Source organism: Mauremys reevesii, linkage group 4, assembly GCF_016161935.1.
Source record: "Mauremys reevesii isolate NIE-2019 linkage group 4, ASM1616193v1, whole genome shotgun sequence".
NCBI lineage: Eukaryota > Metazoa > Chordata > Testudines > Geoemydidae > Mauremys > Mauremys reevesii.
In genome coordinates this window covers 37217521-37361699 of record NC_052626.1, presented here as the reverse complement: position 1 = coordinate 37361699, position 144179 = coordinate 37217521, and the positions used below count along the sequence as shown (strand labels likewise).

The window sequence follows — 144179 nt, the reverse complement described above, 5'->3', positions numbered from 1 at the left end:
GGTTTATACATTGCCCAAAGGTCAAGAAAGATTTAGGGAACTAGTTTAACACTATAGATGGATAGAAGATCTTCTTTGCAGACATTCCTACAGTATTTACTGATCATTCACTTTGCCAACGGGGATCGCATTTTCAAAGGAGCCTCCTAAATTTGTGCCTGCAAAATCTGTGCAAGCGCTTATGTACAGTTACTTATTCTGCATGTGTAAATGCTTATTTTCAAATGCAGAATTAGGGCCCAAACCCACAAGGTGCGGTGAGCCTCCTACAAGGTGCTGAATTCCCTCAGTACCTATTGGCTTCCCTAGGAGATGTGTGCTTAGCACGGTGCATGATCAGGCATTTAGGAGACCTACTGAGAAGATTCCTTTCATTTATACATGATATGCAAGAGTCAAATTTTCCATGTAAGCTTAATTTTCCCTGCAAGTGCCCCTTTCAGCATCCTTGCCATAAGACATAGCCCTCTTGCTGCTGTTGGGCAATCCAGCTCAGGTCACAGAACAGCAAATAACTGATGAATCTTAAATGTTTATCCACACGTGTCACATGAACAGCAATTCCCATGTGTGGTTCCAGCCAGCACAAGATGTGCAAGCACAGAATAAAACCAGGGACTCCAATTGTAGAGTAACATTTAAAAAATTGAAAGGACAAGGACTGGATCAATGAAGGGATTGCACCGAGCACTGCAATACTTAACTTTTAGGCCCCTTGAAAAATCACTGGAATCCACAAGTCTGGGTTAGGCATGTAGGTTCCCTGTACAATCCATGGGGAGAGAAACACACTCAAGAATGGGATTGACAAAAGCCAGCAAGCAGCCTCCTAAATTAGCCAACAGTAGATACCGATGGGGGGGTCCTAACCCCCACTCCCTCAGAGAATTAGGCACCTCAGCCTGAGTTGAAGGAAACCTCTGCTTCCAAGCCACAGTGGGGAACCCCTCTCCTGGAGTCAGGTGCCCATGGGGTGTAAGCTGTCTCTTGCAAGAATGGTTTAGGCACCTGCCTAACTCCACATGATGGGGTAGGGAGAAGGACAATGACTCCTTTACAACCTTTAGCCCAATGGTTAGGGTACTCATCCAGGATGTGGGGACCCCAGTTCAATTCCCCCCTCTGCCCAATGTGGAGACAGGATTTGAACAGGAGTCTCCCTGCTGTCAGTTCCCTAACTACTGCACTAGAGTATCACTCTCTCTCTCTGGCTCAATTAACTTTTAATTATTTTATAGAAAGTGGAATGTCTTCAACAAGAGAGATTGAGGGAGTCCCACATCAGACTATCCCATAGTCCGGTTATTACAGAGCACTCACTTAAGAGATGGAAAACCCCTGTTCAAATCCCTTCCCATCAGCCAGTGGGGGAATTAAACCAGGGTCTCTGGCATTCCAGGCGAGTATCCTAACTTCCAGGCTAAAGGTTATAAGGGAGCCAGTCTCTCCCTCTGGCTGTTTTGTGTGCAGTTAGGCATGTTCTGGGCACAGCTGCTGGATCAGGCCCCATCTGTGAGCTGGCCAGGGCAACACCCATCTTCAGCTGGTTTGAGGATTGTGCGGGGGCTTAGACATCAGATACATTTCCAGATTCCTAGAGTGAGGCATGGTGCATGTGCAGAGGCAGAAATTTAGGTGCCTAGGAAACTTTTACATAGAAGGTTTAGGTGCCTACGGGGTTAGGCAACAGCTGAATGAGGTTTTGTGGTTCATGATAATGCCCAAATCTGGGACGAAGGCACCTAAATCTGGGGTCTAGGTGCCTAAATCCTTTTGTGGATTTGGACCCAACCCTTTTTGTTTTTATTCAGACTACAGCTTGGTTCCTTGATTCCTCAGTCTTGCCTGCTCCTTAGGTGGTACTCCATTGAGCAATACATGAAGCATTTGTTTGATCTCAGCATGTGCACATCATCTCATAGTTAAGCAAACCCAATTACCACACCACTTCCACATTAGAATAAAATTCAAATTTCTTGGTAACTCCCCCACATGGCACCCCATATTCCAATACTTTAACTAGTACATTCATTGCTAGCTACAAATATACAGATATCTTAACTTCTGGGTGCCAGATCCTTAGGTGCTGCATATGCTCCTAACTCCACTGAAATCAATACACGACAATGATTTACACCAGGTGAGCATCCAGCTCTGGATTTCTCAACGGCTTAGAATAATTGAGCATTGCCTGCAAGGTGATTAATTTATCTCCTTCTCACCTTCTAAAGAAAAACTCTAGGGAAAAGAATAACCCATTTTATGTTCCTTCAGCTCTAACACTTTGGGTAAAGAGTGACACCAATGATAGCATTGTCATGGATTTCAATGGGGGTTGGATTTCACTCTCTCTCTCTGTAAGATTAAGGGTTTGCCTTCACTACAAAGTTATAACTTCAGTGCTGCCCCTTACTGGAGTACCATCCACACACAAAACCCTTTAATTTAAGCCTGTGGTGCTTTTAATCTGAATTGGCTGGCCCATCAGAGGGTATTGGGTAAGTTTAGAATAGAATCATAGAATATTAGGGTTGGAAGAGACCTCAGGAGGTCATCTAGTCCAATCCCCTGCTCAAAGCAGGACCAACCCCAACTAAATCATACCAGCCAGGGTTTTGTCAAGCCGGGCCTTAAAAACCTCTAAGGAAGGAGATTCCACCACCTCCATAGGTAACCCATTCCAGTGCTTCACCACCCTCCTAGTGAAATAGTGTTTCCTAATATCCAACCTAGAACTCCCCCACTGCAACTTGAGACCATTGCTCCTTGTTCTGTCATCTGCCACCACTGAGAACAGCCTAGTTCCATCCTCTTTGGAACCTCCCTTCAGGTAATTGAAGGCTGCTATCAAATCCCCCCCTTACTCTTCTCTTCTGCAGACTAAATAACTGCAGTTCCCTCAGCCTCTCCTTATAAGTCATGTGCCCCAGCCTTCTAATCATTTTCACTGCCCTCTGCTGGACACTCTCCAATTTATGCATTTCCCTTCTGCAGTGGGGTGACCAAAACTGGACACAATACTCCAGGTGTTGTGCCAAATAGAGGGGAACAATCACTTCCCTCAATCTGCTGGCAATGCTCTTACTAATACAGCCCAATATGCTGTTGGCCTTCTTGGCAACAAGGGCACAGTGCTGACTCATATCCAGTTTATCGTTCACTGTAATCCCCAGATCCTTTTCTGCAGAACTGCTGCTTAGCCAGTCAGTCCCCAGCCTATAGCGGTCATGGGATTCTTCCTTCCTAAGTGCAGGACTCTGCACTTGTCCTTGTTGAACCTCATCAGGTTTCTCTTGGCCCAATCCTCCAATTTGTCTAGGTCACTCTGGACCCTATCTGTACCCTCCAGCATATCTATCTCTCCCCGCAGTTTAGTGTCATCTGTGAACTTGCTGAGGGTGCAATTCATCCTATCATCCAGATCATTAATAAAGATGTTGAACAAAACCGGCCCCTGGGGCACTCCGCTTGAAACCGGCTGCCAACTAGACATCGAACCGTTGATCACTACCCGTTGAGCCTGACAATCTAGCCAGTTTTCTATCCACTTTATAGTCCATTCATCCAATCCACACTTCTTTAACTTGCTGGCAAGAATACTGTGGGAGACCATATCAAAAGCTTTGCTAAAGTCAAGCTCTATCACATCCACCACTTTCCCCATATCCACAGAACCAGTTATCTCATCACAGAAGGCAACCAGGTTGGTCAGGCATGACTTGCCCTTTGTGAATCCATGTTGACTGTTCCTGATTACCTTCCTCTCCTCCTAGTGCTTCAAAATGGCTTCCTTGAGGACCTGCTCCATGATTTTGCCAGGGACTGAAGTGAGGCTGACTGGTCTGTAGTTCCCCAGATTATCTTTTTTCCCTTTTTAAAATATGGGCACTATATTTGCCTTTTTTCAATTGTCCGGGACCTCCCCCGATTGCCAGGAATTTTCAAAGATAATGGCCAATGGCTCTGCAATCACATCAGCCAACTACTTCAGCACCCTTGGATGCATTAGATCTGGACCCATGGACTTGTACATGTCCAGCTTTTCTAAACAGCTGAAGTTAGCACAACTCACCAGCTGCTCATACAACTACTCTGCAGTGTGGAAGCAGGCGAGCTCCATTTGAGTGCTTGTTAGTCCTCGAATGCCTTTCCACAGTTCCCTCTGTGTGTGCAGATGAGACAGACAAGTTCTCCCCACATGCACTGGGAAAGAATTCAGAGTGGCTCAGCTGACTTCCTCACAAATAATGCCCCCAGAAGTTTTGGTTCTACACAAGAGGGAATGCAGCACCAGCATGGTGTAATTTCACTGTGTGGCCACTCTTACTCAGGCTAGGCTAACTCAAGAGAGGTGACAATTGAGTGTCGCTAACGCCAGTTTACTCTGCAGTGGACACATGCCCAAGTAGCCCCTGGTCTACACTAGGCATTTAAACCGGTTTTAGGAGCGTAAAACCGATTTAACGCCACACCCGTCCACACTAGGAGGCACCTTATATCAATTTTAATGGCTCTTTAAATCGGTTTCTGTACTCCTCCCCGACGAGAGGAGTAGCGCTAATATCGGGATTAACATATCGGAATAGGGTTAGTGTGGCTGCAAATCGACGGTATTGGCCTCCGGGCGGTATCCCACAGTGCACCACTGTGACTGCTCTGGACAGCATTCTGAACTCTGATGCACTGGCCAGGTAGACAGGAAAAGCCCTGCGAACTTTTGAAATTCATTTCCTGCTTTCCCAGCGTGGAGAGCTCATCAGCACAGGTGACCACGCACAGCTCATCTGCACAGGTAACAATGCAGTCTCCTGAGAATCGAAAAAGAGCCCCAGCATGGACTGCACGGGAGGTACTGGATCTGATCGCTATATGGGGAAAGGATTCAGTGCTAACAGAACTGCGTTCCAAAAGACGAAATGAAAAAGTATTTGAAAGAATTTCTAAGGCTATGACTGCTAAAGGCCACAGCAGGGACTCAGTGCAGTGCAGAGTGAAAGTTAAGGAGCTCAGACAAGCCTACCAGAAAACCAAAGAAGCAAACGGAAGGTCCGGGGCAGGTCGAAAAACATGCCGCTTCTATGCTGAGCTGCATGCAACTTTAGGGGGCTGCGTCACAAGTACCCCACCCCTGACCGTGGATTCCGAGGTGGAGGTTGTAATCTCTGCCATGTCTGAGGATTATGCAGACGGGGAAGATGAAGATGAAGAAGAGGACAACGACCTAGCAGAGAGCACACAGCACTCCGTGAGCCCCAGCAGCCAGGAGCTTTTTATCACCCTGACGGAATTACCCTCCTCCCAGCCTTCCCAAGCAACTATCCCAGACAATGACGCCATGGAAGGGAGCTCTGGTGAGTGTACCTTTGCACATAGCAAACATTGTTTTTTAAGCAAGCCTTTTTTAATGATTGATTTGCCCTGAGGACTTGGGATGCATTCGCAGACAGTATAGTTACTTAGAAAAGTTTGTTAACATGTCCGGGGATTGAGAGGAAATCCTCCAGGGACATCTCGATGAAGCGCTCCTGTAGGTACTCCAGAAGCCTTTGCAGAAGGTTTCTGGGCAAGGCAGCCTTGTTCCGCCCACCATGGTAGGACACTTTACCACGCCATGCATGTAGCAAGTAATCAGGTATCATTGCATGGCAAAGCATAGCAGCGTATGGTCCCGGTGATTGCTGGCATTCAAGAAGCATCTGTTCTTTATCTCGCTGTGTTATCCTCAGCAAAGTGATATCATTCAGGATAACCTGGTTAAAAATCAGGAATTTAAGTAAGGGGGATGGCCATTTTCCTACTGGGTTCGTGGACTGCAGCAGCTTAAAAAAATCCTTTCCTGCACGTAGCTGCGGGGAGGGGCGGAGTGAAATGCCGATGATCTTTTTTGTGTTTGGTCAGCGGGGATCTTCCCCAAGCTACCAGCCACGCAGTGGGTGGGGGGGTGGGAAGGGTGTTGATTAGCAGGGAGCTAGCGTGGTATTAGCCATGCATTGGGGGGAGGGGTAAATCACTACAGAAGCCGAAAGACAGTGGCTTACCATGGCCGCATGCAAGCTGAATTCTGATGCCCGGACCTGTGTCTGTGAGATCTGTAACTCCAGAGCTGCAGGCACTCAGTATTAAGATGAAAAATGCGACCTTGTAGGGAAATCACATGTGCTATGTAAGGTGAATAGTGCTGTTCACTGTGAAAGAGTATAACCATTGTTCTGTAAAATGTATCTTTTAAAATATTTCTCTCCCTCATGCAGCTGCAAATTTTTCAAGCGTCCCTCCTCCATCCCAAAGGCTAGCACAGATAAGGTGGAGGAAAAAGAAGACGCGAGATGAAATGTTCTCGGATATTATGGAAGTTACACGCAATGAAAGAGCTCATCTGAATGAGTGGAAGGACGTGGTATCAAATTACAGGAAAGATGCCAGTGAACGTGAGGACAGGAGGGACACCCGAGATGAGAGGTGGCAGCAGGAAGACCGGCAGGAAAATCAGTGGTGGCGGCAGGAAGATCAGCGGTGGCGGGATGCAACTCTGGGGCTGCTGCGTGATCAAACTGACATGCTCCGGCGTCTGGTGGAGTTTCAGGAACGGCAGCAGGATCACAGAGTGCCGCTGCAGCCCCTGTATAACCACCCTCAACCCTCACCATGTTCCAAATCCTCCTCACCCAGACGTGTAAGAACGCGTGGGGGGAGGCTCCGTGCACCCGCCCACTCCACCCCCGTGGACAGCCCAACCAGAAGGCTGTCGTTACTGTGAAATTTTTTTAATGGCCTTCTCCATCCCTCCTATCCTCCTCCCAAACCACACCCTTACTTCTCTCCCTCTTTTTATAATGAATTAATAAAGAATTCATGATTTTTAAATGAGAGTGACTTTATTTGCATAAGTAAGCTGTACTCGAAGGGGGAGGGTGAGTTGCTTACAGGGAATGAGTCAATCAAGGGGGTTAGGTGTTCATCAACAAACAGCAGTCACACTGTACCCTGGCCATTGATGAAGCTCGTTTTCAAAGCTTCTCTGATGCGCACCGCTTCCTGGTGTGCTCTTTTAATCTCCCTGGTGTCTGGCTGCGCGTAATCAGCAGCCAGGTGATTTGCCTCAGCCTCCCACCACGCCATAAAGGTCTCCCCCTTACTCTCACAGAGATTGTGGAGAATACAGCAGGCAGCAATAACATAGGGGAGATTGGTTTGGCTGAGGTCTGAGCGAGTCAGTAATGTGCGCCAGCGCGCCTTTAAACGGCCAAATGCACATTCCACCACCATTCTGCACTTGCTCAGCCTGTAATTGAACAGATCCTGACCACTGTCCAGGCTGCCTGTGTATGGCTTCATGAGCCATGGCATCAAGGGGTAGGCTGGGTCCCCCAGGATAACGACAGGCATTTCAACATCCCCAACTGTTATTTTCTGGTCTGGGAAGTAATTCCCTTGCTGCAGCCGTTTAAACAGAGTAGTGCTTCTGAATACGCGAGCGTCATGAACCCTCCCTGGCCATCCCACGTGGATGTTTGTGAAACGTCCCTTGTGATCCACCAGTGCTTGCAGCACCATTGAAAAGTACCCCTTCCGGTTTACGTACTGGGTGCCCTGGCGCTCCGGTGCCAAGATAGGGATATGGGTTCCATCTATTGCCCCCCCACAGTTAGGGAATCCCAGTGCAGCAAAGCCATCCACTATGGCCTGCACGTTTCCCAGAGTCACAACCTTTCGTAGCAGCAGCTTAATGATTGCTTTGGCTACTTGCATCACAGCAGCCCCCACAGTAGATTTTCCAACTCCAAATTGATTCCCGACTGACCGGTAGCTGTCTGGCGTTGCAAGCTTCCACAGGGCTATCGCCACTTGCTTCTCTACTGTGAGGGCTGCTCTCATCTTGGTATTATGGCGTTTCAGGGCAGGGGCAAGCAAGTCACAAAGTTCCATGGAAGTGCCCTTAGGCATGCGAAAGTTTCGCAGCCACTGGGAATCGTCCCACACCTGCAACACAATGCGGTCCCACCAGTCAGTGCTTGTTTCCCGGGCCCAAAATCGGCGTTCAATGGATAGAATCTGCCCCATTACCATCAGGATCTCCAAAGCGCAAGGGCCCGCGGTTTGAGAGAATTCTGTGTCTACGTCCTCATCACTGTCATCGCCGCGCTGCCATATCCGCCTCCTCCTCGCCTCGGTTTGAAGGTCCTGGTTCACCATATACTGCACGAGAGTGCGCGAGGTGTTTAAAACATCCATGATTGCGGTATTGAGCTGAGCAGGGTCCATGCTTGCTGTGCTATGGCGTCTGCACAGTTCACCAAGCAAAAAAGGCGCGAAACGGTTGTCTGCTGCTTTCAGGGAGGGAGGGGTGAGGCTGTACCCAGAACCACCTGCGACAATGATTTTTGCCCCATCAGGCACTGGGATCTCAACCCGGAAATTCCAACGGGCGGGGGAGGCTGCGGGAACTATGGGATAGCTACGGGATAGCTACCCACAGTGCAACGCTCCAGAAATCGACGCTAGCCTCGGACCGTGGACGCACACCACCGATTTAATGTGTTTAGTGTGGCCGCGCGCACTCGATTTTATACAATCTGTTTTGCTAAACTGGTTTATGTAAATTCGGAATAATCCCGTAGTGTAGACGTACCTAGGATTCCCTTCCATCCTTCCAAGTCGCAGGTTTTGGGGGGAGAGGGGGAAATCATGATGACTAGAAAATCCTGAGAATTCAGTTTCAAACTTGTTTCTTCTTGTGTGCAACACTAGATGAAGAGATATGTCATGTTGTCAAAGGCACCAAAAAGGGGTTTAGGAAACTCAAATCTGAAGGAAATTACACCAACAATGTCAAGATACATAAATCTGCAACCGGCAATAAATATGTGCAAATGGAATACTTTAATGATACTTAGACTTTCCTATTTGTGACTTACTGGGAACATAATTTGGTTAGAACTAATCTTTGTCATGCCTCTACTAGCACACACCAAAAGAGAGTATTTTTTTCATTGCCTATCAGACTACTTCATATTAGAAAGTTCTGTTCCCAACTACTACTCTTCTATTCAGATTTAAGAGATACTCAGACTATTTATTCCTGCGCTTGTCCTGCTGGGTTGTGACAACGGCTGGATTGGCAAATAACTAACTTTTTTAAAAGGATAAAAATTAGCAGTCACTCTTCGGATTTTTAAACCCATCTTTTCACAGAGAACTTGTATTCAAAATTACCTTTAATTACTGAACCATTCATTACATTCTGACTGAGGAAAGTGTAAAAGGGAAGCTTAAAGTTAACCATGTGTTTAAATGCTGGCCTGAATAGAAACTGACTTCAGTATGTGGCAGGGGTGGGCAAACTATGGCGCCCGCCGGATTGCCACCCCTGTGGCGCTGCAGGCCCTGGGCCGCTCCTGGAAGTGGCCAGCACCACGTCCCTGTGGCCCCTGGGTGGGGGGGGGGGAAGGGAAAAAGAGGGCTCCACAGAGCCCTCTGCCCCCTCTCCTCCAGAGGCTGCAAGGACATGGTGCCGGCCACTTCCGGGAGTGGCGTGGGGCCAGGGCAGGCAGGCAGGGAGCCTGCCCTGGCCCCGGTGTGCGCCACTGCCACCCCGGAGCCGCTCCAGGTAAGCAGCACCGGGCCAGAGCCTGCATCCCGAACCCCTCCTGCACCCCGCACCCCAACTCCCTGCCCTGAGGCCCCTCCTGCACCCCGCACCCTTCCTGCACCCCAACTCCCTGCCCTGAGCCCCCTGCTGCACCTCACACCCCTCCTGCACCCTAACTCCCTGCCCTGAGCCCCCTGCTGCACCCCGCACCCCTCCTAAACCCCAACCCCCTTCCCTGAGTCCCCTCATACACGCCGCACCCCTCCTGCACCCAATCCTACATTCATGGCCCTGCATGCAATTTCCCCACCCAGATGTGGCCCTCAGGCCAAAAAGTTTGCCCACCCCTGGTATGTGGGGATGAGCTTCCCTGAACTAAGGACTAAGAAAATAAACTAAATATGGGTTATGAAATATGGTTTGCTCACTCTGAATATTTGTGATTGAAGAACAAAGACCATTTTCACTCCACTATTTTCTGAACTAGGACAACAAAGAAGCATGCAAGCTAACACTGCATATTGACCATGGCATATTATTCTGTTCCTGTGATATTTCCAGTTGGTCTGCATTCTAAGTTTTATTTAATACATGGTTAGAGTATCTCAGCTTATTCTGCGAGTGGGCATTGGCTGCACTATTCAACAAGACCAAAAGATCTAAATATCCCCTTCTGTAATCTAGTCTGAATATACAGACACACTGCTTTTGTTCATCTAATTGGTCTGTTTAAATTGATTAGGTTTTTTTATATGAAAACTTCATTATAAAGATTATACTAATAATTCAGGCTATTTTGGGAAGCCCTGGGATTTTCTGTTTTGTTTCAATCCAAAATGTGGATGGTTCTCAAACAAATCCCACTGTATGCTTAATTGAATTAGATTAGTTAGCACAGTGGAATGTTTCACCATATTGAACAACGTGAGGTGTTGTGGTGGCAGTGGGGTGTCTGCAAGGCCGGTGCAACCATTAGGCGACCGCACTAGGATTTGGGGGGCGCCATTTTCTTCGGCAGCGACTGCGGCGGCCAGATCTTCGGCCGCCCCAATCGCCGCCGGCATTTAGGTGGAGGGAGCTGGGGCTGGGGGGCGCGGGGAGGGCCGCCTGCAGCAAGTAAGCGGGGGGCGGCACGCAGAGGAACTCCCCCGCCCCAGCTCACCCCTGCCCCGCCTCCTCCCCGAGCACGCCGTGGCTGCTTCACTTCTCCCACCTCCCAGGCTTGCGGCGCCTAAGCTGATTGGCGCCGCAAGCCTAGGAGGCGGGAGAAGTGAAGCAGCGACGGCGTGCTCGGGGTGGAGGTGGAGCAGGGGTGAGCTGGGGCGGGTGGGATACCTCAGGGTGGAAGGTGGGGGGTGGGGAGCTGCCACAGGGGAGGCACCTCAGGGTGTGGGGGGGAGCTGCCCTGGGGGGGGCGTCACCTCAGGGTGGGGGCTCAGGGACGGGGGAGGGCACAAGGTGGAAGTTTCGCCTAGGGTGCGAAACATCCTTGCACCAGCCCTGTGTGTAGACATACCCCATCTTGCTCGGATACTAGAGCAGTGAATCTGTGGCAGAACAGGCTTCAGCATAATAAATACCCTGAGTGACAGGCTGGCTCGTACAGCCCACACTTAAACCTGCGCTGCTGCGACTTCACTGCTCGGGTATGTACATACGAGCTACAGTCACACCCTGAGACTGCAGTGTAGACATACCTTTTAAGGGGTCGCGGCCACTATTTCAGCCCATAGGCTGGAATAGCAGAGGGAGGAAGGGAGGGAAGAAGGGGTGTGTGTGTGTTAGAATTCACATTCCCAGCCACCCTGCATCCTACCCACCTAGAATCCAGTTACCCAGGCTTTATGCAGCAGAGGTAAATTTCACCTCTAGTGTGCAGTGCCCAGTGCCCATTACTTCAGTGGGAATTGGGGACATCAACAAGTCCGAGGCTTGAGCCATTAGTTATCTGCCAATTTGTACAATGACAGTGTTGCAAGGGTTAATTTCATAGAAAAAGGCAGGGAGACTTAAAGGCTTGGCAAATATGCTTGACTATATCATTTGAAATCCATCTCTTCTCCAGCTGCCAGAAATACAATAGTCACTTGTACTGTTTTCTGTATTGAAACATGGAACACTAACATTTCAAAGGAGCAAGAAAGACTGATGCAGAACCCAAGGATTTAGCTAGCAGCTTTCACAGTTCCTGTGTTCCAAGGGGCTTTATAGAAGAGCTACTAGTAAGATACTGGAAGTGTAATGAGTAGAAGTGTTGTGAAGGGAACTCTGTTTTCTGTTCATGAAATAATCATGTTTTCGCCAACTGTATTCATTATTCAGAAGTATTTGCTGAATGGTTTGTTTGTACAATTTTCACCAAATGGATAATTTACAAAATGGTTGTTTTGACTATAAAACTACAAGGCAGTCACAGTCCATGAGGATAAGCATAAATACACAGGCAGGCCAAATTTATCTTTGAATACTTGCTACTCATGGTGGGTGGTGGGTCACCTAAATTACACACATGATCTGTGATTGGATTATAGTAATTTATGGAGCAGAAAAATTGTGAAATGACAATTAGTGAACAACAAATAGGAAGCTTCTGCTACAAGTGAATCACTGAATTTTTAGGGTCCCAACTCTAGCACAACAAATAATAAAACAGAGAATTCACCATGTTTATCTGCAAAACACTTGAACTGCTTTTTGTATCACTGCACCCACTCTTGCACTGAATGTGTAGCAAACACAGCAGGCAGTAGTAGCTTACACACAGACTTAGCCAACAGAATCTGTTTTTAATTGGGAGAAGGAAGATTGACCAAGACACTGGAATTTATCTCATTTTTTTCTTAAAGTTCCATGATTTCTTTAAACTTCCACCTGGATGCACTCCTCCACCACCCTGAATTTGACAGACAGTTAGTTGGCCCATAGGAACCCCACCACGCCTGTCTGGTTAGCAGAGTGGCAGAAAAATCCAACACAGCTGCATATAGTGAGATCACATTTATGTCACTATTTGGATTCTCTCATTTTAGCCACCTCCCTCCTGTGCAACCTTTCCCCTAACTATCAGAGTTAAAGGGACAAAAATCAGTTTAGGCCCAAAATTATTTTAAGAAACTTTAGAAGAAAAGGGACCAAAAAACCCCAAACCCACCCGACTATGGAGAAATGACTTTTCAGAATTCACTACCAGTGGAACACTTTTTACAGTGGGGGGGGGGGGTGCTGAAAGCCAGTGGTCCCCAAACTTTTTACTTCATACCTCCCCTTACCTGTGTCCGTGCCTCCTCTCCCCAGAGCTCTGGCTAGGACTGGGCTGTGGCTCCGGCAGGGTTGGGGGATGCGGACAGAGGTATGGGGGCTGAGGCTGGAATCACAGCTGGGGCCAGGAGCAGAGTACCAGGCACGTTTCCTGTAGCCAGGACCCCAGGCGTGAGGCCAAGAGCAGAGCCCCGGGGATGGGTCCTGCAGCCAGGACCCTGGGCATGGGGCTGGGTGCCGGTGGCACCGGGACCCTGGGTGTGGGGTTGGTGGCTGGGACCTCGCACAAAACCTGGGGGCGCTGCAGAACCCCAGCGCCCCTAGTTCCCACAACTACGTTCACTACAAAACAGTGTTTTTGAGGATGTTCTCCTTCCCATGCAGTGTGGTGAGCTTCAGTCTAACAGACTTGGCTGATGAGAGCCAAAGTGAGAACCAGAGAATGAAACTGAAGTACAAATTGAAAATGAACCTAACCAAACTCATCTCAATGGCCTGCTCTGAGGTCAAAGGAAAAAATAAACAAACAGCATCAATAATGAGGGTAATTAACCATTGGAACAACTTACTCAGGTATACTGCAGATTTTCCATGGCTTGAAGTCTTTAAATCCAGATTGGATGTCTTTCCCAGCGATATGCTTTCACTGAACCAGAAGCTATGATCTTGAAGCAGGAATCACTTGGTGAAATCCTCTGGCTTGAGTTATCCAGGAGGTCAGATGGTTGTAATAATCCTTCATAATCTTAAAATCTATGACTATGAAATGTTAATTAGATTTTTTAAATGTTAATTTTCAATAATCTAAAGCTGCTATTAGCAGTATGGGTAAGATTTTTATTTAAAACAGATTGGCAGAGACCCTGGGGGTTTTCCACCTTCCTCTGCAGTGTGGAGCATGGGTCACATGCTGCTTTGAACTAAAGTAAATGGTGGATTCTCTGTAACTTTAAGTCTTTGACTCAAGATTTGAGGACTTCAGTAACTCAAACACCAGTTACAGGCCTACTACAGGACTGGGTGGGTGAGGTTCTGTGGTCTGCAATGTACAGGAGGTCACACTAGATCAGTCATTCTCAACCTATTTACCACTGTGGGACACATGTGCAGCTCTCTCTGTGTTATGTGGGCTGCATCCACACACTATATATACAACCTATATGGCCCTGAGGATGTCACATGGGCCACAGCTGTGTGTTGATTGGGCCACAGGTTGAGAACCACTGGACTAGATGATCACAATGGTCACTTTTGGTCTTACAGTCTATATGTGATGTTAATCTTAAAAGGGTCCTTTCAAAATGCGTTAGAGGGGTTTGAGCTGGGGACTGTATGTGATGGCCAGTGGAGTCCTGTTGGTTTCTTTCTTGGGTTCTCCTACTGCAAGACAAACCCATCACATACAGTCCCCAGCTCAAACCTCTCCAATGCATCATCAGGGATCTACAACCCATCCTGGACAATGATCCCACACTTTCACAGGCCTTGGGTGGCAGGCCGGTCCTCGCCCACAGACAACCTGCCAACCTGAAGCATATTCTCACCAGCAACTGCACACCGCACCATAGTAACTCTAGCTCAGGAACCAACCCATGCAACAAACCTCGATGCCAACTCTGCCCACATATCTACACCAGCAACACCATCACAGGACCTAACCAGATTAGCCACACCATCACCGGTTCATTCACCTGCACGTCCACCAATGTAATATATGCCATCATATGCCAGCAATGCCCCTCTGCTATGTACATCGGCCAAACTGGACAGTCTCTAAAGAAAAGGATAAATGGACACAAATCAGACATTAGGAATGGCAATATACAAAAACCTGTAGGAGAACACTTCAACCTTCCTGGCCACACAATAGCAGATTTTAAGGTGGCCATCCTACAGCAAAAAAACTTTAGGACCAGACTTCAAAGAGAAACTGCTGAGCTCCAGTTCATCTGCAAATTTAACACCATCAGCTCAGGACTAAACAAAGACTGTGAATGGCTTGCCAATTACAGAAACAGTTTCTCCTCCCTTGATTTTCACACCTCAGCTGCTGGAACAGGGCCTCATCCTCCCTGATTGATCTAACCTCGTTATCTCTAGCTTGCTTCTTGCTTGCTTATATATACACACCTGCCCCTGGAAATTTCCACTGCTTGCATTCGAAGAAGTGGGTATTCACCCACGAAAGCTCATGCTGCAAAACGTCTGTTAGTCTATAAGGTGCCACAGGATTCTTTGCTGCTTCTACAGAACCAGACTAACACAGCTACCCCTCTGATACTTGCGCCCTCTGCTGGTTGAATACACAACCACATCTTGGACACATCCCACTTTCATAGTCAGAGGCATTACAAGTGACAAGAGCTGGGGAGGGAAATGGATGCACACCTTGCTCCTGCCCCAGCATCTGCCTCCAATATAAGACTACTATAAACATACAATGTGTTCTGAGAATTTTCAGAAACTGACGCTAGTGCAGAATGCACCCAGCTACTTATTAAGTGATGCGTCACACAGTTAACACATGACATCATATAGTTTGGGATCTGTCAGTGACTGCCCATAAGTCTCTGGATGGAGTTCAAGATGTTGGTTTTAATTAACCTATAAAGCCCTAAGTTGCTGGAGGCCTAATTACAGAGCTACCACTCACTGTCCAAAGAATACTGGTTATGTGCAGAAAATAGACTTCATGCATAGAAATGCTATGTCTGGTTCTGCATGCAATGGAAACAATTTAGTATAGGCATATACAAGTTTAATATGCTTAAACACTGGGCACTGAAATGACTGCCATGGATTCCTGATAGGCTTGCAAGGTCAGCATAAAATGTCCATGAAAGCTTAAAAATTCCTTATGGGCTCCTGAAGAACAAAGTTAATTTACATACATTTCAGCACATGAAATGTTGTGCAGGAGACTCCTGATCCTCCTTTCCCCAGATAAAACTAAATAAATCTAAGTTTGGGGTCTCTGAAGAAGCTGGAAGCTCCCACGGGGATGGAGTTTGGAAAACTAAACAAACCTAGGCCAGAGGAGGATATTCCAAACTGCAGAATTTGTTAAAGAGACACAAATTAGCAAAGGGAAGGACTGCAGCTATTCAACTCAAAAACCTTTTTCTTAAGTATATTTCTATGCATAAATCTTTATCTTTTGATCACCAACTACTGACGGTCATAAACTTGTATTTTCAACATCTGACTTATGTACATGACAGTGTATGTTATGAAAGACATCAGTGTCTAGTAAGCTCTGTGCCAAGAACATCCTAAGAGTCCCTGTCCTCCAGATTTCACAGCCCTTCCCTAAGTGTACATCACTCTGGAGTTACTGTAGCACTCACTAAAAAGCTCATCAGTTTTATACTGCCTCCCTAGATGGTAGAACCATCTTCCTTAGAGCTTGGGTGCCTCTTAGGCTAAAATTGTTTTCTCTGAAGATCCCTTCCAAAGCCCATTTGAGGGAAGTACTGCCGTGCTCTTCCCTGGCAATGGCCCAGGTGTTGGAAAAGTGGTTTAATATTAAGAAGCCAGCCTTAGCCAAATAAGAAGGCAGGCAGCTGACTGCCACAGCCTTCTCTGAGCGCTACTCCACAAATAATCAGTTCAAAGCTGCAATGACCTCCCCTTCCAGAGTCTTGTAATTCCTCCAAGAAAAATCCCCTGGATTCTAAAGGCCCTGGTGGTTTTTGGTTTTTTGGGTTTGTGGGGGGCAGGGGTGTTTCTAAGAGAAAATAAAATCACAGCACTTTCTTAGGAAGGAAATAAAAAGGGGAAGGTTGATAACTAGCCAAATTGTCAAGATCAATAAATCTCTTGAGCAAATGATACATTCAAGTCTCCTTCAAACCTGCTGCTATGCTGAAGGCATTAACAGTCTCCATCAGTAATAAATGCTGCACTTCCTTATGGGCCTTAACTAGGAGGGATGGGCTAAATGCACAGCTGATAGCTCAAAATACTGAACACGTTGGTGAGCAACACAGGATGAAACGCAAGCAGGAAAGACCTGTTTGTGTCTATCTTCCCTTCCCCTCCCCACCTCACGTCCCAGCATGTTGTTGTGCTTCCAAGGAACTGGAGAATTCAGCCCACATCTGACCAGTAATAGGAAGGACTTTAATTGGCAACCATGTCCACAACTGGAGACAAACCAGCTGACTAAGATTTTCCAGAGAGTATGATGGAGGCAAAGACTCTCTGCTTGGCCTCCTGTATAACCCTGGCATAGCATGTCAAGAAATCCTTGTGTAACAATTGATCAGATTTGCCCTCAGACATCCAGCAGTAGCTCTTTAGCTAACTTTCCACTTGGTTTGTTTAGCACAGATCTATAAACCACGGTGGCCTGTGAAGATGAAGCCACAGAAGATGACACCTGTCTACATGCCAAAAATATCCCACAGCACTGAGTCTCAGAGCCTGGGTCTACAGACTCAGGTTTTTGCTACAGTGCTAAAACTAAGTGTGTAGTTGTTCAGGCTCAGGCTCAGGCTCTGAAACCCACCCTCTTCCCTAGGCTTCAGAGCCTGAGTCTGAACATCTACAAGACTATTTTTAGCACCATAGTGCAAGCCTGAGTCTGTAGACCTGGGCTCTGAGACTCTCTGCTGCATTTTTTTTATTTTTATGTTTCTTGTCATGTAGACATATCCCTAGGGGCCAAAACATCAATGGTAGAAGACAAGACTGCTCTAGGGTCCAGTTTTCAGGGAGATTATGAAGTCACTGCTCCAACTACATTCAGCTGAAGTTGCAAGTGCTTGCACTTCTGAAAGTCAGGCCCATGCAGTCCTATTAAGTGACTAATCAGAGTGAAATGTTGAAGGAACAAGATCACACCAGAGATCTGTCCCAGCCTGCCAACAACTGTTTCCATTGCTCAGGAGTGGGTAGCTCCAGAAGAATCCACTCTTGCCTTTCCCTAATCTCTATCTGCTCCTGCTTCCAGAAGGTGAGGCTAGGATCCAATCTTGATTATCTTAGTGAGGAGGTCTCATGAACTCATGCTCAAGTCCAGAGTGCTTCATTTTTTATATATTGGGAGCGGAGAACATTCTGCTCTCTGCTAAAGTCTGTTCGGGAGAGGTTTAATTCAAGGTACATTTCACCATCAAGCCCAAAATACAGCCATGGAAGTATTGCCATTCTTCTTTTCTATCCACAGGGGGGAAAAAACCACTAGTGATTATTTCAGTTGGGTCACTCTTTGGCTCTTGTTTCACTCACGTAATAGGACAGAAACCCCTTCGCTGACCTTCCCCCCTCCAAAAATAAATAAATTAAATAAATAATCCAAGCAAAAACCTTCAGAAGATTAACAATTATGGATTTGATTTTCAGGTTTTTTTCCTTCTCCATCATTAACACTCATTTCCAATGCTTCAATACCCTTGATTAAATCCTTAGCAGGGCCGGTGTTAGACTCACTGGGGACCAGGGCAGAATCTAAGGAATGGGCCCCCACCTCGCCTCCCAGGATCGAACTCTGAGCCCTGGGGGCTGAAACCTGAGCTGCCTGGCATCACTGCTTGCCCCTCCAAATGTTCCTCCAAGACCCCCATAGGCATACTCACAGTTTGAAAACTGCTGCTTTAGGGTGATTTATTTCCACTTTTAGAGATTAAATTACTATAATGGTCACATTACATTTACCCACAGTGACTCTCTATCTATGTTGCAACTTGGCTTTGCAGGGCCCCAGGCAAGTGCCCTGCTTGCTACCCCCCTAAAGCTAGCCCTGATCCTTAGTACATTTTATTTCCAAGATTTTTGTTCCCTGGGATGACATCTGTTCCCTATGTCATAAATATATTAAGTATTCTTTATTCAAATTCATGATTAAGTATCACCCTCTGAATGTTTATGGCCATTTCATGCCCCTGACCTGTATTAAAGCTATTGGGCTGAAGGTGGACAGGGAAGATTATGAAAGGAACTTGCTATCACTTGCTTTAGAGATCCCACAGAAGCTGCGCATGTTTCAGGTTGTTGTGAATTTGAAGCTTATGTTTTCAAACAGAACTCTGGTCTCATACTGAAGTAGTTAAAGCAACTGACAAGAGAGTACGGTAGGGCTAAGGGCCAAGAGACAGCATCAATTTCACATGCCTTTAACCAGCAAGGTTTAGTGGTCATTTTATAGCATTGTAATCTGCATACTTGAGGCTCTCTTCTCCCATGGCAGAACATGGTAACTTCCCCCTTGACCACAATGTGAGTGATTCAATAGCCTATGTGCGCAAACAATGGAAAAAGCAAGGAAGCAGTTTGATCATGCATTTGTTCTACAGCAGGATGCTCCCTTACTTGTTAGTCAAAACAACAGGCTATTGGAATTTAATCGAATCATAAAAGTGTAGGACTGAAAGGGACCTCAATAGGTTATCTAGTCCAGTCTCCTACTCTGCAGGCAGAACTACATAATAACTAGACCATTCTTGACAGGATCTGTCTAACCTGTTTTTAAAAACCTCCAATGATAGAGATTTCATAACCTCCGCAGGCAATTTGTTCCAATGCTTCACCACCCTGATAGGAAGTTGTTCCTAATGTCAAACCTGAACTTCCCTTGCTGCAATTTAAGCCCATTGCTTCTTGTCCTATCCACAGAGATTAACGAGCAGAAACAGTTACTGTATCTGTGGTTCTCTGAGATGTGATTAGGGTTACCAACTTTCTGCTTGCAGAAAACCCTACACCATTGCCCTGCCCCTTCCCTGAGGCCCTGCCCCTGCTCCTCCCCTTCCGAGGCCCCACCCATCGCTCACTCCATCCCCCCACCCTCGCTCATTTTCACTGGGCTGAGGCAAGGGGGGGTGCAGGAGGGGATGAGGGCTCTGGCTGGGGGTACAGGCTCTTGTGTGGGGCAAGGGATGAGGGGTTTAGGGTACAGGAGGGCACTCAGGGTGTGGGCTCCAGGCAGTGCTTACATCAGGTGGCTCCCAGAAGTGGCTAATATTTCCCTCGGGCTCCTAGGTGCCCATCTGCCCCCGCAGTTCCAATTAACCACAGCACTCAAGGCTGCACCTCCACCTAGGAGCTGGAGGGAAACGCTGTGTGCTTCTGGGAGCCATGCCTTGGCCCCGCTGTGCCGCTGACCGGAGCCACCAGGATCTCTTTTCAGCCAGGTGTTCTGGTCAAAACCGGATGCCTGGCAACCCTAGATGTGTTGCAGATGTGTATTCCACTTAGGTCTGTGTACACTTGGTGTGCTGGAGTGGGAGCATTTTCCTAGAAGTACCTGTAGAGGGGTGATGCTTGCACTTTGTGGCCATAGCCCCTCCCCTGGGTAATGAGGTGATGCCACCCCTACCCCTCTTGGTTCCTTTGCACCAAAAGCCGGGAGATGAGACTCTGACGCAAAAAGACAGAGGGTGGGTCATGGAATACATGTTTTCATCACATCTCAAAGAACCACAGTTACAATAAGTAACCATTTCTTCCTCTTCTTCGAGCAGATGCAGCCATGTATTCCACTTAGATGACTCACAAGCAATACCCCTCCCAGGAGGCAGGGCTCCGAGTCTGTCTAAACAAGGACTGCAGCATCACCCTTCCCCAGGTTGTATCCACCCTGGAAGATGCAGAAATGACATGATGGTTCATAAAAGCATGTACAGAAGACCATATAGAGTTCCTGAAAACATCCCAGATGGAAACGTATTGACATTTCTTGCACTCTCATTGAATGAGTTCACATCCTCTGAGGTGGTGTAGCCAAAGCTATTTCATCCACAGTCTTGATACAGGATGTTATCCATCTAGAGATAATCTGTGAAGAGTCTATGCTTAACCCTTCATATGATCTGCATATGAGACAAACAGGCGAGGTGAAGCACAAAATGGTTTAGTCCTGTCCTAATAGAAGGCTGGACATCACCTGATATCTAATGTATGGAGATGCTGTTCCTCTGGAGACAAATGTGGCTTAGGAAAGAATACAAATGGTTCAAATGAAACAGAGAAACCGCCTAATGACCACATCCAAAATTTTTGTCTAAAGTCACCTTGTCTTGGAGAATTGTGTATAAGGAGGCTCTGCCATCAAAACCTGCAACTCTCACACTCTCCTTGTGGATGTTATTGCTACCAGGAATGCAGTTTTCTGACAAGAGACAAGATTTAAATGATAGGTTATTTACCACATTTAATAGTTCTGCAATTTCATATCTGAGTTCCTTCAGAACTCTTGGGTGAATACCATCTGGTCCTGGTGACTTTAATTAGTGTTTAATTTATCACTTTGTTCCAAAACTTCCTCTAATGACACCTCAATCTGGGACAATTCCTCAGATTTGTCATTTTCAAGAATGGTTCATATGTGGGAATCTGCCTCACATCCTCTGCAGTGAAGACTGATGCAAAGAATTCATTTAGTTTCTCCACAATGGCCTTATCTTCCTTGAGCAATGACTGGAACACCGCCCTGGATGAAAGTCAAAATGGGTGTTTGAGAGTTGCCGGGAGAAGGCGCATCGACGGCCTGAACCCATCTGCTTCTTTCTGTGGGATCTATGCCCCTTTCTGGGGTAGTACTGCTGTCTTGGGGAAGAGAAAGGCTGCCCAAACATGCACTACAGATGCCACTGCAGTTGTTGCTGTTGAATGCCATACTGGTGCATCTGCAGTGCCAGTGTTTACACCCCCAAAGGACCTAACGGTAGCCCTAGCATCCTTTAAGGGGGTGCAGTCTTCTCTGTTATCTGAGAAAAGTGCCTGGCAAATCCTCAGTGGCCTGCTGGCTTTGGGAGCAATGCTCAAGTTCTGCAGACAGAAAGACCTCCTCATGGTCATCACAGAGGCCATCACTCTGGCTGAAGTATCTGTGACATCCAGTACGGACTGTCAAGAAGTCTTAGCCACCATGCTGCTCTTGGTGACAAATGTCCGAAATTTCTTCTGCAGGGAATCTGCTGGTTTACAAATTTAGATATAGCTGTCCAGTTAAGAAAGTCACATTTAGACAGTAGTGCCTGCTGATTAGCAATCTGCATCTGCAAGGAAGAGGTGTAGATCCTTCTGCTCATCAGGTCCCTTCAGTTAGTCCTCCTTGGGAGTGGACTTAATCTTGCTCTTGGGCTTTATTGTTCACCACAGTTACTATCAAGGAATTTGGGGCCAAATGGGAATAAAACCCCTCAATCCCTATGTGGGAACGAAGTAGCACTTTGCCATGCGCTTAGCTGCAGGCAGAACCAAAGCCGGCATGCTCTAGAGGACCTTAGCAGGCTCAATGAGCACATTGTTAATAGGGAGGGCAACTCTCCGAGGGGCTGATGGCTGCAGGATATCCATTAACTTCTGAGTGTTTTCCTGCTGGGACTCCGCTTGAATACTTAGGAAAGCCGCCTTGCCCCACAACAGGTCCTGGTATGCCTTGAAATCCTCTGGTACTGAAGGGGAGGTAGAACCCCGCATCCCAGAATTGTCCCGGGACGAGGATGAGGCAGTTAACTGTGTCAGTGCTGGATCCTGCTCCAGGGCTGACAGGCCTGGGCAGGATGACTTTGGAGGCTTCAAGGGGAAGTTTCATTGGTACCTGGACCTGTGATGGATCGACTGTTACTACCACAGAGCTGGTTGGTGATCTAAGCTTTGAGTGGGACAAGTGGGACCTCCATGACCCAGGAGTGGCCCACAGAATCCACTGGTATGGATAGGGCATTGGTGCCCAGTAGGCACTGAGCCAGGGGCCCCAGTCCTAAGCACAAGATGAGCGCCAATCCTGGTACCCAGAGCGCTCCATGAATGGCCTGTCTCAGGCAATGGAGAGCAGGAGTAAGATCCTGACTCAGATGCCAAGGAGTCTCGGGATTTGGGATATAACAGTGGGGTCAGGGTACAGCCAGTCTGACTTATCCATAGCCCAGAATGATGAAGGGGCTGGCTCTCACAGTGGAAACGGTACTGCTGACACCAAGTATGGTTCCATCATTTCCAGTGCCAGGAGTAAGTAAGGGTGCTGAAATGGAGGCTGGTGACTGCTGCCATGGCAACACTGGTGGCGCCAGTTATGGGGGTACCGGAGAAGTTCTTAGTGCCAAGGAAATCCTTTGTGCCGAGTCTGGTACTGGCCCTATTGCCACTGAGTGTGGGGTGCAGTGCTGATAGACGCATAGGTTCAGTGGTCTGCCCAGCCAACAGGGCTATAAAAGATACAGCCCTGGCAAAGTACTGGACCAAGGGAGAGGTTGGGACAGAAAGACGGAGATCTGCTTCTGTCTGATACACCACTGGGGTGGTAGCAGTCGGTGCTGGCATTGGTCTTGTTGGTATCAGACTCAATGGATACCCCAGGGCTGGAACTGATGTCAACAGTACAGGTCCCTGCGTGGGGGCGGGGACAGGTTGACGGCACCTCCTCCATCATGCACACTGGTATTCACCCTGTGTTGATCTACTCTCCTTCTGGAGGAGAGACACGAGTCCCCACAGGACCTGGAGCAGCCTCAGTTGGCCTTACGTGAACTTTTCCTCAGACCACTCAATGGGGAACGACTCCTCCATCTCTTCGGAGAGGTGCCAACTCCAGGACGCAAAGCGGGAGCACTCCTCAAACTCAAGGGCGACCTGAAATCTGACAAAGGCCTCGATGCTGAAGTAGGCTGCATGGCCTGTTTGAACAGGTGCTGCTTCAGACAAAGATCTCTTGCCACTTGAGTCTGCTTAGTGAACAATCTGCAAATTGAACACTGCTGTTTGACATGGGCTTTGCCTAGGTACACCACGCACCACATGTGGTGATAGTTACTGGGAATCCCCCCCACCCCACAACAATGTTTAAATTAATACAAAGTCTAACACTATACTGGGGTACTAATATACAATTAGAAAAAAAAGTCACTGAATAAAGGATTGTGAGGTTGAAAACTATAGAGTTCCAACTCTAGCTATGGGCGGGAAGAAGGAACATAGAGAAGTTGGGGCTGCATATAGTCAGGGGTGGAGCTACACTCATGAGATATGCGTTGCCCCCCTACAGGTACTGCTAGGCACATTCTCTGGCAGCATGCTGGGCATGCACACCTAAGTGGAATACATGGCAGCATCTAACTCAAAGAAGAATCTAATTCACTGAGCAGGTCACACACAGTTACATAAAATTACAGATCAGTGTTACACAGCAGCTCCATGTCTGCAACAAGCATTATTTCCATTTTAAATACTGGAAAACAGAGGCACAGAAATTCAGCAATATGCCATAAACTTGGTATGTGGACTTGTGCAGATCTGGCATTACAACCCAGGTTTCCTAACTCCCAGTGCCTTACCAACCATGAATTAGCAGATGCAATGCCTTTGTGGGTTCAGGGCAGCATTTGGAATGAAAATACAAAGAAGCAGGACTTTATATATAGTTTTAACCTATAGTTAGAACCCTTTGTTATCAGAACTACAGTATCTTACAGCACATAGGCTAACCATAGAGGTGGTAACTTTATTTCACAGGATTAAAGATACAGTACAAAATGAATCTGTACATCTTTCTATTAACATAATTTGTTTACACAATTATATTACACTTTTATCAGCCTTTATGCTGCATTTCCTTAAATACAAAATAAATTTTAAAAATCCCTACAATACCCTCTTAACAGCTGCAGCTGATAAAGACAAAAAGGACTTTTGCCAGTAGGCCTTGCCTGTCCTTATGCACTTGTAGTAGTTCTCAAGTCATATTAAGCCTTTTCATTGTTGTATACTTGTGAATATTCTCTGGAACCCAAACATAAATATCAACTTATGGTTGCCTATTTATAAAGGAAAAGATTGGTGAAGTTGAGCTTTCCCCCGTAATAACAATGTGCCAAACTTAATTTGTATATTGATGGCAACAGGATTGGTACATAATATTTTTGAACACTATAAATGCTTTGACAATACATTTAACCTCTTGAAAAGTCACATGGAAAGACAAGTTGATGAGTTTTACTTCAGCAAGTTTATCACAACAGCCAAAGTCTCATGGAAAACTTTAAAAAGGTTTCACCTTTATGTTTTGAAAAAACGATCTAAGGACATTTGTATTAACGCAAGCTCCTTTCTTCTGCTACTTATTCCCCATTTGAAATTATTAGTCATAGGGTGAAATATTTCCAAACAAATGAATAACGACAACTCATGTAAGCAGATCCTTGGACAAATATCACCAAGGAAAATGCAGATGACAGAATCCTAAATTCTCAACTTGGAAGTTAAATCAAGTATTTAAGAGTTTTGTTTTCAAATTACAAGCAACATTTTTAAGTTGACAGGTACATAAGGTTAGTGATTTGAGGTCACTGGAATAAAATTCTCTCCTCAGATCTTCATCTTCCTAATTTCTTTCCACATGTAGAACTCCCACTGATGGCATTTGGATGCTCTACTGTTCAGTACAGTAAGCACTGGGAAGATCGGATAGGTAAAGTTTGCACTTAAAATGCTGCCGGAGTGGAGTGAGGGGAGGAGGTCTATAAAATTATTTCACTCAACACACACTGCAGTTCACATTCAGAAATCCTGTTCTCATTCAAGGTTCCAGAATAAAGAATGAGAGAAAAGAAATATAGGGGAAAATAAACTGAACAGAATTCAGTGTCAGTAGATTTTTAACCAATACAATCTCAAATTATCACTTATTTTTGACTGAAGTTACCTAACTTCCCAATGGTGAAGTATTCAGCACTCGCATATTAGCCTTCAAAGTTTAGCAGGTGCATACTCAACTTCAGCAACATAACTTCACTGAATTAAGAATTTGAGCTATTTTAAACCCAATTTCCCTTCAAACTGCTCTTGCACACAACTAGAAAGACAAGGTGTGCCACTAAAAATGAAAAGATGCTCTTTAAAAACAAATAGAAAGATAATTAAAAAACCACTCCTACTTACTTAGGAAATTGAAAGAACTGGTTGATAAACTGTATGCACAACCTGAAATAATTCACTATTACTAAGTCTTTTTTTTTGTAAGAAGCAAAAATATGCTGCAAAGTTTGGAGCAGAACAGTAAGGGATTACCAGAAAAACTAAACCACGTTGTAGGCAGCTGACCTAGAAAATCTACTCATATTTCTTTAATCCCTGAGTTAGTTTGATGTTATTCATATAAACTAGTTTCTGCTATTATCATTTTATTCAAATGGATGCCATTTGACAAGATTAAGCGATGGTCAACAGTAGGGGAAAAACTTCCTTATTGCTTATGTTGTACTTCTCAAAAGGCAATTCTATAACATGAAAAAATGTTTTGATGATATATTGCCTTCTGTTGATTTCTTTAATGTAAAATGTTTCAGCTCTGTGCAAAGCCAGCTACAAAAGACTGCTGTTATAAACCATTTGGTGGGAATGAATTCCCACATAGCTAGGAGTGAGCCATTAGAATTTAGCTCTATTAGATTATAGCATTCAAAACCTTTTAAATAAAAATTAAGATTAGCAAATGGTAGAATTGTTAAAAACAAAATAGATACACAATGCATTCAGTGGTGGTGAATTGGAAAATGTTTTCCATATCCAGCCTTTAACTACCTTATGCTGAGCTAGAGAGATCTACAAAATCAAGGGAAGAGGTAAAATACCACAGAGGGAAAAGGTTTGGAAGTTCACTGAATTTTTTTTTAAATAATGCAGTTAATGGACTGCTGTACATTTTAATCAGATCATGTAGAAATTAAATACTATTCCCTCTCAAACAGAACTGAAACATCCCCTTGCCCCAGAATGGAACTTCCATGAAGACCTAGTGAGATTCTGACTCCACGCTCTTGGAGTATCTAAAAGTTTTTTCTGTATTCATAATACTGCAGTCAGCCACAAAACATTAGCTTCCAGGAAAGAATATTTAGCCCTTCTCCCAAAATGCAACAAGTTAACTGCAAAGAAACCTTGCCCATTCAACTCTTTATAATACATTATGTACAAAACGTAAAAGATCTCACAGTTTCGAAGCCTTTTCATACAGGCTGGTTCTTACTTAAATTCCAATCTACTGAACAAAAGCCTTTAAAAAGGAAGCAGTTAACTCTTTAAATGCACAATGTATGATCTAGAGGCAGCGTCAGAGTCTTGAATATTCAAATTTCATTTTGCTTTAAAATAGTGTATCCACAGAGTATAGTGTTAATATGGAAACAAATATCCGTATCTGCTACTGAGGGAAAAAAAAAAAAAAAAGGAGTACAGATTTCTGCCTTCTTCTCCCAGAAAGCTATTCTCCCATATTTACTTTGTGCATTTAGCTTCCAAATGGTTATGATCAGTTAAAACAACTATCAAGAATTTTACAAAACAAGAACTTTGAGTTTATGGGTCAGATTCTCTACCCCAGTGTGGCACCTTTGCACTGCTCCAGTGACACGAAGGAGCCGAAATCCATTGGGACCACCTCCATTCTGGATTCCCCCATTGAGGGGAGTCCTCAGATGCTATAGCCATCTGTTATGTCATTCTGACACAGATGGCAGAGGGAACACAGCTAGATGCTCCTGTGTTCCAATGAGGGGCTGTTACCAGCCAGCACATTTCTAACCACTTCTTAGGCTACTCTGAAGTTCAGCAATGCTGATGAAAATTCAGCTCCAAGAGTAGGGAGCTGGAATTCACCCTTTTGTACTTCCCTTCATTTAGATGTGCTCAGCAGATAGAGGCAGATTCTCTGCTGCACCCACTATGTATGTAGCAAGATATGTAGATTTTAGCTGCATAAAGACCTTGTGATACAGGTCATTTCCATTGTACTTACTGACTGGATTGCTGAAGTTGTAAGACTAGCTGGAGAAACACAAGAGTCCCATCTTTTAATAAAAGAAACACTAGAAAAATAGTCTACCTATAACTGAGCAGAGAAGGCTTCTGGCTATGTCCTCCCATCAGAGTCTTTTCTTAACAATAATTCTTGCTGCATTCTACAGTTAGCCACTCTCTCAGCTTACTATTGAGACAAGATTAAAAAAATAAAGCAGGAAGACTAACAAATTGCCTTTTTGCTCTTGTGCTAAGAAATCCCACAAGTTGCACAGAGGCCACAAGAAAATATTCACCACTTTTCCAAATGTTTGTGGAGGACATTCTGTGGAGGATTTGTTAAATCATTCTTTTATTTTACAAATGCAATCTATCCCTATTCACCTTCTTGAATAGAGACTGGCCATTAGCAAAAATGTATGCTGCAAGGAAAAAACAAAACCCCAAATTGCAAATCACAGAGAACAAGAAGTTTTCTCACTAGTTACAGATTTTGCTTTTGTTTTTGCTTCTTCTGAATGGAACATCCAGGTTAAGTCATCAAAGGTAAATAATGAGATTATGTGAACTGTGAAACTATTATTAAGGAATAATTAAAATAAGGTCTGTAGGAATACTTGGGATGCAGATAAGAAAAACAAATTCTCTCACAGTTCTAGAGGATCTCTTTTTGCTCAGAAGAGCAGAGTTCAGGTCTTCAGCCTTCCAATATTTTTTTTTCTTTCTACATGGGCCAGCTCCTATTAGCCAATGTTTTCCACACACTTTAAGCGATGATGAAAAAGGACTTCAAATAAAGAGAAATTGGATATAGCAGGCATCACTTTTGTAGTAGCACACTTGTGTTTCACAAAAAAAGACATTGTGTTATTCCATTGGCACTGAAATAACATTCAAATCAGTCTAGAAAGAGTTACTTATCCCTGAAAAAAGGCATCACTCTTTGAGCCTCTTCGGGGAACGGGGGGGAGGGGGAGGGGGGAAGGACCATTGATCTGTTCTAAATCACAATGAAAATAGTTTCTGCTGGAGAATACAGTTCTTTTCACTGAGATTTCTGTTGCTGCTATTGCGGCGGCTGATGTTCTGGTGGAGGTTCTTGTTGAGGCACAGCTGGCCGCAGCCCCGCCGGTCTGGGGATAGCTTGGTGTTGCCTCTGTCTGTAAGCTATAACTGTTCCTAGGAGCAAAGCGATGATAGTCATAAGGTAAAGGTCCCACTCAGGGCCCAACAGCTGGTCCATGTCAAGATGTGACAATATCTCTCTGATCTAAAAAACAAAACAAACAACTCACCATTATGTTCTTCTGGCTGCATGAGTCAGAAATGTCGTAGCAGTTTCAGACATCTTTAATTCTGGGGAAAGCCACCTGCATTTTTTATTTTTAGCAGTTTTCTTTTAATACACCAGTACCAATATTTGCCATTATAGATTAACCAAAATCAAGCTCCAGTTTCAACAGCTACAACAGAAAATGCTATGTACTATAAAGGAACACCTGCAACTTCTTCTTATGTATTTACATATCTTTCATGTGAGCAAAGCCTTTAACCCACCAGTCTTAAGCCTGAGGCAAGAATAACCCACACTGCCATATTAAACTAGTAGAAACTGTTCTGCTCCTCCTTCAAACTGAATTTTTTTCCTATCATATTTTCTTCCTTGGAGCTCAAGACTAACATCTGCACGAAAACAACAGGAAAATAATTTTGCAGTAGTTCAGGTATCATTTGCTTATTTTCTGATGAAAGCTGAAATTTCTTTTTTTCTTTTCATTTGCTGGAGCCTGCCAAATGTCCTGAACAAAAGTGCAGAAGTAGAAACCAGAAGTGGAGAAGGGATGATGGACTTATGCTTATGGCACTGAACCAGGTCTCAGGGAACTGAATCTCTGCCTCCTATTCTGCCCAGACTTCCTGTTTGACCATCAGCAAGTCAATTAATCTCTGTGCCTCAGCTCCCTTTCTGCAAAATGGGTATGATCATTGCTCTCAGCCTTTGCCTGTCCTGTCCTTAGGGATGTTGAGGGAATACATTAAATTAATGAACATTGGAGGCAGTCAGATAATATGGTGATGGGGGCCATATAAGTACCCAGACAAACATTTCTTTAATGCCCATCACCAAGCACTATGTGGAGATCCTGTTGAGAGAACAGCACAATAATCATATTGATAATAGTTTCTGACTGGGGAGGGATGGAATTGTTATGGTTGCAGATAAGGCAGTGCAAATACAGTATGATCAAGCCAGAAAGAAGGAAAGCAAACGAACACTGGCATGCTGTCCCTGGGATGGTAAGCTTAATTCTTGGGAAACCTGCTCACATACATAAGTTATCAAGTTTTGGGCCAGGAAAGTTCTCCTGAAGGGAGTATTAGCACCGCATCTAGAATACTGATTGGGGGATTAATTATTAGGATAAAATGAGTATATCCCACACAGTTTCCTGCAACCTCAGAGGTAGGAAAGGCATTGAGACCTTGGTTCTTTCCATTTCTCTTGTGAAATAGAAGAAAATAAGACAGAGCAGAAACGCTTATCCTAAAAGGTACGGAGTTTAGGGTGAGGTTGTGATGCTTTGCTTTCACTTCTAAAGAGGTTCCAAAGTTAGGAATAAGGATTCCTTGCCATCAGTCTTAAGTGTTTGCATTACTTACATTGGTTTCTCGTACATACTGCAAGGAGTAGACAATCCCGAGTTTACAGAGTGCTAGGAAGACAGGAACTTGAGCATCTGGGCTGGCTTCAGCGGCCATGTCATAGAAGCGTTTTGCAAGGTGAATATCCTGTAATTAATACATAATACAGTGAAATCTATTTCCAAAGAAACCCAAACAAAATTAAGGTAGTTAAGTTGGTGGTTACCTCAGGGCCAAGAACTTCTGATACCAAAAGGAGTTTTTAGACTTTGCTTGTTTGCCAGATAAGAGCCAATAATGCCCATTCATTAAAAAAACCCTTTTCAAAGGAAGAATCATTTTGTGGCCAACTTTCTTTCATTAAGATCTGTTCTACCTCACCTCTTTCTGTTTCAGGCCATGTATTTGCATCCACATCCATGCTAGGTTTATCTCTGTGTGAGAGTAAAACTGTTGAAATTGATGCAAGAGTGGCTGTTCAATCAATGTATTTTAATACACACAAAGGACTTTGCAAAGCAGTAGGGGAGCCTTAATTGTAAACCCCTCTTCCGCAGACATTCCTATAGCAGACTGGCCACATACATTAGAGAATATCAACCAACCAATCAAGCCCCAGTATTTTAGGCCTCATTGAATCCATTTTAGAATGCAACCCGAACTGTGTAGATGCTGCCAAGTGACTCCATAATCTTTCTGCTTGTTGCTATATGACAAAGCCTTAATTTATATTGGAATTTTAAGAAATACAGAAAACAGTCTTATATACACCTTGTGCTAATGGGTTATGTTAGTTATTTTACTGTTGGTTATTCTATTTCAATAAAAGAAAGAAAGGTTGAGAGAATTCCTTAGAAATCTCCCCTAGCAAGCTTTTTATTCAAGGTGAAAGGGAACACTTCCCTTTTCACACTTGTGCTATATTAACAGTAATAAGAGAAATGAAGTTAGCCATCAAGTTTGTTAGTGTTTTTCGTTAGAATCACAGCTATTGTGTTCAGTTTACACATTGCTTTATACATCTGGTATTTCCATTTCCTTCTGCTGTTTTATGAAGGAGAATGTTTAGTGAGTTTGGTCCCTACACAAAATATTTGCTATAAATTCATAAGGTGCAAACTCAATTTTGAATATTAATGATATCCAGTACCTGTTAAAAGCAGCCCTCCCCCCCGATCAAGTCTCTTTTTGAGAAACCTTGGAAAAAACAAACAAACCAACCAAAAAAAAACCTAATACAACATGGCAAACTCATTTTTCTCAAATATTAAACCAACACAATAAAAACAGTTCTTCTCAATCCATTCTCCATCCCTTGAAAAACTTCTGTTTTTAAATCCATAATCAAGCATCTCTCATTTGGAACAAATTCTAGAAATATCGATGTTAACACCATTTATTTATTTATTTATTTTTACAAACACTTCAAAATTTGAGAACTATTGAAGTGTGGAAGCACTTGTAAGAATTTAAATAAAAAACCATGAGTTGACTAACTCTAGTGAAAGTGAAAACAGGGTATGTTCATATCCTTACTTACTGTAAACACAAACTTGGGCTTTCCTTTAAACTTTGTAAATTGCTGTGTTTTCTTAATGGCAAGAGTCTTATTTCAAATTTCTTATTATAATTCTTTAATGCTACTTTAATGTGATTAATGATCCATATTTTAATACTTAAGAAACTGCCTGAAATTCCCTCACACACAAACACACGCTCTCTCCCCGTCTCCCTGGAGGCAAATAAAGATTGTTAAAAGAACATTAAGGTTGCAAAGCCAAGCAATCAAATTTTAGGAAATGCCAGAATTAAGGCTGCCTATGCAATTTTTCGAAATTTAGATGCTAAAATTTAATAACTCTACAGAGCACATAGTAACGATTTTTGAAAGGCTTACAGCATTGCCAAATTTGAATAGATTTTCACAGAGATGGCAAAAGGCACATTTCTGATTTCAAGTCCCTGTTCCAAAGCATGGGGACATGAAACCTTTTCAAAGAAAAGGTTGTGTAATTTTTTTAAAATGAGCAAAAACATTTCCCTAGCCTCATTCTTGCTGACCCATTTGGCTGAAATTTTCCACAAAGTATTCAGCCTGAGGCAGACACCCAGCATTGCAAAATTTCTTCCCAAACAGTTAAAGTTTAGCAAAAAATTATAAGCAACTGAAAACAGTCTTATAATGGGAAATGTTGGGCCACTTTCATAATAGGTGTTGCTACCAGCTCTGCCTATTATTATTATAACATATATCACCTCATACATTAAGAGAATATTAAAATTTCAAACGCAAATACTCTAAAATTATGAAGTGACAGATTTACGGTTGCCTATTGCAACCATAATTCTGCCTCCTTGTGTAACCAACCTATGCACTGAATATGGTAGAGGTTCAGTGGAAAAACAGTATATTACAGTGCAATTAAAGATACATAATGCATACATATAAGGTGGCAGAATGAAGATAGCATAGGCCAGGGGTCGGCAACCGGTGGCTCGCGGCTCGCCAGGGTAAGCACCCTGGCGGGCCGGCCCGGTTTGTTTATCTGCTGCGTCGGCAAGTTCGGCCGATCGCGGCTCCCACTGGCCGCGGTTCGCGGTCCCAGGCCAATGCGGGAGGCAGGAAGCGGCGCGAGCCGAGGGATGTTCTGGCCGCGGCTTCCTGCCTCCCGCATTGGCCTGGGACCATGAACCACGGCCAGTGGGAGCCGCGATCGGCCGAACTTGCCGACGCGGCAGATAAACAAACCAGGCCGGCCCGCCAGGGTGCTTACCCTGGCGAGCCGCCGGTTGCCGACCCCTGGCATAGGCAATCTCAAATCTGGCATTTCTTAACTTTCAATGGCTTGACTTGTCAACCTAAATACGTTTTTTTTGCATGCAATTTCCTGGCTTTTTGGGTGTACGTTAAGGAAAGGTAAAGAAAAATTGTACATATGGAACAATCTGCACTCCACCTCCTCTCCCATCATCACAGTTTGAACCCAGAATCTTCAGCATTGCATCACAGACTTCTATTGTTTGAGTTATAGGACTAATCACATTAGCTCACAACAGGAGAAGGCTGCCATCAAAGGGGGGATTTTTTGGGGGGGGGAGGGTTATGGGTCTACGGAGCCATGTGCTAGTTCCAAGAAGTGTATGAGGGTGAGTCTGGCTTGGCTCCTTTCTTTCCCCCCCCTGCAGAAGTGGGGACTCCCCTGCCCCATGTAATGTTACCACAGTGGGAGACAGGCCTGTTAAGGACATGTGCTGGGTCCATGTCCTGGCTCCTTGTCACCCAGGTGTTCTGTATATTGTCTGCTGCTGTTCTGGCAACAGCATGTGTCCAGCATTTTCATGATGAATTATCTTGGCATGCTACCAAAAGTTTTCTGAGGCACCCAAGAAAGAGAAGAGAAATAGAAATTTTCTTTAAAAGTTTTCTCCCTGAGAAATCTGAATGAATTTCATTCGGGGGGGGGGGGGTACAAAACAAAAGAAAACCAAAAAAACGAAGCACATTTGCCTGAGTATATGCTGGATTTCAAAGACCTGCTGCAAAGGAGATGAGATATAAATAAATAAAAGGTCTCAAGATTCCTTTCTAGATGGAAAGTAATAGGCAACACAGAGACAGGTTGCTACTAATGCCCCTATAATAATGTATGTGAGTTCTGAGCAGTTCTTACATGTACTTATTCTTCACCACACATTACACAAAAAAGTGAGAGAATAGGGTTGAGGTTTACTAGACCAAAAGATGTATTTATTCATGCTTTCCAGGTTCCTTTAGATCCTAAAAGTGATTCACAAGTGGTGAGGGATAATGTTTCCTCAGGAACCAAATGTGTTGGCTTCTCTTTAAAGGAGTGTGGTTTGGGGAGAGAATCATAGCTTAGTTCAATGTGAAATCACAGCTAATATCACAAGACAGTAAAGGCTACTATTTGTTGCTTAAGAATAAGGATACATAAAGCCTGAGAGGCAATCTCCAGAGCACCTGAACACGACCTCTGAGTGGAAGGACAATCTTGGGGTTAAAGCACTGGATGGGGACTCTGGGCTGAGATTTTAAAGATGTCTAAAGGATTTGCACACCCAATTCCCTCTTCCTAAATCCCTTAGGACGCTTTGGAAGTGTTAGCCCAGGAAATTTGGGTTCAATTCCTGTCTGCCACAGACATCTTGCAACTTTGGGGAAAGTCACTCTTCTCTGTGATTGAATTCCCCATCTGCAAAATAGAGAGAATGATATTTCCTGCCTTCCACCCTTTGTCAGTCCGGTCTATTTAGGCTTGTATATAGTGCCTACCATGGTAGGGACCGATGTCAGTTAGGGCTTCCAGAGATTACTGCTATACAAATATATTTATTAATAAATAAATAAATACTTTGAATAAAACTAATTACTCATATCAAGCTGTGCTCACCTGTTTGATGCCCAGTCCTTTCTCATGCATGTACCCTAGGTTAAACATGGCTTGGGCACTATGCTGTTGCTCTGATGCCAGTCGATAGTGAATAAATGCAGTTTCATAATCAACATCGGTACCAAAGCCATAGAAATGGTAATCTCCAAGCTTAATTCTAGCAACAGTGTAACCTAATTAGAGGAAAGACAGTACAAGTATAAGAGATGAGTGAGATATGCAGGGTGTGCCTCTAGTTTCATTTTAAGATGCACTGATGATTTCTAGAAAAGCATTTTGTTTCAATGTGTCTTGTAAATCATATCATTTGCTTTATTTTTCTTCTTGCACAATGAAAACACAGAATCTTTTATTCCCAAGGTGTTCATAAGAGCATCAGCAGCTGAACTGTCCTGCTTTCATGTAAGTGTTCAAAGTAATAAAATGATGAAGGGTTCCATAATCACAGCAGTATTAGCAAAATAACTGCAGTTTAAGACCGACTGAAGCCTCTGGGAAAGCTATAAAACATGTTTGGGTGTCTTGCATAATGATTCAGCTACTATTTTATTTGCTAATTTTCTACCTTACATATTTTACCTTACAATGTCTTTATATTGGCTAATTTAAAAATATACTCCCACCCCCACCTGCTCAGAAAAGAGACACTTTTATAGTTTTAGCTTTTTCAAAAAAGAATTGCCAAATGGGTTGGTGTGTTAGTCCTTTTCATACATCAATTTTTCCATGTTTCCAATGTTTGGTTGGAGCCAACACTGTAGATCTGTGCCACGTGCCCAAAGACTTTTGGTATGTCTACACTATAAATGCTACAGCAGCACAAGTGCAGCTACCTTGCTGTACTACCGTAGTGTAGACACTTCCTACAGCAACACAAGGGGTTTTTCCATTGCTATAGTAAACGCAGCTCTCCCAGAGCTGTTACCCAAGCCAATGGAATTCTTTTGTCAACCTAGCTGCATCTACCATGAACATTAGGTTGACCTAACTACATTGCACGGGGTGTGAAAAATTTTCACAGCCCCTGTGTAACTAGGTCAACTTAAGTTTTAGATATAAAGCAGGGTTGGTTTTTTTGGCAATTCCTTAGGCCCTGTCTACATTGCAAACTTGCCCCTGTTTAACCCATTGGTGGCCAGTTGCTGATATGGCTGCACCAGTGCAAACCCTAGTTTAGAAAAGGCAAGTTGCAATTTGCAGTAGTGGAGCTTACCCCTGCTTTAATCAGGATATGCCCTATCAACACAAATCATATCCTAACATGTCTACACCAGGCATTTGCAACTACACTAGTGGTTGGCCACTGATTTGGGGCACACTGCCAAGGAGGCAAGGTCTCAGTGGTCAAATAGTAGTGTATTGTTTACAACAACTGATACTTGCAGCTAGTCTTAAAAACAAGTCAAAGTTGAGACAGATCATTTGACACTGTCCCTTCAACGTTAAACTGTTTAAGATCCTATGTATAATTTCACACTTTGCATTGCTAGTTTGAATGATAACTGACATTATCCAGAAAAATAACGTAGGTTTATACATTTATACAAGGCCTTTCACCTGAAGGATTCCCAGATGCCTTGTGCACTGAAAGCTAAGCTATCATCATATGCAGTGTAGTTGTAGCTGTGCCAGTCCCAGGATACTGGAGAGACAAGGTGGGTGAGGTAATATCTTTTACTGGAGATTGAAAGCTTGTCTCTCACCAACAGAAGTTGGTCCAATAAAAGATATTTACCTTGTCTCTCTGATACCACTGAAATACACCTATCTCTGGGTTGAAGGGCACCAGGTAAGCACTACAGAGCGTACCTGATGTAGAGAGGAAAGTTCCCCAACCACACACAGGTAAACCTCTACTCTTATGAAAGGAGCCATGGGACAGTCAGTGGCAACACTGTGCAGAGCCTCAGTTTATAAGGACCAATTCCAGAGATCATCATCACAGTTAACCGCATGGCACTCTAGCCTGGAAGGATGAAAGGTTGAATCAAGACTGTAGGGATTTAAATCTGGAATTCCAGTGAGCCTACGTAGTTCAGTGTGAGTACTTAAATAATTAAATTATGTCCTTCAAGGATCAGTTCAGAGACAGTTAAACCAACATATGCTTGGGAGGATGTGCCATGTGCAAGAATCTTAAATATTTGACTTTTTCCTTCTCGCCTAGTCTCTCTGTAACAGCACCAGGACTTACTTTAATCTTAGCCAGAGGCCAGCAAAACAGCTTTTTGAAAAATAAATCTGTTCTCTGAGTCACAGGAAAACATGACCTCCAAGAGATGTGCTCCAAACCAGCGAGCTATTGTTTGCACTCAAATCAAGGACTATCAAACAGATTTGAGACAGACTAAAACCACTGTCTGATTATTGTCAAAGTAATTATAAATCCTTCAAAGTAGTGATTTAGAAGGGAAATCACTGGGAGCAGTAGCCATGCTAGTAGGAAAGCCTATAAGGTAGGCAGAAAGTGTACGACTGCAGAGCTGAAAGTCACTGAATCTCTTCTAATCTCCAGAAGACTCAAGTAGTATGTGAGCTAATTCTCATATTGAAAACTGGATAAAAAGTAAGTCCTGGACAGACAGCAGAATACTTCAGTCAAGGAACTAGCCAGAAAGTAACTGTCTGTTTATACTACATTTGTTTTATTCCAAAGGAGAGGGTAACTTACTTAATAAATAACCTGTAGATAATAAACTAGACCAGGTGCTCAAAGTGAAATGATCATCATTGAATTGTGACTCACCTTGGGAGGCTGCTCTATTCCAATGCAGCAAGGCTTGGGGATAAGTCTCATTCTCTCCTACTATGCTGGCCTCTTCTGCAGGAAAGAAAGGAAGTAATTAAGTCAAGCAGGAACAGGGCACAGAACCTCCATAGTGTCTTCCTGATTACGTGCATGTCAGTGTTCATGTTCACCATTTACAAAAACCTTTGCTGATCTGGATTAAACGGCTGTGCCTCAGAGATCATGGGTCAGATTCTGACCTTTGGTTCTTTCTTCTCTATGTTGCACTTGTGGTGCAAAGGGAACAGAATTTTGAGTGGTATAAAGCTGGTGTAGCTACCTCTATGCCTCACATTCTATACCCTTTTCTAAGTTTCCATGTGGACCAGAATTACAAAGGAGCAATCCACATATGGCGCAACACTCCCTAGATTTCTCTAGCTGGAGTAACATAGAGCAGCCAAGTTAGAAAACATATGACGTGTTACAATATAAAGTTTATTTCTCTTGTAGACAACTTGTGCTGCAGATAACAGAGTACTTAGCACCTTTAATGAGGCCAGATCATCACAATTTTAGCTCCCATGTAGGCATTTAATACAATAGCCAGTTTTTTTTCCAAGAGCTCAGCCCTCAGAAACTCCCACTGTTTTCACTGAAAGCTGGGCAGATTTGAAAATGTGGCCTTAAAAAGCACAGTTTTTGATACAGGAGTTGAACAATTCTAGTTATTTTAACTTGGGGTACAAGTTTCAAAAGCGTGTAACCTCCAAGCATGGTTGAAGGGACAGGATCTAAGTAGTTAAGAAAAATTACACATAGTGTGAAGTGCTAGAATCCATTTCAGAAATGTGTGGAAGTTTTAGGCTTTTATTGACAGTGTCACACAAAGGGATGGCCGTGGAAGTGCTGCATAGGTCAAAAGATTAATATTCCATTTCAAATTCTTTCAACTCTAAAGTATTGGTTTCAAATCTGAAATATTATGTGGCACCAAGTGATACCCTATGTAAAATGAATTAGTGTCAGTCTAGCCCCCATGGACATGTGATCACTTCTTAAGAGTGACACCACAAATGGCAGTCTCAGAGTCCATGGAAACTTGCCCTCTTACTCTTAGAGGTGATGTCTTCCAGATCAAGACTGACATATGGACAGAACAAGCTTCCAAATTGCCCTGCCATTGTTGTATCTTTTCTGGATATTGAAGCCATCAAGGTGCTCAGTGTGGCACCTTTTAGCACCATTAAAAACAAAACAAAACTATGATGTCTACTAGCAGTCAACAGGTTGACTGACTTAGTAAGCTAATTACACAAAGCCCATAGCAGTTGTGTTTTTGCGATCCGCACAAAACTTAAATGCTGGGTTCCTGCACTTTCTGATAAATGTCTAGGTTTTTAAAAAAACAGAACAAAACATGTATCACTGTACTTCTAATATGTTCTGATAACCCTGCTGTATTGCAACAGAATTTACTCTGGTCACCCATTTTTAGTGAAGCTTGATTTAATTACTAAGCAGTTCTTTCAAGTCTAACAAAAGAGCTCAGCTACCCAGCTAACTATTTGTCATTCTTTCTAGTCAAGAATAAGAGGGTAACAACTCTTCACTAAGGCCTGGTCTACACTACGCGTTTAAACTGAATTTAGCAGCGTTAAACTGATTTAACCCTGCACCCGTCCACACAATGAGGCCCTTTATATTGATATAAAGGGCTCTTTAAACCGATTTCTGTACTCCTCCCCGACGAGAGGAGTAGCGCTGAAATTGGTATTGCCATGTCGGATTAGGGTTAGTGTGGCTGCAAATCGACGGTATTGGCCTCCGGGCGGTATCCCACAGTGCACCATTGTGACCGCTCTGGAAAGCAATCTGAACTCGGATGCACTGGCCAGGTAGACAGGAAAAGCCCCGCGAACTTTTGAATTTAATTTCCTGTTTGCCCAGCGTGGAGCTCTGATCAGCCCGGGTGGCGATGCAGTCCCAAATCCAAAAAGAGCTCCAGCATTGACCGTACGGGAGATACTGGATCTGATCGCTGTATGGGGAGACAAATCTGTTGTATCAGAGCTCCGTTACAGACGACGAAATGACAAAGCATTTGAAAAAATCTCCAGGCTATGATAGACAGAGGCCACAGCAGGGACTCAGCACAGTGCTGCGTGAGAAGCGTAACGGAAAGCCAAAGAATCAAATGGACGCTCGTGGAGGGAGGGAAGGGGTACTGAGGACTCCAGCTATCCCACAGTCCCCGCAGTCTCCGAAAAGCATTTGCATTCTTGGCTGGGCTCCAAATGCCTGAAGGGTCAAAAACATTTTCCCGGGTGTTTCAGGGTGTATGTCGTCAATTTACACCCTTCCCCCCACCCCCCAAAAGAAAAGGGAAAAAAAATCGTTTCTCGCCTTTTTTCAATGTCACCCTATATCTACTGCATGCTGCTGGTAGACAGAGTGCTGCAGCGCTGAACACCAGCATCCCCTTCCCGGTGGCAAACGGTACAATATGACTGCTATCCATCGTCATCATCAGCCCGTGAGTGCTCCTGGCTGGCCTCGGTGAGGTCGGCCAGGGGCACCTGGGTAAAGATAGGAATGACTCCCGGTCATTCCCGGCAGATGGTACAAAAGGCTTGGTAACCGTCCTCATCATAGCAGCTGGAGGCTGAGCTCCATCAGCCCCTCTTTCATGTCTAAAGAAAAGATTCTGTCCTGCCTGGACTATCATAGCAGCTGGAGGCTGCCTCCCCCTCATTTTATCTCACTAAAAGTCAGTGTTTCTTATTCCTGCATTCTTTATTACTTCATCACACAAATGGGGGGACACTGCCACGGTAGCCCAGGAGGGTTGGGGGAGGAGGGAAGCAACGGGTGTGGTTGTTGCCGGGGCACCCCCTAGAATGGCATGCAGCTCATCATTTCTGTGGGATCTCTGGGGCTCTGACACGGAGCGGCTGTGCTCTCTGGTTCTCTAGTACACTTGCCCCATATTCTAGGCAGGACTGACTCTATTTTTAGACAAAACATAAAGAAGCGAATGACCCAGGGAGTCATTCCCATTTTTGACCATGCGCCCCCGGCCGACCTCAGCGAGGCCAGGCAGGAGCACCCATGACAGCAGCAGACGGTACAAAAGGATTGATAACCGTCATCGCCAATTTCCAAATGCAAACGGTGCAAAATGACTGATAACCATCATCTCATCGCCAATGAGATGGCAGACGGTGCAATAGGGATAGTAATCGTCTCTGCTACCTTGCAAAGGCAAATGAATGCTGCTGTGTAGCACTGCAGTACCGCTTCTGTCAGCAGCATCCAGTACACATACGGTGACAGTGACAAAAGGCAAAACAGGCTCCATGGTTGCCATGCTATGGCGTCTACCAGGACAATCCAAGTGAAAAAGGGCGCGAAATGATTGTCTGCCGTTGCTTTCACGGAGGAAGGATTGAGTGACAACATTTACCCAGAATCACCCGCGACACTGTTTTTGCATTGGGATCTCAACCCAGAATTCCAATGGGCGGGGGAGACTGCGGGAACTATGGGATAGCTACGGGATAGCTACCCACAGTGCAACGCTCCGGAAATCGATGCTAGCCTCGGTACATGGACGCACACCGCCGAATTAATGTGCTTAGTGTGGCTGCGTGCACTCGACTTTATACAATCCGTTTTAAAAACCGGTTTCTGTAAAATCAGAATAATCCCGTAGTGTAGACATACCCTAAGAAGTAAAGCACTAGGCCTCACTGTGTCACCCTCTCCTTCCGTAACACAGGTATGTCAGACTTCAAATGTTCATTAATACTCAGACCAGAAAAATATCTTTACAGGGCAAGAGAAACAGAGTCAATAACTTCTGAATATAGGAGGCAGTCAGGATGGGGGAGAATTCTTGCTTTCCAAGAAACCTTATTAGTTCAGACCAACTACTTAATCCTAGGTATGCCTTGCTTGATGATGCATTGCATGTTAAATGGACAGTTACCACTAACCCACAACAAACTATTGTTTGACACAAGCTAGCACAGCCCCTTACTCTGATCAAGTATGAAGGCAGCATTGCTCTGTGCCACTTCGTAGCCTTGTTCTGCCAACAGGAGATATTGAACCACAGCAGCATTTGAATCACCATCTTTATAGCTATTGTAGGCAGTCATGAGTCTCTCAGACCAGCGCCCTCGTTCACATACGTTCTTAAATAACTGTAGGGAAAAAAAGAACACCACACAATTATCAGGAGCTTCTTCAGAAGTTTATTGTTTAAAGGATAAGAGGCGGTATGTCTTAGACAGCCTTTCAAACAGTTTATTTAAGTGGAAAGTAGTGGTTCTGGAAACAGGAAGAAACTTATAAGAAGAAGGACCTAAGTGGCTTAATAGTCTAATAGCACATCCTTAACAATGCAAGTACAGCAGGAATACAACAGCCTCAGAACAAACCAGTAAAACACTAGGTTTCTTTGAGTATAACTCTAGATCCAAAAGGCAGTCGCTGTTGTAGGAGGTCCATACCTCAACCAGTATGAAGAATAAATGGCTAATCCAAGCAAAGTGAATATGTATCCCAGGCAAGACAGCATAAGGAAAAATGAGGTCACCAGTTTTCTTGTTTCTTTTAAGAAAGCGCTGTTTAGAATTCAGAATTGTCTGTATTGCATGTGTTTGTGCACAGGGCCCACACTTTCCACAAAATCTGTGGCAGAATCCACATTACTTCAGAACCTCAGCTTAAAAGCAAACACTTTCTAGCTCTCCATTACAAAGATAATCTTGAGGCCCTCCCTAGCTGGAGAACTCACGTTTCAAAATAAATAGGGACTACTGTCTTGGTTGTATCATTTGCTTTCATATTAAAAATCCTTCCCCTTCCCCCGCTTCCCCCCACCCCCTAATTTAAGTGAAGCTACTGCAACACTTCCAGTCTGACACTGCAGAGTGCCACAGAATATAGGAACCTTACCTGGAATATATAAGAGCTTGTTCATTTATCAAGTTATACTGTGAAATAAGGTCCAAACTCAACAGGAAAAATTCAATACTAGTGGGGACTGGGGGAAGTGTACAATTCCACTGATTTCAAGTGGGTTGCTGCCTACTTACACAGTCAGTAAATTTCACTCAGTTTCACATATTATTAGAACTAGATGAGAAACCCTTTTCCTGTCCCAAGAACATTTAAGAATTTGAAAATTTTCCTGTCCTGTATGGGGACAAAGTCAAAATCTTGAAGATTTTCACAAATAGTCTGGGAAAAAAAAATTGGTTGGAATCAATTGAAACATTGTTTCAATTTTGACCTATTTTTTAATTAGCTTAAATTTCAAAACAAAAAATAATTTCTAACAAAAAACCCTGGAATTTTTATTTCAGAAGCATCAAGACATTTTCAATTTTTTTCAGAACAAAACCGACCACTTCTCATGAACAGTTTTGTTTTGACAAGTCAAAATTTTCTGCAAAAATAATCAAATCGAAACATTCCTGACCAGCTCTACGACTTAGCCTGGGTTGTAAGTTTATGAAAAGAGGTCCTCACCTCAACAGCAGTATGACAGGAGCGCATCACGCCGGTGCCAGTGGCGTGCATCTGTGCCAGATTATAGAAAGCCAGAATATGACCACCCTGGGAGGCCAAATTAAAATATTTCAAAGCCTGTTTATAGTCTCTCTTCACTCCAATGCCATCTACAAAGAAAGAAGCCACACCAGAGGTCAATACTATTCAGAGATTGCGAATGAATACCTCACAAAGGCAGAATTGCAACCAAAATTAAGGATATAGTATTTGTGTTTTTAATTTTAACAATTAAATAACAGTAGCTGAAGGCAATTTGTTAAGAAAAATTCCATCAGGTCACAGCTAAGTATTCAAACTGAAGGAACATGAAGACTATTTTACTATATTTTGTGCTAGGTGGTCTAAATTCTTGAGATGAATATACAGTACTGACTCATATATGTTAAACACACTCCTAGTGTCCCAGCGCCATCTAGCGAATACTTAATGCAACAACATTCTGAAACCACTTACTGTAATACATTGAGCCCAGCTGAAGCTGTCCATCTACCCATCCTTGTTCTGCAGCCTTCTGGAAATACTTTAATGCCAGTTCATAATTCTGCAGGAAGACAGGTTGAGTCATTATAGAACCTAGCAAGGTGGCACACTAAGGAGATATATCCTCATCAAAATGAGGATGGACTTGTATGAATGTATCTGTGCATCAAGAATGGATTATATGCCCATAAAACTTTATAAGATAGGTTTCTGCTGACAACAGGAGAATAAATACATTAATGCTTCTTGTCCAGCTATGTAGAAGAGTTACACATAAAACACAAAGAAGAGTTCTGTTGAGTAAGACAACAGTGTGATGCAGTTGTGAAAAAAGCTATCATTCTTGGGGGGTGTATTAACATGAGTGTTGCATGTAAGAGACAGGAGGTAACTGCCCCGCTCTACCTAGCACTGGTGATGCCTCAGGTGGAGCGTGTGGCCAGTTCTGGGAGCCATATTTTAGGAAAGATGTGGACAAACTGGATAGAGTTCAGAGGAGAGCTACAAAAAGGTTCAGCAAACCTGATCTATGAGGAAAGGTTAAAACAACTGGGCATGTTTAGTCCTGAGAAAAGAAGAGTGAGGGGGAACTTGATAATGGTCTTCAAATTGTTAACGGCTGTTACGGAGAAGATGGGGATCAACTGTTCTTTATGTCAACTGAAGGCAGGACAAAAAGTATTCCGCTTAATCTAAATCTCCCTTGATGCAGACTAAGTATTAGGAAAAACTTTCTAACTATAAGGATAGTGAAGTTCTGGACTAGGCCTCCAAGGGAATTTTGGAATCCCTGTCACAGGAGGTTTCTAAGAACACCTGTTGGAGTGGACTAGGTATACTAGGGTCCTGCCTCAGTGCAGGGGACTGAACTAGATGACCCTCAGAATCCATTCCAGCCCTATGTTTCTATGCTTTTTATGTACTCTTCAGAGTAGACTATTCTCTACCACTTGATGGCAAGTGTCGAAAATAGGGCTATTATCTCAGTCTTTTAGGACATCCAAGAAATCACTAAATACTTTACAGGTTCTCCAACAAACCTCTGCTTCAAAAACCTATGCCAGTAGCTATAGGATGGATATCCATAAAGCTTTGATACTACAATGGCTGATTGCAATGCTGTGCATGGACATTAGTTTGTTAAGCTAAATGGAATGGACACATTGTACTGTTTCAGGAGAAAACAGCTCTAGAACTCTTAGCTGCATTATTTAGCTTTAAAATAGTTCAGCTCAACTACAGACACACCTTGAATTTTGAATGTATCTGTTTGCAAAGCTGAATACCTAGAACTCCAGGAAGGTACATCTTGCACATGGGATCGCTAGCAAGGCAAGTGATGTAAGCATTTGTTTCTACAGATTTCCATAAAAATCTATACATAGACTTGTGTGTCCTTGAACCAAGAAATAGTTCAGAACTACATCTAATTGCAAGACAAAATAAAGCTGGATTTTAAAAGTATTCTATAGTATGTTTTGTATTTTAAGAATTATTTCAGTCCTGTGACTAGTAACATCTTTAATGGGCACTGGGTATTCAAGTTATTTGAAAATATCAGGGTATTATGTTTCTCAGTACTGGAGTTTTACTTTTCCAACTTATATCCATAGGATTTGAGCAACTAAAAAATGATTACCTATGAAGGAAAAGTCAGCAAATAAGATTATGGATCACTTATCCTTCTCTTCTACCAACCAGGTATTTTAGAAATTGACTGATTTTTCCACTAGGTGATCAGGACTGAAAAGATACTATTCAGACTTACCACTGGAACTCCTCTTCCATACAGGTAAGCCATTCCTAGTCCACTCTGTCCAACTGGATTACCCTGACAAAGAAAAAAAACGCTTAAGGAGGAAAAAAAAAAAGTGGGGGACCTGGCTACAAATTTTACCAAAGTCTTTAATATGTCCTTTAATGTCCTCTAGGATAGTTGTTGTTGTTGTTGAAGATTAACAGATTTTCATAAACTCTTTAATATGTCATTGTCCCTCTTTAAGCCCTATGGTGCTAGCCTCTCCTTGGCGCCTATTGTGCTACACTTGTTCTGTTACCACTCCATTGATTTCAGTAGAAAACTAGGGTGTGCCCAATGCCAGAAGTGAGATCCTGTGCTGTACCTCTCAGAGACACAGCACAGAACTTGCAGGCCAAGGGGAGGTGGCACTAAGGTAGCTTTCAGCCACCTATGTGCTCCTGAGTCTGGGTTGTTCTGAGGGCTGGAGGGGCCTGTGGTGTAGCAAATAGCCTTGGGGCCCTAAGTTAGGGCAACCTCTCTGGAATGGTCAATTTATGGCCTACAGCACAGCCTAGAATCTCTACAGCACTGTGTGCTATGGCTGTGCCCGACACCCACCTCCATACACCAGGGCTTGTGAGTGTTCCTCTGAAGGCAGCTTTACACAGCTGTCTTCCACAGTGCATACACTGGGGGAATCTCCCCCAGCCAAGGCTGTTAGGATACTGTTATGCTGGGTAAAAAGTGCTGGAGTGGTGTAAAAGGTCTGGAAAGGCGTGAGAATCTCACCCAGGTATCTTGACAAATTCAAGCAGTAATCAAGTTGCTAATGTTAGTTAGCTTGCAGGGCATGGAAGAGCAAGAAAAGTACACCTCTACCTCGATACAACGCGACCTAACATAACACAAATTCGGATATAACGTGGCAAAGCAGTGCTCCGGGGGGATGGGGGGGGGGGCACGGGGCTGTGCACTCCGGTGGATCAAAGCAAGTTCGATATAATGCAGTTTCACCTATAACGCGGTAAGATTTTTGGCCCCCAATGATAGCATTAAATTGAGGTAGAGGTGTACTAGGACTTCATCCCCAAACCGAAAGAACTGCATTCTCACCACATTTTATACATACACTGTATTTCTTTTCCAAAAAGCTACTTCTGCGTCAAGCTAATCTTCCCATAAAATAAACATTTTAAATGCTCAAGCTTCTTTTGTATTTAAAACTCAGTGAGATAATCTGAACATATTATCAAAGGAAATGAAAGCATATGGTGCATGGACAAGAGAAACAAACTGCAGCCCCTGGTAGGGCACAGTGTCAGTTTAATTTATAGCTACGCTATACAACCATTTTGGAGAGTAAGTGAAGACGACACACACCCCACACACAGTGCAGGGGAAATTTAGAGATAGGATTTAAACATCTAAAACAGAATCAATAGTTGCATGTCATAAGAGAATTGTTGCACCTGTTGCATTGAGCAGACTCCACAAAGCACTGTGGTCAGAAGCTTAATTTTAGGTCTTATGAAACAGTCTATGTTTGTAAAGTACTTTACATATGAATTTTTAAGCTATTTAAGTTACAAAAAATGAAGTCAAAGGGATCTACCTTTCAACAGATATGGGCTTTATATTTCTAACTCATGAGTAAAAAAAACATACCATATCAGCAGCTTTCTTGAAATACTGAAGAGCAGTCTCATTGCTCTGGGGTATGATATCACTTCCTTCCGAATACATCTGGGAGACAAAAGCACAACTAACAGTTAATTAAGAAAGGGGCATAGTTTAGTTTTAAGTGGGAGAAGTGAAGAACCTCGATTAATTTTCGATGTTGAATTCATGTCCGTTTCTTTTATTGGCTGTCATTGAAAATTTACAAAAAAATTAGTGCAAATTTTAACATGTATGGATAAGAAAAGATGTGTTTTTAGACTAAGGCTCAATAATTGTCTTTTAAAAATAAAAAAACCCACATCTATGAAAAGAAATTGCTCTTTAACCAATAAGATGATGTTGATTAGGAGGTTTTGTTATGGGAAACTATTGTATTTCATCAAAAGGCATTCTGGAAAAAGTTGAGCTACTATATCGTTCCATTAACAGTAGTGTATACCATACACACATAGACCTAATATGCTGGAAAGGCTTAGGTGTCAATAAGGCAGAGCCAGAACTCTTGTATTACTGTGGCTGCTCAGGGAGACAGATTACTGTGAAGTTTCTTACACTTTCCTCTAAAGCATTAGGACTTGAAGAGCTCTGTGTAGCTCAAAAGTGTCTCTCTTTCACCAACAGAAGTTGGTCCAATAAGAGATTACTTCACCCTCCTTGTCTCTCTAAAGAGGCTTTGTTTGTTTTAAAATGAATGCCTAATTGAGGAGCTGAAGTCTTTAATCAGGCAACTAAATAATCATCCTGATTTTCAAAATGTGGAGAGTACCCAGCAGCTCCCAATGAAACAATCATCCATATTTGCATGCTCTGGAAAATACTTGCGTCTTACCTTTCCTAGAAAGGCCATGGCATGCGAGTTACCAGCATTAGCTGCTTGGTTGAAGTATTCAAATGCTCTCTGTGAGAAAGAATCCAAAAGTATTTTAGTCAATAAAAGCATTTACTCCATAAACAAATAGTGTTTGTAGATTCTATATTACACTCCATTGGTAACAGGTATATTACCAAATATTGCTTGCGATGTACAGTAAAGGTTCCAACATGAAGATGAACATCCCTTGCATGCCATGAGTTAGCAAGAGGGGTCAGAAATAATGCTATTCATTTCAATTTACAAAGCAGTTTAATATCAACCTGTCTCAGAAGATTAATTCTCTAGGCACTTGCATAAGAGAAATCCACTCTATAATTACAATTCTTTTTCCATAATCCATTTTGAGAGCACTGCCCCCAGGTGCATTTTTTTTCACTGCCATAGAAAAGGCTACACAGAATGTCTGAGGACAACCTGCCATGCATGAAACCTGCCTGGTCTTCCTCTATCTGCAGAATGGCTCTCACTTTTTAAGCACAGAATGGCCAAAATCCTGCCCAAGATTTTAACACAAAGTTGAGTGTCACTGTGGGAAACAGGAGCTGTTTAATTAGATAGTTTGCCCAAGTCAACTGAATGATTAAATATACATAATTTCCCTCACATAATTTGCATACCTAGACCAGCCACCACTGTTGGCCTGGCATACCCCCAAAATTCAGGAGGCAATGCCTCATTTTTCCAGTTGTGAGCAGTTTATGCAGCTGAGCCCTACTAGCCTAGCCTAACTCATCCCAAAAAATTTAATTGCAGGGACGTGTGTGTCTATAGGATGTTTTCCAGTCTGGGTAGATATTTAGATCTGATTTTGTACTATTCTGAGCTGAATACCCAAGATTGTTTGATGTCAATAGGGAAAGCTCATTTAAGTCAGGTAAATTTAAAGTTCAGTTTGACCAGAACTAGCTGCTGGCTCTATGAGGACTTCTTGGTTTTAAATTCTTGATTGATACTTGAGAGGCAAGTGGGAACACTTGATCACTCTGGCAGGCACAAAACTGCATGTTAGGTATTTCAAATTGCCTCCATCTTCAGTGCAGACTCTGTGGCTGTGCCCAGTATGAACGATACATATGGATCAAAAACAATGCTGAACAAAGAATGTGTTTGTTTGTTTTAAGTTGACTTAAAGACAACTGCAGGGTTCATTCACTCTCTTGTTGGGAATTAGTCTGGAATAATCATCTTCATGACATGCCCACTCAGAGTCTGAGTTGCACCAGCTCTTCATTTACCATCACATAAGCTTTTTAAAAATTCTGTCTGCCTTTGCAGCAAGTCAATTTCTTCCTATTGCATAAGCCAACCCAGCACTGAGCTGGGAATTGTGAACACCTGGCAGTACTGAAAGCCACACATCCATTTGCTGCTTATTCAGCCATGAAAGAGTATATTTAGTGTATGGCAACAATTCTTGTAAACAACACTGGCCAGATTCTAATTTCAAATCTATGCATCAGCACACCATGAAAAGCCTCTTACGAATGCAAAAGCTCAGTCACTGAGATGTGCAATGAAGTCTGTTGTCTCTTCTGTACGGGAATCTTGCGCCATGTATTTTGACTTCATCTCCAATGTCTTCAACTAATGTGGGGCAGGGAGAGAATCTGGGTCCTTCTACCAATCAGAATAGCGCATACAACTAGCTAAGAATGCCAGTCAACTGCTGTATTAAACCAACATTTAGACAAGAGTTTTAGTTTTTCAGGAGGACTAGACAATTTGCTCTCTTGTAAATCATTATATTTATCACTAGGGCATAAATGCCAGCAATGATGTAAAATGGGTACCTGGTGATTTTGCTCCACTCCTCTTCCTCCATGTAAATGTAACTGACCAAGGCCAACCTGAAAAATAAAATGAAAACTTAAAAGCATCGTGTCTCCCTGTATACAGAAGCTTTATACACAAGCAATACAATTACAAATTGAGTAAATTAATCACATGCACAGCAAACAGCATACCAAATTGTTTATCAGAGATACAGATTAAAGGAAATAAGCTTGAAAACAAAAATTATTCTGCTTCAGTAGTCACCACAGTTTGAGGCAAAAGGGTGATTAAAGCAAATGAGTTGGCTCCCCCAGGTTTAAGATCCTTGTTATGATATAAAAAAAGAAAGATCGAGCATCTTTGAATTTGTTACCCTAGTTTTTAAAAATCATATCCTCTCAATTTTTTATTTGTTATGGTCAGTCATCTCTCAGTTCTTTCTGATTCCTTCCATTAATGTGGATTAAATATAGAGGAAGGGAGTCATGTTTACACTCTGCAGACAGCAAAATCCTCTACCCAGAGAATAGATACAACATGGGCAGTGGCAGGCCAAGCTTCCTCCACCTGGCCCTACCAGTGTGCCCCAAACCTGATCTGGAAGGGCTATTTTATTTTCAATGGTCTCTCTGCTGAGATTGCTAACAAAGGAGCCAATTAATGACAGTTGTGATGTGGACACTTGTCCACTGACAACAATTAGTTTTACACGCAACGGATTATTTGCCATCAGTGACCACACAGCAGTATAAGGAATGGAGTATTTCCATATATTTACAAGAATTAACTACAGCATCTCAGATAACACTGCAAGATCCCTGCTGGCAAACACTTACTTTAAATGATGACTACTGTACATTTCTTCATGACAGCTTTTGAACTCCACCGAAGACCCTTTGGCTTCTACTTAACTGTGTCACTGCTGCCATACATGGTTGGCATGCTGTTGGTCCAAAGGCCACTCCAGTGTTGTGCCATGTTTATTCTTTAGGGTGAACATTTCTAATGTAATGCTAGGTGGAGGCAGAGAACAGCAACGAAGGGGGATGGAGAACATTCATGGTTACAGATGACAGTTCTTCTAGTTAAATCTAGCCACCTTACAACCACAGACAAGATACCTAACTATGGTGATATTGATCTCTCCAAGGCCCTCAGCAGTCCTCTATTCCTCTGTCCTGTGACAGTCCTTCTGGCCAATGCTCCCTCCACAACGGCCAATTCTGCTCCTAAACTGGCCAGAGGAGTTTGGAGTGTTGCAAAGCTCTCGCCTCCTCAGGGTGTGAGGAAAGCAAAGAGGAATTTTATTTTCCAAGCACACACCAAAAAAAAAAAAAGAAAAATTTTGTTCGTCAATTTTTATTGGTGGAATTTTTAAGTTTGAAAATCAAGAATGTTTCTCAACAAATACCTGAAAATTTTAATAAAACAAAAATATAATCAGAAATCTATTTTCCATGAAAAGAAGTTTCAGTGAAAAATTTCTGATCAGTTCTAGTAATCATGTTGGTCTGGGAGTAAGAGAAAAAAACTGGATTCTTGAGAGCTTCATACATTTGCAACTGCTCCAACAGCCTCCGGAAGAGTCCCACCCCATCGTGTCACACTGATCATACCTGTGCTTGTACATCTCCTTTCTCTGCTAGAAACTGGTAATATTGAATCAAATCTTCCTCCAGCATCCCACTGGCCATTCCTGGATTTTCCACTTCATCTGCCAGGCGAATTCTCTGCACAACTGTGCCTCCTGTCAGAGATATATCGCTAGCCACTGGTGACAAGAAGATGAGAAGAACAAGGAAAGGAACATGAAGTTAACATACTAAGACATATGAAGTAAGCCATTTGCAGACAACTTTCAACTGAGCGCTACATTTTTGGCATACCACCAAAAAGACTGGTTTTATCAAAATCAAACATCCACCCAGATCCCATAAACTGGGCAAATAAGGCTGTACATTAAAGTAAGTATTTCTCAAGAACAAACGAGGTATACTATGATTTTGTGTATTGTAGGCAGGTGATAAAGGGGAGTAGGCAGTTTTATCTGTGACTCTGCCATACGTGGATGGTGCATAGTGCAAGACAGTTTAGGTTCCACAACCAACATTAACTCTGAATTTCCAGAATTAAAAGAATATTTTTAAAATAAATAAAAAAATCTATTAAGTTTTTCTAGAAAGATCAGTTAATTTAGAAGATTAATCATGCCTGGGAATACCCATTTGTGAAGTCCTTTGGCATCCTTCAGAATTAAAAGTTTAAATTTAAAGGTTATACATGGAAGAAGTTATCATAAATTGGTCTACAATATCTGTAAGAGCTAACTTACCAGTGTGTTCAACTAATGAAAGTATAAGAATATAAAATTCTAAATATTTTGAAGTATGCCCAGACAAATATTGTAGGTAATTCTAGATTTGCACCTTCGTTAATATGAATTTTTTTTACCATGATTAGCCACAAGTCGATAGTGAGTGAGAGCAGATTCACAACTCTGAAGGACTCCTATCCCACCCCAGTACCGGTAACCCTGCAAAGATACAAAAGCAAGAAACCATCAGTTGTTATACAGCCACTTATTGGACATTTTATGCAGTTAAATAGCTTGATGCACACGTGAGACTTTCATCAACTTTTCACAGCAGAAGAAATGCTTAAGATTAGACGTACTCCTAACACAAATGAATAGGGCCCAACCAAATTCATTTTGGTCAATTTCATTGTCTTAGGATTTTAAAAATTGTAAATTTCATGATTTCACTTATTTAAATCTGATGTTGTAATTGTAGGGGTCCTGACTCAAAAAGGAGTTGTGTGTGTGTGGTGCGGGGGGTGTTGCAAGGTTATTGTTAACTGGGTTGCAGTACTGCTATCCACACTTCTGCATTGCTGCTGGTGGCGGTGCTGCCTTCAGCTGGGAGCCCAGCTCTGAAGGCAGAGCCGCTGCCAGCAGCAGCACAGAAGGAAGGATGGCATGGTATGATACTGTCACCCTTACTGCTGCGCTCCTGCCTGCAGAGCTGGGCCATCAGTCAGCAGCCGCCACTCTCTGGCCCCCAGCTCTGCAGACAGAGCTGAAGTAAGGGTGGCAATACTGCAACCCCTCTAAAATAACCTTGTGACCCCTCTGCAACTCCCTTTTGGGCAGGACCCCCAATTTGAGAAACGCTGGTCTCCCCCATGAAGTCTGTATAGTACAGGGTAAAAAGCTTTCATGGGAGAAGACCAGATTTCATGGTCCATTATGCGTTTTTCATGGCTGTGAATTTGGTAGGGCCCTATAAATGAATGCAAGAGTAGTCAATGAGCCTTGTGTTTTAAATCAAACAAAACAACTAAGCAGATTTTGATGCCTCAGGAGCAACAATTTAACACATTCTGTTTAAAGGGTTTGAATTTTATATACCATATTCTATTTGTGTGTTTTATACGTGCTGTTGGAGAAAAACAAGATCCTGCTTTGGTTTTTAAGGGCTTGAGTCTCCTCTCATTTATACCAGTAACTTCATTGAAATCCCTGGAGATAAATAAGGACAAAACAGTTGTGAAGGAGACTCAAGCCCTAAGCGTTAGCTTCCACCTTCTGTGGAAGGTTTCTGTATTAAAAAGTAATGGAATGGGTAGGCAATAAGCAGCACTGTATAGACATGCTCTTGTGTTTAAAAACTGAGCAGTTACACTTTTAGGAGACTATAAAACATTCATGATCTTAATAATCAGATATAAAATTAGATAAAAAAGGAGCATTTCTATTAACTTTAGTTCTGTGTATTAGCTATGAAATCTCACTTACCAAAATCATGTGCGCTATCAGATTTCCTCCGAGAGCTCCAAAAGTGTAATAAACCAGGGCCTAGAATAAGAATAGAAGATATTTAATCATTTGCATCTGAAGTGAAATAAAAGCAAAAGTGAAGATTTGACAGAGTTACCTTAGCTTGACTGGAATTAACATCAAGACCAGATGCATAGAGAAATCCAAGAGCCTGAAATAAAAATACAACTCAATGAATATTTGGAAATTTTAGGATTAATGTTTGTAGACTAGGAACAAAAAAAAGGTAAATATGTTGCAGTGACCTGGAAAACATAACAGGTACTTGAGTGCATATAAGCAGACCAAAAAGCCAACTTTATTTGGGTAACCCCCATGTCTAATTCATTTATTATTAAATATAAAGCATATGATTTCTCCAAGGTCAAGTAGGCTAGCATGGATTTCTCTTATGTTCTAGAAGAGGCAGTGCTGTCTAGTATCCACTGGAGCGTAGGGCTGCAAGCCAAAGACTCAAGAGATCTAATAATGACTGAGAAACTTACTGAGTTGCCTTAAGCAAGCACCTTAACCTCTATGCCTCAGTTCCCTCATTAGTAAAACAGAAATAACTTCTCTCTCACATGGAGTGTTTTGCAAGGATTACTTATTTTTTTTGTATAGAGCATTGAAAATTAAGTTCTATATAGAGAAGGAACTGCCGGCAGGGTGTTCTCCAAGAGGGCTCTGGTACTGTGGAACTTACTTTCCACCTTGGCTCAAAATATCCCAGAGTTGATGGATTTTCAGGTATGCTGCAAAATCTATTTGATAAAAATCTGGCCAAGGCAGAGTCTGAGTATGTATATTCCTGGGGGCAGGTGCTTTAATTTACTGGTTGGCTAAGCTAATTCATTATTTGTATATGATCAGTTTTGCTGCTGAGCAGTAATCATTTGCGACTGTAAATCTAATTAGTTATGACACCTAGAACTTTCTGAAGAAAAAACAAAAATAAGTACTGTTCTAGCTCCGCCACCTGGTACAGCTGTGTGGGCCATCAGAGAGAGAACACAGAAGATACAGTGTCAGTGTCACACACAAATATAAGAGCTAAACTTCCAAAGTTTGACATGTTAGGATAATCAAGAGACTTCACCTACAGTGAACAGTTAATATAATTCCACCAAAACCTGAAGTCTGTTATAGCCACACTAGCTGATCAGTTATCAGTGATGGCTGCATACAGTATTTCAGAAGTAACACAGCTATGGGCAAGTCATGAATCATGCATCAGTCTTGATCTGGACCTTACTGCCTGAAACTGTGGAGACAGGATAGCCAACAGGTTTATACATACTAATCTACAGACATTTGTAACCACAATCAAAACGTGTGTGTCCTGGAATGAAGACTAATATGTAATTCCACTTAAAAACCTCCAGTGTAGATGTATGGTAGTGATGGTACTGCAGTATGAATACTGCTAGTCAGTGGGCCTCAAACTTTTTTAATGGCGACCCCTTTCACACAGCAAGCCTTTGAGTGTGACACCCCCCCCTCCCTCCAATAAATTAAACACATTTTTTAATATATTTAACACCATTATAAATGCTGGAGGCAAGCAGGGTTTGGCATGGAGGTTGACAGCTCGTGACCACCCCCTGTAATAACCTCACAACCCTGAGGTGTCCCAACCCCCAGTTTGAGAACCCCTGTGCTAGGTGAATAAGGGGCTTATGCTCTAGCTCTCTCCCTCAATAATTCTTTCTTGTAGACAGTCTTTAGTAACTGAAAAAAGATACAAGTGTTCCTGCTGATATTTCCAGTACTCAGCAGCCCTATACTGTAACAGTCACTGAAAAAGTTCTATTGCTTGTCATTTGCTCTCAAGATATTCAGGGCTGCAGACGCAGGGCTGAGGAGTAAGGGAAGGGGAACAGTACTCATTTAGACAACTGTTCAAACAATAGTCCTACCCTTTAGACAAGTTACAAACAAACCTCAGTGCTGCTAACATGCCTTTGAATCACCTCCATTCCTTTGATAGAACATGGATATTAAGAGAATGAACTTCACACAGCATGCTCCAAGATGCCTTTATTTTCCCAGGAGGAGGGGTTGAATTAGGTTATGGAGTGGAGTGAGGGAATTTACTTGAACGGGGCAGGAGATCTTTGAAGTAATACATTACTGGTCATATGTTTAGACTGTATAATGCCTTTAGACTAGCATAGGCACTTTTTTAACAAAAAAATTCCACTTAATGTGATTATATGCACATGGTTATATTTATAGAAATAGCTGCGTTCCACTCCATTGCCGGAAGTTTTTTATAAAAATATACAGACATTTTAATAAAAACTACAAAAATTATTTTTCAGCCTCCTACTTAGAGCGGGTACTTCAATGACATTAAGGTGTGTGTGAGGAAGTGGAAGTGGATGCAGACAGAAGGGAAATTAAGGGATAGAAGTGTGTGTGTGTGGGGAAAACATCTCAGACTCAAGTTTAAGGTGTTAGGATGAGGCTTTCCTTCAGAATCAGATATCTGCACCTTGCATAAAGTGTATGTGTAAATATTTAATGAAAATTCTGTGTTGATACCTACTGCCTTTGAAACCAAAAGTCAACAATTATAGAACATTTAAAACATGTATGTTTGTGACTAAAAGGGCAATTATGTTTCATCCAACAGTTGTCAAATTCCCAGTGTAGCCTAGATAACCTTGAAAGAGCTTAACTATCAGCAGGTATCTTTATGGAAATCCCATAGCCAAACAAACAGCACCAGGCCATTCACTCAGAAGTTTAAAAGATATTTGGTTGGCTAGAGTCTTCAAATTGTGGCTGCCTGTATCTTCCTGACCTGTACCCAAGCTGGTAGTTAGTTAAAGCGATGAAAAGACCAGAACTCACTACTTACACATAGGTTTAAAAAAAATAAAAAAGAATTTCCTTTTAAATGTCGTTAGGTCAAAACATAAGTTCTAGATGTCAGATTTATTTAGTTAAGAGCAAAAAAGGTGCTGGATTGCAGCCCAAGAGACTTAAGTCCTGTTTATCCACAAAACATTTATAGCCCAAGGAAAAGTAGAGTCAGCTTCCCCCATCAACTTTCCTCATTCTAGAGATGAGAAGGGAGGTCAGTCTTCATGGCCCATCCCGCCCTTGGTGATGGCTGAAGCTGACAACATGAACACTAAACAAAAGCTCCCTTTAGAGCAGTGCCCCTTTACTGTAATCTGCCCATGCCCCCTTGGGAGTGGAGCTGTGGCTGGGAGCGGAGCTGTGGCTGGGAGCCACGGCTGGGCTCAGGAACTGACAGCTGAGGCTGGAAGCGGCGCCGCGGCTGGATCGGGGCTGAGCTGGAGGCAGAGTGGGACTGAGTGGCGCTCCTTCCCTGACCCCCATGGGGACTGGCCCAGGCCCTGCTGCATCCCCCCAAACATTCTTCTACAACCCCCTAGACAGGCATTTCCCACAGTTAGGGGACCACTGCTTTAGAGCATACATACCGTTTGCCCTTTAGGAGATCCCTCCTCAGTCAGTTTCTCAAACAGCTCTTTAGCAGACTGGATGTTTTGCTTCAGGTAATCCCCAAACAATAGAGCATAAGACACTTTTTCCATTGCCTTGGTATGGTTCATGTCGGCTGCTTTCAGAAGATACTGATATGCTCTTAAAGAAGAATGTAATTAAAGGTTTAGTCTCCTTTAAACAAACAAAACAAGTTCTATCAGTAAAGCTAAAAGCTACAGAGGAAACTTTTCACTGCCTCACTCTGTCCTAATTGCCATTCTGTATCTACCACTATCTAATTTGCAGGCATTTCCCTTTTTAAACATAGTATAATATTCAAAATCTCACATGATTAAGACACCACAAATTAAGAGCCTATTTATGGGTTCACAATCCTCCACACTGTTAACATATAAATTAGTATTATTCATGAGCCTTTTTAACAGTTCACAGAGTCAGACAACTGCTCACTACAGAGGTTTTTTTTCTGTTGTTGTTCTGGTAATGGAAGACACCAGATACAGGATCTAGTGACAAAAGTAAAGTTACCATCACCACTGCTTTTTAATGGTTTCATATGTCACATGAAAAAACGGAAGGCATCAACTCAACTATCTTGTTTCACTTCACTATTAAATCAATTTAAACTAAAAGCATCAATGGATTCCATACAAACACTGGGCTAAAATGATTACGTAGTTGTTACTGTTGTAATGAAGTGGCTAGATTAACCATGAGACGTTTTTGGGAAAAGACCTTTTTGCTAAATTAGTTTTGCTGATTTTGCAAGATCCATGATTGAAATAGACAAAAGGTCTCTTCACTGTGATTCTGACATCTAGAACTGTGATTCCCCAAAAGATACCATCTAAACAGGTTAACGTATAAAAAAATTGTTTTGTATACTTTAATCTGTCGAAGATATTAAACTATCCTGAAGAGTTTAAAGCAAATTGTCTCACTTCCTTCTTTGCTCCTATTTGTTTGCTTTCCAGTTCCTATTCTCTGGACGACTTCTTTGTCCCCTATAAATACATTTTTATATTTAAGGCTCTATGTTGGTTTCTTTCGCACCACTCTCTTGTAGTCTTATGTTTAATAGAAAGGTGAGTAGTGACCTGAAACTGAAAGACCACTGCTACTAATTCCTATAATATTTAAAGCACAAAAAGTAGGATGATCTTGCAGCTAAGGTACTGGACTGAACCAGATTTTCAAAGTCCAATGCCTGGCTTTGTCAAAGATTTCCTGCATCACCTTGGATAAATCACTTAGCCTCTTGTGCCTCAGTTCCCATGTGTAACGTGGGAATAATGCTTCCTTTCTCCCACTCTGTCTTGCCAAAACTAAACTTTTGGAGGTCTTTGTCTCTTATTGTGTCTATGTAGAGTGCCTTAGTACAAGAGGCCCTGATCTTAAATGTGGCCTCTAGATGCTACTGCAATACACATGATTTACAGTATTTACAGTAAGTCGGAACTACCTGACGTTGCTGCTGATTTACTAGATGGATGGAGCACAAAGAATCCAGACTGAGCAGAATGAGAGTTTCATCTCACCCTTGCTCTTCCTTGGTTTCCTCTTTTGCATTTATCCATTATGTTATACAAAACTAAATTGTAGTAACTGAGTTAGTTAGCTAGAACAGAGAATATAATCAATACTTTGCAGTTATATATAGTGCTTTCATGGTAACCAAGCAACAGTAGAGAAGTTCCTACTGAATCTTGTTAATCTAATCTTTGAAGAAGTCAGTGAAATCCTGAGTTGAAAGGGAAAAAGATCTCAGGAGTCTCAAAAGGTGCCAAACAGGCACTGGATATGTCAAATGTCAATGAGTCCAGATTTGAGTTTTTAGAGTTCATATTAGGGCAGCTGTTACATCCTGCAGGGGCTGTTCTAAGATAGTCCTTTCTGCTGCTGAAGTAGGTACCACATTACAACAAAAACATTTCTACAATTCATGTTCTCAGTATAGGTTAGGTATAAAGAGGGCCAGGAATTTTTTGACAAAGCCTTTTTCTGATTTTTAACTCAGAAAATATCTGTCCAAAACTTTTCATGTAAACATAATAGCTTCAACGAAACCACAGACAAGTGGTTAAGGACTCAACAGGCAGAGCATGGACTTAGACCTGGATCTCCCACATCTCATGTGAGCATGCTAACCACTAGACTATTGGCTACTCAGGTTGTTGGCGGTGGGTGGGGGTTGTCTCTTTTTTCATTAAAGATTTCAAAAGGTTTTAGGTTTGTCCTGCTATAGGATGGATTTAAAAAAAAAATCAATCTTGAAATTTTGTGTGTGAAAAAAAACAAAACAAAAAAACCCAGATTCCTCCTGCCCAGCTCTTGTTACATGGCTAGAGAAAAAACAATGGTTTCTTTTTCTGAAGTAGAGAATTGCACTGCTTAGCAGCACAACGAACATTGTTAGAATTATCTGCACACATTCCATAATGGAAAAAGTCTAGCTACTTTTTGTGGATCTACTCAAAGAAAGCTGTCATGAGTTTCTGCTCCTGTGAATGTTCTCCAATTACCATTTATTCTCAATGCCACATGACTGATTTATATAAAACTAAGTCTGTATAACTTCTAGTATCACTCAAGTCTAAAACCCAGTGTCTCATTAAGCTGTGTCCTGGTTACAAGACATCATAACAAACCAAGTCATCCGTGTCTCCCAAGAAAGACCTATGTTAATGTTCAAGCATGGACTTACTCTTTCTTCTGTGCCTTTTTACTGCTCTCGTTAAGGATTTTCATCCCAGTCTGGTAAACATCCTCTGCTTCCTGCATCTGTCTTCTCTTATTAGACTGCTCTTCAGCTAAAAAAAAAAAAAAGATAAGTGGTTTAATCAAATGCAAGAGGCTGGTCTCATAAACGTCTGTTTCTGCTGGGTCTTCATGGCAGATTCTTCCTTGGCCACATGATTAGGGCGCTACCAAATTCACGGCCATGACATATGCGTCACAGTCCGTGAAATCTGGTGTCCTCCCGTGAAGTCTGGTCTTTTGTGTGCTTTTACCCTCTACTATATATAGATTTCACAAGGGAGACCGGCATTTCTCAAATTGGGGATTCTGACCCAAAAGGGAGTTTCAGGGGGGTTGTGAGGTTATTTTAGGGGAGTCGTGGTATTGCCATCCTTACTTCTCCACTACCTTCAGAGCTGGGTGGCTGAAACATGGTGGCTGTTGGCTGGGCACCCAGCTCTGAAGGCAGCGCTCCATCATCGGCAGCACAAAAGTAAGTGGGGCAATACCATACCATGCCACCCTTACTTCTGCGCAGCTGCCTTCAGAACTGGGTGGCCGGAGGGTGGTGGCTGCTGACTGAGGGCCCATCCTTACTTCTGCGCTGCTGCTAATGACAGCTCTGCCTTTAGTGCTGGGCTCCCAGCCAGCAGCCACCGCTCTCCAGCTGCCCAGCTCTGAAGGCAGTGCAGCTGCCAGCAGCAGTGCAGAAGTAAGGGTAGCAGTACTGCAATCTCCACTACAATAACCTTGCAATTCCTCCACAACTCCTGTTTGGGTCAGGATCCCTACAAATTACAACACCCTGAAATTTCAGATTTAAATAGGTGAAATCATGAAGTTTACAATTTTTTAAATCCTATGACTGTGAAATTGACCAAAATGGACCGTGAATTTGGTAGGGCCCTACACATGATCTTGTTACTGCAAGACAAGATACAGAGGTTGTGCTGGCAATGAGGGAGAAAGTTGTCTCAATGGGCTGTTGGGTTTTTATAGCCACCCTTTTTTGTGCATTTGCCTAGTCTTTCATTTATTTTGCTATCACCATGCTGCTCAAGTCATCCTCCTGGAAAGGTGGGGAGAAAAGAGATAAAATATCCTCAAACACACATGTTTTGGCTTCCTTTCTGCAAGAGACAAAAGGGTCATATTTGTGCAGCAAGCCACTGACTTCAGTGGGATGTATACAGTGAATTCCCCATGTAACTCTCAAATTGTACCCATTAAGGTCACTTTCAGTTTCCATGAACCCAGGAAATGGGAGTACCACATGATAATGTGGGAACAGATATCTATGACACTAGGATGGCTCTCCCTTTCCCATTACTTCTACTGTGCAAACCTTATGTTTATGGAGACACTTGCCCACAAGGGATAAGGAGACCATTAAACTCAGTAAATATTCTGCTACTTACTTTCACAGAAGCCCCACTTTTGATCTCTCTTGTAATCATAGGTTGTTGCACACCAAAGCCTTCCATCTTCCCTCCCATCAGCAGTACATTCTGCATACTCCTTCTCCAGGAACAGGAAGGGGAAGTGACAGGGCTCACTGTCTGCAGTGCCTCCGATGGCTGTCAAAACTGGAGAAAAAAAAACCCACCAGGAATGAGATCTCTCTCATGATTTCTCCCCAAGTTAAAGTCTGTCTCTCACACACATAGCAAACAAACTGTTCACCATCACAGGGGACTGTTCCCTGTACGCCAGGTTTCTGAGTTTTAGTACGACAAACTAATTAAGCTAAAGTTTCATTATTCATGCAACTGAGTTTTTCTTCGACAACTATAAAGAAGGGAAATAAAAAAGGGACATATTTGATAAATAAGATTCGCATTTTAATGTTATCATTACTATATTATTAGCCGTTTTAAATTATTAAAAGTCTTAAGATATCAAAGCTGGAATCTGAAAATCTAATTTCGTTTCCAGTGCTCATATACTACTTGCTTCTGTATTGCACTTCACTCACCTAGGGCAATGAAAAAGACTGATTAGATTGACATTTGGTTATAGGAAGTTTGATTGTTGGTTCTCATGTATTAACTTGCGCAATACTGCAGTTTGAGTCTCTAATATCATAGGGAAAGATTTAGATCTAAATCTCACTGAATTTTTATGGATTTTTAAAAAATGGATGACATTTCTATTAACTTTCATGAAAGCTTCTCATTTTACACGCACTGCCAACTCTCATGATTAAATTGTGAGTCTCACAATTTGGTATTTTCATTAAACTCCCAGCTCCGAGAGTCATGTGAATAAAAAGATACATTTTTGTTTAAAGTAAAGTTGAGAGAGTAAGTTTCTAGTCCTCAGGATTAGAGAGAAAAGCTTGAAAACATGACCCCCTGAAGGCTCAAAAACTATAAAGCCATAAAACAAAAACACTTTAAATGTTGTGGGTTTTTTTTTAAAGTGAGCCCAACTTATGATTTTTGAATGCTTGGTGGTGTCAATAATATTTTAAAGATACATTATTTTACAGATTTGGTTTAAGTCACCTCTATTAAAAAAACTCAAGTTGTTTACATACAGGTCTTCTAGAATTACTAGGAACACTGCTATGCTGGACAATTCCAAAGATTTCATTTTTGGGAAGACAATGACATATGAGCAAGTTAGTTGCTTGCCCAACAGTACACATTAACTAGTGGCAGAATGATTTTTCTTCAGAATATGCACACAGTTATTTGCCAGCTCCAGCACCTATGGCACAGGGGCTTAGCACAACAGTCATGAGTAACTGCCAACCCTGGAGTAGTCTGCAGAATTAAACTGACTACATGTATAGTCTATTGTCACCTGCTCAACTACTGAACTAGAAGATGTCCACAATCAGTGACCAACAAACTCAGCACCTTGGCATCAGCCCTGCTGAGAACTTGAATTTTGTCTGTATTGCAGTTATTATTTTAGAAGGTCTGACAATTTTTTCCCTGTAAAGGGGAAGTTTTAAAGTTACTTTTTTGGTGTCTCCCCTTTACAACCATGTTAATTAAAAAGCTATGGAAGAATATTCATTCACTTTTTATAAGAATCCTAAATTTACTTAGCATTATCCCCCTAAGCTGTTTTCACATAACACTATGCTGAAGTCTATGAAGTTAGAAAGGTCTTTAAGTACTGGTGACACAGCAGAGCAGTGAAGGGGGAAAAAGGTAAATCAGCTTAGGCTGCACCTGCTGCATCAATGTAGAGTAAAACTGAAACTCTGGTAAAGAACTTCTCTCTCTCAAAGTTGCATAAATAGACAAATGATGGTTTCATATGAACCAATAGCAATGAACATTTCCCCCTCCTCCAATCATCGGTTCACCTTCTTGGAACTCAACAGCTTTTTACAGGCCAAGACTAGAGTTCAATAAATATAGGATTTGCCATACTAGATCAAACTACTGGATTCATCAAGTCTGGTTCCTGACCTCTAGTAGTGGAAAATACTGGATGCTTCAGAGGAAGGCAAATAACAAACACATAAAATGCACCAAGCAAATCATGTAGTGCTTTAGATGGTGGCATTAGTTTACAACTGCCTCTCACACCTTATTGCATAGCTATGATATTAGTAGTCAAACACTCAGCTAGCCACATCCCATTTCCTTTTCCACCCCACCTTCTTGTTTTTATTTTAAATCCAGGCACAGTATTTGTTTCTCCCACATACAGTTGTTTTTACTAACACCTAAAAGAATGCAAGATGCTACAGTCCATACACTGTGATAGTGCTGTTATGGGAGAAAAATGGAACCATGAACTTTGTATGAGAGGCAAGTATAAGATGAAGTTATTTATAAACGTATACATATTAAGATATCAGGTATGGGCTAATAAGCATATTTACTCAGGTGACAATCTAAGTGGCTGCACACAGTCTAGTCTGGGATTCAGCTAGCTTGCTATAGTAGGGAATGTTCCAGGCAACCAGCTGAGGCATTTTTACAGATCAGATTTGAACAATGTGAAGACAAAGCCCTTTCATGGCATTTTGATGGGAAGATACAAAGTACCTTAATGAAATTTCACCTTCACTTAAGAGGCCTGGCTCACTAAACATGATGCTTGAATCTGAAGGCTACCAACAATTGCTTATACTACTAAAAATGTCTTTTTACTCACTTTTCCACTTCATTGATATCTTTCATCTCTGTACAATGTCATACTCACCTACAGCAACATATACAAGTGCCCAAGAAAAGTGTAGAGCATTTTGTATTAGCTAGAGGCTACTGATGTTTTATAGGAAGTCACTTTTTTTTTTTTAAAGTGTATAGAGCTGGTGGAGGTTAGCAGATATTATTAGAGGTAGTTCTGCACAATTACTGCTTCCTTTCACCATGATAATCTGCATTTGTGAAAAGGCATATGAAAAGAACGGCTAGAGAAAGTGTTGAGTTAAACATTAAGTTACCATGCAATCACCCTGTTCCATAAGGTTAGAGTAAAAGTTAGTTTACTCTGGGCACATTAAAAATGTTTCCTTTTTATGTACATCAGCCTACGTCAGGGATACCCAAATGCAAGCTGCAAGGCAAGGATATTAATCTGATGAACTCTAACTTTTCATTATGAGTTAAAAAGCAATTCCTACTCAGCTTCCCTGGAACATCTAAGAACAACCAGGCATGGTTATGGGTATTTTTATTTGAAAAGTACTTAGTTTATATGAAATAAGGTACTGCCCTACAGCTCCTGAGAGGTTGTCAATGCACAAAGTTGCCTCAGTGTCAAAGTTTGCTTCCACTCTCCTCAATTTAACTCAAACCTGCATACAATCAACTACCAGAACAAGAAGACCACTTATAGTCTTCCCCCTCTCCCCCATACGACAAAGCTATAATCAGGCCAAAAAAGTGACTACTTCTGGGGAGAGAAAAGCATTAGATCATAATCTATACTTCAAAATACGAAGATATGAGTCATGTTCATGTTAGAACTTCAGGATTTGGATTGTTCTCTCCATTCACAAGTTGTTATAAAAAAAAAGGAGCAGGGCACTCTTACTAACTTGAGGGAATTTTCTTATGCTGTGCAATCAGCAGAAACTATGGAAAACGTTTTAAAATGCATCTGAAGTAAATGATATAGGTATTAGCCAACATTACAGTTGGGAAAATTAAGGCTGCAATGACCATTGCATTCTGAAACCCTCTATTCAGTTAGACAATAGAGACAAATGAAGATTATTTCTGGATCCCATTGATCTCCCCAATTTTTCCAGATTGATTTTGCTTCTTGCTGTTGGTTTATGAAGCCTGCAGAATTCAAGGAAAGTTACCTGGTTTCTGCATTTCTACATCTTCCAAGTTCTTATTTAATAGGTTTGACATTTCAAGAGAGTTAAGCTCCTCCAACATGCTTTCTTTCTCCTCTTCTGGGCTCCTAAAGCTCTCTTCATCTTCAGTGTGAGAGTCTGATTCCTCTGACTCATGGAAGATCTGACCTGCTACAACACGGGTTCCTGTGGAGCGGTCCCCCACCTGTTTTTCTGAAGGCAAGGAAGTCTAGAGAAGAAGAGAGTAGAATTTAGGAGACTAGTCCTCTCACTGACTACTACAATTCAATTTCCACCCCTTTTTAGTTTATGAAGCCTACCAGGAAACTGAATTTCATATAAGAGGGGAAGTGACAAAGAGTCCTGTGGCACCTTGTAGACTAACAGACGTATTGGAGCATAAGCTTTTGTGGGTGAATACCCACTTCGTCAGACGCATGTGTCATGTGGGTATTCACCCACTTATGCTCCACTACATCTTTTAGTCTATAAGGTGACACAGGACTCTGTCGCTTTGAACTTAATGTAACCCTCTTTCCACAATGGAGATGTCCCAAAACTCTCACAAAATTGGTTGCTCTTCATTCATGCAGATTGTGTGTACATCACTTCAGCTTATGTGAAAAATGGAGCTTCATTTGCGCTGATTTGGAATGACCTGTTTAAAGCTAAGGCACTCAACTACAGTCTTGGAAGTATAGCAGAAGGGGAGACTAGTTCCCTTTGTACTTAAGGGAAAAAACTATCCCAAGTCACAGGAAAATCAAATTTGGACACATGGACCCAAGTGTTTAGTGGAGAGCTGACTGTATAAGGCTTTCTAAAGGGGAATCCTTTGTCCCAATGTCAAACAGCTAAGTAGACTGAAATTTCTCTGTACAAGGGTAAATCTTTTCCTGTACTGTCTTGTCTTCCACCAACAGTTCTTGACTCCATGTTTGAGGTATTCCATCTGAATTGTAACAGACTTTTCTATTACACTTTATTGAAAACTTCCTAAGGGACTTCACTTGCCCTATCAGTTTTGTAATATTAGTGCTCCCAACAAAGTTGCAAGTCTATCACCTTCTGACCACAATTCTTTGTTTCCTCTCTCCTAAAATCTCCCATTTATAGTCTAATATTAGTGAAAAATTAGAAGGCAAGTTGTCTATTATTTAGAGCAAAGAACTAGAATTGAAGATTGATGGGTTTTAGCCCTAATACAGCCAAATAAGGAGGGAGAAAGAAGTGGAAAAAACCCTCACCCCACCTAATCTCTTTGCCTCAGTCTCCTCACCTGTAAGACAGGTATATCACCTATCTGACAGATATACTGTAAAGCTAAATTTGTGTTTCTGAAAACTTTGATGAAAGGTGCTATAAGAGTGCATCATAAGGGAAAACGACCTTACCTTTGCACTAAACCAGCTCTCCCTATACTTAAGGCTGTGAGTTTGTCACGGAGGTCACAGAAATCACAGATTCCATGACTTTTTGGGACATCCGTGGCTTCTGCAGCAGCCGGTGCAGTTGGCCTGGGAGTTGCCTGAGCAGCTTGGGCAGCCCATGAGCCAGCTGCACTGGCCACTGCTGGGGCAGTCTCAGTCAACCGCCTCCCTCCCTCCAGCCCCAGCAGGAGTTTGGATGCATATGGGAGGGGGCTGAGGCACAGGAAAGGGCAAGGGCTCTGGGCGGCGCTTACCTTGGGGGGCTTCCCGGAAGCGGCGACATGTCCCTCCCTCAGCTCCTAGCTCTGCGCACTGCCCCTGCAGCTCCCACTGGCCACAGTTCCCGGCCAATGGGAGCTGCAGAGCCAGCACTTGGGGTGGGGGCAGCGCGCTGAGATAGGAGCTGAGGGACGGACATGTTGCTGCTTCCAGGGAACCCGAGGAGCTGGGTAGGGAGCCTGTCAGCGCCCACCCCAAGCAGTAGGGGTCCCAGGCCATGCCCCCCCCCCAGATTAAGGCAGGGGTATATAGTATGTCATCGGTGGGTCACGGCCCATGAATTTTTGTTTACTGCCTGTGACCCGTCCATGACTTTTATTAAAAATACCCGTGACTAAAACATAGCCTTACAGATGCTACATTTTTAATACTTACATAGGTCTTCATTAGTATTACTTAACTAAACCCTCAATGCATAAGGTAACAAATATTCTTTTTTTTCAAAGAGGTGAGCTGAAGTTCAGAGATGTTAAGTGACATGACCAAGGTCATATAGCAAGTTAGTGGCAGTTTCTAAATAGACTCCATTGAGTTCTGATTTTCAGACCCTTGCTCTAGTTCAGTGGTTTTCAAAGTTTTGTACTGGTGACCCCTTTCACACAGCAAGCTTCTGAGTGCGCCCCCCCCCCCCACTTCCCTTATAAATTAAAAACACTTTTATATATTTAACAGCATTATAAGCGCTGGAGGCAAAGCAGGGTTTGGGGTGGAGGCTGACAGCTTGCCACCCATGTAATAATCTCATGACCCCCTGAGGGGTCCTGATCCCCAGTTTGAGAACCCCTGCTCTAGTAGCCCCACAAAGAGGGAGAAGAAAATGGAACGCGTTATTGGGTGAGACTTACTGCTTACCTTTGAGTCTAATGACTCATCCTGACTTCCTTCTTCATCTGTAAAGAATTTTAAAAATTTAGTTCAGAAGCTATTTTAACATGTTATTGCCTAAATAAAAAGCTATAAATTTAGCTAGAACAAAACAATATTGCTTAGCATTACTCTTTTGAGATATTCTAGAGTTCGCTAGTACATCTAAAAGGCATTTAAATTAGAATTGCTAAGAAGCATCAACTTTTAAGTTGCCAGAGAGTTTAATTATCGAAAGGCATTGACCAGGAAAGCCATGTTAGCACCTTTTTAGTCAGATATATTTAAACGTGGTTCTCGGTAGAAAGGTGCCTATGTGGTTTATCAGGACAGCATATTCAAAGCCTCAGAGTGGAGATTTAGTCATTCAAATAGAACAATGTCAAGTTATCAGGGCACTAGACCATTATGTTGTCATACAAGGATCCAAACTTAATTCCAGCCTGCAAGCAAAGAACAATCAAAGCCTGTTCAGTCCTGGGGAAAGAGGCATTTGTTAGACTAAGTCAGCAGAAGGACAAGGAACTCTAGAACACAGGTCAGTTGCATAGTCTTGTTTGTTTTTATGATCTCAGGTAAGAGGGAAATAGAATTGTTCCATAGATCTATTTTTAGCAGCTTCAAATGTGTTTTGTAGACTCCTGTATTTCTCATATTGATTTTTCCTAGGTCCTATATAGTTGACACACTCACTCTATTGTAAACAGCTTTTCTTATTTTTTTGTTTAGTCTCCTGGACCAAGAGTCTCGAGTTGTCACACATGATGTGAGACCTTCCCAAGTATGAGAGGAGCCCTGAGCATTGTATCATACCTAAACATAAAATACAACTTGCACAAGCAAAAATACAAGATAACCCCCCAAAATACAGCAGTGTGTTAAAACACTGAATATTTCACTTAAACCAAGAATCAGGACAAATAAGGTTAAAGTTACTAGTCTGTCCTTAACTCACCTTACTATGTCCAGATTATGCATTGCAGAGCCTTAAAACAGAAAATATATTGTACTTCAGAAGAGATGGAACAGGCTGAGTTCAGAGAGACAAACCTTACTCTCGTCAATTTAGGTACCCTTCATATAAAATAGCTGTTCGATACCTTGAACACAAAATTCTATTTGAAGTACTAAGTATATTAGCCACTTAAGGGCTGCTATATATACAGTAAGTGGAATAAAACACATTTCTGCTATTAACTTACACACATTGCCTTTGGAGCAAAGATGTGCTGGTGGAAAACCAACAGAAGGCCATCACATTCTGCTGCAGCAAAGGGGCTGAATACATGCAGATTTTCTATCCCTAACAGCTCCGAAACAAGTGATGGAAACTGCGATGAACATGACATTTTACTGACTTCACAGCTCTGATGGTTCTACTGACGCCATCTGGGAAGCACTACAGTTTACTGCCATGCAATAGCCAGTGTTAGAAGTCAGCTATTAGAAGATGATGTCCTTGCCCTCTTTTGCTTATCTTTCATGACAGGAAGTCAGGCTAAGTACCAGAATTCATTCCTGAACCACTCAGGCCTTGCCGTGGCAGATTCAATAATGGCAGTAGGAAATTATAAAGGCACCTTAAAAGTTTAAGAAAGGAGCAATGCCTGCTGTATTTTCCATTTTGAAGCAGACTATAATGCTTTTCAACTCAGAATCACACACTGCAATTACTTCTCCCACTACTGGAGTGCAGCACCTTCATGGTGACACACAGTGGATGTTTAGAAGCGCATAGTAAAACTGCACATCAGCTTAGGTAAGAAAGTGAAGAATCCAATATCTGTTTTGAAAATGTAGGGGAAATTAGGAAGCAGAATGTAATTAGCAGTTGGAGTTTAGACAGGACACTCAGATTAACATCTCCACTTTCGAAAGCGGTATAGTTTAGGCCAAGTCTACACTAGCAAGCTTACAGCAGAGCAACTATACTGATGCAGGTGAGCCGCTGTAAGAATGCTTGTGAAGCCACTCTATGCCGACTGGAGCTCTCCTGTTGACATAATAAAACCACCTCCACGAACAGCAGTAGCTATGTCAGTGGGAGAAGCTCTCCCCACAACACAGCCCTGTGCACACTACCACTTATGCCAGCAAAATCTATTGTTGCTTAGATTTTGCTGGCATAAGTGGTAGACGTGGCCCTAGTGTTCTAAATACAGACTAGTAGTCAGGAATCCTAGCCCATCTTGCATTTTATTCCCGACTTTGACAACCTCTATGGCCTTGGGCAAATCATTTATCCCCAGTGAGGAAGGTCAGGTTACATACAATGGGATTAACTGCTTGCAAAGCATTCTGAAGACGTCAACAATACTGTTTAATGCTTTACAAGCACGAGGATATTTTTAATGGCAACAACTGGTTAGGACATCAGCTTTAGGTGTCATCTGCAGATTCATTGTAATCATTAAATATCAGCTAATACATTCCTAAAAGAAAGATTTTAAAATAGCACTGATAGCCCCTCACTGCTAATTGGCATTGTATATTTTAGCAATTATATATACACATACACATATCTACACACACACACACATAGATTCCAAGGCGAAAAGGTACCATTGTGGTCATATAGTCTGACCTCCTGTACAACACAGGCCAGAGAACTTCCCTAAAACAATTTCCAGAATTCTATTTTTACTGAAAAATTGTCAGTGATGGAGAATCCACCACAACTCCTGGCAAGTTGTTCCAATGATTAATTACCCTCATTGTCAAAAATGTACACCTTATTTCCAGTCTGAATTTGTTTAGCTTCAACTTCCAACCACTGGATTATGTTATACCTTTCTCTGCTAGATTGAAGAGCACATTACTAAATATGTGTTCCCCATGTAGGTACTTGAAGATTGTAATCAAGTCACTCCTTTTTTCTTAGTTAAGCTATATAGATGGAGCTCCTTGGGTCTATCCCTATAAGGCATGTTTCCTAATCCTTTAAATTTTCTAGTGGCTGTTCTCTGAACCCTCTCAAATTTATCAACATCTTTCTTGAATAGTGGGCACCAGAATCGGACACAGTATTGGAACAGCAATTGCATCAGTGCCAAATACAGAAGTAAACTAACCTCTCCACTCCTACAAGAGTCCCCTGTTTATGCATCTGAGGATTGCATTAGCTCTTTTGGCCATAGCATCATATTGGGAGTTCATGTTCAGCTGATTATCTACCACACACGCAAATCATTTTTCTGAGTCACTACTTCCCAGGATAGAGTTTCCATCCTTTGTTCCGAGAAGTATACACTTAGTTATATTAAAACACATTGTTCGCTTGCGCCTAGTTTACCATGCAAACCAGATTGCTCTGAATCAATGTCCTGTCCTCTTCATTATTTACCATTCCCCCAATTTGTGTGTCATCTGCAAACTTGATCAGTGATGATTTTATGGTTTTCTTCCAGGTCACTGCTAAAAATTTTAAATAGCAGAGGGCCAAGAACTGATCTTTGCGGGATCCCACGGGAAGTACACCCTCTTGATGACGATTTCTCAGTTACAACTACATTTTGGGACCTATCAGCCAGTTTTTAATCCATTTAATATGTGCCATGTTAATTTTCTACTGTTCTCATTTTTTAATTAAAATGTTATGTAGTATCAAGTCAAACACCTTACAGAAGTCAACATCATTATTTTTATTAACCAAACTCATAATCTCAAAAACTATCAAGTTAGTTTGACAGGACCTATTTTCCATAAATCTATGTTGATTAATTACATTACCCTCCTTTAGTTCTTTGATTAATCAAGAGACTTTATTAATTGTATGGCAAAGTCATACAAAAGCCAAGTCACATACAGAACAAAAATCCAATAGTCTAAAAGGGTGTATTCCCTCCATACACATTCTATTCAATGGGCAAACACTGGTTAATAATTCCCTCTTATTTCCAACAGTGACCTACCACTGCTCATTAACAACAATTACATGTGTATAGGGACACAAATGTAAAATTAAGGTGGGAAGGGTAAGGGGAATTAGTAGTACAAACCAGGACTACATTTGTTTTGTTTTTGTCCCAAAAGCAAAACAATTGAACTGTTTCATTGCAGTTGCATCATGTAGCTCTTTCAGAAGAACCAGCTCTAAATTAACAGGCTGCAGGTATAACACAGTTAAGAGGCTGTTACACAGATGTTTTCCAAACCAGACTGCTAAAACAAGGTAAAAACAACTTTAATTTATTTAGCTGTACTGGGCCCTTAAATGATTTTCCAGTTAAATTAGGTGGACTAACTTGCAGCGATACTGGATAATGCTAGCAGCAAAGGGATCATTTACAGACCTACAATTCTTGACACAGAACTGCTGAACAGTACATGGACATTACCATTATAATTAAAAGCACGCCTACTTTGAGAGATAATGAAAACCGATCTTTTGGAGGTATTAATGAGGGGCTAGTGGTAGGTCACTATTAGAAATAAGAGGGAATTATTAACCAATGTTTGCCCATAGAATCACAGACATTATAATGTTTATGCACTTGCCAAACAGTGATTAGAGCTAATTGTTCATTTGCTTTTCTAAATGCAAATCCAAGCTCAGAAAAAGTGGGTCACTTACCATTTGCTGGATCTGTTTGAAGGGTTGCCTAGTGCTAAAGATGCTAATTCTGAAAGGGCTGATTAGAAATTAATCCTACCATTTTTTAAGCAAATGGAAGGATAGTGCAGATTATTAAAAGGTAATGAGCCAACAATACAAGACAAACAAAACATTTTAGTTAGAAATTTAATGCAAAATTTTTTCATCAGCCCTGAATCTTCTTGTACCCCAAATGAAATTCTACCTACTTAAGTAAGAGGCATTTCATGAGGATTAATTACTTGTTTTGCCACTTCTCACACGCTCAAGAAAACCCAACCTATTAATGATGAAGAAAGAGGACTGATAGTACACACTATCCACATTAGAAGTACCTCTAGGAACAAGGACCGGGTAAGACATTTTTAGTATTTTGTGTGAGGAACCAGAAATTAGGAAAAAAGTTGTTCAGTGTAGGGCACCTGAGGGTAGACCACCACCAGAGGTCAGACAGGTTTAGCCCAGATTCCGGAAGGGAAAAAAAAAAAAATGGACAACTCCGGTGTCAATGTGCAAAGCTATGGAAGAGTCAGCAAGAGCAGAGAAATTCTGCTAGGTTTAGTCTAGAAAAACATTAAAATTACAGGTTAAGATGGCTACTCATCCTTTGGAAATAGCCAGAGATCTAATAGTGCCATAAGGAATCTGCTAAAGCCTCACGAATGGCCCAACTTATCTCTGAGAATTAAGTTTTTCCATCCAGATTTTTGTAAAAGATCCAAATTCTGAACAATACCACACAACCCAACCAATACCCTAGATATTTCAGTAATAGACCATCAGTGCAGGGCCTTGTGTGTTATTAACTAGGGAACATTTCCTTCATTTGGGGGGAAGGGGGGTAATTGATTGTTTACATTTTGTAATAGAATTTGGCCTTTACTTCTTTTTTTCTTAAATAAAGGATAAACAAACATGAAACATTAAAAAATGACTTTCCTCATATGGATAAATTTTTCTGACTATGCCAAATTTTGACACAAAATGCACTTCAAGTAAGAGACACCTGAACCAAGTTTGTACACAATGCATGCTTATTACAGCCAATCACAAGGCATGCAGTGATTCAGTAAATGCTACTTCTGGCTGTTGCCTCAGCAAAATTAGTTTCAAATTGTCCTACTCAGTTATTTGTCCCACCACTATTCCATTAGTGCACTGCAAAGACTGTAGTCAGTAAGTATTACTCCTCTTACGGCAACATTCAAGGTTCCTTCAAACTCCTTTCGAACTACTGGCTAAACTTTTCCAAAGCTACCTCTACAGCAGTCCCCTTCTATAAATTACGATCTGGGGTTTAGGAACTTTGAGGGAATTATTTATTTTTGTATGAACAGACTTCAGCATACTACTTCCCACTCAAGTCAGCCAGTACACATAGCACAGCAGCAAGAATGGAATGGAATGGAAAATACCTTCTCTCCAGTGGGGGGAGGAGGGGAGAGAGGGAGGGAGGGAGGGAGAGAGAGAAAAATCCCACAAACAAACCAGGAATCAAACTTGCATCCTCAGCATAACTAGTGCAGGGGACAGCCTCAAATCAGACCAGCAATAGCTATATGCAACAACAAAAGAATAAAGGATAAAATTTTAGGCGACAGTTATTTGGTTTTGAGATTTTAGTGAAAAGGAATGAAGCAGAAAAAACATCAGTCTGATAGCTCACAAATACCAGAATACCTTGAAGTACAACTGAAACATTTCCAATATGTAACAACAGCAAATGATGTGAAACCTAAATGTGTGTGTACACAAACACAAACCGAAAATAAATAAATAAATACTCTTCCCATAAGTCCATGGTTACATTGAACCTTCATAATTAAGAATCAGATTTCTTTTAACCCTGCTTAACCCATCTAAGTGTTCTCACTGGAGGACTGTCAACACATTCTTTCTGTGTAATATGATTTAAAACGAATGGATAGCATTAGCAAGTACAATACTGTGACTGAGGTGGTGGGTAAAAAAAAAAAAACCCAACCAGAACTGTATATGAAAGTCTGCAGAAACATCTCTAGACTCAGCAATTTCAACATTTGTATTTTACACAGACTTTTTTGGAAGCCACTTATGAAGCCAAAATAATGAAATATCAGGCCTTCTCTTAGTACTTCCACAATCTGGGAACTGATTTGTTGCAGGAAGATCAGTAATACCTGGTCAGGATTTATTTCTGACTCTGAGACATGAAATAAACCAACACATCAACACAAGTATCATACTCCATAAACATACCTAGAACCCCCCAAATAAGTCAATAAAGGAGAGAATGATTTGGAACAGTCTTTTTCAGGACTCCACTAAATAACTGTTTAGATATGTCCATTCCAGATCTCCATACCCAATACAGATTAAACAAAAACAAGCTTTTCTCTACAGTGCTGGTTGACAATCATCCAATAGCAGGGGGGAGTCCAACAACACCAGAGATTGCGAACTCTACTAACAAGTGGTGTGTACAGAACCTCAACCAAAATGGTAGATGTAATCCTTACCACATCTTCCAGTTGCTTCCCCCAATTTACCAGCATCTCATCAATTTTATCTGGATTGAGCTTCATCAAGAGAGTCCTCATCTAAAGCACAATCTCTATCAAACAAATATACATCTTATTCTATAAACAGATGGTGAGGCTCATTCATTTGAGGCCCAACACTTCTCTTGGCTTAACAGCAAGCAAGCATGAAAGTCTCCAATAAATTACTGGTTTGAGCAAATTTTAAGTTTTTCATTAAATTATTATTTCAAACTAGGATTGCGAGTCTTGGTTACAAGGCCAAAGACAGCACTTGATAAGGTTTCTATTTGGGTACATAGCATATCAAAAACTCTTGAATCCAGACAATTAAATTGTAGATTCAATAATTTGAGTTTGAGGTTTCTCAGAAATCATTTTTCCACAACCCAGATGATTTAGGATTAGCCTCCAGAAGTTATGGGTGAGTATTTAGGAATTCAAATATCCGCTTGGAAGGCCTGCTCCAAGCGTAAAACAACTGAGTTAGTATTCAACACCAAGCCTCTAGGCTTGTACTGGACCTTGTCAAAGAATGTTTCAGGTACCAATATTTTTGCAGGATATCAGATAATCCAATAGTAACAATCACAAACCAGAACCAGTTCACAAACTAACTTTCTAAAGCAAATGTTAGTTAAGAAATGCCTTTCCAGGATCACAGTGGCTGTCAAAAATCATTATGGTACATTCAGAGCTATATCTGGATCTTGACATGATGATCGTTCCAATTTTTAGCCATAGCAACCCCCTTAGCAATATATAACAAACCAAATACATATTACCTATGCATTTTATTACAGATGTTTGTACCTAACTTAAGCATCTGAAAATTATAATTTGGTGACAGCATCAAACTCTGCAATACATAATACACAGGTGAATGTGTGTTCCAAGCCCTGCTCTGTGCTGATCCACAGAGGATATGAGTTGTTACAGCCCTCAGCTACAGAGCCTTGGCTCTTTAGCTGTTCTTGCCCTTAGCTCTGGATGTCCCCAGAACAAGCCTCAGTATTTCAGCCAAGAGGGCGGCCAACAGACATACATAGTGCCACGTGTTTTAAATGTACCCTATTGTTGAGGATATTCATTATACCTTCAATATACTCACAATTTAATTTTGTATAAAAAAACCCTTGAATACTAGGTTCAAAGTTCAACTACCAGGATATCACACTCAGAGAACACAGCCCTGTCAAAAAAATTACATGCTGCATACGAGCCATGCTAATCACATGCAGTTAAATATCCTGCATTTACAACTGACTGATTCATATGTGGTCGGATGAGACCAGTTTTCATTTTTAATTTCTTTATAAGCACTCTGACAAGTGGTAGATCGTAACTGTATTGGGTAAGTGGGTTATGTTATCTTTCTGGCTTCAGAGCGCTAGATGCTTCTGTACTACACTTTGGGAAACACGCAGGTGGCCAATTATGTTATCTACAAAAGCCGTGACAACAGTATTTGAGATCCAAGTTGTCCTTGAACAAGACAACCTTAATTTTTTAACCCTCTAGTTCAGGGGTGGCCAACCTGAGCCTGAGAAGGAGCCAGAATTTACCAATGTAATTGCCGAAGAGCCACAGTAATACATAGAATCATAGATTATTAGGGTTGGAAGGGACCTCTCAGCAGCTTCCCATCAGCTCCCCCACCCCGCTCCTTCCGCCCACCGGCAGCCCCCAACCCATCAGCACCTCCTCCTCCCTCTCCACACCTCCTGATCAGATCAGCTGTTTTGTGTTTCCAGGCATGCAGGAGGCTCTGGGAGGGAGCGAGGGCACGGCCGGCTCAGGGGAGGGGGCAGGGCCTGTGGCAGAGCCAGGGGTTGAGCAGTGAGCACCCCCCCGGCACATTGGAAAGTTGGCGGCTGTAGCTCCAGTCCCGGAGTCGGTGCCTATACAAGGAGCTACATATTAACTTCTGAAGAGCCGCATGTGGCTCCGGAGCCACAGGCTGGCCACCCCTGCTCTAGCTGGTAGCATATGCAAAAGACAAAAAGTCTCGGACTTGTTTACCAAAAACCTATCAGACTGACTGTGAGGTCATATTCTTGAGTGACACCTTGCAAGATCACAAATCTTCCAAAAAGCCCCTGTTTGCAGGGATCTTTTCCCAAAAAAGTTCAGGGTGAAGCTGTCTCTGCCTACGTCTACACTACGGCCATTACAGTGGAACAGCTCTACTGCTACAACTGTGCTGGTGTAAGGTCTCCCGTGTAGCTGTTCTATGCCGGCATAATTAAACCACCCCTAACAATTGCTGGTAGCTACGTCGGCAGGAGACCATCTCCTACCGACATAGCGCTGTCCACACCGAAGCTTTGGTCGATCGGGGTGTGTTTTTTTCCACCCCCTTGTGCGACAAAAGTTTTACCAACAAAAGTGTTATTGTAGACATAGCCTCTGTAGCCAGCTAACATCCTTTCAAGCATCTGTATGTAAATACATGGGATGTTTGTGTGAAGTGGAGGCTGAGAGAATGTGAAAGAGAAATAAATTAAACAATGTAATTAACAAGAAATAAGTATTTGGAATGACATAACTAAACACTGTGGATGTATTATGCACACTTACAACACTAGAGATGTTTTATTAATGGAAGAAACTCCAGCACTGCTTACTGAGTAAGGACATGTTCTAAATTAGGGGAAAGGGTATTTTAATTAAAAAAATATATATCATCTAACATTTTGGTTACAAGATGTTTAAAAACGTTGGCACCCAGTGTGAACAATGCTTACCACCTTCCAGGATCCCCCTTAACAGCACTTCACAAACATGCTTAATAAAATCACCTTTTTTCTACTCTACATAAGACCTAACAGATTTGGGGCAGTTGACATGTTAACTGAAGCATAATATTTTTCAGTCCTTCCCTAAAACACTTTATCAAAACAGACAAGTCCCTCACCAGCAGCAAACCACAGTCAGAAGGCTAGAAGGTATTGACATGTGTTTCCACCTAATGCTACACCACAAGTTAGGTCAGCCACCTTACTGTTACCCATCCCCCGCCCCTTCCCCTCACCATCACAGCACCCCATCCATCCTGCTGTCACCTATACCCCAACACCCTCTCCCCACCTGATCCTACACCACCCCATCCACCCCGCTGTCACTCATCCCCCACCATCCCGACACGCCCTCCCCAACTGACCCCACACCGTCCGCCCCCCCCCAAATCCCACCATCCCATCCTCACTTAACCCCACACCGCGCCTATCGCTGGATCAGCCCCCCCCCGCTGTCCCCCCACTATCCCGACACGCCCACTCGCTTCCTCTCACCACGCCCGTTCCCGTGTCGCTGAGCCACGAGTCCCTCGAAGCCCCACGCGCTACTGCCACCCCAGTGCCCCCATCCCCGCGCCACCCTCCCCCCAGCTCTCGCGCTGCCGTCCCCGAGGGGCGGCTACCCCACGCGCAGGGAGGCGGCGGAGAGACGAGCCCCTTGCCCCGCCCGGGAGAGGGACGTGGGGCCCCAAATACTGACCAGCGGTGGCTAGGCCGCAGCTCAACAGCGCCGCGGCGCAGAGTAGCAAGACCAGCCGCTTCCGCAGATCCATCGCAGGGCTCCTGTGAGGCGACAACGCCGCCGAGGAGCCCCAAGTCCGGCTTCCCCACCCCGCCCACCTGCCTCGAGAGGGCCAATCACGCCACACGAGCTCTAGGACAACAACCAATTACTGTGGGCCGTTCGCAGCGCGGGCGGCCCATTGGACGATGGCTTCTCCGACATGGCCCACTCGGATTGGCTGAGCACATTATTTGCCGACGGATACCTTCGCCCGGCCAACCGAATCTCAAGAAGGGAAACGCAACCCCGACAGCGCCGGCCCGGGGATCAAATGTCCGGACTACAATACCCAGAATGCATGACGGGCCTGTCACCACCGTGCCCGTCATGCGCCCGTCATACTCCCGCTGAGGCGGCCCGTGTTAGGAGTCAAGTTCTAGTTCAGCCCTCACCGTGGGCTGGAAGCGCTTTGTGCTGCCTCAGCTGGGGGTGGGGTGCAACTAGGAGCTGGTGGGTCCCAACCGCCCTGTATTATAAGCGACGTCCCTTGTCCCCTACTAAATCTTCAGCCTTTTATCCCGCGTTCAACAGCAGGGGCCAGTACTCACCGGTGCATCATCTTTCCACTCTCCTCCCCTCTGTGCTGCGGAGGGAAAGCTGCCAATTTTGGTTGGACATATTTTCGGGAGGTTGCATCACATGACATAATCTTTAATGAAAGATTAATCTTTAATAGCTGGCGGCTCCAGGACAATCCTGGAGGCTTGGCAACCGGAGCAGATGAGGCGGTGCTCAAGGGCCAGGGTTGGGAGGGGAGTGGAAAGATGCACCCTGTGAGTACTGGCCCATTGCTGGACAGGGTCCCTGCTGACTCCAGCCCTTAAGCACAGCAATCCCATCTGCTTTCCCTGCACAGGCTCTGTCAGGCAGAGCGAGTATACAGACTGTGTGTCCTGGAGCTGCGCCAAAGGGTGGAGTCAGGAAGGAGCTCTGTCCAGCAGTAGGGGTCATTACTTCCGGGGTGTGGAGTCTCTGCCAATGACCCCAGCATGATGCACAGTGCTGCAGCAGGCAAAGACCAGCAACTGTAGTCTCCAACTTGGTTCCTGGCATCCCTGCTGAACCTCAACAGCAACTGAGGCCCAGAGTTCTCTGCTACATCCACAGCTGGAGAGAGAGAGAAACCCTAGGAAGCTTGGGGGTGGGGAAAGGCATAGGCGCTGAGTCCGTCGGTGCTCTGCACCCATCAGCAGCCAAGTTCCCCGCCCCCTCCCAGCTCACCTCCACCTCCACCTCCTCCCTTGAGCGCGCAGCATTCCCTCTTCTCCCCCTAGCTCCGAGCGCTTGCCGCTGTGAAACAGCTGTTTCGCAGTGGCAAGTGCTGGGAGGCAGGAGGGGGACCAGGGCAGAGATTTGGGGAAGGAGTCCAATAGGGGCAGGGAGGGGGCACAGTTGGGGCGGGGACCTTGGGGAAGAGGTTGTAATGGGGGCGGGGCAGGGGTGGGTGCAGGGCCGGAGGTGAGAGAGGGGTTGAGCACCACCAGCGCCAGGAAAAGTTGGCGCCTATGGGGAAAGGGACTTGCCTCCAGAGGTTCAAGTCAAAATTGGGGTCATCTGAGGTCTGTTCTGTATTTTTTAAATACAGTGTTGGCAACCCTACTGGGAAAGACCCTCAAAGGGCAACACCAGAGCTAATGCTAACCCGCACCCTCTCTGCCCCCAGTTCCTGAGGAGTTGAGACCAACCACCAAGCTCCCCTGTGGAGCTGATCAGGAAAAGCTTTGTAGAAAATTCTTCCCATTTTATTTAAATCTCCAGATTTGATTAGAATTACAAAATTTGAAAACTCCCACCCCGCCATAAAACTGAACAGAAAATACGGCACTGGTAGCGAATTGTGAACCTCTTGCCAAAATGTCACCTACTTTCTTCCAGAAATTTTGAAATTTAATAAGAAATTGAAAAGTGTTGACCACTTCTACTGCTAGCAAACCCAACAGGAATTAGTATTGCTCAGACTCATACTTTGTGCTATCATATCTATGCAGAGGGGACAAATGGCAGCCTCTTAGCTCCTGAAAAGTAGGGAATGACTATTTTAATTCAGCTGGGAAACAGAATGTGCTGATGCAAGAAAGCTTATTCTTGGAAGATTTGGACAAGAGCCGATGAGTAGGAAGGGACTAAGTTGCAAAGGGCTTTATGGTAAAGACTAGAAAATTGAATCTGATATGGTGAAGAAGAGGGAGCTAGTCCAGAGACTCAAAGAGTGTGGAGGGTGACATAGTCAGGAGGGGTGCCATTTCAGATTTTGTGAGGTGGGGGAATTTTAACATGTCATTTCAAGGGCATACCCATATTTTAAGGAAGCTAGTGAAGAGACCTATTCCAAGGCTGTAACAACCTAGTAGGATTAAGAGCCCTCCAGGGGTACATAGACTAATTCAAAAAAGAAAACTATTTGACACTGAGCCACAAAGGGTTACGCAACTAGCAGGCTAAATGACCCAAATTCTACCTTTAGAGACATATTAGAAACGTATGCAAATGGTAATTAGGGACATTCCTTATAAATAGCTAGCAAAGCCATGTTAGATGGACTAGAGCTTTGAAATGCAAACCTGTATTGTTAGAGAAGTAGAGGTAAATACTAAAAGGCATTTGTATGTGTTTACTTATATCTTGTTAGAGGTTAATGATGTAACCAGACGTTTCCTGTCTGTTACTATATTCTATTGATTCAGAGAACAGAAGGGAATATTACATTTAGATGGAACTTGGGTGTGATAATATCATTGGCTATATTTCTCTTTGAAGTTTGTAGTAAACTGTCTATGAACTGCTTAATGAATAATTACATTATGCTGATGAATGCAACTAATTACCTGTGTATACATAGGAAATAGGAGGTTTTATTTCAAAGCCACAGTGCTTCACCCAAGGAGTACCTGCATCCAGAGATTAGCAATATCCTGCCAGAGATCTGTAAAATAACTCTAGGTACCTGATCCTGTTATCTCAGATCTGCTTAAGCTTGAGTCACAAGACTGAGGTCTCCAGCTCCTGTCTGGATTATCCTGCTAATTCTCATGGAAGAATTTGAACAAACTGTATATGGACTGCTTCCTTAAAACAATCCATCCTTGGGTTGCCACCCAGACAGCCCTAACCCTATTCAGCTTGTATTGTTAGGGTCAGGGCAGGCTAAGTACAGTTCTGCTGCCCTTTACTCATACAATAAGGATAACAACATTTCATTAGCCTGCACTCTATACTAAAGTGATTTATAACCCAACACCATCCAAAACTGATCACTTTGGCAGAGTAGCTCCCTCTGCTGAATACCTAGGCAGAGTAGGCGTGTCTATGCAAGCAGGATCTGTTCCTGAAGGCTTTTCCCCCAGTTCATCAAGATATCAGGGGAGAGCTCATTCAGATCCTGCTTACACTTATAACATGGGATACAGATTTCATAAGTGAGATTAATGCATGCAGCAACTCAAGCATTTCATAAAGCCCAAACACTAAACCCATTTTTATCAATCTAATACCTATCTTAACAATACTAACACACAGGTAAACTATGCATTTCCAGCTATGCATTTGTCTGTGTTCAGTGAGGCCGAGGGGCCTTGGCATGGTTTGCCAGTGTCACAAGGTTAAAAGTCATATGTATTTTTAAAAAGCCTTCCTTACTTTTGTTACTAAAAACAGTCAAAGAAAATCTACCTTGCTTTCATTTTTAAAACTTTTTTCACATTTCCATCAACTTTGAAAATGACAATTGATGTGTCACTCTAGATTTTCTTTACATGCGACATTATTATTTGTGTGTATTACCATAGTGCCTAGGAGCCCTAGTGATGCACCAGGATGCCATTGTGTTAGGCACAGTACAAACACAGAACAAAAATATGGGCCCTGTCTCAAAGAGCTTACAATCTAGGTACTTGTTGCTTTCATTTTTATTTATACTTAATTTCTGCTTAATTTCTCTTTCCCTGCTTTGTGCATTAGCACAATCCTGCAATGGTAGGGCTGAGGACATTGCAGAAGAATATTGATTTATTTTTTTACAAATTTCCATTGGAATAATAATAACAAATAGAAACACTTTCTATTGGCCTTAGATATAGGAACAGCTTTTAAAAAAGCTAAAATCTAAATTTTGGGCTAAAAGTTTTCCTGGTAGTTATCTCTTCAACAGCTTTGATATTGTGCAGTGGGAGTTTTGCTTTGAACAGCAAAAGGAACTGCTGTCTCCCTAACATAAAATTATTAGAAGAACAAAAGATAATGCCTTTAATGAAGGCTTAATCAAAATGGATAAACGAAGCTTAAAAGTAAGCAAATTACTCTGAAAGAAAATAAAACCTATCTAAATGACAAAGTGTTCTGTTGATTAGAATTGAACAGAGCTATGGGTTATTTAGCTATCGACAGCAGAATCCAGAATGGAGCTGTGTGAAGAAAAAAAGTAATTAAATAACTTTCCAACATTAATTATAGGGAAGAAAAGGCCCGTGGTGCAGTGTGAGCTACAGAAGTCAAAATATCTCAACAGGAGGACTGGCCGCCATGTTTTGATGTTAGAGTCATTATGAAGTGATAGGTTTCAAAGTAGCAGCCATATTAGTCTGTATCTGCAAAACGAACAGGAGTACTTGTGGCACCTTAGAGACTAACAAATTTATTTCAGCATAAGATTTTGTGGGCTACAGCCCACTTCATCGGATGCATAGAATGGAACATATAGTAAGGAGATATATACACATATAGAGAACATGAAAAGGTGGGAGTTGCTCTACCAACTCTAAGAGGCTAATTAATTAAGATGAGCAATTATCAGTAGGGGAAAAAAAAACTTTTGTAGTGATAATCAAGATGGCCCATTTCATACAGTTTGACAAGAAGGTGTGAGGATACTTAATATGGGGAAATAGATTCAGCGTGTGTAATGGCTCAGCCATTCCCAGTCTCTATTCAAGCCTAAATTGATGGTATCTAGTTTGCATATTATTTCAAGTTCAGCATTTTCTAGTTGGTGTCTGTATTTGAAGATTTTCTGTTGCAAGATTGCCACCTTTAAGTGATACTCTTCCTGCAGCAAGGTCACCCTGCAGTGTCTTATATGCTCTGTGTCTGCTTATGGTCTGGGTAGAAAGTTCATGTGGTATAATGTCCTTTAGGTTTGTTGGTTTCTCTGAAATATTTCAAATACCTGCTTTACTTTTTTGTAACATTTTCTTTGTGTTGCTCTTAGGAAGTGTGGACTGAATTTTTGTGCTCATAAAAGCAAGCAACTCTCCAGTCAGAAATATAGTGGTATGGGCAAGTGGGCTCTTGCCTCGCAGTTCTGCTAGTGCCCCTGCTTTCTGATATAGGGCTATATTTTCAAAAACTCAGCACTCACAATTGGGGCCAGAATTTCGTAGTTGCTCCGCACCCAAAGTGCTGAGTTCTTTAAATATCTGGTCACTTACTCTGATGCTTAAACAGGAGCTGAATTCTTATAGATTTCTAATCCCAGCTGTGGGTTCTGAGCACTTCTAAACATTATGGCCTATGCACCTGCTATTCCAGCTCAGTCTAGATGCACCAGTGCTCCTCTGTTATTCTAACCCTGACATCTTCAGCTTGTTCCACCGATGACCCTTAATCCTGACCTGCAGCAGTCCTTGCTATCCTATTCCTGGACCTCTTGTGAACAGAGAGGACTAATCAAACTGATCAAACTGACTAATCAAAGTGAGTGCAGTGGGGCAGCCATAGTGGCTCTGACATGGAGGCAGAGCCCACCTGCACCAAAAGCCAGAGATCCATAGGTTGTCTCCTTGAAAGCCTGACCTCTATAACAGGTCCTGCCTTCTCTCAGATCAGCACTGCTCCAGGAAGACAGAGCCACATAGAACCTGAAATCTATCATCCACTTCTCTGTATCTGAAAGTGCGAAGTGGAGGATGTGGCCTTATTGAAATTACATTTTTATTTGAATATATTTTTATTATATATTTCCTGTTATTCCTGGGGTATATGCTATTCATTTGATTTTACATTTCCATTTTCACCTTGTTTCCAGTCCAAAAGATATGAAGCTTATGATTTTAATTTGTTTTTGAGGGGAAAAGGAAGTCCCTTGAGTCATTCTTTTGTTTTGTGCCCCCTCTAAAAATCTCAAGGCCAGTAATATTTTCAGAAACAGAATTTCAGGCAACCCAACAAGTTTTCTTTATTAGATGCCGGGTTACAAGTGGTTGATTAAATAGCTACCCAAAAAAGCAGATCTGAAATGAGAAACTCACAGAGGAGCTAATTAGCCTAGCTTTATCTTCATAAAAGTGTCAGTTCCAAGAGGGATCCAGGAGCTGTTTATTATAGAGCATCACTCTCAGCTTTCATGAGCTTCACGGGTTTCTGCAGATCAACTCTCTCTAATATTAAAGGAATAACAACAATAATAAAAGAGAAGGAAAAGTATTCAATAGTCTCAGACTGTGATGGATTTAAGACCTGGCTGCACAGTAAATCTTATTATGTCACAGGAGCATACTATAACACGGTAATGCCTTCCTTGCATTATGGGGTCTGATCTTCCTCGTGTAGATAGTGCCAAGCTCTGTAGTACTGCCCTGGTCTTTCCAACGCTTGTGTAACAGAACTGTAGCCACAATTGTCACATGGGAGGGATTTTCAAGAGCACTCACACAGTGGCTTAACTCTTTTTTCCACTGATGTCACAAGAACTTTATGGTGCTGGCAGGGATAGAGCCTAATTCCACTGATTCCAAAGCAAAAATCCATACCTCTTGAGCTAAAGGAGACTCCCAATAAGCCAGTATCCATATAGGCCTTTATGACACTGTTGAGCAGTTCTGATACCACTGCCCCCTACTTGATGGAACACACATCATCCAGGTTTCCATATCTCTAACGGTTCAATAACATAGTTATAACACAAGTTCTTACCCATCCAAACAAACAAGACCAAACTGTATTACAACATAGTTGCAGCACTATTGTCTTATGATGAAATCCCCACAGCATACTAACATTTACTGGGTGTTTGGAGAGTGTCTTAGGCATTTTCCAAACTATGCTAGGAAGAACTATGTTTAAACATGACTGCATCCATCTGTAGGATCTGAGAGCAACTAGAAAGCCAAATAATTATTTGTCTGAAATGCTTGGTGGATGGAGAGAGACAGGCTCATTAGAGTTAGGGGCAAGCTGAACAGTTCAGATGTAGATCCAAACCTTCCCAGAGTTCTGGGTTGCTTGGATCCAGGGATTTGGGGCTTATTTTTTAACTGGTTAATTTGTCCCTAGTCAGTAATCCATTAAAGTCTTCAGTGTGAGTTAGTTCCAATTAATTTGGTGTATGCTGTCCTGTATGAGCTTGATAAATTTATTGCTGCCTCTCAATCTACCTGTGCACCAGCCATAAAATTCCCATTACTGAATTTAATAATTTTATTCTGTAAAATTTTTAATAGATACTTATTTTTCCATGCTTTTTTCCATTTTGTCTATGCCAAAATATGTACTTCACTTATGCAGACATGACCTGGGGCTTCCGTAGAATCCATTCCACAGGCATTAGACTGAGAAATGCAGGTCATGATTAGTGCCGCTTCATTCCAAATGAAATGACAATTCATAAGTACTCAAAGTTTAAATAATACTTTAAAAGCACAAAGTACATTTAATCCGAGGAACTCAAAGCATTATGGGTTTTGTCTAAAGTCCATGGAAGTCAGTGATAACACTCTCATTGACTTCAATAGGCTTTGGGTCAGACCCTATACAAAAATTAGACTCTCAGCTTCTATGTAAAGTGTTAAAGAGTCCTGTGGAACCTTATAGACTAACAGACGAATTGGAGCATGACCTTTCATGGGTGAATACCCACTTCGTCGGATGCACCCACGAAAGCTCATGCTCCAATACATCTGTTAGTCTATACGGTGCCACAGGACTCTTTGCTGCTTTTACAGATCCAGACTAACACGGCTACCCCTCTGATACTATGTAAAGTGTTGCTATTCCCATTTCACAGACGGGAATGAGATAGAACAAAGAGGACCAGAGAAGTTTAGGGCTAGATCCACAAATAGATTTAGGTGCCTACGTCTAAAATTTAGATCCTTAAAACCCCTGATCAGCAGCTACCTAATCCCGTAGGTGCCTAGTTTCTTCCAATAAAGTTCCCTAAATTTCTGCTGCTGGACACATGCACAATTGCCTAAGTCCTGATGCCCAGTGCCTACATCATGCTGAAGGCCTGCTGAGGCTCGATCTAGTGGGCATGTTCAGAGCATGCCTAGTAGCTCAGGCAGACCCAGCACAAAACAAAGCCAGAGGAGGTGCTGATTCCTTTATACCCCTAAGTTAGAGCACTCACTGAGGATGTAAGAGATGCAGGTTCAAATCCCCATGCTGCCTGACTTGAAGCAAGAATCTGAACTCAGGTCTCTTATCTCACAGATGAGTGCCCTAAACACTGGTCTTTGGCCCTCTTGATGTGTTGTATGAAATATTTAACTATTAATGGGAGTAAGGATTGGAACCCCACTTTCCTACATCCTTGGGGAGTACCTTAACTGCTAAGCTATAGAGTCACTAATTCTCTGGCCTACCAAATGAATTATGGAATAATTTGTCCAAAGGGAATTCTGTTGCTACTGGTTGATGTATGCCTTGCTGCATAAGGGCTTTAACCCAAATTCAGTTTTTACCCAGTGTAAAGTTACTGTGGGTGTTATTATCCATGTAAATGTGTAATCCTTTTTAAAAAATCCAATTAAGCTGTTGGACTTAACGATATCTTGTGGCAGCAAGTTCCACAGTTTAAGTTTGTTGTTGAAAAAGCACAGATACAAGAAAAAGGACCTGCCCTCCCCCCTCTGACTTAGGTGCCAGTAATACTGCAGGACATACACTGGGTATTGCACATAATATGAGGTAACTATTTTGGATGTCATTATGGATAATGATCACTGGACTGGAATTAGGTGGTTGCCTATGGGCCAGTGATCATGATATGATTACATTTAGTATGGCCAAACAGGATATTCCCAACCAGTAGTATATCTATCTGGTGCTTCAAAAAGGCTAAATTTCTCTAAATTGTGAAAAAAATTTAGACAGAAAAATGTGAATGTAAAATTGCAAGTTAAGGAGAATTTATTAGATGGCCAAAAATCCACAATCAAGAAAGGACAACTTTGAGTAAAAGCCCCATCTAGCTAGGAGGAGAAGTGAAGGCTTCAACAAAAAATAAAAATTCAAAAAAAGGGAGCCTCATACAGCAAACAGTATAAATGAGAAGTTATGAAGTGTAGATAATTGATAAGGGAAGCTAAAGACATCAAGGAAAAATCCATGGCAGGTGAAACTAAGGACAGTGAGTTTAAATACATTAGGAACAATGAACAGCAAACAATGGTATGGGTCCATCACTGAAGAGAGATGATAAAATTGTTAATAATGCAGGGAAAAAAAGGCAAAGGTGTTCAATAAATACTTCTAGTTTTGGAAAGAAGCAGAATTATGTACTCATATCATATGAACAATGAATTACTTTCCAATCTATTTGTAACTGAGAAGGACATTAAAGTGCATATATCAGGAATAAACATTTTTAAAATCAGCAGACTTTGATAATTTTAACCCAAAAGTTCTAGATGAGTTGGCAAAGGAGATCACTGGGCTCGGGTGTTAATTTTTAATAAATATTGGAATACTGGGATAATCCCAGAAGACTGGAAAAGTGCTAATGTCTCATGAGAAAATATTTTGTTTGAATTTTTTAAAAATCAGTCCTACTGTATACACATGTAAAAGCATTATCACATTTGGAGTTAGTAGGGCTTGCTAGTGCTGCTCCCCAAGGCAAAATACTAACCTCTTGTTCTAACTACACTGATCTGTTGATCTTGCAAACCACCCCGGAGAAAGGAAAATGGCTTGCTTTTCATATTCTTGAGGCTCAACAGTGACCTGAGCTGATGAGTAAGGAGCAATTAGCTCTGAAAAGTATTCCATCCAATCCCTTATGGCCAGAAGGGTGTTAGCTGTGATATGGAGCCTTGAGGATGACTGAGATACAGAGGACTCCATAGATGCAATAAAAGTAGATAAGAATATAATAGTATCTTATTTAGGAAAGCTGGCACAATATTAAATTGCTTCTAAATCTCATCAAAAATGTATTTATATATATATAAAATGGCCAAAGCTCCGATACAGCAAAAAGGTCAAGCAAGGCCTCAAGAAATTCATCATTCCCACTGACAACTGGGAAAATCCTGCCCATAATTCTTCAAGTTTGCAAACACCGCAGAGAGCCACCAGATCCCAGAATGAGGCCTGCATGTAAGCCAGGGAACCGTGTATGCATCAACTTCTTTTGGTGAGTGGACCTGTGGCCACTGTGGGAAGGTCTGCTGCTCGTGCATCTGGCTCTTTTCCCATACCACTGTTAAGCACTACTACTGGACTGACTGTGTTGCGCCTCCTTTCATCTGTCAAGATGTTGGACAACCACATCCATAAATTACCTGTGCAGCTCCCATTGTTGCTGACAGAGATTAGAGAGAGAGAATACTAATAAGAAAGTGGCCAGAGTTTCTGCATTCCATTATTAAAACCTGATCCGAAACCCACTGAAGTCAATAGAAGGACTCTGATTGACTTTAATGGGTTTTGGATCAGGTCCTTATCTGGTAACGGCTGTACTTGTCCTAATCCAGAACTGGCATGCTTTGTTGCCCACCCACTTCCTTCCTGCAATGATTATGTGGAGACATAGGTGCTGGAAATAGGAGTGCTGGGGGCACTACCGCAACCCCTAGCTTGAAGTGGTTTCTATCATATACAGGGTTTACAGTTTGGTTTAATGGCTCTCAGCATCTTTGTTACACTAAGATTTGAAACTCCAATTATTTTACCTACAAGAGTGATTTCAATACCCTTAAAAAGGGTAACTAGATTGTGATCCACCCTAAAAGAATTGCCAGAGTATTACCAGGAGGAATGAAGGCTTACAGTATATTTTAGACAGGCAAGAAGGAATACATATCAGAGTCAAATGCAATGGAATTACAACTAAAAGAACTAAAATGGCACAGTAAAATAAAAAGGCACAGATTGCACAGGACATTTAACATATACAGGAAATACGGTAGTTTCAATGTAACAAGCATATAGAGGGTCCCATATATCCAGAGACTCTTAATCCTAATGTTACAATTTAACTCTGCACTTAACACAATGTGGCATGAACAGACTCTATATACACATAGAAGAAATAATTGTAGCATTACAGATTTAAAAGAGACATTTACTTAGTACTTAACATTTAATATTTAAATTAAACAGTAACATTTAATACTTAATATCAATTATTCATATTAATATTTACATAAGCATCCTGTGAGGGTCAGCTGAGTTCTCAGAGAATGTATAGGGGAGATCGCACTTAAACACAAACATCCAGCTTTATTGATAGGTAAATCTCACACATTCCTTACATAACAGGTAGGAAGAAGATCAAACTTATACAGATACCAAAATCCCTCTGACTCATCAGAACAGACCTTCTGCTCTGTCACAGCAAGCTGATGTGAAGAGCTTGTCCGGAAGATTGGGGCTTCTGTGACTGCTTCCCATCAACTCTTGAGGTGGTTAACGGCAGGTTCTCTGTTGTAGAGATGGTGGCTTGCTGGAAGGCAGTTCCTCATTGCCACAGCAACCCTTTAGAATTCTGTCAGTGCTGCTTCTTTTCTAAGTGGCTGCTTCTCAGGTAGTTTCTTCTTTGCATGTGTCTTGCAGCTTCTGCTCCTCTTTCAGCCCCAAACCCACTACAAGTTCAGCCTGCCTGCTGTGGGCCTTATATATTGGCTGCTCTCTCAAGGTCTGCTCTCAACTAATCAGCTGCTAGCTTTCTAGCTCTGCCCAAGAACATCATCTGGTCACATATACCTACATGTGCTTTGTCTGTCACTCTTTTATGATGTAATCTTTAAGCTCCGCCTAGTCACATGTACCTACATGTGCTCATCTGTCTCTCTCTTATGACATCACCTTTAAGCTCCACCTCCTGATGCAATTTTGGATTCTAGAATTGTGTTGAATCATTCCCCATTTCTAAGTCAGCCCCATATCTGCCATCTTGGTTGAGTTTTCTAAATTTAAACTAACATTAATTTCTATTTAATTGAGCCTTATTCCTGAAACTAACTACTGCTTTGTGCAAACCAAAGTGTACTGATATTGTCATCACTCTTTTTATGTCCATTTGACAGAAATGAATTTTTCAGCAATTTAAACCCCTTCCGAGGTTTTTCTGCAAGCCTCTTTTTAGGTGCTGTAAGATGTCTCAGAACATTCAAGTCAAAATCTCTTGTTACACCCCTACTATAAAAATTGTCCCAGCACCCCTGTGAGGAGATCTTTGTTCCTTCCTCACATTTTCATATTGTTCCTCACATGTGAAATCTTTCCCTGTTTCTCTCCCCACACTTGGTTCTCTTCCCTACAGACTGACCAAACCACCTAATAAAAGCTGTTAATGGATCTCATCAGTAAAGGATTGTCTTGGAACTTTACTTTCAAAAGTAAAGACAATACGAAGGCCTTGTGTGATTGAAGGCTTCAGGGTCCTGGGCTGATTTATCAACTCACAGGCTGGTCTCATATCTTCCTCCAGTAGCTGGGAAGACTGAGTAGGAAGTGTTACTACCTGACTTTGCTGAAGGTTCCCGATTTCTGTGCTAACAAGATCTGTTCTGTGTTGTTCCTGTCGACTAATAAACCCATCTGTTTTACAACGCTGACTGAGAGCCACTGGTGACTGTGAAGTTGGGGTGCCTGTTCCTTTGGGCATGTAAGGCTTCCCCAGCTGTCCCATCCAGGTGGATTCGCCTTGGGGAACTCACAGAGTGGAGAGGGGAGCTGAAGACTGCGAGGTCAGACCCAAGAAGTGCCAAAGCCAAAGAAGCTTCTTGCCATGGTGCAAGGATGCCCTGAGGAGAATCACATTGCACCAGAGTCCTGACTGGCTTCACTCAGGGCAGTTCCAGAGCACCCAGGCTGTGACTCCTGTGACAGCTTCATGTTTCATTTCTGCAGCGTTTGAAAATAGAATCTGAAAAGCTGCTTTAATATTACTTTTATTTTAAAACTAGCAGTCAATTGTCCCCCCTTTATCTGGTTGTGTCATTGTACTGTCCCTCTAAACTGCAGGTTCCACAAGGAGAGGATTGCTGACATATCTTGAGTAGATGTGGTCAAAATTTTTCAGGCAGAACAGTTTTCTGTTGGAAAATGATCATCTGATGAAATTACAACCTTTTGTGAGAACCATCAGTTTTGTTGAAATTTTTTACAGGAAATTATTGAAACATTTCATTTTGATATGGTTGAAAAGTTTCATTTTGACTTCACCATTTTGACTTTTATGTTATGTTATAATTCAATGTTTTGATAGGTCATTTGTTTGCAAAAAAAATTTCAGAATTTTAGTTTTGTGATAAATTCCAAAATTAAATTTTTTTGTTCCAGTTTGGAACAAAAGAAAATTTTGAAATGTCAGAATTTCCTGCGGAAGAGATATTTCATCCCCTTGTTGCCGGCACAGAGGCCCGAGGCGACAGCAACAGTGGTTCGTTGCCCGGTGTGCTTCGCCAATAAACACACCAAGGTGGAGAAGCAAAAACCAGGTTTATTTGAGCCCAGATAAGGTGCAAGGGAGACAGCAATCTCAAATCCTGCACACCGATACAAGCGGTTTCCCTCTCTTTATACATAACTTCAGCTAAGCATTCCCATCACCCCCACACTCCTCCTCTCCCCCCACCTTTCATTCCCATGCAGCAAATATACTTTGCAATAGCAATCACATGAAGCAGTTAAGTCATACTTGGCAAAAAACCACCTTAGCTCGTTAGCAACTTTTCTGTGATCAGTTATCTGTACTTTCCCACCGTGGGGGCTACGTTCTCATGCATATAACTTTAATTACAGCACCTGCTTTCCGCCTATCTTATTTAGTATTGGCTACATCTAGTATCAAGCAACCTTGCCACTGCCAGCAATTAGCACATAACACAAAAGGTTACAAAAGTTTAGTAAGGCTAACAAAAGCACTTTACATAAAGGTACTTTGGGTCACATAGGCCCAAAGCCATCCTCCCGAGTTACATAGATTTATGCCTAGTGACACCAACAACTCCCCCCTTTGAGAATACTCAACAAACTTTTGGCTGAGTCTTCTCAAACTTTAAAGACAAAAAACAATGAAGCTTTGCAGAAATATGTACAACTGCTCTTTTGAGCTTAGTCACCCCAACCCAAGAATGAACGCATGGACAAAAGAGTGGAATGTTCATTTAACAACTAAGGGATTGGGGCACTGACTATAAATCAGGTAGGTATACCAAGTGGTTTAATTTCCCAGATGTCTCGGTGAATAATTCAGTCCCATATGCATGCTCCCCATGGACCCAGCAGGATTCGGTATGTGGGAGCCCACACCCACCCTAACCGGTCCATATGCTTGGAAGGAGCACTGTGAATGTCCACACTTCCACCCAGAAAGTGTCCAAGTATGTCTTCATGACCACAGATCAGATGGTACTCCTGATATGTCTGTAAGGGCAGTGGGTCAAATCTGGTGCTCAAGATCACTCTGAATGGCCATCAGCTGGTCATTCAGGAAATCCTGAATTTCTAAACATACTAGATCCCACTGCAATACCTTCCCAGCCTCAGTGATATTCAATACCATCTCTGTCAGTAACTTCTGGGTTATAGAACTAAGGGTGGAAATGACATGTAACTCACCAACTCCAGCCTATACTTGGGTTAGCTGAACTTCAGAAATAAGGCTAGTGGCCCTTTCTGGTTGGCCCAATTTCTTATCATGTTCTTGGCCTTTAAGAATATTCCAAATGGCTGTTACACTGTTAGCCCCAGCCCACAGGGATCTGCCCAATTTCCTCTTTTTCCAGAGGAAATAACCCAGGCTCTTTGTTGTGCTAATCTAATGGCAGCCCCTTGTGAGCAATCTGGGTATGTAAAAGTGATCTGAAAACTGAATAAAGGCAATGTCATTCAAAATCCAATTAGGGAGGGCAATACATACTGAAGGATTTATCCAAAACACAGGGCGCAGCCTGTAGAATAAACCCCAAAATCCAATTAATACCACATTCCCAAACATGGGTCCCACAAGTTTTTTTCCTGCCAGTGTGTAATTCTTTGTTTCTTCACCAGGGTCAGTTCTCAATGTCCTTTCTGGTCAGGAATTCCTGGACTTTGGCAATGTCAGTGGAGTGAGTGTTTCTTCTCCTTTCCCCAAACAGTTGTAGTTCAGCATTCTACAGGGGAGGAATTACGAGTACATCACCCTGTAATGGTTTTGTTTCTTTTAGAAAAATTCAAAGGCACAGTAAATTTGTCCGTGGACAAGGGAGAGGTTTAACCAGCACATCACCTTGTCCTTTTCCCCTGCTGTCCAGAAGCACAATAGAACTAGAAAAAGGAATAGGCTAATCATCAGTAGAAAAATTCTTCTGAGGTTGAGGGGTATTTTTGCAGTAAGAATCATGGGTCCAGGCAGTCAGTCTTTGGCACATCACAGCGGTGTTGGTAGTCAGCAGGACTTAATAAGGGCCGTTCCAGTATGGAGCCAAAGCAGTCTTTCGCTGGTGGGCCTTTACATTGATCCTGTCTTCTGGTTCCAAGGAGTAGTGGGGCTGCTAGGGTCTTCGGATAGTGCTTTTTTACCTGTGAGAAAAGAAACCTAACACATTGCATTAGTGTCTTTGCAGATTTTACAGTTGCTTGGGTATATTCAAGCCCCCCTTTTTGGCTTCTTTTAACCTACAAAGGAAACTTTTACTTTTCATTTATACACCTTTTGTTAACAATGAACACATACACTTATTATTTAATGTATGCCACATATACCCTTTTACTAAATTAACCTTATTACAGAGCTTTAGAACAACAAGCCAGGACAAGCACACCCACTTTGAGAAGTTCACTTAATATAACCTCTAGTCCAATAGCTTTCCACCATCCCCAGCCCGCTGGCTAGAAGTCTGAGGTAGCCAGAAGGATCCCATGCACAATATGGGGAGTGGGTTAACTCTTCATGTCCTTGCTTCCAAAGACTGTTAATATGCAAATTTTAATAACTTTAATTAAACAATCAATTTAAAAACTTTCAATTAACAGATTTGGCCAATAAAGTTTTTCTTTCTCTTAAGGAAATGTACTAGACTTTAGTATATCACATTTTTCCTGATGTATCCAAACACTTTGTATTCTAAGTTGAACAAAACAAGTATCTGCATTTTAATCCAACCCTTTCACTTGATTTTAAACCAGACCATCCCATGAAAATATTAAACACAACAATTCTGGCCACAAGACAAACACCACAAGACAGAACATAGAACACAAAACTTAATTCTTTACTCCATTAGTAAATGCATGGTATATTGAATGCTGTGCAGCTGGCATTAATTTTCTTTGATTATCTGAAAGACAAAAACAGAGGTCTACCCCTTCTGGGCAGTCAATCATTACTTAAAATATACAAATACCTTTATTGATTTCAGACAACACAGGGGAATTACCCCATATTTTCTTGTATGTGTTCTTACAAAGTTCAACTGCTGTTCCCTTTAGCAACTATAGAGTTAACTTTGCACTTTGCCTTAAATCACTTACTTGTTCCAGCCTGTTCTCCAATCTCTGTCTGTTGCCTGCCCGCCTGGGCCCGATACTGCTTTTCTCGCTGAACCGTTCTTATCCTGGACACAAACTTGTTCCACTACCAGTTTAGCTAGGAGGGTGGGCTTCACAACTAGCCCCCACCCTTCTGGTCTTTTCCCTAAAACATTTTTACTTACAAGACTACCCGGGTCCTCCCTTTTCTCCAACCACTTTATTGCCCAGTCCTGCTACAACTGGGGGTAGATCCACCTGCCACCCTTCCCGGTCAACCAGGGTCGAGAGAGGAATGCTAAACCCCCCTCCAGTTCTCAGACTTACTGCGGCTGAGAGTGGGCACACCTTTAATCATACAATCCTCAACATATAACACCAACAATACCAAACAAAGCAAACATAAAATAACAAGGGCAAAACAGATAGATGGTGTAAATTCTGCAGGGCTCCCCCATTCTCTATTGCTCACCAAACTGTGACAAATTTCTGTTACCAATCAATTCCTCATGTCAGGTGATCAAACTGACACTGCAGGACGGTGGGGGGGTGTGGATAGAGAAAGCACACCATATAACCAAATTGTAAAGCTTCATTAAAAATAATAAAACAACAATGGAGAGTGTTGGGAACACTCCCACATCACTCAGGAAGAACATGAATGCCCGAAGCCTTAAGCCACTTTAATACTCACACATGTCCAGACTGTTCATGTCTGTATATAACATTCAGAGAAGGGGAATAGGTGAACGAAAGATTATCCTGTATACAGCTTTTCCCAGAATTTCCAACATGCTTCCGCTCTTGGGAGGGCTGTTCTTTTACACCCTGGACTTTCCTGCGGCATCTCTTTCAGAGATTCCAGTTCAGGTCAGCTGCCTGTCCGGCTTCGGAGTTGCAAAAACTGTTGGATCTCACTGAACCGTTAAGCTTTGCAAATGCAATCTCAGTTCTGTAACTTGTATTGCCTTTGGTTTGCCTCTGTCTCTATTTTCCACAACCAGCTGGGGCTGAAAGCAGTTTTTTTTCCTTTTTTTTTTGTACTTAACATAGTCTGTACTGATTCTTGACCTTGTACACAGAGCAGGTTTCTCCTTATCTCTGGGGTTAGCCGAGTTTCAAATTAACCCGTTCCTAGACAAATTGCTCACACTGTGTCAGAGGCTTTTCTTTGTGATTAAAAGCTCCTCTGAGATGTACGATCTTATCTAGATTGAAGATACCTTCTAATGGACATTGTTTAGATATAAAAATTCCAATTCTCTAAATACCTGCAGGTTTCAGGACCATAATGTACGTACATGTAACATACTGGGGTACCCTTAGGGGGTGAGGTAAAAATGTTTAGACTGTCCCTCCCCCATTTTCCACTTACACACACACAGAGGGTGCCCTGTCCCCGCTAGCGGCACATAAACTATGGATCTCTCCCTACAGGGCACTTACACAGGAGAGACACTCACACTGGTATACACACACACACACACACACACCAAGACCATTATTTCCTATTACCACGATGCATTTTATCTTGCTGCACAGTCAATAAATTCAAATGGCATGAGCCCAGCAGAGACAGACGTTCCCACGGACAGTTTGCCTCCCAGTGCAGCTCTGGGGCATATGATGAGGGATTTTTACAAGAGCTCTACATACAAACAGCTTCAGAAGCTACCTGTTCGCTGACAAAACAGGACTAATTGAAGGATCGTGTTGTAATTAAGTGATCCTTCCGGTGGCCACCTTTCCTGGCTCTCTAGCTGATACTGAGGCCAGTCTACTGTACAAAACCTTTTCAGTTTGCTTTTAGTCAATGGATCTGATTCAAACACTCTCCAATTCATCAGAATGCATTCTAAGGGTGTACACCATACCCTGCCTGTACTCTGTTCCTGCCCCATACCTATGGGAAGACACTGGCGTCCCCAGGTCTTAACAGGCAAACAAAAGGTTAACAGCACTGGACTGTTCCTACCTTATCCACAGGACCGGTTCCTCACCGTCGCCCGCAGCTGCTTCTCCACTATCTGAGCGCGTTGCACCGTTGTGTCCTCCAAGGTCAGCCTGACGCGTCTCTGACGAGGCCCCCGGTAAAGGCACCGGTGCGCGCCGGGCGTCGGCTGTGACCATCGTCTGCCGCCAGTGGAGGAGTCCGGGCAAGGCACAATTTTGCCTCGAGCCCACCCAGGGACGCCAAAACTGTTGCCAGCACAGAGGCCCGAGGCGACAGCAACAGTGGTTCGTTGCCCGGTGTGCTTCGCCAATAAACACACCAAGGTGGAGAAGCAAAAACCAGGTTTATTTGAGCCCAGATAAGGTGCAAGGGAGACAGCAATCTCAAATCCTGCACACCGATACAAGCGGTTTCCCTCTCTTTATACATAACTTCAGCTAAGCATTCCCATCACCCCCACACTCCTCCTCTCCCCCCACCTTTCATTCCCATGCAGCAAATACACTTTGCAATAGCAATCACATGAAGCAGTTAAGTCATACTTGGCAAAAAACCACCTTAGCTCGTTAGCAACTTTTCTGTGATCAGTTATCTGTACTTTCCCACCGTGGGGGCTACGTTCTCATGCATATAACTTTAATTACAGCACCTGCTTTCCGCCTATCTTATTTAGTATTGGCTACATCTAGTATCAAGCAACCTTGCCACTGCCAGCAATTAGCACATAACACAAAAGGTTACAAAAGTTTAGTAAGGCTAACAAAAGCACTTTACATAAAGGTACTTTGGGTCACATAGGCCCAAAGCCATCCTCCCGAGTTACATAGATTTATGCCTAGTGACACCAACACCCTGACTTGACCAGCTCTAGTTTTGAGTAAAGCTGGCTAGAAAATCTACATGAAAACAGTGTAAACAAAAACAGAAACAAAACTTGGCAGCGATATTACCAATACCCACTACCTCCGCCCATCTTTTTTGTGTCTAGTGCTAGTCTACCTCACAGGAGGGTTAGGATGTATAAAGCACCTTTCTCTCTTGGAATTTAAATGTTTCATAAAGCTATTTAGAGCTGTCCCCTCCCCTCAATCAAACCAATATTCCAGTGGTAGTTCGGGTAAACTTGATTAACATGTCCCTTCATCCTGTTACCCATGGGTGGCAGGTGAACCGCGGGCTTCGGGAGGCTAGCCCTTGGCTGGCCTGCCCCTTCTGCCCAGGGCCCTGACCCTCCTGCCCCCCTTCCCCTGACGGAGCCCAGAGGCCCCCCCCACCAGTCCTGAGCCATCCAAGTGCCCACTCCCACCCCAGCCCCGGAGTACCCAACAGGCGGGTGGGCAGGCAGGCTGCATGGCCCCCAGCCTGAGCCATGGAGTGGCGGTCAAGCAGGCAGTTGAGCGGCGGGTGGTTAGGCAGCTGAGCACGGTCTCCAGCATGGTGGTGGGTAAGCAGTATGCCCCCCTCCTCCTGCCCCAGAGCACCGGGTGGGTGGGCAGCACAGCCCCCAGTCCCGGGTGGGCAGACGGTGTGAGCACTGGCTCCAGCTGCCTGGAGTCCCTGGCTGTAGGCTGGCCCCCCACTAGCCCCAGCCCAGGGCAAGGGTGCCGGAGGCCTCCCCCAAATTGGGGGTGGCAGGGGCCCCAACCCGAGATGGAGGCGAAAGCAGCCCCCTGCCCTTGTCCTAAGCCCCCCGCCCAGGGCAGGTGGAGGAACCCAGGCTCTCCAGAGCTGCCCATGCAGCTCTCCCCAACCCTCCCATGCAGCTCTCCCCGACCCAGATCCAGCTGTGGAGGGGTGCCCTTGGCGCTGCAGCCTGGCCATGATAAGAGTCAGACAGGCAACTGTGGGGCCGCTTTCAGTCTGCTGTGGCTCCCCAGCTGATCTCCACATGGCTGGTCTGGGGGTGGGGCCTAGGGGGGAAGATGAGGGGAAGGTGGCGGGGTCCACCCTGGCGAAAAATGGATGGGTCAGGCCCATCTACTTTCAAAAAGTGAGAGGGCTATGGCCCCCTGGGAAGGAAGAGCCACAGTACAGCGTGGCGGGAAGCAAGAAGAGGCCTGGGGGTGGGTGGCTCCATGCAGGCAGTTTGGGTAGGCTCAGCCTTCCCCTGCGTTTGATACCTGCCACCCATGCTGTTACCATATGATTTTTGTACTTAATATACAATAACCCATCACTAATTACTCCCAAGCTACCTTTATTTATTCCTCAGGGTAGTAAGTGACCCGGGGGGAAGCAATAGTTAAAGTGACCTAATAGTGTATATGTGGGATTCATAAAGAGGCCATCTGCTGGCACTAACATGAAGCTTGTGTGCATGAATATATTGGATTGACAGGTATGTGAGAGAAAGAGATAGAGCCTAGTTATTTCTATAGCCCATTGCCTCTCTTTTCAGCGGACATCAGTGTGTCCTGCTTAGGGTGTGGCAGACCCCAGATATAGCACAACATTATCATTTTATTTTATATATTGTATTTATCTACCCTCCTCCTCCTCCCACTGAGCTGCAGAAAGGAGCTGGCTTGACAGTCCTGGTTACTGAGGTGATCTAATTATCATAAGCAGTGATGAGCTGCCAAAAAATTAACAACCAGTTCCCTCCTCCTCACCCCACGGGGGGGTCGTGCCTCCCCCGGGGACTCCTGCCCCATCCAACCCCCCCATTCTTTGACGCCCCCCCCGATCCCTACCCCATCCAACCCCTCCTCTCATTCCTGATGCCCCCCCGGGACTCCTGCCCTATCCAACCACCCCTTCTCTCTGTCCCCGACTGCCCCTGGAAGTAGAACCCCTGCCCCTGACTGGCCCCCACAGCCCCATCCAACCTCTGATCCTTCCTGACTGCCCCTCGGGGACCCTTGCCCTCATTCAATCCCTCTGTTCCCTGCCCTCACACTGCCCTGACCCCTATCCACCCACCCCCACTCCCAAACTCCCCTGCCCTCTTCCAACACCCCCTCCCTGCTCCCTTACCACGCTGGAGGCCGGGCCAGGGGCGCTGGACCAGGCTGGGGCTGACCCAGAGCCGCTTGGCAGGGACCAGCACTGAACAGGCTGGGGCTGACCCGGAGCCAGGCTTAGCAAGGTAAGATGGGGTGGGGGAGCGAGGAGGGCTCCTGGGAGGTGCGTCGTGGCCCAGCCCAGTCCTGCTCCAGCCTAGCGCCCCAGGCCTCGCCCTGGCTCTGGGCTGAGTGGCTCTGGCCCCGGCCCGAGACCGGAGTTGCTCAGCCAGAGCCTAGGCCAGATCCTCTGGGCCGGGCCGGCGCTGCTCAACCAGGCCCGGGGCGCTCGCGGCCGGAGCCACTCAGGGCCGGGGCCAGAGGCTCTTGCGGCCAGAGCCGGAGCTAGGCCCCGGGCGCTAGGCTGGAGCAGGACTGGGGCCGGAGCTGGACTGGGCCGGAGGCGCTCGCGGCGGGCCGGGCTCGGCCCGGCCCGGCGCCTCTGGCCGTGGCGCGCGCCTCCGGCCCGGCCCGAGCGCCTCTGGCCGGAGGTGCAGCGCTCGCGGCCAGAGGCGCTCGGGGCCAGGGCCGGAGGCGCGGGGCCAGAGCCACTCGGCCGGAGCCAGGGCGTTCGGCAGGAGCAGGACTGAGGTAGGCCGCACCACCCCTCCCTGGTCCCCTCCTGGCTTCCCCGCCCCAGCTTACCTTGTCAAGCTGCTTCTTGCTTCTGAGTCCTCCCCAGTCCCAAGCTTCCCGCGCTAACATCTGATTGGCGGCAAGCAGGGAAGGGGGAGGAGAAGGGCGGGGGCAGAGCCTTCAGGGGAGGAGCCCAGGAAGCAGCGGTGAGCTGGGGCCGGGTGCGGGGCGGCCCTTTTAGAATCCGTTGTCCTGGAACAACCGGTTCTAAAAGGGTTTCTAAATTTAACAACTGGATTGCGCGAACTGGTGCGAACTGGCTCCAGCTCACCAAGCTTTTCAAATGTATAAGTAGGAGAAGAAGGGAGGTGTTATTACTTTTCTATATGACATTAGTGAGATGATTGCTGGAATACTGTGTCTGGTCCTGAGGTCCACGCTTCAAAAAGGATGTTGAAAAATTGGAAAGAGTTTCAAAAAGAGTAACCAGAATGATTTGATGTCTGGAAATCCTGTCTTCCAGTTACCGACTTAAGAAGCTCAATCCATTTAGCTTATCCAAGGGAAGGTTAAGGGGTGACTTGATTGAGATCCATACGTACCTTGTGATGTTCCCTTCTCGTGTTATCTGGACTGGTGATCTGCTAAGTCACTCCAGTCCTTGACTCTGGGAGCCAGCCTTACCCTACTCTGCTGTGAGTACATCCACTCCTGGGCTATTCACGCACAAACTCTAGCATGTAAGCTGCTTGGATTGTGCAACCGAATGACACTAGCCAATATCTCCGGTCCCAGACACAACCCTAGAAACCTCCATCTTGCAGTGTCCAGTTATGCCCGCTGGATGCTGCAAGCTTATATGAGTTCGTCAGTCTAACAAAGACATTGATATTTACCAGGGTTGTTATCCCAAGGGGAGTCTCTGACATGCTTCAAACCAAACGTACTGCTTCAAGTAGAATAAACAAACACATTGATTAACTACAAAGATAGATTTTAAGTGATTATATGTCAAAGCAAAACAAGTCAGATTTGGTCAAATGAAATAAAAGCAAAACACATTCTAAACTGATCTGAACACTTTCAGTACCCTTACAAACTTAGATGCTTCTCCCAACAGACTGGCTCATTGCCCTTCAGCCAGGCTTTCCCCTTTGATCGGCGCTTCAGTTGCTTGGTGTTGGTGGTGTCTGTAGATGTAGGTGGAAGAGAGAGAGAGCATGGCAAACGTCTCTCCCTTTTATCATGTTCTTTCTTCCCTCTTGGCTTTGCCCCCCTCCCTTCAGAGTTAGGTGAGCATAACCTCATCGTAGTCCCAAACTGCCTAAAGGAAGGGGGGTAACTCACTTGAGAGTCCAACAGATCTGTTGCTGCCTAGGCCAGTGTACTTTGTTCCTGTGAGGCTGGGCTGGGTTTGTCCTATACATGCCCTGATGAGGTGTGAACTGCCTCTCTGCTCTTGGAGAGTTTTTGCCTGAGCTTGTTTTGAGCCATGAGAACACATATTCAGCCTCATAACTATATACATGAAATTAAAACCTATAACATAACATTACTATAACAACAATGCTTAGTGCATCATGAGCCTTCCGAAGACACCCGATACAACTAACTTTGCATTGGATACCACATATTCATATTATAAGGATGAACATGGGGGTGCTGGGTGTTCCCCCGAGGTACAGAATGTCACATACCTACATGAAGAGGAGATTTCTAATAGTAGAGGGCTTCTTAATTCATCAGCCAAAGGCATAATAAGATTCAGTGGCTGGAAATTCAAGCTAGACAAATTTAACCACAAGTGTGATTAGCCATCACATTCACCTAGGTATGTGGTGGATTATCCACCACTTAAAATTTTTAAAAAGAAAATTGAATGTCTTTCTAAAAAGATATGCTCTAGCTCAACCAGAAGTTATGGGATTGATGCAAGAATTACTGGGTGAAATTCTATGGCCTGTGTTATATAGGAAGTCAGAATAGATTTATCATAATAGTCCCTTCTACCTTAAAGTCTATAATCAGGTATCTAGCACAGATGTCAGCAGCAGTGTAAGCTTCTTCTACATTTCCTTGCTTTATGTACCTCAAACTTGACCTGAAAGCATCACTTCAAGGCCAGAGGGTCGTTGGGTCTCTATTACCAAGTCATTTCTTGGCCTCTTTGCTGACATTACCAACCTGTGGATGAATTATGGTGGTGTTTTTGTGGACATCTGTCTTCTGCAATGGATGGAGACCTCTCCAACTCACTTCACACAGGTGACTGAACAGCCAGCAGATAGTAATAACTTTTGGTTACTACCCTCTTGGACCAAATGTGTGACCTAGAGGTAAAAGGCTCTGGAGCCCAGTTGTAAATCCCTACTTTCCGAGTTCCCACTCTTTGACTCTGTTTTTTTCTTCTTCTACCTTTTGAAGTATTTCTATCACTCATTTTTTATTCTTAAGTTTATCATGGAAGAGAGCCAGTTATCTTTGCTGAGGTTTCCTGTAGAAAATAATGAAATCTACATACTGCACATTTGTCATAGCTGTTACAATGTGGCCATCAGGAAAAAAAAGGCTTCTTGATGCTGTTGGGTTGTTGTGTTCACTTGCCTGCAATCTCCCATGTCTCTGAGTTGTTTGAGAAGCATCGGCTATGTCTATTTGGCAAATGTCCTCTCCAGGAAAATATACAACAAAAGCAAAAGAAAGCTTTGTTCAAGAATTAACATAAAGATGGTTTGTTTTAGTTAGCGACAGGGAACATTCATGTGCTGTCCACCAATTCAAGCCTCCTGAAACTCCAGGATCAGTATGAGGAAGCATGGGGAAGCAATAGTGCTAGAAGAGATCTGCTGGAGGTGATGGCATACAGCAAAATATTTGACTGTGCAGTTCAAAATGGCTTGACATGCATCCCCAAATCACAATGATGCTTAATGCAGAGGCATCACAAAAGCTGGGAGATACATCATTCTATATAAAAATCTGATGAGACTGCTTCTGGAACATTGTGCAATTCCGGTAATCTCAGTACCAGAAAAATGTTGATTAAATAGAAAGAATTCAGGAAAGACCAATCCAAAATTTTAAGCGGCTGGAGGAATGGATTTATGGGGAAAAATAAAATGGAAAAAAAAAACCAGCTATTTTTTAATTAGAAGAAGCATGTCCTAGTAGTTAAAGCACTGAACAGGAACTTAGAAGCCTTGCTTTTCTAGTCACAAATCTGCCTCAGTCTGTGTCTATAAATATAAGTAGATGCTGTACCTCAGTTTCCTGCAAATTTGTGCTCAAGAGGTTGCAATGTAGGATCACTAGGAAAGGAACAAATTCTCATCCTTTGTGCCTTAAGGAAAAGACCTTGCTGCTTTTTGCTTCAATAATTTAAGAAGAAAACTTCTGTCCTCCTGGAGCTGCTGGCACAGTGGATAAAACTAAATGTCCTCTCCCTTTAGACTGCAGGGACCAATTTCTACAGTCCAGCTAATACATTAAAAGCTAATCAGATCTTATCACAGCCCCCTAATGGACACAGACTGTATCGCTGAGTGGCCACATTAGCTTGCAGGCACACAGCAAACTACAGTTTCCACTGTTAATGACCCCCTTCCCCCTCCAGCAACATTTCTCAACTTTTATTGAGATTGCAATTTTATTCCAAAAGGAATTTACAGTTGCAAAAGTTGGTTAGATGCAAAATGTAGTTGTGGTGATGAATATAGTGATACAACTTGTGTAAATGGAAACAAGCACATCAGCTCCTTGTAATTCCTCCATCCTTGGTGGACAAATTACACCAGCAATGAATTGAACTCCTGTAGTGCAGGCTAGTTTAAGCAAATCTAGGCTGTGTTCCAAAGACGTTTGATCAGGGGCTTTCTGGATGCAGATTCAGTAAGTTGCCTTCCCCAAATTTCCCTGATGTGCAAGCTGGGCAGCAGAGGAAGAGCTAGTCCCCTCTGAGGGAGAGAGGCAACAGAAAATGTATCAAGAATTGGCAGGTGTGTTTTTGTACAGGGAATAGGACGGAAGTTTCCTGTTAAACAAAGTCAGAGAGAACCTGAGAAGTGCCTCATTCTTGACAGTGATAAAAAGGGAGACGCCTTGATTCCTGTGAGGGTGTAAGTTATCACTCCTAAATTTTCTTTCAGGCAGCAATCAACAGGAAGCACCACATAGCACTGGAGTACGCAAAATACACATCACTCTAGCCCAGGGACTGGCAACCTTTGGCACGCGACCCGTCAGGGAAATCTGCTGGTGGGCCAGGACTGTTTGTTTACCTGCAGCGTCTGCAGGTTCAGCTGATCGCAGCTCCCACTGGCCGTGGTTCGCCGTTCCAGGCCAATGGGAGCTGCAGGAAGCGACAGCCAGCACATCCCTCAGCCCACGCCGCTTCCCACAGCCCCCATTGGCCTGGAACGATATAATTTGGGTACAATTTGTTCAGACATATAATTAAACCATTATAAATAATGAACAATATTGGGAAAGTAACCACTTGTTGGATAATTTTGAATAGGAAATAAGTTTTTTTGTTTTTTGTTTTTTTTTAAAACAAATAGTTCACCTATGTCACATGGGGGTCCAGGCCTGAGATTGTAGGATTGAGTAATGGGAAAGCTGGGGGTCAGCACGGAGGTGTAGTGGTAGATAAGTGTTGGAGTCAGCCCTGGATGAGAATAGTGGAGATGCGATGCTGGTCAGGCTCAAGGTGCATCTGCAGGGATCTGTTTGGGGTTCCAGAACTGGAATTGCAGGGGATGCAGCAGGTCAGTATTGACGTGCATTGGCTGGTATGTGACGGCACAAGAGTGGAGTAAGTGTACATTTGCAGGCCAGAATTAGAAGGCGCTGGTAGGAATGTTTGTAGGGAACTTTGCCATTACAATTTTAGCTCCATGGAGTCTATGACTCCATCACTACATTTCCCCTGCAGTTAGTTTCCCCTGTGTTTTCTCTTGCAGTCAGTCCCTTTTGTAGGTCCACACAGGCCCCCACAAATTGGCCAGATAGGTACAGGATTCAAGAAGAAAAAGCCAAAACCAACCAACCAAAAAATAAAAAAATGCCGCCTATAGGAAGGCCTACGACCTGACCCCAACTGGCAGAGTTTATAATTCTCCTATTGTTCTAAGATGCAGACAGGCATGCTGGCTGGCTGGCTGGCCTTAGGTGCCAGGTCAAGGGAGGAGCCACTTAAGCCAGTTCACAAGGCCTTTAGTTCAGTATTAGTGCAGCCAAACATCAGAAAAACAAAGTGCATAGGACCCATGTCAGGCTAGTGACTGATGGCCTGCAACCTGCCTAGCAGGCCGTAATAGCTTCTTTGTGGTTGCTTGGTCCCTCTTGCTTAGCTTCCTTTTCACATTTATATAGCTCAGCCCCAAAGGCAGGAAAAGGTGTTCCTTGATTGCACCCAGGTCTTCTTGGTTATAAACTCCAGATTGTCCCTTAAAGAGGTAGTGCCACACCCTGCTTATGCCATTGAACTCCCTCAACAAACAAACAAACAAACAAACAAACAAACCCTCTCACTTTATTAAAAGTGATCACACTAGGCCAGTGGTTCTCAACTGATTACATATTGGGGGCTGCATATACATATATTACCTGGGCCACAGGGGCCGGGTGGCAGGGCAGCAGCAGCCCCGACCCCGATCCTCACCGCGCAGGGCTGCCTGCCCCAGATCCCGCAGGGCCGGGCAGCTGCTCCGGTCCCTGTGGGGCCAGGAGGCCGCCCCAACCCCTGCCACGTGGGCTGGCCGGCTGCCCCAACCCCCGCCACACAGGGTGGGCCAGGCTGGGTGCCCCAGACCCAGGAGCTTGCGGGGCCGGGTGGCTGCCCCGGACCCCTAGGGGCTGGCAAGGAGCCCCGGGCCCTCGACCCCATGGAGCGGACCTGCAGCCCCGACCTCACCATGCTGGGCATTGGGGCAGCTGGGAACCCAGCATGCCCCGAGCATGCAGGCCACTCTTTAGCACACAGCTGAGCTGGGCCGCAGCTAGGGGCTAATTGGGCCGCATGTGGCCCATGGGTTGAGAATGGCTGCACTAGGCAGTGTAGGCTTTGCTGGTTTGGGGGAAACTGTTCCACTGATCAGGAGCCAAGCAAAAGGAAAATGGAATTGTTTATTACACTTGTTTTAATAGTATTTACCTCAGTGAAGAGACTGAAAAAAGATCAGCTAAACAATCAGGGAAACCAATGAACACAGATTATCTGCAATCCTCTGTGTTAAAAGCAGAAACGGTAGTAGGTGTGCAAATCCAGTAGCACTACAGAGGATTTTTAGGCTGTTTATAGCACTTTTCTTTGCAGCATATTCATTGACTGTGTCTGAGTATGCACCAGATTCATGGCATTTACACCACCTAGTGCAGGGGTAGACTACCACCACCCCACTACAGATCAGTCATGTGCTGGAGAAAGAGACAGCTCTCCTTGACACACTTGTAGTGTGTTTGTGGAAAGGCCAAGGGAGAGAGAACAGAATGGGACTGGCATGAAAAGATCAGGAAGAAAAATAATTAGGCCGAGAAAGAAGAAATGAACAAAGAGCAGGAGAAATGAGACATGAATAAGAGAGAGAAAGTGATTGGGAAAGATAAAGAAAAGGGGTCAAGGAATGGTTTGTGTTGAAAGTGAGGAGGTACAATTTGGCTGGGGCAGGGTTGGGAGAGAATGATCAAATATTCTATAAACAATCTAATTTGGATTCTTTTTTAAAGAAATAGCTTCCGCCACCCATTTGTTTATGACACCCATCAGTTACATCTGGTATTTTAGAATGTAAGCTCTTTGGGGCAGGGACTTGTCATTTATAATACATTCTTACATCTGCTAGCAAAATGTGGCTCCAGCCTGATTTGAGGCCTTCAGGCACTACTGCAGTAAAGACAAACAGTGATCCCTGAGTAAGGGGATGAGAGTTTTGTTCCTCCTCCTTGAGGGAACTGATGGTGCCCAGATACTATGAGACTAGATACCTTATACCAGGGATCAGCAACCTTTGGCATGCAGCTCATCAGGGAAATCTGCTGGCAGGCCGGGACGGTTTATTTACCTGCAGCATCCACAGGTTCAGCCTATCACAGCTCCCACTTGCCACAGTTCGCCGTTCCAGGCCAATGGGGGCTGCAGAAAGTGGTTTGGGCTGAGGGATGTGCTGGCCACCACTTCCCGCAGCTCCCATTGGCCTGGAACAGTGAATGGCAGCCAGTGGGAGCTGCGACTGGCTGAACCTGCAGACGCTGCAGGTAAACAAACTGCCCCGGCCCGCCAGTGGATTTCCCTGATGAGCCGCGTGCCAAAGGTTGCCGATCCCTGCCTTAAACAGATCACGCAGAAACCAGGACAAAACCCTGTCTTCAATATAACCTGTGGCAGCCATGAAAAAACAAGATGCATGTCACTCTTCTCAAAAGAAGAGAGAAGTGAGAGAGAGAGAGAGATGGAACAGGGATTTCAGACAGGAAGCAGAGAATCACAGAAATGTAGGGCTCGAAAGGACCATGAGAGATCATCAAGTCCAGCCTCCTGTGCTGTGGCAGGACCAAGTAAACCTAGACCACTCCTGGCAGTTGTTTATCCACCTTGTTTTTAAAAACTTCCAGTGATAGGAATTCCTCAACCTTCTTGGAAGCCTATTCTGGAGCTTAACTATCCTTATAGTTAGAAAGTTTTTCTTAATATCTAACGTAAATCTCCCTTGCTGCCGATTAAGTGCATTACTACTTGTCCTACCTTCAATGGACATGGAGAACAATTGATCACCATCCTCCTTATAACAACCCTTAACATATTTAAAGACTGTTATCAGTTCCCCTCTGAGTCTTCTTTCCTCAGGACTAAACATGCCAAGGTTTTTAAATCTTTCCTTATAGATCAGATTTTCTAAACCTTTTGACACTTTTGTTGCTCTCCTCTGGACTCCCTCCAATTTGTCCACATATTTCCTAAAGTGAGGCACCGGGAATTGGACACAGTACTCCAGCTAAAGCTTCACCAGTGCTGACTAAAGTGGGACAATTACCTCCTGAGTCTTACATACCACACTTCTGCTAACACTCTCATGAATATTGACTCATATTCATTTTGTGATCCACTGTAAACCCAAGATTCTTTTCAGTGCCTACCTAGTATTGCCATTTAGCCAATTATTCCCCATTCTGTAGTTGTGTGTTTGATTTTTCCTTCATAAGTGAAGTACTTTGCACTTGTCTTTATTGAATTTCATCTTGTTGAATTCAGACAAATTCTCCCATTGTCAAGGTCATTTTGAATTATAATCCTGTCCTCCAAAGTGCTTGAAACCCCTCCCACAAATGTAATAAGCACACTCTTTTACAAAAATTAAGGTATAAAACAGGGATCGGCAACCTTTGGCACATGGCTCGCCAGGGTAAGCACCCTGGTGGGCTGGGCCGGTTTGTTTACCTGCTGCATCCGCAGGTTCGGCAGATTGTAGCTCCCACTGGCCGCGGTTTGCCACTCCAGGCCAATGGGGGTGGCGGCCAGCACATCCCTCGGCCTGTGCTGCTTCCTGCAGCCACCATTGCTTACCCTGGTGACCTGCATGCCAAAGGTTGCCGATCCCAGGCATAACACATCTACTGCGTTCCCCGCACCACCACATTAGGCCAGTAACCCTGTCAGTGAATAATTATCTGAAAATACCGCCCTCTTCCCTAGCCATTATTATAAAAAAAGGGAAATATAAAAGGAGAGTCACCCTGCTTTCACGGGTTCTTTTCCTCTAAGGATTCTTTATTGATGTGGTTGTCTGCCTTCTTCCCCTCCATCTCCTCTTATTCTAGCTTTCATTGTTCCAGAATCCCCCCTCATTTGTTTTTTTTCCCCAATCACTTTTTATCTTTTTCCTTTCTTCTCTTCCTTCTCTATTTTCCCCATCCCACCTTTTCTTTCTCCTTTCCTCCTACATCATCCTCACTGAACTGACCCAGAGGGGGATGTCGGAAAAGCCCCACATGCTTTCCCTCCTCTCCCCCTCATGACCACTGTTAGCATCTGTGTACTGTGCATGCACAAGGTGCACCAGTAGTGAGGAGCAGCCCCTAACGGGTGATTAGCCAGGAGAAACACCAAGGTGAGCATCACTTGCCTCAGTAGGAGAGGCTGGAAGGTATGGATGGTGCCACCTACTTTCTTTTTGCTCTTATCTGATCACAGCCACCCTGTTTCATACCCAGAGAGCCCCCTCAGGCAAAAATACATTCAGACACTAGGTGAGAGTGGTATAAGTATTTAGAGAAACAAACAGGCAAGGCCAACACAGAAAGCAATAAGAGGTGATTTACTGGATCAAAGGGCTTTAAGTCAAATCTTTTAAGGATAAGATGATGGAGTACAAACCTAAGGCCCTTACATTACTATGGTTACCCAGAGGATCTGAGTGGTGGTAAAGTAAGAGCCTGAGAACAGGTCAATAAGCTCTCTCAAGAGCAGAAGCAGGTGCATGCTCTTCTTTCAAGTGTATTATCAAAGAGAACCAGGCCTCTAATGATTTCAGCTGGCTGTGTGGCCCCTCTGGGCAGTCCATTAAGTAGGGCTCCTCTATGCAAGGAGTCTTTAGGACAGCAGAGAGCTTAAGCATAGCAGCAGCAGGGTGATAAATAATTGGGACAGTAATTGAAAGGAATCCTGAGTCCTGATAGTCAAGGGTTTTTTTTATGCTTTCAGTTATGCCACACAGCTTTGTTGATTTCAGTGAATTTATGGTTTAATTAAGAGCTGAAATTGGCACTGTTTATTTTCATGCATTACTTCCCCACCACTGAAACGCAGTCACCTCTTGGGGTGAACTGTGGCAGCTGTGTAACTGCAGACTAAGTCTACACAGCTGTGGCAGACAGGAAATGCAGAAGAATCCTATATTTCCCACTGAAACAGCAGGAGAATTTTCAGGGGACAGAAAGTAATAACTGGAGATGTGCAAATTCTGAAATGAAACCTATTTCTGCGTTCATCACAATCAAAGTTACCAGCTACCTAAGGATGATGATGAACATTTCAATGATCCCTGGACTGTTTGAGTGTATGGTCAGGTAGCAGCTAATATTGGCTATCACCCTCCTATAGGGAGTAAGCATATAACAGTTCCTGTGTCTTCATAACATAGAACCCAGATCTACAAGTTACTCAGGTAAGGTGTACCCATGTACTCAAGCCCAGCCAGAGGTGCCATATAAGTAGTTAGTGGAGATAGAAACTGGGACTATCAAGATCAAGATCAAAACCACCTTTCTTATCACTTAATATATATGATTAACTCCCTTATCTGTAACTATTGTGATAAACTCAGGACAGACAGCTGCAAGGGGGTGGGTGGGTAGAAATCAGTCTCAGAGGGTTAAAAGGCCCTCCTCCCTATCAACTGACGGGGCATAACTACAGGTCAATCAGGTTCATCTGAGAAGGGGTTACCAGAGTATCAATTAGAATCAGCTGAGAGGGAGCTACCTGAGGTTAATTAGGATCAGCTGATTCCAACTAAGGGCTGCCTGAGACCTTTTTAAACCCTCCCCTAGGGGGAAGAGGAGAGAGAGAGAAGGAGTTATGTTGCTAGTAGGTTAGGAGCAGCAAGCCTTACCAGGAGGGGAGGCTACATTCCCTCCCATAAGGGAGAAAAACAAGCTAAAAAGACTGGTAGAGAGAAGGAATGGACTTCCCCTGTGCCACCAAGAAGGACTATTTTACATAAGCCTGTCTTGCCAGGGCTAAAAGCAGTGGAGGCTGGGGGGACAGAGAAGGTGCCTTATCACACTATATATAAGGCTTTTATTCCATATGTGCACCAGCACTACTATAGAGAGCAAAAAAGATCACAAATGTATAGCCACTGTTTGATAGTACTATACAGCAGGGAATGTTTTCTTGATGTGTGGCTGTTTGCCTGCACCCCAAACATAAAGCAGGGCACAGGTGCCATTTCAATCATGCTGCATGTACACAGATATATTTATGATTAAAGCCAGCCTAGTTGTGTTTGTTTGAATGATTCTGTTCTGGCCACCCAAAAGTCCTGAGACTTAAAAATAAATAAATCTCAGGCTTTTTTCTTTGCCTTCTGGTTTGAGCCTGCAGGGTGTCCAACTCACTTTTCAAGTTTTTCTCCATAATTATGTGAGTTAGAAACTTACTGTTTTTAAAATTAAAGTTAGGATTCTTGCATAACTACTAGACTCCAGGAGCTGGGGCTTTAAGAAGAGCAACAAAAGTCTCCAGACTGTTGTTAAAAACTGCAAGAAGTGGCAATTACTGTCTTGTCACTACCTCTATACCAGGGATCGGCAACCTTTGGCACGAGGCTCGCCAGGGTAAGCACCCTGGTGGGCTAGGCCGGTCTGTTTACCTGCCACATCTGCAGGTTCGGCTGATCGTGGCTCCCACTGGCCGCAATTCGCTGTCCCAGGCCAATGGGGGTTGCGGGAAGTGGCATGGGCCGAGGGATTTGCTGGCCGCTGCTTCCTGCCACCCGCATTGGTCTGGGACGGTGAATCGTGGCCAGTGGGAGCCGCGATCGGCTGAACCTGTGGACGCAGCAGGTAAACACACCAGCCCGGCCCGCCAGGGTGCTTACCCTGGTGAGCCATGTGCCAAAGGTTGCCGATCCCTGCTCTATACTGAGCTGAACCAAAAACCTGGATCTGAACCTCCCTTGAAACTTTGGTGATGGAGAGGCTAGAAATTCAGAACCAAATTTCTGCAGCTTGGGACCACGTCTATTATTTTTATTTGTTTCTTAACAGCAAATTTGGGGGAAGGTGGCAGATTTACCATCCCGGAAAATGACGTCCTGTATTTACCTACAGAGGATGTAAAAGATCGTAACTGGTGGAGTGCATTAAAGGGAAGGAAGGGGGTTCACCTTCCTCTGAATTATCTGTTGTTATCCTGCCTCCAGCTGTGGCTATAGACTTAGTAGACCTAATGGTCTGATCATGTACAGCAGCAACTCCACAGTTCGTGTTTTTTTTTTCTCTCTCTCTGGTTCTTCTCAGGTGCTTCCTATACAGAGAATGCTCCAAACCATGTCCCTTCCACACTATGTTGAACTCCTCCCTGAGCCTGATACAACCACCAGGTGTATCAAGATGGGCCTAATACAGCCCTCAATGTCTAGTTAACCCCTTCATGTCCAGAGTGGAGTTTATACACCACATCTCACCAAGGCTTTGGAAAACCCAAACAAGAGACTTCTTCCAGAGAATTCAGCCTTGGTTTATATTCAACCCAGTGCATTCTGGACCAAGACTTTGTCACTTCAGCATGTATACAGTGATGCAGACATGATCAGTACTTCTTATACTTCCGTACCTAATCATCAAATCACGGGGCCTTGATTTAAAGAACTGCCAGTCAGTGCAACTACCACAAATAATTCTACAATCATGACACTTATGTGATTAGACCTAGGCTTGCAAGTTGCCATTCCATTAAGATGAATTAAATAAATATGTTCCTCTCTTGGTCCTGTGGTTTCAGTCTCTCGACAGAGTCAACCAGACATCAATGCCTCACACTGTGAAAGGTGATCATCATTATGCTGTGAAAGGTGAGCTTCACAAATGGAAGGGCTACAGGTTGCATTTTTATGAAAAGGGAGCATGTATTCTGCAGCCATCAAGAGAAACAAATCTAATTTCCTGTGGGAATTCTTAAATGTTTGGCATATGAGATTTTTTTCCCCACTGGAGTTAAAGCTCTCCCACAACAGTAGCATTTGCAAAGGTGGATTGCTACTGGTTTGACGTAGTCCTATTGTGTTACCATCTGGTCACTGTCCAGGGGCCAACAATATATGAAAAGAGTTTGGTGGAGCTCAGAACAGCTGTCAACATAAAAAAAACCCATCATTACAATTGTTGGCAGGCTGAGCAAGGATGCCACAGACTGACACCTAGGGAGGTGGTGGAATCTCCATTCTTAGAGGTTTTTAATGCCTGACTTGACAAAGCCCTGGGCTGGGATGATTTAGTTGGTGTTGGTCCTGCTTTGAGCAGGGGGTTGGACTAGATGACCTTCTGAGGTCTCTTCCAACCCTAATCTTCTATGATTCTATGAAAGGGTCCTGGAGGCTCAGCTATTCTCTTGTCCCCAAGGGGGCACCTTGCAAGTCAGGGTTCAGGGGTGTTGCTACTGGGAGAAAGGTGGCAGCTTACAGGAAGCTTGCACTACTGGTGCTTGTGTTGTGCGTACACAGAGGATATCCATTTCCAGGGCTGTTAATGAGGCACCTTTCACTGGCAATGCATGTTCTAAATAGTGAAATAACGAAGTGAACTTTGCAGAAGACAAAATTCCTGTGAAAGAAACAATTCACTTTGGGGGTGGAGGGGGGTGGAAGTGAATTTGATTTGATTTACTAGTTGGTAGATGACCCTTGCTGCTCCCAATACTCCCTTCCAGGTTGTATGTTGGATCTCAGGCCAAGGTATGCCTGAACCAAACCTCAGGATCTGGACATCTCAAACTTTGGGGAAAATTCAGACCAGGATCTGAACTTTATGGCTCAGGCCCTTCCCAAATATGCACCTGGACAATGTAGGTTCAGCACCAGGGCTGCCCGGGGGGGAAATGGGGCAATTTGCCCCAGGCCCCCACGAGAGTTTTCCGGGGCCCTCGGAGTAGGGTCCTTCACTCGCTCTGTGGGCCCAGGAAAACTCTCGTGGGGACTGGGCCCCCAGAGCTTCTTCCGCTCCGGGTCTTCGGCGGCAATTCGGAGGCGGGGGGTCCTTCTGCCCCAGGACCCGCTGCCAAAGTGCCGGATCTTTGGCGACAATTTGGCGGCGGGGGGCCCCCACCGTGGGTCTTCGGGGCTCTTTGGCAGTGGGTCTTGGAACGGAAGGACCCCCCGCTGCCGAATTACCACTGAAGCGGGGGCCCCCTGCCGCTGAAGACCCCAGGCCCCCTGAATCCTCTGGGCAGCCCTGTTCAGCACTAGGGTACATTGTATTGTTTTTCCTATTAGAGAACAATCCCTCCCAGCCTCTGGAGGTATTGTCTGCTCAGTTTATTAAGGTATAGGCCTCGCTTGACATAAGTAACTTGAGTCATTTCTTGGTGGGCATGATTGGAAAGGTGAATGGAAGGTTAAGTTGTAAATAGGGGCTTGACAAACAGTATACTGGAGTCAGGACATGTGTGCTAGCTAAGGTAAGCAGCAACACCCTTGATGCCATGGACTATGGACAAGATAAATCTGGAATGTAAAGATCAGATTCCATGTGAACATGGACATAACATGCTGAACAGCACGGATTGACAACCTTTGGCCCGCAGCCTGCCAGGGTAAGCCTCCAGGTGGGCCAGGCCAGTTTATTTACCTGCAGCCCCCATTGGCCTGGGACGGCGAACCTCGGCCAGTGGGATCTGCAATCGGCCGAACCTGCAGACATGGCAGGTAAACAAACCAGCCCGGCCCACCAGGTGGCTTACCCTGGCGGGCCGCATGCCAAAGGTTGCCGATCCCTGCTGTACAGGGATTGGTTCCTGCAAAGTAACCAATCCAATTAAAAAATGTGATTTAATGTATAGCAAATGCAATGTAATGTGTAAACATATATAAAGGAAGAGGTTGTCTGTGTAACTCTGGATGTGTAGTACTCCCTAAACCCACCCCCTATGCTTGAGTCTGATCAACTGATCAATATAGGAACCTGAGTGATGAAATCCAGAATCGAACTGAGTGTTTTGGATCCCAGAGAACTGGATGAAGTGTTCTCCCAGAACTGGAGAAGGTGTTCTGGATAAACCGAGTGGAAATGGTTTTAGAGGGAATCCCAACATTAGGATAAATCTTATTCCTATGAATTAACAATCTGACCCACCACAAGGTAACAGTGGAAATGCTCTTTGTCCACTAGATGGCATTGTGGTATCAACATTGAACTTTCTGTGACTTGAATTGGCTGGTACAACATAGCTGAGAATGTTTTGGAGACTACATTTTACAGGCATTTCAAATACAATAAAATCTAACAGAGGGGGGTGGTTGTTAGAGAGAGAAGGATAGCTTTGCGGTAAAAGCACTGATCCGGGACTCTGACGAGTTAGGTTCAGCTCCTGGATCTGCACAGACTTTCCTGGCTGATTCTAGGCAACTTGCTCAGAGAAAATTTTCAAAAAGTGGCTATTGATTTTGGGTGCCCAGCTTCAGACACCTGGGACCTGACTAATTTCACGGATGCTGAGCACCTGTGATTTCAATGTGAGCTGCAAGTGTTCAGCACCTCTGAAAATAATGACCAAGTTGGGCACCCAAAATCAGTGGCCAGTTTTGAAAATATTGGCCTTAACCACTCTGGCTTCAGTCCCCCATCTGTGAAATGGAGTCTGTAATACTTCTCTACCTCACTGGGGTAGCCTGAGAATAAATGACTGGAAGGTGCTCAGATATTACACCAATAGGGCTATTTAAGTGTCTAAATAGATAACTAGATAAATACAGGAGACCGAGAGACGGGAGACAGGGCAGGATTAATTTCTTCAGTAGAAAGAACAATATGTCCTATAATCTAGGTTTCTTGATCCAGCATCCTTGTGAATAATTTGCAACACAAGGCAGTGAAATAACAGCTATTTTCTATGGGGTGCAGGTAAATTTGGGTATTTAATGGTTGGGGCACCTTGTGATGAGGGACAAAGAAAGGTATATTTTGGAAAGGCCTAGAGATGGTATTAGGAAATAGAGTTAGCATGGTTTGTCCTCATCTGTGAGGGGGGGCCTTGTGTAGTCCTGGCCTTTTTAGAAAGGTGTATCCTTAGTTGGCTGGTTCAGTTGAGTTATCCTACAGCTGTGGTTCTCAAACTAGGGCCGCCACTTGTTCAGGGAAAGCCTTTGGCGGGCGGGCTGGTTTGTTTACCTGCCGCGTCCGCAGGTTCGGCCGATCGCAGTTCCCAGTGGCTGCAGCCTGGAGTGGCGAACCGCGGCCACTGGGAGCTGCGATCGGCCGAACCTGCAGATGCATCAGGTAAATAAACCGGCCCAGCCTGCCAGGGGCTTTCCCTAAACAAGCGGCGGCCCTAGTTTGAGAACCACTGTCCTACAGCACTCCTCTGCAACAGGCAGAACTTGTACCAGGACTGGGTAGGTAACAGTGATTTGGTTTCTTAGTAGTTTTGCACAAACCTTTAACATTTTTTTTAAAATCCAGGGGAGCTTTGTGTTGACTTCTGACTTCCAAGAATCCAAAATATCAAAGCAAAGCTCAGCCCCAGTCTCCACATTCTCCTGGGTTGGGGATGAAAACATTGGACCACTGAGTTTTGTGTGTTTTCCATCCAAAGTCATAACACAGTTCTGATACTATTGGAGGCCTAAAACAACTGTCCTGATTTTCAGAGATGCTGAGTACTCACAGCTGCCAGTAAAGTTAAAGGGAATTACAGGGGCCCAGCCCCTCTGAAAATGATGACATTTATTTCTGTGTCTAAATATGGGGTTAGATGTCTAACTGTAGGCCACACAATTTGAAAAATGTCACTGTAATCTCCTGGTGGCTCAGTTTCCCCATCTGTAAAATGGAGATAATAGACACATTGAGAGAAGATTAATTTGTAAAGGCCTTTGAGATCCTTTGATGAAAAGTGATAGGTACATGGGAAGTATTAATTATTGCTTTTATAAAATCTCATGCCCATTTAAAAGCATTCCCTAACTTATAGCTACAAAAATGTGTGTACACTGTAAAACAACTAAACTTTCTCCATACTCCAGGTTGGCATTAACCCATTTGCACTCTTACAAACAGGGCAAAGTATGATTTTAAAAAAACTATCCTTAATAAATACAATACAGTTCATGTGTGTTTATGTGGATTACAAGTAACAGATGCCTCTCCTGGTATCTTTTAAAGCTACTAAAAATAGTCTCAAAGTCTGAGCTGAAATTAATGAGACAAAATTTTCCTTGATGGAAAATATCAGGTTAGGAGGCATTGCAACAATTAGCATTGTGCCAACAAAGGCATCTGCCTTGGGGGACTTGGTAATGGGATACACTAGTGTCTTTAATTATGGGTCACTGGTTTGAATTCAGCTCTGGGTTTTAGTGATCAGAAATTGGTATCATGTGATGGTTGTTTGGAGACCTACGTGAAATGAGTTATGGTCTCAGGCCAGTATGACTGCATTGTTAATTATCTATAAGCATTGCTTCAGTTGTGCTCTTTAATTGGGTTTATATGAACAGCAACCATTTCCTTTTTCTTCTTTCTGTGACTATAACATAAAATAATAATTTGAAAAAATCTATCTCCACAGTTGGCACCTCATTATCAGTCTTAGCAGAAAGGAGAAGGGCTGAGTGGGCGAAGGAAACTACATTGCTTTCTTACTAAGACAGTAGATACTACCAGCACAGAATTAAGATTTAGCATTCGATCCTGCAGGGTGCTGAGTATTCCGCCCTCAATCCAGCAAAGCACTTAAGCATCTGCTTAACTTTGAATACAAGTAGTCTCATTGAGGTCAATGAGATTACTCTTGTGCTTAAAGTGAAGCACCAAAGAGTCTTGTGGCACCTTATAGACTAACAGACGTTTGGGAGCATGAGCTTTCGTGGCTGAATACCCACTTCGTCGGATGCAACTTGGTAATGGGACATGCTTCACTGGGTTGGGTTTGGAGTGCTCAGCACCTTCAAGGAACAAGCCTATTATGAGGGTAACCTTGCACTATTGCTGCCTGGGCTGTATCTTTTCTGAGGATGATTAAAAATCTTCAGCCTTGTGACCCAAGACAGGATTTCAGCACTAGTCTATTGTTATTAACAATTATCTCATTTTTTTAGCAGCAATATGCCCAGCACAGTACAGTTTACAAATAGAAAGAAGTTCACTGCCCCAAAGACCTTTACACTGTACAGTCTAGACACACACAAGAGACAAGATACATTGGGACATCCAGGGATAAGAAAGTCTTTTACCTTTTTTGTTTCTTCCTCAAAGTTACAGCACACTCACTTCTCTTGGGCATTGTAGAACAAGTGGGTTTTGTGGAAGAATTTGAATGAAGATTAGTTGGAGAACTGGGACTAGGAAATCATGGAAGGTAAAAAGCTAATGAACTATCCCACTGCACCATCTAGCTTCCAGTGGTCTCTATTCACCACAACATCTGAAAGTGACTTCTAAGAATCGATAACTTAAGACTTACTAGACATCCCAGTGATGGATAGATCATTAGCCTCATTTTATAGGGGGAAACTGAGGTATGGAGAAGTTAGGTGTCTTGCTCAAGGTCACATGGTAAATCAGTGTTAGTGGTGGGACTAGAACTCAGGTCTCTAAATAGAACTCAAGTCCAGAGCTTTAGCTACCAGACCATGATAGTAAAAATAGCATTTACATTTGACTTTCTTTGTCAAAGTCACAATACTACATAGAATGAACTTCGGAATAGAAGCATTTGGCACCATGATGTCTAATATAAGATATCTGTAGAGTTACTGGACCAAGGATCTCTGAGATGGAAAGATTGGTAATGCTCAGCTTCGCCACATCAGAGATAGCTGAATTCCTCTTGATCTCTCCCAAATGTCTTGTTTTCCTATATCAGATGGTAATTTTATTATTGCAGCTTTCATTCAGCAGTGAATTTGAGTAAATTCGGAATAACAGTATTTAGCATTGCTAATATGACAAATTTCCCCATCTTTTGTTTTACCACCTAGGGTCTGAATAATATTCAGAAACACCACTACTTGGTGCTCTTAATTTAATTGAGGATTGACTTTGTTTTACAGAAGGTAGAAGAACATCAAAACACCAAACAGTCCTTCATGATTTGCCATTTATCCCTAGCTCTGCTGAGTATGTATTATATATTCTGCTGTATTACATTGCTCAGCAGAGTCTCTCAACTTGACTGGGATCAACTTTCAGCAGGCCTCCTTTCAGGGTCTGATCCCAAACCCATTGAAGTTGGTGGGAGTCTTTCCATTGGAGTCTTTGGACACACCCCAAATGTGCTTGCATGTTATTGGGTTTGTATGTATAAATCCTGCAAAAAATGGCATGTGCAGGTTCAGTGACCTATTCTGGGTGTGCAAATGTGCTCAGACATTTTACAGACGCAGCTAAGGATGCCCACTGGAACTGTGATCTTCATTTCTAAACATGAATTTCTGTGGAAAAGTGTTGGAGTAGCTCTGATCTAGAAATATTGCTGAGCCAGACCCGATTCTCTTACCAGTTCTAACTTGAATCTGTTAGTGGATTGGGGAGTGCTATGAATTATTACTTTCCAGCCAGTCTCACGTGTTGATTTGATTCATCTCCCACTAGCAGCTTTCCATCAGATCACATCAGAGTCATTTTGTATTAGGGTTCTTTTAGTTAATGGGATATGAAGAATAAGGAAAATTTATATCAGCAGCTGACATAATCTACTGGTAAATGTGAATGCTACATGACAGGAAGCTCTCAAAATGTATCAGCACAAACACAGTTCTCTCTCTCTTTCTGCCTCTTTTTGCTGTATTAACAATCTGATGTGGAAAAACTCCATTGCCAGAAAGTGGGCAAAAAGCCCCATTTTCACAGCTACCGTAGGATGCAATAAGAAAGCTACATATTTTCAGCTGTCAGGTAGGTCTTCTTCATGTTGTGTCCTCTTCATATAGCTTCCCATCACATCCTTGCACATACAATTGCCAGATCATTGCACTCTGCTTGGTCACTGGAAGAGCATTCATGCTCAAGCAGCTGACATGGCAATTTACTTCATCTTTTGAGGCTCTCCCACCCTCACAGGTATTGGGGCCAGTGATGTAGCCCCACTTAATCATCGCATCTCCAGAGTGGCCAACTCCAGTGTGGAGTGGATTCAGGCAGTGCCATGTAGTCCAGGTTTGATCTGCATCTGGTGTGGGTCCCAGAGTGCACAAGCTGCAAGGTTATTCTCATGTTTACCATGACTGAGCCCTTGTCTGTTTGGGGGACAATGTTAGGGGTTTAATGGTGGCAAGAAAACTTTGTTGTAACCTCAGTAGACTCAGCATCAGTGTTATATAGCAGTTGTCTTGTATCTATACATTGCCTTGTGTGCTCTACTCTATTAGCAGCTTCCCAGCATACATCAGGAGGAGCAATTGTCAGGTTACAACCAGGGAGATTAGAAAATTACAAGCACAATAAAATTACAGATCTAGCGATGTTTAAGGGCCTTTTCACAAATTTTTCTGTTTTCTGCAGAATCCTGACATTCTTTTATTAAAAAGAAAGTCTGGACCCCTTTGCAGCACCCATGTGCTGCTTCCCCTTAACTTTTCAGCCGGGGAGAAAAGTGCCTTAAGCCGTAATAGCAGCAGGAGTGTGAACTCCCCTGTTCGGCTTAATGAGGACAAAAACTGCTTGGGACCATTTAACTGCTAGTGTTATTAAATCAAAGTGGTAAAGGCAATTTCATCTCTGGCAGAACTCTACTGCTTTCTCTTGTTCCTGCTGATCAGTACAGTTGGGGGAAAAATGGCAGTAAATCTCTGTTTATAGCAAATTTCTGTTGTGTTTTTTTGCAATTTTCTACAGTACATAGTCTGATCCTTCATTCCCTACTCAGGCAAAACTTTCAGTGAAGACTGGAAGATTTGCTTAAATAAGGAGTAAAGAATCCAACTCATGTCATTTGGTAAGACTTCTGCAAGCAGTTATGCAACAATTTGTTAGAAAGACAGTTATACATTTTCAGCCTGGTCTAGTGAAGTTGCAGCACAACTACTGACAGGTGGTGAGCCCTTTCCACTCCTGTTGGTTTCAGTGGGAATTGATGCTCAGCCCATTGTAGGAATGGGTACTGTGGAAGAGGAAAATCCCTCTCAAGTTCCTCCATTTCTTTCCCACCATGTTCCTGGGTGTGTATCTTGAAATCAAAGTAAGTTTAAAAAAAACTGATATGCAATCTTGTCCCTGGGATCCAATTTGTCACAAACAGAATCTTCCAGTGGTGGTGGTGGGGCGGCGGGGGGGGGTGGGGGTGGGGGTAGGGTAGAGAGATGTTTTGTATCTGGATTAATAAAAACTAGGTTTGCTGTGAAAAATCACATGAGAGTGAGATGGGAGTCAGAGAGCACTGAGAAGCGACAAGCAGATGTGATAAAATTAGTTTTGTCTGTCCAACACTGGCGAGTACGTGCAAATTTTTTCTACCACTGTCTTCTTTGCTTGAATATAAGGTTGAGCAAATGGCTTAAAAAGATAATCCAGGAATATTTCAGTGACTCCTAAGTCAAATTTTGCTTTGGTATATTCACTTTCATGAACATGAGCGGGAGCACAAGCTTTTTTTTTTTTTTTTTTTAACTAATATTTGGGGAGGGGGAATTTCAGGCCTGTAGCTGAGGTTGTTTAATCAAGAAACAAGGAGCAATAGAAGTAGTATAGAAAGGTTAGATTATCCAGTCAGGTAATGGAAACTACAGCATGTGACTGAGTTGACCAGTCACACAGCTCTGTTTGTGCTTCTCAAATATGCTGAGTCAGAACACTAGAAGCTCACACTTATTTGAACAAAATGTTTGGTCAGACAACTGCAGGTAGCAAACAAATCTGTAATAATCATACACTGTTTGTGGATAGCGTGTGAGTAGGAAAAGAGCTACAACTGGGGATTAAATTATTCATTGTGAATTGCTCACCCAGCTCTTCTGGAAAGTGATCTCCTATATTAGTGTTTGGTGCCCTCTGAGATAAATCAAAACAGTCTTGCTGCGTGCCATTGGGTTGCTTCTAGTCACATTCTATTAGGCTTACCACAAGCATGCACCTTCTTGGCCATGGCAGTACAAGATTATTTTATTATGTTCTCTCTCTTTCCTCAGATTCTGAGTCAAGTTAACCACCCCTGTAATACAGTGGCTGTACATTTTTAATATGGAGGTAGGGAATATATGGTCCCCCACATAGAAACACTGTATATGGCATCATAGGATTAAAAATGTCAATTTCTGCCTTTCTTTCTAATAGTTACACTGAGGAACTTTTTCATAACACTCCCAATTTTCCTGTAGTAATCTTTTATTCCAGGACCCTCTTTTTGTTCTTGGCTTCACATCTGATGGGGAAATTTCACCAGGTAATCATTCCTGAGAGCATGGCTAGCAGCAAAATAGAAGTAATTAACCGCTATTGCACAGCCAGGGTTTTGTGCCAACTAGCATTATTATTATTTCAACTGCAGTTGTGGACAGAAGCTCAAATCAGGATTGGGCCTGTTATGCCAGGTACTGTACAAAAATACAGGAAGATGTGGCCCCTGCCCCAAAGAGCTTCCAGCCTAAGAAAAGTGCCATATGCAGGTGGAGGAGAAAGGTAAAATAAAATCTAGACAATTTGATATAGCTATAGTCATATGTAACTAAAATATTATAAATACATAAAATATGTGCCAGCTATCCCCTCCTGCCTTCAGTCTAGCCATCATTCATTGGCAGATTTCTTATGGGGATAGGGTAGATGGGGATCAAGCTGTTCGGGCTGTTCTAGGTCAAAGAGTCCATTAACTCTAATAAGATTATTTGTTCATGTAGCTTGAATGAGGATCTGAAGAACAATGTACTTCAGTGGGACTTAAGCACGTACTTAAAGAGAAGCACATGCTTAAACACTTTGCTGCATATGAGGTTGTTTGTAAGGATTATGCAGCATGTGAAGAAAATAAAACTAGGGCTCCTCTATTAATGATTTGAAACTGTTTCTATTCATTTTTCTGGCTTGCGATTTATACTCCTCCATCCTATTGCTGAACATTCATGCAGCAGAAAAAAGTCACTGAGATAAATTCAGTGATTCACCTTTGAGAAAAAGAGACTAGAACATTCATTGAAAATACATTGGAGATTAATTTGTCTGGGGAGTTAGATACACTTCTCCCTCACTCTGCACTACATTTTTACTCCGCAGAGCATTAAATTCCAGATGAATGGTTAGATCTATTAGCCTATGGAATAGTCTCCCAAGGGAAAGAACGGAAGCCTCAACTTCTGGGATATTTAGAACTAGACTGGATAAAGACCTGAAGAATTAATGTTAGTTCTGTTTTTTTTAAAATGTACCATTCCACAGAATAGACTCTCAGGAGCAATCCTGTGCTGGGCAAGGGGAAGGAAGATAAAGAGATAAATGACTTAGGCCTTTTCTACCTTTAATTGATATGACCCAAAGGAAATTCATTAGGATTAATGCTGAATGTCCTGAGCTTTCTTTTGGGGAGGGTTGGCCTAGAGAGAGTGGGGCATCCTAATACATTTACCTTTGGCATTTCACTTCCTGGGTAGGATTTAGTCCCCTGACTACACTGAACTGAGAATCATTCCAATAAGAATCAAAAGCAGCCCTGCTAAAGGATGAGAATGAGGTGGAACTAGAAGTCTTGGGGCGGGGGGCAAGTGTCCCATGAGGATTCCCCACCTTGCCCACAAAGCTGCTTCCTTGTAACTTCTCGCTTCAAAGCCCCCTCTCTCCTCTTCCTCCCCACCATAAGCAGTACTTGGGGGAACGATGTCCCACAAAGCCTCTCACTCTAAAATTCAATGTCTGAAGGCATACTACTGACCTCTGGGCCAAGGGGCGCACAGGAGACAGGGATGTAGCACCAACTTGATGGGATAAGCAATGACCCAGGTAAAAGCATCCACCTGCCTTATTCAGGGGAGAGTCTATGTTCAAGTGCATTTTACATCCTTTCCAGTACTGTTATTCAGGAGGAAAGCACAATGCAGACAAACAATTCTGGTCACTTTCCACTTTTCTGCCAGGGTGAGCTTCAGTTGTCATCTGAAGGAAATCACAGTATTTAATGAGGAGAGATGATTAATAATGGAGCAGAAGAGAGAACAAATTCTTTTTTGTTCTGTGTTTGTACAGCCCCTGACACAAAGAGGTACTGGTTTCCATCTAGGGCTTCAAGGCTCTATAATAATACTAATAAATAATAATTAATAATAGTCAATCAAGTCCAAATGGTGTGATTTTGATGAACCACTAAGGTATGTGTTGTTGTCCAGCTATTTTGAGGTCTTTCTTTTTCTCCCTGTAGCCGTCTCTGCAATCCATCCATAACATAACTAGATAGTAATCTAAATTACAGAAGATAATTTATTCTCAGTCTCCTAAAATGGTAGGACAAGAAGCAACAGCCTGAAACCAAGGAATGGAAAATTTAATTCAGACAACAAGACAAAATTCTGAATGACAAGTGCAATTGAGACAGTGGAACAGGCTCCTCAGTGGAAGTGGTTGAGGTACCATCAGTGCAGAGAATAGATTCAAAAGGAAATTAGAAAACTTCTAACAGGAATGACATAGGGAACAGTCCTGAAAAATTCAGCCTCTGATTGGACACGTGTTTGTGCATATTGTTAAAAACAACATCACAATACACTGTTTGTCCATCATCTAGAGATGGTCAGATATTGAAAAAACTGATTCATAAATATTTTTGCCAATCTGAGAGCTAGGTTTGTGCCTGCCAAATATGGAAAAAAAACAGAGACATCACTATCTCAGCAAATAAAAGTGCCAAGTTGCTAGGATTCCTTATTTTCAAGTATTTAGCTGGCCACCAAACATTTGTGAAAATGTTTGCAAATCCTGAAAGGTTCACAAATCTTTGCATAAAAGAATATTCTCCTGCAAATTCTTTGTTATTGTGAGACACATAGGAAAATGGGAATTGCCCCATTGGTCAGATCAGTGGTGCATCTGGTCTCCAGTATCTTAGAGTGGCCATACCAGATACCTCAGAGGAAGATGCAATAAACCCCATACTGGATAAATAAGTAATAAAGCGCTCTTAAGGGAAATGGTCAATTCTACAAAAAGCTGCCACAAAACAGAGCAATTTCTCAACACAAGATAAAACAGTTCTAGAGATTAATTCTGTGTTGCTCTTTTCTAGTTCAAAAGGAGTTATTCAATCAGGGAGCAGAAACAATACCATGTGACTTAGGCAACCATCACACACCATGAATTGTGATTAATAGTGGCAAATGTTCAAATTGAACAGTTTACAAACAGTCCTTAAGGCTGAAAATTGATCATCATCCAGGATATTCGGTGAATAATTATAAATAATAGATCCACTTGCAGGAATCAGGATTAGTTTGCAGACAGTTTACAAATGAGAAAAGGCAACATTCACAAGGAATATTATTTACAATTAATAAATAATTTGCCTTGATCTCTAGCCTTCCTGTAATGTGTGTAAACTTCTTCTTCTACTGAATGGAATGCCAGGCCTGATTAAGTGTGTTAACATAACTCTCCAGGGAATCAAAGTAATAGCATACAAGTGACAGTATTTCCTCCTCTAAAGTGTATGTATTTCATCCTGTTTCCCTCTAGTGACTGCTGAAGGTCTTAGTCCCAATATTATCCACCCAGCATAACTGTTTCATGGGCGACACCAGGTAACACCTGCCTTCCTGTATTCTGATAAATTTGGTACAATAATGAAGGCAGCCTCCTACCTCTTGCTCCGTCTGGTTAAAAGCTGCTTCAGTTTTACAAAGTTAGTTGGTGAGAATTTGTTTATTGTTTAATAAAAGAAATTAGCCAGCCCAAAAGAGCTAATGGCTTTTTATGTCAGAATATGCTGGAGACATCTGCTAAGTGGGATGTTGGTCACCTATACGCTGCCTGTCCCTGGCATATGCACAGCCAGGCACAACAGCACAAAAAAGGAAAAGAAAAAAAAATGACAGGAATAGTATGCTTGTCCACCTCTCATCCCCCAGCGAAACTGACTTTAGGAATTTTTCTTGTATGAAAAATCTTAGTAAAAATTCACAGATCATTTTGTTAGTCAGGGATCTAATCTGGCATTGGAATCTGAATGCCTCAGTATGCTATCCTGGTCTGGCCACCGTCCATGCAACCCAACTGCAATGCTGACAACTAACCCAAAGAGCTAAGCAGAGGTGCTCCCCAAACCCTGTTTGGTTTTGGCACCATCATGTTGGAAAAAGTCTCTAACTGCCATTTTCTCAATTCCCAGCTGACCCATCAAAATTTTTTTTGAGAGGAAATGCTCTATCACCTATACACTATCCCATATGCTACCACAGTGGATATTTCTGCACTGAAGGATAATATTATTAATGCACAGGATAGCCTAGGAAAATGCAATTCAGCAGCAAGATTCTTGTGTCTATAGGTATGTCTACACTGGAACTGGAGGTGTAATTTCCAGCTAGTGCATTAAAAATAGCAGGGTAGCTCTGGTGGCACTAGCAGTGAGATGGGCTAGCTGCCTCAGGTACAAGCCTGTCTGAAACCTTGGTATGAACTAGAGTAGCTAGCTGCTCCTGCTGCTCTGGATCCATGTCTAGTTTTAGGATGGGTATATTCCCCTGAGCTGGAAATACCACCAGCGTCACTGTAGACATATCCTATGATTTTAATATGTAGCTTACATGGGTGCTTAGATTTTGCATTTGTGTCAGTTTCCATTCTATACTTTGTGCTATACTGGATGAAATATGGCAAACCTGATCAAGTTTCTATGATCAAATCATCATCAAGTGGCTCTGTCCTAAAAGGGAGATAAATTCAAACAAGAGAAGGGTAAAGGAGAAGAGGAGGGGGAATTGGGGAAAGTGAGAGATGGAATGCAGAGGAGAGAAATGGGATGATGAATCCTAAGGCATGAAAGGGAGGGAGGTAAGAAGAAGGAGAGATGAGAGGAAGAGGAAAAGGGAGAGAAAAGGGAAAAGAGAGGGAGGATGATATTGAACTACTCTACACCTGATGCCACAAACTCCACACTTTTCTCTGGTATCAGCTTCTCCTTTCTTATATTATATACCTAACACAATTCATCAAAAAGGATCCTAACATTAATCATTACCAAGGGTTGTGGTGGATTCTCCATCACTGACAATTTTTAAAATGAGACCGGATGTTTTTCTAAAAATATGCTTTGGGACAGTGTTTCCCAAACTTGGAACGCCGCTTGTGTAAGGAAAGCCCCTGGTGGGCCGGGCCGGTTTGTTTACCTGCCCCATCCACAGGTTCGGCCGATCGTGGCTCCCAGTGGCTGTGGTTTGCAGCTCCAGGCCAATGGGAGCTGCTGGAAGCGGCGGCCAGCACATCCCTCGGCCCACGCCACTTCCAGCAGCTCCCATTGGCCTGCAGCAGTGAACCGCAGCCAGTGGGAGCTGCGATTGGCCGGACCTGCGGATGGGGCAGGTAAACAAACTGGCCCAGCCTGCCAGGGGCTTTCCCTACACAAGCGGCGTTCCAAGTTTGGAAAACACTGCTCTAGAAGTTACTTTGGGGAAGTTCTATGGCCTGTGTAACACAGGGGGTCAGACTAGATGATCACAATGGTCCCTTTCAACCTTAGAATCTATGAATTACTTCATCCCCCACTGAAATGGTCAGTTGATCATTTTTATAAGGTGCCTATCACTTTGGTATCGAAATGCCAAACAAAATTATGAAGAAGCATCATAATCCAGAGCAAGTGGTATTGTCTCCTTCAGTACCATTGGATTGCAGGGGGTGTATTATATGTGCCTGGATTTCTATACGCTCTGGCTGCTGTGGTAATGTGTCTGTCCAGGAGCCAGCATGACCCCAAGGCTTTGCAGTGTGGTCAATACTGAGGTCTGGGTAATGGCCAGTTGTTCCAAGTGTTTCCCCCCTTCCCACTTATGCCTTGACCTGGCACTCCAACAGGGAAGTAATCAGGGTGAAAGGAAGAATGAAGGAGTTAATACAAAAAAGTGTAAGTCATTAAGCAAATGTGCCAGATTGCAGAGTGGCTCCACACTTTGCAGAGATGCCGCACGTAACCTCCCGTCTTAACATTCTCCACAGGCTGGCCATGTTTAAGTTTTTCCTGTCGTGGGAACTCACCAGCCAATTAAAATAATAATCAGTCAGCAGAGCAGAGCACCACAGACAAGCTTGAGATGGAGGTTTATTTACTTCCCTGGTGTCATATATATTTTTTTTTAAAGGAGACATGAAAGGAGCAGCCGTTCCATCTCAGCAGAAGAACAGTGCAGCCATGCGTCCCTTGAAGGAGACTGGCTTGTCACTGTACAGACGCCGCTCAGAACTGAAAAGCTTTTCCTCTCACTTACAAAGTCTTTTAAAAAATAATCATAATAATCCTAATAAAATCCCAAGCAAGGACTAAACCAACATCCACGTACATGACAGATTTTTGAAGCTGGGATGTAAGAGTAAAACTCTGAAGACAGCAATAGCACGTGAGAGAAAAGCAGTTTCCCTTCCATTGCATAGCCCTCCTCCTCCAGAAAAATCCTTTGTGTGTGTGAACAGTAACAGAACTGAAGTTGGATTCCATGGAGCAGTGGTCCCCAACCTTTTTGGCTGGCGGGCGCCAGCCAAAGGACCACTGCGACGGTGGAGCACCCGCCGAAATGCCGCTGAATTTCGGTGGCATTTCGGCGGCGACGCCTCTCGATGACGTCGCTTGTCGACGGCAAGTGGCGTCATCGAGAGGTGTCCCTGCCGAAATTCGATGACATCACTTTGGCGGGTGCTCTCCCAGGGGCCAGGACGCGGGCACATTAAGATGCCCCCGCGGGTGCCATGGTGCCTGCGGGCACCGCGTTGGGGACCCCTGCCATGGAGGGACACAAAATGAATGGGCTGGGCCTCCCCCCTGTCATGGGAACATGTGAACGTCTCTGCAAATGTTCGGTCAGGTCTGATCATCTGTCAAATCTGCACCTCCTGGAATGGAGACCACAGGAAGAAGTGGCAGCAACAGCAGGGCCTTGAACTGGGATCCTTCTGGGTGTTAACCTTACTAGCAAAACCAAATTTCTTGCAGGCCTGGGATTTGCAGGCCACTGCTTCTCTCCTGCTGGAAGTTTCAACAGCTTTGTTTTATAAATTCTCAGATTTAAAAAGAAAAGAAAAACACAGCAACATTTGGCAGATCTCAAAGCTTAGAAGCTTCCTCATTCTGTTCAAGCAAAGTTCCAGGCCTTCTGAACTTGGAATAACTGGTCCCATCCAGATATGATTGGTTAATCTTTGCTTCTGAATGAATTTGAGTGCCAGATTAATAGACCTGGAGGCTGAGAGTCTTTTCTTTATTCATAATCCAGCTACACCCTGAGCAATGGCCATGCAAGTCCCACAAGGTAGCCCACTCAATGTGCCTCTAGCTTTTGCCTGGGAGGACCTCTGCTAAGGATGAAGTGACATCAGTATCTTGTCTAGGCTACAGCTGCTAATGAGGACTCTGATCCAGCAGCGAATTCCAGGAGGACAGATCCCGGCACCTGCCCAGGGTCCTGTTGACTTCATTGGGTCTCCAGCTGGGCACAGGGTTCCGCCATGATGGTCATTGCAAGATCAGGGACCTAGTTTGCAACTTAGCAACATGGTATGGGTCTAAACATGCTTTGTGTCTACATATAAAATAATTGCTATTAAATAGGTTGCTGTATTCTATTTTCTGCAGCAGAGGCGACTGCCCGCTAGGCTGTCAGTGCTACAACATCACAAACACACTGTTACTTAGGCAGCATTAATGGATAGTTAAGTCTCCATGACCCATTCATTCCCTGACATCTTTATGAGACTACACAAAGGGGTCAGTTTTAACAGTGTTAATACGTTTTATAATGTCCAAGTGTATCAATTTGGCAGGAGATTACTATTCAGAGGAACTGTTCTAATGATCCCTCCACAGTCAAAGGTATTTTGCCCCCACTGCTAATTTAGCTCATTTCATCTTCAAAATTCACTGCACTGGCTCAGATAACTTCAGACACTCGATCACTGTGCTGTTATTAAATAACTACATGCTAACAGGGTCAGATGAATTTGTAAGCGTCATGTTATCAAAGACCAGCTGAGCAATCAAAACACAGTTTAAAAGAAGAAATTTAAGACCAAATTCTGTCTTGCTGGCCATGGCCATTTCTTTTTTTAAAAACAGTTGAAGGGAATTTTATTGTTGATGAAAGGTCAGTAGACAGCGCTGGGGACTAATGCCCTCTGTTTATCCATAGTACAGGGGTAAGTTTCCCCTGCCTGCCCATGTTTCTCAGCTCAGTCCTGGAGGACCAAGATCTAGGGGTAAAAAAGTAGGAACTGTAAAGGAGAAGCCTCTGCAGTGCTGCCAAGCTCAATTGTTCAAAAATTATGAGTCTGGCTTCCCCCCCCCCCACACAAAAAAATTAGATTGGCTTAAAGATAATGAGATTTTAAAAATATATATACATTTTTGTTTCTTTTAATTTGCTTTCTGCTCCCATTTTCAAGATTTTCTGGGCAACTATGAGGGCTAGAAACTTACTTTTTTAAAATGAAAGCTGAGATTCTCATGTAATATCAATATTCCAGCACCTGTAGGTTTAAGAAATCTTCAAAATGCCTGAGACTCACGATAAAAATCACGAGATTTGGCAGTGATGAACCAGCTCCCCAGCATGGTGTTAAGTTGCTGAGGGGAGGTGCCATTTCTTTTTTACCTGAGCTGTAAGATGAAAGCCTTGACCAGTTTTGGTCATTAAATGTCCCATAGCATTTGCCCAAGAGTAAGCATGTTTAGCCCAAGTGTCCTGGCCTATCTTGCTAAACTCCTCCTGAGATTTCAAATGAATACAGCATTCACCTCCTCCTTCTGTTCTAAAGTGTTACATAGTGTTGCTTTGTGCTGTTGTGTTCCAGCCAAGAGGTTGCTGCATTGCAGTGTTGGGTGAAGTGACTCCTGTGTGTATATATACAGGTTGTAAAACATGTTGAGATCCTTTGGGATGAAAGTGACTATAAAATATGTGATATTGTTGTTCTTATTAAATATCTTATCTTTCTGGAGGTTCTGCAGATTTTATTTTTCCTCCGTAGATTTCTCACCAATTTTATCTGCAGTTTTTCTAGTGCCCTTTAAACTAAAGCTCCTATTTGAAATAAACTTTCAGATGCAGGCTAAGTGTGTTACTACAGCAAGCCCTCCTGCTGATGGAGCTGTGTGTCTAATTCTCGGAAGGGCTGGGGAAGCACTTTGGGTTTGCCAGTTCTTCATCTTTTCATGTAGTCTTATGGGAGATCCTGATTATTCTCAGTTCCAGCTCAAAGGGAAAGAGAAATATGGTCTATTTAAAAAAAAATTGCAGTTGAATTATTTATTACATTCAGTTATAAACCTTTGCTTGATGCTTTTGTATTTTAAAACATATGTGAACATAATGCAGTTGCTTTTAAGAGGGGATTGGAAAATAAGTAGTAAAATAACTGGCATCCACTAATGACAGTGACACACATATGCACACGCACACATACACACACACATGGACACACACACACACACACTCGCTCCATAAAAACACTAAAGAATGTTCAGGTTGCAAAATGAAGTGCTCAGAAGTAAGAAAATGCCAAAGTCAGACCTGTCTGTATAATATTAACTTTGCCCCTTTTTGCACATGTATTACGAGATAGTATTTCATCACAAAGTCTATTGTTAATGCAAGATCACTTTCCCATTGTGGCAGTGAGTGCTCAGTGAATGAGGCAGCTATTCGATATTTGGGATGGATCTTCCATTGGCGGAAACTGGCAAGCTTCCATTGATGTCAGTGGCGCTGACTTACACCAGCTGTGGGTCTGGCCCATATTTTTATTCTCATCATTCAGTTTGTTGCCCTCTGCTTTGCACACTGCATAGCATCCAATCTCTATGCTGGATGAAGGATGAATCCTGCTGAAAGAACTTAGAAACCCTTCAGGCCCTCTGGCCCACACAGGTCATGGAGCCCTGTTCAGAGAATCACAGAAATCAGTCAGTGAACACCCAACAGGACTCTTGAGCCATGGAACTTAACATCCCACTTGTGCTGTGCGACTGGGGGGCGAGGAGAGCTTTTTCACAGGAACTTGTTGGTATTCAATGGAATCCATCCTGGAGGGCTGGAAACCCCTGGCAGGACAGGTGAAATTTCTAGGTTCAAGGAGTGGTGTTCATCTTCTATGGGACTGAACAGGATTATTCCATGCTGGAGATAGGCCTGAGCCACGTTTAGATCAAGCTCTGGATTTTAAGCTCAAAGTTTGAGACATTCAGCTCCAGAGTTTGGATTGAACCTATTAGACAAATAGGAGCTAGCTGAGAAATTCAGACCCAGGTTTGGGTTTTGTTTCTAACCCAGCACCCCGAATGTTCAAATCTGGGATTTTCTCTATAGCCCATTTTCTAGGGCTTTGTCCAATACTGCTTGTGGCAAAGTGACAGGTGGAGATGACCACTGGCAGTTGGAGCCACAATACTGAATGTAGGCAGCCCTGGGACTAGTGGCCATTCAGCTCCATCCCCGGGGCAGCAGAGAAGTTTGGCAGCATCCTAGGTGACTGAGCAGCCCTTTTTAGGATAGCACTGCTCACTCTTTTTAAGGGAAGGGGCTAGAAAAGGTGCCCTGAACATTGCCTTTCTCATAATATCTGGCCAGACTACTGCCGCTGGCACATCATCCTACAGCAGTCGAAAAACAATAAAGAAGAAAAGATTCACCCTAGGAGCATGGAATGTCCTCACCCTTATGGATGGAGCGGAGGTAATGCATGAACGCCTGAGAGAAGAACAGCTCTTGTCTCCAGAGAACTTGCCTGCTATAATATTGATGTTGCAGTACTGAGTGAGACTAGATTGGCCGGAGAAGGTTCCATCAGAGAGCTAGGAGGTGATTACACTTTCTTTTGGAAAGGAAAAGCAGCAGATGAAGACAGGATGCATGGAGTTGGATTTGTCATAAGAACGTCACTCCTGAAACAACTTCCTGACCTCCCTGTTGGCCTGAATGAAGGGCTCATGAAACTTCCATTTCCCATGAATCCTCTACAGCATGTCATATCACCAGTGCCTAGGCACCTACACTGACTAGCACATAAACTGGGCTGCTGAAGAAGGTTCATACAAATCATCCATCTGTTCCATGATCATATGACAGTGCAAGTACTTTTCTGATGCATATGAAATCTCGAATGGAGTGAAGCAAGGCTGCGTACTTGCTCCAGTGCTGTTCAACTTGTTCTTTGCTTGTGTTCTCAGCCATGCAACAAGGGACTTGGATCAGGGGATATACATCTGCTAATGACTTGATGGCTCCTTCTTTGATCTTCCAAGACTCAATGCTAAGACCAAGACACTGGAGAGGCTTCTTGTCGAGGCACTTTTTGCAGATGACTGCGCCTTGATGGCTCATAGACAAGATGACCTTCAGGTCATCGTTGATAGCTTTTCTGAAGTATCCCAGCTCTTCGGCCTCACCATCAGTCTTGGGAAGACAGGGATCTTGTTCTAACCAGCACCTCATTCCAATGCCCCAGTGCCAGCCATCTTCATCCAAGGCACACAGTTGAAAAATGTAGATCAGTTCAAGTATTTGGGCAGTACCATCTCAAGTGACAGCTCCCTTGAAAGGAAATCTCCTTCAGAATTAGTTAAAGCCAGCCAGGCCATTGGCCAACTTCAAACAAAAGTTCTTAACCAATACAACATCCATCTCTCCACCAAACTGGAGATCTACAGTGCAGTGGTTCTAACATCTCTCCTGTATGGATCTGAGATGTGGACTCTTTATAGACATCACATTAAACAGCTTGAGCAATTTCACATGTGCTCTCTCCGCTCAATGAGCATTTGCTGGCAGGACAGAGTGACCAATATTAAGGTCCTTGAGAGAGCAAACACATTCAGCACTGAGGAAATGTTATTGAGAGCACAACTTAGGTGGACCGAGCATGTCATCAGTATGGAAGACCACCGTCTCCCAAAACAGATCTTGTATGGGGACCTGAGTCAGGGCAAAAGAAAGAAGGGTCATCCATATAAGCGCTTCAAAGATAATCTGAAGAGCAGTCTCCAGTGGGCTGTTATCAGTTCCAAAGAACTTGAGCAAATGGCTCAGAACAGGACGCACTGGCAGTCTCTGACAAGGTCAGCATGTGACAAGTTTGAGCAGGATCAACAAAATTATCTCCAGGCAGCACGTGAAAGGTGCCACAGAGCTGCATCATCAAACATCATAGATACAGACTTCTCATTTCCTAGTGTGGCCAACTCTGTGCATCAGGTTTTGGACTGCAGAGTCATATGCGTAGCCATATATGAGAACTGTGACAATATTGTCATCATCATTGGTGATGGACTACCAACTGAAAGTACAAAGGGGAGTTAGGGAGGCAGGATGTATTTATTCAAATTATATAATTTGAGTAAATACATCCTGCCTCTCTAACTCCTCTTTGCACTTTCAGTTGGACACAATATTTTTCTTTACTTTTTCTGAATGGTGTAGGAGGTCACCATTAAACACCTACCACACTTCACATACAAGATGGCTACATTCAGTGTCAAGTGATTCTAATCCATCCATCCACCGCCCATACTCTTTGGAATCTCTTGATGTGAAAGATGCTGTTAAGATAATATTAACAGGAAAATATTAGATTTATTATTATCCATTTTGGACCTGCCCTCTTCCCTGCAATGAGATGTGACATGTTGGACATGAACAAAGTAATTCATTTTCTCTATCTCTAGATTTCACACACAGCCTCACCATATTTTGGTCCTACTGTCCTAAATGGCTCAGCTGCCTCCAGTTTTGCTTCAGCTGCCTTGATTATTCTTCCTGATATGTCTATTGATGAGCTGCTTGGCTTCTTTCAGTTACCTCTGTCACTCTCATAAATGTAGGTGCCTTTGAGGTGTCTAATTAAAGTAACAGGGAAACCGCAAAAAATGCTGCCAGCCACAGCACTTGCCCGACTGCCATCCTCGATCGCTAATCTTAGTCCTTTATCACTGGTTTCCCTCCCTTCGTGATTATCCAGCTTGAGCTGACGTCCTGTCCCGGTGTCCTCAGAAGAGTGACAGCTCCTTTTCTCTTGGGTTAGTCACACATTCCCCAAGAACCCCCCACAGTGTAGATTGAGTTAATTCCCATAAACTGCAATGTTACAATCCCTCGTCAGCAGCCCTCTGTCAGTTAAATCAGGTGTTAGTTTGAGAGATTTTACTGATCTCAACTGCTGTACTATCACATGGGAAGAAACGGCCTAAATACTTCAGAGACCTGCCTAATGCACCATTAGAGATTTATAGGTTAAATCCAACACTTTATAATAAAGCCATAAATATATTAACATATAGATTGGGCCAAATCCTGAAGAACATAGTCAGTTGATCTTTTCTTAGTGAAAAATCCCATTGACATGAATTGGTTGAGTAAAAGATAAGTAAAGACTTCACAATTGGGTCCCACTGTTTGTAACGTGCTCAGTGATCTTTCAAGATGAAGATGCTGTATAAAGTTTGTGATGTATTTCGATAGGAGACTGCGATGCCTTTCTTTTCTGCTACATGGTTATATTTCAAAGAACACAGAGACAGTGGCCATTTTGTTCTCTGAGCTGTAGCCTGTCATTAAGGAGATGTGCATGCTATGCTCTCCAAGAGGACTTTACTTCTTGTTGGTCATTTCCCCTAATCTAAACTGAACTAAAAGTAATTCATGCAAAGTATATGGCTGGTGTCTTAGTATAGAAAATACATCAGAGATGGGTCTGAATCCAAACCTCTCTGGGGCTCAGAGGGGCGGGGCCTAGACCATTCAGTTTGACACTTCTTTATGTGGGAAAAGGATTGTGCCCTAACTATAATAAAAAAGGAATAAAACTAAATGCCTTCATCTCATAATCACGTCTCCCGGTCCCTTCCAGCCAGAATGTGTGACAATGGCTGAATCCTGGGTTCCTCACAGATACATTGTGCCAGGGCTATGATGGTCAGCCACTAACTGACTGCTCAAAAAGTGCCATCTTTAGCCTAGTGAGCTGACAGATCCACACTTCAGCTGAAGTGGACACACTTCACAGTCAGTCTGCAGCCTGCTGTCAGTGTTTGCACATTTCCCTTCATGCCTGGGAGTTAATGGGAACACAAGCTGTAACATGCAAAACACATTTGGACTCATAAAATATGAATAATCCCACCTGATAGAGACACATTCTCTTAATTTGTATTTCAGGCTCATTTCCGTGCCATTTACCGAAGACCCAGGCCTGAATTCCATTGGCTAAAGGTAACCAGGGGAATAATTTGCATTTTAAAAACTGAAAAAAAGAAAGATGTCAGAATTTTCCTGTCCTGGCTGACCTCCTCCATGTGCACAGAAATATGACAGCACTTCCTTGTCTCCCCAGTAACATCCCTGAACGAGCCAGCTAGGTCTGTCTGTATTGCCTGCCATAGAGAGATTGTGTCCTAGGTATTGCTAGGTGCATTGGAAGGGGCTGCAGCTGAAGTACCCCAAAGAAACCCAGCCATAATCCCTGTTTTGGGCAATGGTGTGGCAACTACACTACCCTTAAAAAGGGAGTGGCACACTAATCCCTCCAGGCCCAACTGGCTCTGTGCTTCACAGAAGGTGGAGGAACAAAGCAGGCATAGGGGAAGCAGGGTCTACACCAGGGGTCGGCAACCTTTCAGTTGCCGAGTCTTCATTTATTCATTCTAATTTAAGGTTTCACGTGCCAGTAATACATTTTAACGTTTTTAGAAGGTCTCTTTCTATAAGTCTATAATAGATAACTAACCTATTGTTCTATGTAAAGTAAATAAGGGTTTTAAAATGTTTAAGAAACTTCATTTAAAATTAAATTAAAATGCAGAGCCCCCCGGACCAGTGGCTATGACCCTGGCAGTGTGAGTGCCACTGAAAATCAGCTTGCGTGCCGCCTCCAGCACACGTGCCATAGGTTGCCTACCCCTGGTCTACACTCATCATTCAAATTCTGACAAGCACCTCACCATAGCACAAAGTGAGGTAGTGAATATTTTTGGGCAGCGCTTGGCCAGAATTTGGTAGACTGTAAGCTGCCTGGGATTCAAAAAAAAAAGAAGAAAAAAAAAGGCGGTAAAGAGGTAAAGTGCCCTGTAATATACCTGTAAAGTGCTGTGCACATTTACAGCATTAATACAATGCCAGAAGTTTATATGCTGAATGTAAACTCCTTCCCTGCCTGGAGAATGTCCATGAGCAGATGGGGATTTCTCTGTTATTTCAATGTATTCATCCAATATCTTTGTGCATGTTTTACTTTGTGGACTGATTGCAAATCTCCAAATGTTCCAGGGTGTTCTTAGATGTGTTTGATCTTAGTAAGTCACATGGCATTGATTCTTGGTTGCGTGAGAGCATACACACTTGTGTGAATACTCGTGTGTGCAATTGCATTGTTTCCACCAACATTCCTGCCTGTAAAAAAAACAGGAGTACTTGTGGCACCTTAAAGACTAACAAATTTATTTAAGCATGAGCTTTCGTGAGCTACAGCTCACTTCTTCGGATGCATAGAATGGAACACACAGACGGGATATTTATACATACAGAGAACATGAAAAGGTGGAAGTATGCATACCAACAGGCAGAGTCTAATCAATTGAGATGAGCTATCGTTAGCAGGAGGAAAAAAACTTTTTGAAGTGATAATTAAGATGGCCCATAGAAGGTGTGAGGAGAACTTAACATAGGGAAATAGATTCAATTGGTGTAATGACCCAACCATTCCCAGTCTTTGTTTAGGCCACAGTTAATAATATCTAGTTTGCATATTAATTCAAGTTCAGCAGTTTCTCTTTGGAGTCTGTTTTTGAAGTGGTTTTTTTTTTTGCAAAATTGCCACCTTCAAGTCTGTCACTGAGTGGTTAGAGAGGTTGAAGTGTTCTCCCACTGGTTTTTGAATGTTATGATTCCTGATGTCAGATTTGTGTCCATTTATTCTTTTGCGTAGAGACTGTCCGGTTTGGCCAATGTACATGGCAGAGGGGCATTGCTGGCACATGATGGCATATATCACCTTGGTAGATGTGCAGGTGTATGAGCCCCTGATGGCGTGTCTGATGTGATTAGGTCCTATGATGGTGTCACTTGAATGGATATGTGGACAGAGCTGGCATCGGGCTTTGTTGCAAGGATAGGTTCCTGGGTTAGTGTTTATGTTGTATGGTGTGCGGTTGCTGGTGAGTATTTGCTTCAGGTTGGGAGGCTGTCTATAAGCGAGGACTGGCTTGTCTCCCAAGCTCTGTGAGAGTGAGGGATCATCTCTAAGGATAGGTTGTAAATCTTTGATGATGCGCTGGAGAGGTTTTAGTTGGGGGCTGTAGGTGATGGCTAGTGGTGTTCTGTTATTTTCTTTTAGGCCTGTCCTGTAGTAGGTGGCTTCTGGGTACTCTTCTGGCTCTGTCAATCTGTTTTTTCACTTCAGCAGGTGGGTATTGTAGGTTTAAGAATGCTTGATAGAGATCTTGTAGGTGTTTATCTCTGTCTGAGGGATTGGAGCAAATACGGTTGTATCTTAGAGCGTGGCTGTAGACAATGGATCGTGTGGTGTGTCCGGGATGGAAGCTGGAGGCATGTAAGTAAGTATAGCAGGACAGGCCTAAAAAAGAAAATAACAGAACACCACTAGCCATCACCTACAGCCCCCAACTAAAACCTCTCCAGCGCATCATCAAAGATTTACAATCTATCCTTAGAGATGATCCCTCACTCTCACAGATCTTGGGAGACAAGCCAGTCCTCGCTTATAGACAGCCTCCCAACCTGAAGCAAATACTCACCAGCAACCGCACACCATACAGCATAAACACTAACCCAGGAACCTATCCTTGCAACAAAGCCCGATGCCAGCTCTGTCCACATATCCATTCAAGTGACACCATCATAGGACCTAATCACATCAGACACGCCATCAGGGGCTCATACACCTGCACATCTACCAACGTGATATATGCCATCATGTGCCAGCAATGCCCCTCCACCATGTACATTGGCCAAACCGGACAGTCTCTACGCAAAAGAATAAATGGACACAAATCTGACATCAGGAATCATAACATTCAAAAACCAGTGGGAGAACACTTCAACCTCTCTAACCACTCAGTGACAGACTTGAAGGTGGCAATTTTGCAAAAAAAAAACCACTTCAAAAACAGACTCCAAAGAGAAACTGCTGAACTTGAATTAATATGCAAACTAGATATTATTAACAGTGCCTACTAACAAAGAATGGAATGGTTGGGTCATTACACCAATATGAAAGGTAAGTTCTCACACCTTCAGGCAGAGTCTAATTATCACTGAGATGAGCTATTGTTAGCAGGATAACGATAGCTCATCTCAATTGATTAGACTCTGCCTGTTGGTATGCATACTTCCACCTTTTCATGTTCTCTGTATGTATAAATATCCCCTGTCTGTGTGTTCCATTCTATGCATCCGAAGAAGTGAGCTGTAGCTCACGAAAGCTCATGCTTAAATAAATTTGTTAGTCTTTAAGGTGCCACAAGTACTCCTGTTTTTTTTGCGGATACAGACTAACACGGCTGCTACTCTGAAACCTGTCATTCCTGCCTGTGATTTTGAAGTTCACTGTCTGTGAATATTTGTATCCATAGATCTAGATTCCAACACCTCTCCTTGCCCATCTCTGTACCAACATTTGTACGGCACCTGTCTAATCAACTTTATTCAATTGTTTTTCTTGCACATTCACCACTAGGTGACAGTATAGCAACATCACTACAGAACCAGGGAGAATAGAGGTTTGGTTTTGAAGCTTACATTGCAGTTATAGTGACAATATATTAATTATGGTAACTACTTACTTACATAGATGTAGCCAAGTTAAACAAGGTACATGAGGGGTTTAACTTCTACCTCCATAGTGGGATTTCAGTAATGCCTGCGTCCTGTTTAGCTTGGCCATCACAGAGACTAACCTTTCGCTGCTTGGCTGCTTTTGCAGTTCTCACACCTCTGTACAACAAACAAGAATCATTAAGACGTAAAAGTATGTCCCATGATACCCTGGTCTGTGAAAGCGATGCATCCTAAATGTTCCTCAAGGTCTCAGAAAATCCAGCAACTGATCTTAAGAGCACACTCAGAAAAGTATAGCAAAGCACCACTTGAATTAAAACAGACTCTTCATTACTTGCTAACAGTATAGAATCTATGACACACAGCTAAGCAGTTCTGATTCTATGCAGCAGAAGTCAGTAGCACCTACATGCACAAGGTGCCTCAAAGTACTTATCTGAGTGGAGCTCGATGCTCCATGAAAATAGTCTCCCTGTTGTTGTGCTGATTCTGCTCTGGTCCCAATTACTTAATTGATGCTCACAGACTGCAGCAGTGCATTGGAGTGTGCATAGACCTTTACCACCACCACCCCCTTTTTAAAAAACAAAAACCTGGCCCTATATAGTGAAGAGGTACTAATGATATTTATATAATGCCTTCTGCCCCAAAGGATCACTTTGCAATTTACAAATATAATCATTCAGTACCAATAAAATGCAGCTACCTCTGGTGTGGCTGTTGGGGAAATTTTGACCAAGGACATAAAAGCAACATCTGACTTATGAGAAGTGCATTGGGATGTTTCATGTCCCCCATAGAAGACAGGACATTTGTTTTAATACTTTCCTATGAAAGGCCCTACCACAAAGCAAACAGCATGGCGCTGTTTAGCTGCCTCAGAAGGCCTGCCAACATCTGACACTGAGTTCATGAGTCTAATTGTGTCAAATCTGATGATTAGACCCTTAGGTCATCTCTTCCGGACTCTTAATTAAAACAATCAGACATAAGGCTGATAGCAGAACAGTCATGGGAAAACATTTCCAGCTGAGATTGGAAATTAGAGGAGAATGGATGGCATGAAGCTATAGAGAAGCAATTCCAGATGGCAGGAGCTGCAGAAGAGATAGCTCTTGCAATAATAATGGTGAAACCGTGGCCATGTCTACACTAAAAGAACTATAGCGGTGTAACAACAGTGCTGTAATTATGCTTGCATAACCCCATACTGTAGAAGTAACCTAATGCAATGGAAGGGGCTTTTCTGTTGCTTCAGGAATGCCAGGGGTTAGGTCAGTATAGCTCTGGGGCTTAGGGGGTGTGGGTTTTTCACACCTCTGAATGTCGTCACTATGACAACCTAAATGTCATGTGTAGACCAGGCCTGTGTGAAGGGAGAGAGGAGTAGATTGGGGTGGAGAGGAGAGGTATGTGTGTGTACAGGGTAGATATCCAGAGAGAAAATCGTTCCAATCTATGGAGAATCTGAACATGTTAAAGATTCGCTTTACTCACAAGAGGCGGCTTCTTCTATGCCTCTCACCTTATTATTTTATCTAATCTAATCTACCTACCTACAGAGCTCTGCTGCTAACTCCTCTAGTGTCTCTTTTCTTATGGAAAGGCAGGAGTTTAATGGCTCTTCTTGCCATGCTTGCTTTCTTACCAGAAATAAATAAAGGCACTTGACCTGTACTCATGATGTAGGAACTAAATTAAGAAAAATATTTGCTTTCTGATGACACAGAATAATGTTTAGAACTGGCTGAAACACCATCTCCCACATGTTTTCTATAGCACCCTTCACCCCAGCTTCTATGGAGTGTGTTGATGTAAGGGCTGAAGTGTCTTTTCTCCAATCTCCTTCTCTTGCTTTTCCTTGCCACCATACTGCCTCTCCTCTTTCTCGCTAGCCACTGTTCTCCTTATCTCCCCTGTCCCTGTCCATCTTTTCTCTCCTCAGCTCATTCAGATGCGCACACATTCAAACACAGGCTCTGAAGGAGGAAACAAATCATCAACGGACAGTGATAAGAAAAAGAAGCCAAGAGGTGGACTACTAAGTGGACAAAAGGGGCAATCCTACTGTTTTTGGAAAGGAAAGACATGACCCCAGCAGGGATAGTGGGGGTACGTGATGCTTTCCTAACCACTAGGTTTTGAAAAGCACTTGGCTTTGGAAAATCTGGTTCTAGATCTGTGTATTGTGGCTAGCTCATGTGTCTCTAATGGATTGAACTGCAAAGCTCCCTCTGAACCCCCCAACTTTGGACAAAACTTGGATCTGTATCCAAACTTTGTAGCTTGTCCCATCTTTGCTTTCCAGTAACTGAACTTGGGCTGAGGGCTGAAGTTGGGCCAAGTTTTCAAAACTGAGCTTGCATATGGTTTCAGGTGGAAACTCAGCAAAACTTTGGCTGAGATTTGTTTTAGGTTTAGAGTTCATTCAAACCTGGAACCAATATTGCTAACATCAACCATTCAAAATCATGAGTCAGACCCCCTAAAATTGGCATGAGATTTAAGAAAGAAAGAAAGATTTGGGTTCTTTTTATTTACCTTCTGGTTTTTGAGTCTTTCTGATGTATCTGGGTCACATTTTGAAGCTCTTCTCTGCCACCACAAGGGCTAGAAATTTACTCTTAAAAATTAAATCCGAGATTCTCATGTATTCACATGACTCTGGGAGCTGGGGCTTCAAAAAGACACCAAATTCTGTGAGACTCGGAATAGAATCTCAAAAGTTGACAACAGAACAAAACTCAATGTGAGAGAATCCCACATGAATGAAATCAAAACCCTAGCTTCTCCCTGAACTCCAGAAAACTAAAACGGCTGAACTCTGCACAGCCCTGGACTTCATAACAGATCAGGGTTAAAATCATCCCTGATGTGAATCTAATGAAGTCTGTAGATTTACTCTAGATTTACACTGGTGTCACTGACAGAAGAATTTGCCCCACAGAATAATCACCACCGCTTGAACTGCTATTGCTGCCTGTTTCACAAGGTGTTTTAATCTCATTGTAATGACAAAACTGACAAACTAGAACTAGAAAATGTCTGCTCTTTATGAGGGTCTTTTTCTTTCCCCCTCCAGTGAGATGAATAATATACGTGCTTGTAACTCACACATAATTTTAGCTACCCAGAAATGAAACATCAGGTACTGCAATTTTTTCTTTGCAGCTCTCTGCTTTAACAGGGGGCATTTTAAATTCTGTTCAGTTACTGAAGAGCCAATATCTCAGGATCACACGAGCAGATAGAAGTCTGGAATTTGTACCAGTGTTTTATAAGAGGGAAATTTCTGTGAATGGAAAGTAACAGTAATCTCCAGCTGCCCAACTTGATAAGCACATTACAGAGGTGGCATGTTCTCTAGTAGGTACAACAAAATGCTGGGCCGTAGGAGAGATTTTAAGTTCAAAGGAATGCAGTGAAAGACAGATGCTGGTTTTTTGTTTTAAAAGTGGATTTAGGGCTAGAGAAAAGGGCAGTATGGAAAGTGCCAAGAAATGAAGGTTTTTCTTAATTTACAGAACAGGTAACAGCAAGACCAGTGGTAGTACAAGCTTCCCCCATGCTTCCCTGATAAATGCACCTCACATCTAGAGCTGGAGGGAGCTCTGTTGTCTTTATGCTCATTCAGTTCTTGGCTACTAGGAATTGGACTGAGACCACCTATGCCTTTTAGAGGGGTCACAGCACAACCATCAAGCTGAGCAACTTTCACATCTGGGCCAGATATGAACCAATGTCCCTGCAATGAGAGACTCTGGGCTTGGCTACACTGGAGAGTTGCAGCGCTGGTGGTGGCTTTACAGCGCTGCAACTCACTCACCGTCCACACTTGCAAGGCACATACAGCGCTGTATCTCCCTGGCTACAGTGCTGGCTGTACTCCACATCTGCCTGGGGAATAACGACTGCAGCGCTGGTGCTGCAGCGCTGGAGTGCCAGTGTAAACAGTGATTAATCTTACTATGCTGTAACTGACCTCCGGAATTTTCCCATAATGCTTTTAACTAAAGAACTCTCTTTGTTTTGTTGTGAACTCGGGGCTCCCGGAGCTGTTTATCTAAAAAACAAACACAGCTCCTGTTTGCTGTGAATGAGGCAGGCAAGGGGATGAATGTCCACAGCTAGTGTTTGCTTGAGGAGAGAAACAGCACGGCGGGGTGTGGGGGGGAAGGGAGTCTGTCGGAGCAGCTGTTTATCTGGTCTGCAGGCTA

General features: G+C 43.2%; 1 protein-coding gene and 1 long non-coding RNA gene across 3 annotated transcripts; one reads left to right on the top strand and one right to left on the bottom strand.

Annotated features, from left to right (window-relative positions):
- Window positions 1–24270: 24270 nt before the first annotated feature.
- Window positions 24271–78154, bottom strand: SEL1L (SEL1L adaptor subunit of ERAD E3 ubiquitin ligase). Its single transcript, XM_039537531.1, has 21 exons — window positions 77999–78154; window positions 67376–67413; window positions 64818–65043; window positions 60955–61122; window positions 59502–59607; window positions 56773–56935; window positions 53433–53486; window positions 53294–53353; window positions 51949–52030; window positions 51114–51268; window positions 49515–49571; window positions 47680–47748; window positions 46836–46913; window positions 45198–45260; window positions 43403–43490; window positions 42908–43056; window positions 41409–41574; window positions 37385–37459; window positions 34639–34811; window positions 30245–30373; window positions 24271–28853 (listed from the first exon to the last, which is right to left on the bottom strand). The coding sequence occupies exons 1-21, from the start codon at window positions 78069–78071 to the stop codon at window positions 28650–28652; spliced, it is 2376 nt and encodes a 791-aa protein (XP_039393465.1). The 5' UTR covers window positions 78072–78154; the 3' UTR covers window positions 24271–28649.
- On the top strand, window positions 67864–74666 carry LOC120404659. Of its 2 annotated transcripts, XR_005598101.1 has the most exons (4): window positions 67864–67925; window positions 71447–71558; window positions 72252–72335; window positions 74364–74666. It is a non-coding gene; the product is annotated as an uncharacterized LOC120404659 (long non-coding RNA). The 2 variants fall into 2 exon arrangements; XR_005598100.1 differs by lacking the exon at window positions 72252–72335.
- Window positions 78155–144179: the final 66025 nt, after the last annotated feature.

Bases quoted from the DNA above. Each gene is read 5' to 3' on its own strand.
- SEL1L (XM_039537531.1), bottom strand. From the start codon at position 78,071: ATGGATCTGCGGAAGCGGCTGGTCTTGCTACTCTGCGCCGCGGCGCTG. The intron at 61,123-64,817 runs GTAACTTTCCTT...TTTTTTCTCCAG, and splicing joins TGTAGAAATGCAGAAACCAG to TTTTGACAGCCATCGGAGGC. The intron at 41,575-42,907 runs GTGAGGACCTCT...TTTTCCCTACAG, and splicing joins CCTGTCATACTGCTGTTGAG to TTATTTAAGAACGTATGTGA.